At 47.1% G+C, this 121,896-nt stretch overlaps 3 protein-coding genes across 5 annotated transcripts in view; 2 read left to right on the top strand and 1 right to left on the bottom strand.

Annotated features, from left to right (window-relative positions):
* Positions 1-3,074: 3,074 nt before the first annotated feature.
* On the bottom strand, positions 3,075-79,118 carry PACS2 (phosphofurin acidic cluster sorting protein 2; the record flags this gene model as incomplete). 3 transcript variants are annotated; one of them, XM_082002688.1, is made up of 25 exons in its annotated part: positions 78,928-79,118; positions 50,368-50,455; positions 47,005-47,094; positions 42,300-42,425; positions 40,045-40,207; positions 38,912-38,985; positions 38,021-38,101; positions 35,618-35,677; positions 34,165-34,322; positions 32,004-32,094; positions 31,230-31,304; positions 30,327-30,448; positions 29,423-29,555; positions 28,604-28,708; positions 27,008-27,114; positions 26,163-26,317; positions 22,652-22,762; positions 20,428-20,536; positions 18,476-18,508; positions 13,734-13,776; positions 10,016-10,058; positions 8,662-8,797; positions 5,850-6,076; positions 4,158-4,271; positions 3,075-3,193 (listed from the first exon to the last, which is right to left on the bottom strand). In XM_082002688.1, exons 1-25 carry the CDS (start codon positions 79,053-79,055, stop codon positions 3,075-3,077), a joined length of 2,691 nt encoding a protein of 896 aa, XP_081858814.1. In that variant the 5' UTR covers positions 79,056-79,118. The 3 variants fall into 3 exon arrangements, with proteins under 3 accessions (XP_081858814.1, XP_081858813.1, XP_081858815.1); XM_082002687.1 differs by lacking the exon at positions 18,476-18,508 and having other exon boundaries at positions 31,230-31,307; XM_082002689.1 differs by lacking the exons at positions 18,476-18,508; positions 31,230-31,304.
* Positions 79,119-79,492: 374 nt separating this feature from the next.
* On the top strand, positions 79,493-85,411 carry SEC22B (SEC22 homolog B, vesicle trafficking protein; the record flags this gene model as incomplete). The annotated part of the gene is made up of 5 exons (XM_082002871.1): positions 79,493-79,567; positions 79,856-79,965; positions 84,224-84,384; positions 84,719-84,865; positions 85,257-85,411. The coding sequence occupies 5 exons, from the start codon at positions 79,493-79,495 to the stop codon at positions 85,409-85,411; spliced, it is 648 nt and encodes a 215-aa protein (XP_081858997.1).
* Positions 85,412-94,888: 9,477 nt separating this feature from the next.
* The window catches only part of LOC309407502 (neurogenic locus notch homolog protein 2-like), a 44,683-nt gene continuing 17,675 nt past the window's right edge, over positions 94,889-121,896 (top strand). The window contains exons 1-4 of the mRNA XM_082003049.1: positions 94,889-95,107; positions 105,117-105,198; positions 114,961-115,220; positions 115,919-116,254. Coding sequence (XP_081859175.1) covers positions 95,026-95,107; positions 105,117-105,198; positions 114,961-115,220; positions 115,919-116,254 — 760 coding nt within the window. The 5' untranslated portion in view covers positions 94,889-95,025. The remainder of the gene's footprint in view (positions 95,108-105,116; positions 105,199-114,960; positions 115,221-115,918; positions 116,255-121,896) is intronic.

The following is a 121,896-nucleotide window of genomic DNA, read 5'->3' as shown; positions in this document are numbered from 1 at the left end:
GGCATTTTAGAGCAACAGCAGCTTTCCACAGGGGAGAAGAAACCCTGCGGAGACACAAGCCCTCAGGTCTCGGGCATACAGAGTGCTTCCTGGTGAATTTGCTTGTGTAAAGTTAGAACAAAACACAAACCAAGATGAAATGCAACGAGCAGAAGTGTTTCTCTCAGACATACACACATACACACACACAGAGTAGAGCAGGGCAACACACATTTGATAGGCAGGACCCTGGAAATCCTGTCCTAGCTACCATTTGTTTCTTTCTTTATAGGAGGTTGAAATATGAAGAGGAGCGCAGTGATGGTTCCCCCCTGCCCCCCCCAGTAAACAAAGTTATTGCAGTCGGTCAGTCCAGCCCGCCTCTGCAGCGACAACACGCTCCGGCACCGAGAGCTGCCCAGGCTGCGTGTGGCTCCCGACGCTGGAACCCAGCCCAATCACTCTCGTCACACCAGTGTGAGACTTGAGGAAGAAATCACACACTGATTAATTTCCTTTAAAATGCATGTTTTTTTATGCAACAGCCTCAATAAAGAAAAAGAAGTGATGTGCTTATATACCATCTCCTGTGCTACCGCTGCTAGGCAATGCTATACAGTCCAAGAGCATCAGCTCAGGTCAGCTGAAAACACATGAACTGATGAACACAGGGACATTCGAACCAGAGCCGAGCTTCTGCTGCAGCCAAGAGCTAGCGGATGGCAGGCAGACCTGCTCACAGGACTGCGGGAAGAAACAGAGTATTGCAACTAGACAATATGTCCTGCCCAGCAGCGTGCACCGGGCACGGGACCATGTCCGCCTCCCCTGTGTGGTTTGAAGGGAATACCCGGTCCCTGGCCAAGTAGGTTGCACTTGTGCTGGGAAAGGATTTATGAAATCTGAGTTGGTTAAGCAGCCCATGCTGTGAGCTGCGAGAGGCACTAGATCCAGCAGGGACCATGCTCTCACCTAATAACTCCTCGTTCCCTGACAGCAGGAGAAAGCCTAACAGAGCACACCACAACTGCCCTGCCCAAAACAACCCGGGCAGTCCCTGTGCAGAGCAGGACCCACCAAGCAGGGCAACGCAGGTCCCCCAAGTCTTTAAAAACCCAAGGATAAGGGATCAGACAAAAAAGTTTCAAAAGCATCACTGCCCTCATAAAGTGCCTTCTGGAAATGCTCACAGAGCCTGGCCTGCCTGAGGGCAGGACCCAAAAGGACACCATAAACAACTTCAGCCCCTTACCCTGAAATGCTAGCGATGTCTGCTCTTCCACATGGCAAGCACACTCTGCTCCCCAAACACCATCTGCTCCAAGTCCCTCCCAGGTGTGCCTCAGGAAGCCTGGAGAGCAAAAGGCCACATCTGCAGCACCCAGAGCCACCCAGATGCTACCTTCTTGCAAGAGCATCCCTTGCCCTGGCACCTCAAGCAGCAGTAAGGTGTGTACGAGGCAAACACAAGCACAGCCAGAGCCAAGCCAACAGTGTGAAACACCCAAATATCTCACTCCATCTTCCAGGTCTTCTTGCTGCCCGAGGCAGAGAGAGAACCTGGCTGTCTCTGTCCTCTCTCACGTCCCAGCTACAGCTTCCACAGCACCTTGAGAATGAACCCCCAGCAAAGCCTCCACCCACAGGCAACACTGTGCTAGGGCAAAAACATATCCCACTGGGGAAGGGATGCAATCCACAGAGAAATGCCCGTGGGGAGGAATACTCAGAAATCAGAAGGTAAGGACAATGCCCACGTAGAGAGCAGCCCGTGGGAAGCTGCCTACCCCCAGCACCCTTCATTTTTGTTACAGTCTCTCAGTCCCTATGAGGAGAGGGCCTGGGCAGTTCAAGGGCATGGCAAAAACGCACTCCTGCAGCAGCCCTGCAGCCAGGCAGTCTGCACCCAACCTGGGGAGGTGCACAGGGGAGACGGCACCAGGTGCTGGGGAGCGCAGCGCGGCCAGGGCAGGACAAAGGCAGCAGATAAAGCTGCCCACGCTACCTCACGTGTGCGGTTTGACAGATGGACGGGAAGGCAGCTGGACATGCAGAGTGCCTGGCTGGCTCCCAATCCAGCCACTATGGTGATGTATCACTTCAGAGACAACGGCTCATCTTCCTGGGTTTGTTTTTTTGGCAACTTAATTATTCTTTTTCCCCGCTTATTTTTTGTTTTTATTTTAATTTTTTTAGAAAGCATTAAAAAAAATCTGCAGCTGTTAAAAAAAAATCCTTTCCCTTTAGAGGCTGGACGAGGTTTTATTGACAGGTAAATAATCGGTGTGAGTATGTAAATAGCAGCGACCCCACTGACGCGGCATCCCTCAGCAGCGCAGCCAGCTGCAGGGACATTGTGACTGGCTCGGTTTGGTCGTTGTCACAGACCTGGGACACTGGAGTTTCCTTACACCTAGTGTTTCCCCAATTCCTGTTCCTGCCCAACCCTCCTCAGGCATTGCTTCAGCAGAAACACCTGCCCATCCTCATGGCAGACTCCACACTCCAAAGGGGATCTCCTCTCCAGTCCTCCCTAGCTACGTAAACGGTTCGTTTTTCAAATCGGACAGCTAAACTCTCTCCAGACTCACTGATCTCTTGTCCTTCAGCAGCAGGAAAAAAGACTGGCCATCTTTTTTTTTTCCCCCAACTAGAAACACAGAGGGAGGGGGCCAAACAGCACCGTAATGCGCATGATCTTCCACAAAATCTGTTCGAGGTGATCCACGGCTCCCCCAGCCCACTCACACCAATGAGGTCTCAGGTTAATTAGCAGTGCAGTTATTCAGCTATCTGCTCGTATGTGGTAGGTGTTCTTGGGCAGGTTGCCTGCTCCTGCCAACTCCCCCACGACTTCATGTTGTCAGCACATCTATATTTAAGACTGGGTTTTTTTGCCTTTGTTTAAAGGGGTTTCCTTCCCTTGTAGTAAACTTAAGAGTTAATAGAAAAAAGTAATTCAAAAGTAATCCAAGCACATCTGTAATTAATTCTGCAGGAGAGGGCAGAGCGACGCGAGTCAGAGTTGGCACGCAATTCCTGGCTCCTGATGTGCAGTCCCTGGGATGGACAGAAGGTCCCTCCGCTGAGCACGGCTAGAAGTTAGATTTGGAGTGTCCAAATATGCAGATGGGAAAGTGCTTGACATGAGAGGACCACTGTGCTGCCAGCTGAAAGAACTTGACGTCGTTCCACTCCACCCCGTCGATCAGGACTGCAGGGGAGGGTAAAAGGAAAGTTAGAAAACACCGAGTGGAAGTGGCCAGCCTGAAACAGCTTTGCTAGAAACCTCCGTGCAGTTGGCAGAGGGAGGCCTGGCCACGTTCTGCACTCAGGATACGCGCTGCTCTGCCTGGCCACCCCACAGCTGTAAATAGCTGCACACACATGGGGAGGAAGGCTTGAGCGCAAACCAGGTTTAGGGAAAACAGCTCAGATTATTGTTCCAGCACCTCTCACTGACATTGGAGCTCCCCAGACTGCTGATTTCAGTGTCACCTGATCTGATTTCTCAAGTTTCCTAAACACACTTCATTTTCTTTTTTGGGCAAATGCACACAGAGATGGACATCAGTCACTCCTCATTCTTAACCAGGAGATCCACGCCTCCCGAAGAAGTGACACACGTTCTGTGACTACCCCTCACACTCACCAGTCTCACAGGGCCAGGGCCAGGATTAAGGAGGTGACCTAAGCAGATTCCTCTGCTGTTAACATTGGTAGGGATTATCAAGTGAACAGGCTACATCATCCTGGATGCACAGCTCCGCTGACAGCCACTTTAGGTCTGCCTGCAAGATGCATGTACAGCTCTGGCACAAAGGCACGCCACAGCACGAGTCCTGCTTAGAGGAGCAGCCACGCTCTCACCGCTCTCCGCCATCACTTTCCAGACGTGCAAGGGAAACAGAATGACAGGGAGGGGAATGGAGCCCAGCCCAGCCCTTGTCCTCATCTAGGGCACTGCTTCAGGTACAGGAGGATTTCCCTTTACCCCTGGGATTTCCCATCCCAGATCTATTAAAGCCTTCCCCCATGCTGGACACATCCAAGGCCATTCCCCAGGAACATCCTCATTATGCTGGCTCCAGGGCATGGGGCAGGACAGCAGGTCAGCCCTTGGCCTGGAGGACGAGACCTCACCCCAGAGCCTGACAGGATGCACCCACTGCACTTACCGCGCAGCATGTTCTGCTGATGTTTTGCTGTGCAAATCAACCTGCTGATTCCTTCAATACACTGGCTCTTTGACTCAACCTCCTTGTCTTTTGTTTTCTTGGGCAAAAACATCACTGGAAGAAAAATCACACCAACATACAGTGAATGTCTACCACTCACAGAAGCTGCACCAAGACTTGTTTGGGTTTTTGCATTTAAAAATTCATGCTGAAAATTCTGAGTCTATTTTTTAACTACTGAAATCATCCCTGTTTGGCAGGAGCTTCACTGCGTCAGCGCTCAGCACCATCACCTACGCACACGGACATCTTTGCCCTAAGCGTCTCTACGTGAAGCCTTCCCAGCTCATAACCCAGGCCTCAAAGGGCACCTTCAGGGTAACTCCTGCTGCTCTGCTGGGGCACCAGGGAACACAGACACACCTGGAGCCGTCCCCAGCCTGCGCCCTGCGCTGGGCTGACAGATCTGCCAGGCGGCCGCACCACCTAGGGGGAGTCCCACATACTGCACAGGGCTGCAGGGCAGCGCTGCGCTCCTGCCTCCGATCTACCTGCAGGCAGGTTTGCTGCACCAACAGCGGCCCAGCGTGAGCTGGGCTGCACAGGCACCTGGAGAGCAGGAGGGACTACAAAGCGTGGGCGATCGGTGGAGAGGGAAGGCATTAGGAGAGCTGTCCAAATGCGTGAGCAAAGATGTACAAACTGGTTCCACAGATGCTGGTGGTGTTGAACACCACTGATCCAGGCTGGGCCAGCCCCAGTGAAGGGTATTTTGAGCATCTCGGGATTGCTTCTCTGGTAAGCATGACACTTAAAAAGGGTGTGGTCAGGGGTGGGAGCTCTGGTACCAGCAGCACCACAGCCATGCTGGCCCAGTTGTGACATGGCTGTAGGGTTATCCACCGATGTTCTGCAGCCACAGGTCTGCTGGCCTTCTCTCAGAGCCCTCAAAATCCCTGCTTCCATCAGGAACAACTCCCAGGACCATGGGCAGGACAGCTACCAGCAGCTGAATATACTGCCTTGCTTCTTCCTTGAGAACACTTCTCTGCAGAGCTGTTCTCAATTTCTAATGTTTCACATTGCCAACGCCAGGAGCAAACACAGAACTACTGGCAATATTTAAAATGCCTTTTTTGTTTGGAGAAAATAAAAACTCAAAGTCATGACTTTAAGAGCAGCAGGTGAAAACAAGAAAAAAGTTAACATCAGGCTTTGTGATGTTAACCAGAGACCAGAGCACGGAGCTGTACAGGCTGCAGGGTCTGCCCCAATGCTGGTGGTTGGGGCACAAGCTGCCTCTTACCTAATGCAACAACCCAAACCAGCACCAGCAGGCTCACAGGGAAAACAGGGAAGCTGTCCAGAGAAGTGTACCTCCTGGCTTTTTGCATAGCCACCCACAAACGTCCTTGCTCAGTCCCCACCTTTGTTCTTTCGGGCTATACCATCACAGCTGCTCAACTGTAAGGGTGAGAACACATCCCCTTTTTTACAGCACAAAGAGGAACCACCCTTTCAAACTATCACCGTATGCAGTCACTTCTCATCTAGACAGACTAGGATTTTGGGGATAAAAATATAGACTACGGTGCTGTAATGTAGGACTGACAAGTCAGGCAGCCCTGCAGCAGCAGCAAAGGGAGAGCAGCATTGCATTCTTGGCCTTTGGCAACAGACTGTCCACCTTACCTTTTTTGTTCTTCTCTTTTGTCACGACAGTCATGGACATTGTTGGAGTGGTGGCAATCTCGCCGCTGGCAGGTAACCTGCTGACCTGGAGGGACCGGAAAGTGCATTTCAGTGTGTTTTTGGTAGTGGAGGGGTCCTTCTTCTCTGGGTCTCTCTTTCTGTCCATGGGTGGAGCTGCAATCCAGTAATCCACCTGCAAGCCCATCAACTCAGCACCAAGGTTCTGGCTGGTAAAAAAAAAAAAAGAAAAAAGAGACAGTGGTTAATTTCTGCGCAGCACTTGGCAGAGTTCCCCGCATCTGTGTTTTCTCAGAGTGGCTCTCAGTCCTGACCAGATGGTCCACCTGGCTCTTTAGGAAATCAGGCAGCAACATTTTGTAGCAAGACCCAAGAATCACAAAAGTACAAAATGTCATCACTCAGTGATGCAGCCTCAATCACGTTTCATGGTAGCATCTGCTTGGCAGCACAGAACTGCAATGAGCTGAGACAAGCTGACCTGTTGCGCAGCTGGAGGGACAAGCGGTGGGAAAGGGAACAGACAAGCAGTTTCCTAACATGATGACGAGTTCAGTGACCCAGCCAAAGGCAGCCCCCTGAGGTGGCCCGGATCACTTCTGGTCATTGAGTGGGGAAGAGAGGCTGTAAGAACCTTGCTGCTGCCTCCTCAGCACTGATGAGTGAATAGCTCTGGCCAGGTGCACCACTGCTAAAATCATCTCTGAACTGGGGTGAACAACCAGGTTTTAGTCTCTCAGGACAATTTCAGAAGTGAGATTCTTTAAGGATGATGTTTTGGAAATGCAGCTTTGGATTTTAAGGCTCCTTGCATGACACTTCTCATTTCAATTGTAAAGACAAAGCATCTTAACATTTGCTACTGCCAGGCAGGATTTTCTGTCCCATCCTTGGTTAAATATGTAGTTTTCATGTCTGGGTCACCCTCCATCACCTGCCTGTGCTGTCACATACAGATGAGTGGAGATGGAGCAACGTTGAACCTAAACTTCCTCATTTCTTGATGATTCTATCACACAGCATGAAACCAAAAAGTACCAGATCCCTTAAGCCAGGGTGTCAACTTCAGATGTACCACCTCCACGGCTCACAACTTTAATAGCCTATGCTCCTGTGGGTATGGGTTCCCAAACCACTTCCACCTTCAGAAAGCCCATGCAGAGCTCACACATGAGAGGTCAGCTCTGCCCTCCAGAGCCTGCACAGCCCCCAGTTCTCTGCACTGGCAGCCAGCTGCTGTTGAGAAAGGCCTTGGGCAGACAGGACTCTCCTGCCACCAAACCACAGGGGGCCAAGGGGAGGGACTTGGGGAACTGGGCCTCCTGGCACAGGCTAATGGCCACTAACACCTTTCCAGTCACTGGCACCTGCTGAACTGGGACTTCCACATTTCCATTCTCTTGTTAAAAAGGAACTCTCAAGCCAGTTTAAGTCATTGGAGATTAAAGGTGCCCGCAGGGCTCTCTCTGGGGTGGGCAAGAAAGGTCCCCATCCTGTCTCCAATCGGGACAATGGGAGATGCTGTTTAGGGAGAGCATGTGAGCCCAGTTAATTGCAGAGCATCTCCTTGGACTTCCCCCAGCCTGACAATCACAGGATTAGGGATGTTAGAGGGGACATCCCTGACTCGTCCTTTAGTATCCATTAACGGATGTGCTGTCCCTGAATTCACCTAACCTCTCTTTGATCTGCTGACACAGAAGTAGCAGACGCAGACGTGGTCTCAACATACCTTTCCTCTTGTGTGCAGACATCCCTTAGTTTCTCCCTTTTAAACTGACCTCTTGCCAGTGTCACTGTGTACACCCAGGTCTTGTACCACAGGTTTGGTGGACAACAGTTCAATATTCAACAAACCCACCACCACTGCGATTTTGCAAAACTTGAGTGGCTTACCTCTACCCACCCCCTCTCCCAAACTGTGGAGTCCAAGTGCTTCTAGTCTCCCCTCACAAGCTGCTGCAATGTCCCCCTGATCACGTTGCCTGCGCTCCCTAACCCTTTAACTTCACCATGTGCTTCTGGGTACCAAAACTGTACACAAAGTGTTAGACAGCTACACCAATGTTTTGTGCAGCAACGAGTCCTGGCCAGGGCAATTCTCTACTGGCAGTTTTATAGTGGTTTCCTCCCTTCACCACTAAAAATTTCAGCTAAGCCAGAGCTTCACACTGCCTATAGGTGCTATCTCCTTGCTGTTCTTATCAGAACTGTGGTTTTAGGCACATGTGTGAATGGAAACTGCAGTTCCACTATGTCACCTTACGACTGTCAGCTCTTCCCTCACAGAGAAACAGGCTGCTGCTTCTACAGTTGCTCTGACTTTACAGTCACTTGGTCCTTAAAAACACACAAGAACTGTGAGGGATTAGGCTAGCACCCATGTGTATTAGGGTCAGTGGTCTCTTTGGCTACAGATCTCCCCAAAAGAATCCAGTCTCAAAGGGAAAATACCAGCAGATGGAGTACACAAATCTTCCAAACCAGGATGCCACAATGGCTCATCAGAATCAGCATTTCTGACAGACTATCAGAAACAAGGCTGCCCCTTCTAGTGCAAATGTGCCTGCCCTTGAGAACTGCAGCCTCCCCATCGGGTGCAAGTTCCCCTCTGCCCTCCTTGGCTCCTTGTCGGCCAGCAAGGACACGGTCATTCCAGAGGCAAAAGATGTGAAGGGGCAAAGTGATGACTTCAAGTGTTTGCTACGGAGGAAGAAAGCAGAGCTATGGGTTTTCTTCTCTCATGTATATGTCAGATAAGACACAAGGTATAAGGAGATAAAACATGCTTTACCTTGAGGATGAGAAGCTGCCTGTAACAGACGGTGAGGAAGGTGGTGTGGGGGAGGCTTCTTTCACAGCAGGAGACACAGAAGGTGGGGTGGAAGAAAGGACACTGGAGCTTGAGGGAGCTGCGTCATCAGAGTCACCTTGCAGAAAAGAAGTCAAACTGTTTGTCTGGGTTCGTCTCGCAGCCCAGCACATGCACATTGGGATAGCTGAGTCTGCCCACACTCCTGCTGCACAGGTTTTGTTCAGGCTCAATCCAGAGATCAGCTAGCCCATCTGTTCTGGCTGCCTCCACACTTGGGACTTTCTGTGTTTGGGTAAGAGCAGACATTCACACTCCTCTGGGGTCCCCACCCGGCACCAGCTCTCCTAGAGTTTGCTCCCAGCTGATTTAGAGCCTCCTGCTCAGTCAAAATCCAGTCCATTGAACCCAGCTGGGGAATCTCCCCCCACAACCACTGAAGGACAGCACCACTCCTGGAGAATCTCCTATCTCTGGGCTAATCACAGGGATCTCCCCATTCCCCCTGCTTCCACCCTCCACAACCAAGGCATCATTCCCTTAATGTTAGCCCTTCAGGATGGTGGAAGCAGTGTGGCAGCAAGCAGTGACCCACAGAAGGGCTGCCTCCACACACAAACTTATGTGTAACCCAGGCTACAGGAATCTGGGTTTAATAGTGTAGCAATATAGGAAACAATCCCAACACATAAGGAAAAAAAATGTTCCTACCTAGTAGTGCGTATGAAGGAGGTAAAAAAAGGGCACATTGATAAAATGGCACTACCCCGTGTCCATGTGTGTAATCAGGCAGTATTATGTAAACCAGCTTTGCACTCCCCCATTAAAAAAACTGGGCCTAAATTTGTTCTCAGATTGGCAAAGTGGTTGCCTGTCCTGGAGTTCCCAGTGTTAGGCACATGTTTGAGACAGATTGATTTTATTAGGCAATTGAGTCCAGTGCAGGGAGACAGGCATGAACTTCTGATGAACTGCCTCCCCAGTTTGGAACAGGAACCTCAAGTAACCACAGTGGTGAATCCATCCCACTGAGAACACACATAAGAAAAATGGGTGTTTGCACATATGAGTGGAACCTCCCTGGATGAGGATGTGGGAATTTCAGCTGGCCTGAAGATCCTTGTAAAGTCACAAGAAAAAGGGCCTCTTGAAAGAGAGAGGCCTCTCTTTCTGAGGACAGCTGCTGGGAGTTGAGGCAGTGGAACTGGGAGCTAATAAGATCCAATTCCACCTTACAAAATTCCAAGACATCAGCAATGGACAAGTTTGTTCAGCCTTGGAAGTCAGGCTCCCACCACCTGCACGATGCAGAAAGCACACTCAAGATGGTTGTTACCTGACGTTGCAGAAGATTGTTCCACTATTCCAACCTTCACTACCTAGAGGGGGCAAAACAGAAGAGCTCTATGAAACAAGAGTCCCCTGAACATCAGGAATCCCCAATCCACAAACTAAGCTCATCCTTACAGCCCCCTTGGCACTGTCCCAGCAGTCAGAGTAGTGTAAAATATGTTAAAAGGTAGAGTCTGTTAAGAGCTGGGCAGGTCCCAGCAGTGTCCAGACAAGCCATACCAGCTCACAACCCTTCCCTGACGTATACAAAAGACAGCAAAGACCCTATGGACCTGTCCAGGCCCACACAGCTCTGAATAGGCAACTACAGGGCCTGGCTGTGACACCTGTGGGAATAGGGCAGGGAAAGGAACATTCAGCATTGCTTTGATGCACCCGCTAATTACAGACATATTGCTTCTGCCACACAAGTGCAGCCAGTTCTAGCGTGCAGCATAGTTGGGGTTTGCTAGGAAACCACAAAAGCAACAAAGTACAGTTTCTGATCAGCATTTTCCAGTCTCCAAACAACGGATGTGTGTGGCAAACACGATAAAGCTCCTGGCAAAGCCTGTGGGCACAGACATGGATAAACCATCACACGGACGGGTCAGAACAATCCCAATCACACTGTAGTAAGGATACAAATATGTTCTGATATGGCCAACCAGCAGTTAGTACATTTAGGTTAATGTTAAATGCCGGCTGGCAATAATTTGTGGAATAGAGCATGCTACAAACACAAGCTCCCAAGAACAGACTATGCCTAGAAAGATAAAATGACCCTTGGTGACGTAAAAGCAGGGACCTTCTGTAGCGATAATTTCTAGGGTACACAGGCATCATTACTCCTGATGCTGCAGAAGAGAGATCCTTCTTAAGGTCCTTAAGAAACTTGTAACCAAAGTTAACGTTTACATAAATGTTGACAAATGGGAAAGAGCTGCAAAGGAATCTCAAGTCAATAAAACCTGTTTTAGACAAAGAAATGATGTCACGCAACCTATTTAGTCTGAAAACAGAAGATGGTTAAGTTCAGACATGACCATGTCTAGACCACATCTCTAGGGAGCACATTTCTGTGCTAAAGGACCTAATCATTAGAAGCAAAACACTTTTCACAGTTCAGGGTGGGGGGATGTATGCTCAACACTAGATCTTGGAGAGCTGTCAGGCTCTCTGGTGGTTTCTCTGTTAGCTCTAGTCTTAGAAAAGCCATTGTGAACTCAGCAGTGTGTGCAGAGCCTCCCTGAAGGGGCACTGGCTTGGAAGAAGGGGGCTGCAGCTCAGTTTGGTCAGTCTCCATCTAAAGGGCAACAAGTCAGGCTCTGGACTCCAGCAGCCATTTGTGCTATATGTGCCAAATGCCAAGAGGACGTTTCACAGACTGTGACTCGCTGTGAGCAAGAGGTGGCGAGGCAGATGAGTTAGGGGAAGAACAAACAACACAGAAAACTGCCTATGGGCACCTTGATCTGCAATCCAGACAGGAAATCTCTTTTGGCCTTTTCCCCCTTGCTGGCTGACTGAAGGTGCTCAAGTTCAGACACATGGAAGGAAGACAAGATTGAACACTTTACCTTGCCTCTACTCAGGGAGACACTTGAGACTGCTGCAGTCCCAACAATGTCATCCAGGAACGCTGTAGTAGCCAGCCTCCTTTCCCTTCAAGAAGGAGGTGCATCCTGTTAACTCTCCTGGCAACTGGCTGTTGGCACAACACAGGTGTACGACCACGCAGCCTCGCTGCCAACCCCAGCTTTCACGTCCAACTGGCCCCTCGAGAGGCTCCGCTCCCATCACTTCAGAGCTTGGCTGAGCAGCATGGCACTGCCCTGCTTGTTCCTGGGTCAAAGACTGTGCACAGCCCGGCTGCAGCACATCAGTTTTCACACCCTAAAAGCCAGAGTCCAGCCAACGTCATAAGTCACAAACCCAAACGTCGCTGGCTCCCTCTCCTCCTTGGCCAACAGCTCCAAGCAGGCTGCAGCTGAGGCAAAGAGCTTCAGTGTTCATGTTCAGCCCCAGTCTTTGTGAGATGCCTGCCATTGGCCTTTCAGAGTCTCTTCAGATGTGCTTCACAGGGAATTACTGTGGCAGGAACACTTCAGCAGCACTGATTTGACCCTCACCACCAGCTGACATAGGAAGTCAGTCTGTGCTTTCAAGGCAAGTGCTTTTGGGGATTGGCAGTGTTATGCACACACAGCTGCTCACTCTTCCCACTTTCAGACAATCAAATCCAGACTGGAAAAGCATTGCTAACATCATGACAATGATCATTTTAGAGCAACTGGAGAAACATCTGGAGTCCCATTTGCTTGGACATCACATTGAACTAAATCAGCCTCAAAGAAAAGCTTTGCAGAGCCTAGCAGCTACAGTGAGACCAGGTGCTTCCAAGCCCTTCTGGGGTTTTCCTGTTATTGGGAAAGGTGAAACGGCTGTTTCATAACAACAGTTCTTCACCAGCAATCGCAGTTCATGGGAGGGACAATATTACAGCAAAGCTCATCAGCAGGGAACAAATGGGGAAGATGTGTCTCTGCTTTAGCAAGACATCTTTCCTTCAACAAACACAAGTAGATTGTTGTCACAGGAGCACTGCAGAGAGACACTCTCACTCTGAAGAGACACCAGAGTGAAAGCAGGGTCAGCCTGAGGGCAATAGAGACTAAGCTCTTTAAATGCCTTGGGATTTCAGATTAGCTCTGACGCACTGACAGGGATACAAATGGGAACGCACACAAGTCAGCTTAACACAGAGAAGGCAGAACAAGGCAGCCAGCATGCAAGAAAGAGAAGGTACAAGAGAGCAGAAAAAACTGTGAAGACATCCAGTAGCTGAAGAACAGTCAGGGGACACTGGCCTCAGGTCAAAGACTTTATACCTAAAACTTAATGAACTGAAGAGCATGATCAAATAAGGGGAGTGAAGCTAGAAAAGGCAAAGTACACAGTGCACAAAATACACTGACAGAAGCACAAACACAGCCCTGCCTAGATACCTCGCACTCGGTCACCTGAGCTGGGAACACGTAAAGATAAGGACAGGAAGAAAAGCCAGACACTACTACCCCAAGATACATATTCACATAATAAAATGTATTGAATAGCTACTGCCTCAGACTCAAACCTAACAGTGGTATAAATTATCCCCCTGGTGGGATGTACTCTCCACTTCAAGAGTGGATGGGATATTAAGACAACTGGAGGACATTCATGACAAGCACACAGAAGACTGAGACAGGAATAGCAAATTTGGCCAAATCAATCTCCCAGGGCAATGCTGGCCACAGCAACCCTGAGATCAGGTTTCCACGAACGCACCACCCTCCTCTGCACATGGCCCAGCAGCAATTCTCCACCAACTAGGTGCTTTGGTCCGCAGCAAAGACAGGCTGTGGATTCAGTGCCACACCTTCCTTTCGGTACTGAATGAACAAGGCAATAGCAAGGCTACAGCGCCTGCATCAGTGCTGGCAGGCATGCAGCACAGAGCTGCTCAGAGCCAGCTGCTTGGAAGGTAAAATACACCTAGTAGTTTGTTGAGGGATCTTTGAAGTTTGCTTACGTACCAGACAGTTGCATCCAACCATCAGATGCTCATGCCGACACTCTACCTTAGATTACCCAGTGCTCCAGAAACCAGGTAAGTTTGTGTTAACACTTGTGGACACATTCTACCTGGCTTGAGACAGCATAACTATGATAACACTCACCCCAACAAAGGGAATGAACTTCTGCGAAGATTCTTCATCAGGGCTAAAGGCAAAGAGAAGAAGAGTTGTTAATAGCTTGCTTCCACACTGGGCACAATACTCACTTTGTATCTTGCATTCAAACATGCAGCAGGGACGGACAGTATGCAAGCGCCAGTCCAATGTCTCTTCTCAAGGCCCCCTGCCAGCACGCTAAGAATCTGCATGGGTGGGGAAGAGCACGCAGCTTACGGCACATCTCTCGGGGGAAAGGTCTCTTCCTCCCTCCCTCACGCTCAACAGAGAAACATGCTTTAATGGCATGGCAGTCATTACAGACACACGACCTCCTACTGCAAGGAAATGGATCTGTGCCACAACAACACGGAGAACTGTGCATTACTTACTAGTACCTGAAGCGCTCTGCACGCATGGCCTTCACGCGTCCCACCTTTGGAGTCATGTGCCATACCTTGCATATCCCAGCATCGCTAAAGCAGTTAGCCTGCCACGGGGTTACAAGCCGTGACACGTGGTTATTTGTATAGCACTAGCAAGTACGTACACACACACACTCACGCACAGAGAGACATGTTCCCTGCCACTGGGAGCTTGCAGTCCCTCAGACAGTCACACTAGATAGGTCGGGCTCCAGAGCACACCAGGCTGATCAGGACACCAGCTCAAGAACAGAAAACAGCTAAACCAAACAAAACACAGGCCATGTCCCAGAAACAGCTGAAGACAACACTACACATGTTTAAAAGCAGGAAGGCATCAGCCCCTCCTGATCCAGTCCTGCCCAGGATTCAGAAACCAAAGGGTGGAGAAGGGCCAGCAACAAAGGCCAGAGTCAAGCCTAGCAAGAGTTAGGGAGAGACTCAACAAAAACAAGAGAGGGAAGACCTGAGCAAAGAGGAAGGCAGAGCCACTGCTCTCTTCAGGGTCAACAGAAATGAAGACAGACCCACAGGGTGAGCAGAGGACTGCAGGAACATGTCCACTTGTTCAGAGGAATTGAAGTTCAGCAGTGGAAGTGACTACATGGGTAAGACACACAACGTTTCTCAGTGGCCAAGCACAGGAAACAGGTAGGAAGCAGACAAACACCAAGACTTCTCATGTTTCTCTTTTGGTGCATCCCTCAGTGCTCGGAGTGCTGCAAAATTCAGAAAAATAATCCAGCGTCACCTTCATCCAGAATATTGCTGGGTGCAACACAAATACTTCAGGAAGGCAGGTATTTCTGTGCTGTTTCCAGCACAGATTGGAAACGCACCAAATGCCTAAAAGGTTGCCAACCATTGTGTGATTAGCACAGGCTGGACAGTTTCCTCTAAGCCCTATGGAAAGAATGGCATAGAACTGCAGCGAACATGACTCAGAGCTCCCCCTCGGTCTAGTACAGAGTGGGCTTTTGCAAATAGCCTCTTGCCTTGGCTCAGCTCTGTTTACTCAGCTCTAAGGCAAAGCTAAGGGCTTTCCTCCCTTCCTGCCTCACAACCCCAGGCACTGTACCTTCATTCTACCCCCAAAACAAAACGACCGAGTCCCTGTTTCCGTGTTGGATGCCAGAAAGGTCACATCTTTCCAAACACGGCTGCAGGCCCCTCAGCAAATAAATCTCCTACAAACTCGACATTTACAGCTCTAGTTTTGCAAAAGGAAATGAGAAACCTGCAGACCTGTTGGGAGAAGGCTCAGCTTTCTTCTCATTTCTTCAGCTCCATGGGCTGAGAAGCAGGCAGAAGCAAGTCCCACTGATCAAGTGAGGGAAGCACAACAGTCACCTAGTCATCTCTCAGCTACTGGATGGCTTTGCTCCAAGCTCTCAAAAAAAAAAAAAAAACCATGGCCAATTCCAGCAGAAAACTCATTCTTGTTCCCCCTGGGAGCTCAGACTGCCACTGAGGAGAGCTCAGGGACAATTCTGAAATAAATCACTTGCTTCAGTCACCATTTATCAAAGCTCAATGATCCACAGGCTGTTCCTGAAGCAATCCAGCTGGATTTCACCTCAGCCAGTCTAGTCCTGCCACACATTCTCTTGGGAATAGACCTACGCAGAGAGGCGAGAAAGAAAATAGTTATCTGGAATGGGGAGTTGTCTAATTACTGTTTTTGCTTGGGCAAAATCCATCCACCTGTAATCAGTCCTTCAAAGGTAAACTGTCCAGAAACAGACTTGTAGGCTCCCTCCCTACCCCAAGAAATTAATTCAGATTGAACAAAGACATATAGCCAGATTTATATGTTTTAGGACTCTCAGAAATGAGAAGCAGCCACATCACCAGGTGTCACCCACCTGACTAAGGAAAGGAATAATCTCACTTCTGGGGCAACGTACAAACTAGGCTGCAAAGCACTTAGATATTACAGTAAGAGGGACAGAATAACCACTTAGAGCAGTTATGCCAGTTACTGGCCTTCTAGTAAGATTTCATTTAAAATGTAAGCAACACAAAACAGATTCAAATGAAGCCAAACACCTATGCTTTCCTAGCAGGAGGGTCTCAGGTATTACCTTTATTCCAGACAAGTCCTGCAGGAGGGCAAGTGGAAAGAGGAGACTTCCATCACTGAAGGACTAGCAGGCCTCTAAGCTATTTCAGGCCAGGCGATACCAACAACTCTCCAAGGTTCACCTTTGGTATGAAGCATTTGTTCTTCCAACTGGGCAACTGTAGTTGTCTTCTGGCTAACACTGTCCCTGTTCCACCAAGTTTCCAGTGGTCAAACCCAACAAAGGGACAAAGCAACTCCGGGTCCCCAGGACACATCAGATGAGTCACCTCTCTGCTTCCCCATGAAACTCCTGTCCAGCATCCTCCATGTTCCTACGGTGGGCTGGACATACGCAACAGGACATCCAGCATTTCTTGAGCCTTGACTCTCCTCTGCTGTACTGCTCTGCCAGGCAAGGGGCAGTAAGTAAACTCTAGTTACATCTCCACCAGCTGCCCAAGGAGGTTCATGCAGCAACCAGCCAGATGACATGGTCACTCCTGAGCCAGAGGAGGGACCGGGTCCATTTTCAGCTGTGTTCATGTTCAGCAGCTGCTGCAAGGTGTGTTTTAGAAGCAGCACTCAGAGAAATGACCTGGACTCTGCCTAGCCACTGCCCTGCAGAGCCTCAGGGACACACAGCAGGCAGAAAAGAGTGTTACCCCTGCTTCTCATTGCCCAGGAACTCTCCAACCAAAGGCACTTGTGCTCCAGGGAGCAAGAGTTGAAGACAACACACAGTGAAGAGCTTCTGGTAAATGTGTAACTAGGTAGGAAATGACCCAGACATCGCCCCGACAAGCGAGCAATGCCTTTATTTCCAACAGCCAAGCTGCTCCCCAGATTCGTGCAAGGTCTATCCAGAAGCCACATAGCATGAGCTGTGCTGGACACTGAATTACAGTGGGTGACACCAGCCCAGATTCACAGAATTGATCAGCAATCCAGCTACACAGGGAACGAGTGTCTGTCAAGTCTCAGATCTCATACTGCAGAGTTTCATTCAAGAAAGCAATGCAGAGAGATACCAACATTGATACCCCTCCTAGTGAGAGGCCCACCTCTGCCACTGTGGTCTCAGCTCCCCAGATGTTGCCTGGACTGCAGTGTTTCTTCAGTAACCAGTAATTCTCCCAGTGCTCACAGACAAAGTCAGTCACCCAGTGTAACACAGAGGAACTGAAATGGCTATTTATTTCCTTCCTGGACCCCTTCCTCATTGCCAGCCCCCTTGATTTCAGGTAAGGTCAGCAGATGCTCCAAAAGAATGGGACAAAGCTTTCGCACCATTGCAGTCCATCACAGGCAGTACATGCGCCAACCTTTCGCCATGACAAACGAAACAAGGGGACAGGAAGGAGAGCGGAGGTAAGTCAAAATAGGGATAGCTCACAATGAAGTTATAAAGCAGCCCATCACATACAGCTACGTCCTGAAGACTTTCCTTGGACCACTAGGGCTTGTTTAACAGAGCAAATGCTAGGATACTGGGAGATTTGTCTTGTAATGAATTTGGAGGTCGTGCTGCTGGTTACACGGACCACTGCCTTGAAATCTGGCCTTGGAGAAGCCATTCACCTTTGGCCTTGAGGGAGAGAGAGTTGCAGTAGCTTCGTGAACTGAGGACAAAATAAACAACATCCAATAATTGTACGATTCAAAGCAGGGGACCTTGTGGAGCAAGGGGATCTTGGAGGCAGCTCAGAGAGCACAACTCCACTGCTAGCATACACCTGTCTCCTCTTAAGCTCAGAGAAGTCCCGTACATTTGAGATAGCCTGTCAGTAAAAGACTAGTCCTCAGTTTTTTGATTACAGGGAGAAGATTTGCTGGTCTGCACTTGGACACTGTACAGCTGAGTGCCACCTACAGCACTCCTGTTCCAACAGATGGAAACTGAAAAGCCTTCCTGATCCTTTTGGAGATACGCTATATCCTCTGATGGCTAGGAAGAAGGGAAGAAAAAACCCCCTACCTTCTCCGTGTTTCACCTGCTCAAAGCTACTCTCAATAACCCCTTCAATCCCATTCAGTCTACATCCTGGGAACCCGTATGTGTGGTCCAAAGGGAGGGCAGTCATTTTCAACAATGCATTCTGCCAGCAGATGCCATAGCTTCAAAGCAGCGAGCAGAATTTAATCTAAAGCACAAACTGTGCATCCCAGACCTGCAGGAACTGTTAAACAAGGCACAAAAGACTAGTTCATCGGGGAAAAGAGATAGGAGATGGGAGAGGGAACCTAAAAGAAACTGATACCTTATGGTAAAATCAAAATGAAAGCTCTTTTTCCTTTTCAGAAAGCAACCAAAGAAAAAGATAAATATGTTATTATACTTACAACAAAGTGATGCATTCATTTAGATAGTGCTAATGGAAACACAATTTGTGTTGTTTTTCACGATACCCTAAGTTGCTGCATTTCTAAAGAAAACCACACGGGGAGATAACCGCCCATCACTCCACCGGAGAGCTTGTTCCTCTAACTCACTCTCCAGTTTGCTCATGGAGTACTTAGCTGAAAGCAGAAGTTATTTCAAAGGTGACGCAGAGATACTAAGAGACTGCAAGCTATGCCAGGAGTCTGACTAAACATCTCAGCAGTTTCTTCCAAGTAACCTTCTGCAGGTTTAAGCCTGATTTAAAGCTATCAACAGCTTCAGGCATGGCACCACCAAGTCCCAAGGGTCTAAAATACAAATGGATCAGACCAGCTTGGTAAAGCAGTCATGCACACTGCTGAGAGGGCTAAGTGTGTGTGTTGCTCAAGTACATTTCAGATGTTTTTCAACAAAGTACCAAATTGACCTTTCTGGGCACATTGGAAACTCAAAATGATTAAATATGTGTTAATGGCAAAAAATGAACCTGTAGCAGAATGAAGGCGGCAGTGCAGACCAGTGCAGAACCCAGCAACGGAAGGGTGCAGAGAAAGGACAAGGCAGCCATCAGAAGGGGTTCACACTGCACTAGGGGTGTCTGAACTCTGTATTGGTAACTCAGGTAAGTTTTCACACCAGAAACAAAATAAAAGGTTGAAGCTAAGCACTTCAAGCACCCTGTGGCTCTCCAAACTTCACCGTTACCAGGTTAACATTACAGAAGTTCACAACTACATGAAGAGAGTACACTCTCTTTAATGGACTAGTCAGTCTGGAAATACTTTCCCTAGGAGAGCATGAAGAATGGGTTAAATTTTTGCTAGATCACTTCTGAAAAGTAACGTAGAACAGACACAGGAAGGGAAAAGCAATATACAATGAGCGTTTCCAAAAAGAGGGGAAAAAAGTGACTCTACCCACACCTTTAATCGTCCCAGTTCTTCTGCAAAGTTGGCACCAATAAGTGATGTTAATGGACCAAAAATGAAAGATCAGATATAACAAGGGAAGGGCAATAATTAACAGTTAACATCATCCATGCCTTATAGGACATTGCTAGTCCCTAACTGAGAAAACTCAAGAACAGAGTGTTTGTCCTGCTCTCAGAAATTATTGGGATCTGAGTTGGAGTCTATTATTCTCCTCTGTATGTCAGAAACAATGCGTCTCTGCCCTTCAGTGATAGTTACTCTTCTTCCTGGACCACGGCCACAGGAGGCTCTACATACTTCTGAATCTTATTTTCAGACCCCAACCCTCCCTCCATACTGTCTATCCCTTAAGAGAAGTTGACCCTTAAGAGAAGTTGAAATAAAACCTGGTGAATGTCAGCCCTGCCCAGTAGGAGTCCTGGTAGTCTGCAACTGCCAATCAACAAGGATTTTGTCTCTCTTGTGAGAAGCTCTGCTATTTACACTCCAAAAAGAAAGGGTTTCAGTTCCACCAACACTGATGTAAAAAGGCCAGGTCCCACGGAAGATACTTGGGCGGGGAATGCTGTTGTCTAGTCTTACACGTCTCTGTGGTAAGGGAGAGGACTCTGTAGTAAGAGACCTCTGGAACCTAACCTGTCCATCCCCCATCCTGCCTAGTCCCCACTTCCCCAAACCTCTCAGATCTTTGAACACATCGCTGCACTTAAAGTAACTAAACTATTGTAGATTCACTGTTATCTAAGCGTGACACATCACTGGGTGCAGGCTATCGTAAGTCTCCCAAGGTCTTGCAATTTGGAGTGATTTTAAGACTGCTGGCACACAAGACAAGAAAAGCACTTTGCTTTCAAACTGATGCTCACTCTGGAAAGTCAGTATTATGTTAGTGACATACCTTTTCTGCTTGTACGTCAGCATCGCTTCAGCAATGGGCAACTGGTGTGCACAGTTTGCCCCTGCTATATACTGCGTTACCCGGGAGACAACATCAGGCGTTTCTGGAACTGCAACAGAACAAAGAGAGAAAATAATTTAAGTTACTTCTCAGAGCATCACCAATGCTGTCCTCCATTTGCTCAACCAAGCAGCTGATGGTACCCACCCAGCTGCACTTGAACTGCATCTTCCAAAGGAAGCTCTGCAGCCTACCCCAGAGAACTGTGAAGCTGTCTGACCAAAAGCAAACATCCTACAAGAGCACCTAGGTAAAAACATTAGGAAGGCACACAAGATAAACAGACATCTGTACACAGCATTATTGACTGAAGTATTACAGATATTTTATACTCGATAAAATGCTTTTCTTTGAAAATGTGTAGCTGCCCAGAGTCAGCTTTAGATTTTTTCGCACCTTGACTGTAGCTATCTGGCTGAAGAACATGCCTAGCCATCTCTCCCAGGGCCTTGGTGAGCTCCTCTGCTCACACCAGCATTTGAGCTACCTGATTTCCTAATGAACTCATGGCCTTGCTGAGTTAACTGAAAAGACCGGGAGCCATGCAAGGGTAGGAAAAGCACAAAGATCACGTGTGTAGCAGCAAGTATGCTCCAGATATGCGAGACTGCATTTGATTCAAACTGATGGGAAGACATGCCTTCCATATTTCTTTGTTTCTTCCATTGCTAAATGCCTTCCATAGTTCTTTGGTTTCAAGCAAAAGAGCCGCAACTGTGAGATCAAGGGAACACAAGTGACCTTTGCCAGGCACTTCCATACCTTAATGGGCATTTTAACCCAGACTCTTTGTATTTGAACAGTGAACTGTGAAGAGCTATGATTCTTTGCCAGGTCTTATTATGCCATCACGGGGTTTCTGTGCAGTTCTCAATGCACAGATGAAAACAGAGAATCTACAAGGTCTGGACTGCACAAAAACGAGGCTGCATTTTCCTCCTCGCATGCAAGCAAATAAGTAAGGGCTGCAGCATACAACCAGCTAAAGAACAGATATGGCTCTTGAGCTTGATTTCTATAGCTAATGAAGTATTCCTAACGCAGGCACAAAAATCAAGTCTGTATTGACATTTGTCTGCATTTTCAAGCGCAGCAAGGAATTACAACAAACCAATTCCCGACGTCTGTTCTTCCAGGAGCTTAGAATCAAGGAAAAGCGTACATTGGGTGGCATACTAGGAGATCTCTAAGCCCTGTTTTTGGAGTTGGACAATTTCACCTTCAGCACAGGCTGCCCAGGGCCTTGTCCAGCCAAGTTTCCATCTGCTGGAGAAGACTCTGAACAGTCACCTGTGACGAGATCTCTCTCCTCCTCTCACGGCTAGAGGACTTCCAGGAGGATCCTGGGAGCCTCAGGCACTCTGCAATTCCAACAGGAGAACCACACTACAACCTCCCCACCCTCATGGCACTCCAAAAACTCCAAAGCTTTTTCCTTCTAGTGAAATTTCTCTAGGGGATATGCTGCCATGAGAGCATCACTCCTCAGTCGAGTCTCAAGCCTTCATGTGGCCCTAAATGTCAGCTGCGAATACTCCTTTCTCCTGTTTCTTTCTGTTCTTGAAGGAAGTGATAGAAAAAGTGTAAGCATTAATATTTTAAGCAAATTAGTACTTTAACACACAGTAAGGATTTATCCTGGCCTAGAACAGATTCACATCAGAACAGGAACTTGTTGATCTGACCTAGGGCAGCTCTCACATGCTAACACACTGGTGAAGAACAAAATTCTTTTTTAATAAGAAAGATCCTGCCAGCAAACTTCAGAAATATCAAGGTCATTCTCACACACAACTAATAGAAGTTAATCTTCCCAGAGTTTTCAGCTTTCCAAATCTTTTAGACTGGACAGTTTCTGAAGGGCCAAAGAAAGCCCTTGGTAAACTTGGTAGTGAGACCTCCAAACCGAAGAACAAAGCTGAGAGCTAGGTAAAAACAGCATGACTCAGAGGCAGCTAGTGCCTCTGGGAGCCAACAAGTGTTTGTAAACTGCCACGTGCAGGACATACAAAGGTCAGCATCTGAAAAGGGAATGTCACGGAGTGAGGAAAAGAGAGGAACAAAAACATTTTTCTGCTTCCTCTTGTATTTACTTGACCTTTGCTAAAATTACTCATTCAAGCCTTTTATCCCACACAGGCCAGACACAGACACATGGTCTTACCAGTGGTCTGTGCTTCAAGTTTGTTGAACAGATCTCTCCAGGCTAGATCTTGGAAGAAGTTGTTGTATCTATAATCTACAGACCCCAGATACTTGGCCACTGGATGAGAGCCTAAGAAAGAAAGGAAAACATGACAATTGTTCTTCCCAGCACTGAATACAAGTGTGTTTATCTGTAAGGAATTAAATTCCAAAATCAAAACTACACCAGACGCCCCAGAAATAAATTTCTTCAATTATAACCAAGTAAGTTAGTCCAGCTGATCTCTACAAAAGCATGCAAATAGACTTCCCAGCAGAGAGACTGCTTTGCCACCACTGATACCTTTCAGTGACACCCCTCCTTTCCACTCCACCAAATTAAATTTTAAAAGGCCAAAGAAAACAGGACTGGGAAATCGCTGAGGAAATAAATTATTTGGAAGACACAGAGGCCCTACAGCTCTCCATCTCAGTCTCTCAGTTTTGCAAGTGGCTTTTCCAGCAGCCCTTCCTACCCACAGGCTTTACTGCACGCACCACGGCCAGGTCACCTCTGCCAAGGAGTTGGACCCCTTGCTCCAAACACCATTCGCACACCATGGTTGCTTTGCAATACTGATAAGTGGCAATTGTCCCCAAACTAGGAAAAAACAACCCAAGGAGGCTTGTTTAATCAGTTGAGAAGAGCTCTAAGTTCAATAAGCTATAATTAAAGACAGAAGGCAGAGTGCAAGGCTTACAGGCCCCAGTGAATGTTGGCATATGCATCAGGTCGCTGCTTGCTTTAGCTAAGCCTTACGGCTCCTCTATGAGCATGGAAAGACCTCCCTGCAGAAAGTTTGTATGTCCAGCCTGCAGGCCTGGATGGAGACCTGACTTCATACATACTCTGAGCAGGAGAAGGCAGGCATTTAAGTGACAAACTCTGCCCTGGGAGGTGGTAAAAATTTGCCACATTCATTTTACGCCACATGTGTTCCCAAACCAGACAACCCGCTCTTGCAACTACCCCTCCAGCCTTTCAACACAGGAGAAAAGGTGTGCCAGGATGGCACTTTCCAGTCACCACATTTTAGTCACGGTCAGCATGACTCCTCTACATTTACAATCAGCCATGAAGTGGCCTCAGAGTTCCTCCTGATCAGCTTATTTTTATCTTTCGTGCATACCGAATTCTCACATCAAGCCACACTTCCAGAGACTGCAGCAGTTGAGTCATCAGTTGTTAAATGGTAACCTGACAACTCCTTCCAAGAAGACCCCAGTTGCTGAACTACACTCACCATCCTCCAGTAAAGCTCATGGTGGAAAAACACGACTGTCTATTCTCAGTCTTCCAAACCAGTGCTAGTTTCCAGACTTCCAAGAAAGGTTCAAGCAGAAGGTCCCTCTGAGCTCCCCTCGGTGTCATTAGAGACTAGAGCTTTAAGTTCATTCCTGGCCCCTCCTGATCATGGCTACTTTTAGACCCATAATTTCTTTTGCAGTGGAGTTTTAAACAGTGCATGTGGAACAGCTCTGCACCATGCACTAGAGAAGCTTTCCCACATGCTGGGAAAACACATCGCACATGGCAGATGCAGTTAGAAACAAGTACTAAACATGAGGTCTCCCAAGAAGTTCCATTCACGGAAGTTAAATAAAATGCTAAAAAACTCCAAACAGCCAAAATAACCCCCAACCTTTTTTTCTATTTTATTTGCCCGTTTTCAGTTCTTTTTACACTGGTTTGGACATCAAAGGAGTCTTTCAGCCATGGAATCAGAAGCATGAAGCCGTACTGAATCTCCCAGTACAGACGCTTACAGACACTAAGCATTTCTCATTGTTAACAAGCCACTGTAGGTTAACTCTTCTGTCATTGCAGTGTGTAGTTGTGGACTAAGAAGGTAAAACCATCTCAGAAAACACTCCACCATTCCTACTTTGAAGGTGCTGCCTAACAGCAAAAAGTCTTTTCTTTAAGACATTTATGGCATGGTCACCATTCTGTCTTTGGTGCTTTTTCAATTGTCAGAAAAGAGAGGTTGCTCCTCAATCACTTTAATGAACTGCCAGAAAGCTGGCCAGAAATAAGCACTTGATCCGATCAGGAAATACTGCAGACTTCTATAGGAAAGACCCTGTTAGAGAAGGTTCTGTATTTAAAGTACATTTAAAAAGCATTCACAGTTCTGAAGCAGTTCTATTATCAAAGTGCTTTGTGTTTTTTTTTTTTTTAATTATCAAAGAAAGTTTTAAGATGAAAAAAACAACCCCAAAAACACACTGGCTAAATCTTGTGTTCCACTTCCTAAGAGAGAATATTTTCAGATCATTAAAGACTGCAGGACAGAAAACTGTTCTTCTGAGGCTAGGAGACAGTCAGCATGTGAGGACCAAAGTCCTCAGTCACACAGACTCTCATTCAAAGCACATTTAACCCTCCAGAAATTTTTGTTTGTTTTTACCCCCTAAAGGTTGGTCTCTCCTCTTCCTGCCAACCATATTGGAAACTAAATGCCTTCCTTATAGAAGGATCCAGCTTTCTTCCTCTGCCTTTTTCATTTGACTTCTGCAAATCCCACCACTGAATCGACAATCTAACCCCACTGTTCATGGTGCTGGGCAGCACCTTCTGACTCCTATAGCAACTGCCATCAGCTGGTCCCAAACCTCAAAGATCAGAAAATACTGAGAAAGTGCTTTTCAAGTTTTCTGTTGCCTACATCACCCAAGTGCCCTGTTCACACAAGCCAAGCCTCAGACTAGACCAGCTTCTGGCATCACACCCTTACACCACCAACATTGCTCAGATGCCCCTGCCCACAAGCAGCAGTGACTGCTTGGCTTCCCAGGCCTCACCACTACAACATTCCTCACATTTCTGACTACAGCAAGACCTCTAACATTATCATCAGCCCACTCTACTTCCCCCAACACAAGCAATCCCAGCTGGGCAACCTTCCAGCCAGGCAGGCTTGTTGAGCTGCTGGAAGGGCAGAGAGAAGGTGCTGAAAAACTGTGGGGAAAAACCCGAGGAGAACAGCACATAAAGAAAAGGTTGAAAGATACATGTAATTTGAATAATTTAAACTCTCAGTGGTTTCAGAGCCTTTAAAAAAATTTTCAAACCTCCCCCTCCATAAACATTTTCTGTATCAGCCTCAGGGAGGCCAGAACAGTTATCGCTTTGGGAAACACAGTGCTCAATGAATTTAAGATTTCAGTCAGGGAAAGGACTTCTGGAACATTATTCTATGCATTCGTTGTACCATTATAAAAAGATACATGATGGCCTCCCTCTATGGCGAGGAAATAAACCTCTTGCTTCAAACAAAAGGTTTACATTCTTGATGCCAAAGTCTGCTTGTAAAGATGAAATTCACTCACGCAAGAGCAGCAACACAAGCATTACATAATACTAAGACAGCATGATATCATTTAACAGTCATATACCTAGCCAAAGCTTCCAGGAGGGCTTCTCCTGAGGGAACACATCACATTTAACCCATTCATCTTTCTATGAAAAAAATTTGTTTCTTATTTACCTAGAGGGATGATCAAAAATCTCATGTAGCCGAGCCAGTCTGGGGTTTTGTGAGACAGCTGCTCTACAAAGAGCCTCAATACAGCACTGAGGTAATTCTGGGCTCCGGCCACTGCAATTTTAATTGGGTTTGGAGGCTGTGAATTGCAGTTACAGCTAGACAGAAAAAGAGGAAACATATTCATAATTGTGCTTTCAACCAGCTATTTCAGAACAAGTAAAAAAAAATTGGTTAATCACAACCACAGAAGACAGCTTGTTTGATACACAAGGCAGTATCACAACGATTATCAGCATCTTAAAACATTATTAGTAAAATGCAACATTGTACAGTACTTTCATAATTTGTCTCCTTGTATCTAAAGGGTTGGACTCAACTATCCAGGTTAGGATGTACCTATTGCAACTAACTGCTGTGTCAGAGAACACACTCAGGTACCTGCAGCCCTCAGCAGGTATCTAGGGAACGCCTCGAAGAATTAACCTGGGAATTACTTGGCGGGGGGGGGGGGGGGAAAGCAAGAACTATTTAAAAACCCACCTACTAGCTTTGCATGCTTTACTGGTTATTAGATCTGACCTATGAGGCAGCCTCCAAAGCACAATCTTCTAAAATCACTGGCGTCACTGAAAGGAGACTTGCATTCCCACACACATGGCGGAACAGCAACAGGGCTGATGGGTGCTGAAAAGCCACACAACTCAGACTTCAGGAGAGTGGATTGGGCAGAAGTATTGGAAGAGAGGAGTGTTTCTTAGCTATTGGATGGAAAACTCCCTGGGCACTGGGGCTGACAAGGCTTTTAGAGCTGAGGCTCAAACAACACAAGTAAGGTGAGAACTTACTATCTCTGTATCCTGGAGACAATAGTGCTGAAAGCTGCCTGAATATCAGCTGAGGAGCATGTGCAGACCACTGGCAAGGTATGCTTTTGCAAGACATCTGATAGGTACTGAGGAGAGAACAGAATATTTACAGTCCTTTTTTTGGTACAGTTTACCACAAGAAGAAAATCTGCCTCCCCCAGCCTCCTAGGTATTCTCACATCCAAGCGTGGGCACTCTCCCCATGTCCAGTTTGTGATACAACAATTTCCCAAATGTCCTTCCTTGTACATCATCCAAAAGAAAACTCTTCCTCTAGAAAAATGGAAATATTGCACCTTCTTGACAAAGACCGATATATCCAAAACATGGCAACGACAACTCTAGAACAACAGGGTTTTTATGGCTGCAGAGAACAGGGCAGCAGCAGGTCATTCACCTGGCAGACAGCACTGGGTAAAAGCAGATGCTGTCTACTCACCTGCTTCTGGAACTGCAGTTGCATTTCTCTCCAATTTCAAAAGGACTTAAAGAAATGCACTGTTCTGCCCACCCTCAAGTGCTAAGGGAAGGGTGCTATGAACACGGTTCCTCATGAGGGACTGTTTCCCCTCCACGCAGCTAACAGGAAACAAGTTAACATACCTCGGGTATACATGGACATAATATTGATGAGACTCAATGATAATCACACTTTCAAATTCTGCACTACTAATCTATACACCCCAGTCAACACTATCTTCACATGCTCTGATACTGCAGGCACAAGCTGAAAAAACTACTGGAAGATGACCTACAACGTTTTCTGTCCATTTCTAGAAGGCATTTCTTTATCTTCCAAATATAGAGAAACCACAACCAGCAGCTCAGCTGGTATTTTTGTTTTCTCAGACATTGAGACCCTAGTTCTTCCAAAAGCAGAACGCCAAACTAGACAATGTAACTCCATGAGCCTGGCACAAGTTCTACAGGCAACAGTCACCCAGCCCATGTTTATTGATCTTCTTCCATATATATTTTATTGCTTTCTCAGACTAAGGTTCCAAAAGGGGCAAAATTTGTTCCAAACCCGTAACAAATGATCCCACGTTGCCGGCATAAGAAAGCACCACTATGAGTTCTCCTTAACACAACTATGACTTACTCAGAAATGGGGTGACATACCTGCAATCAGGAATCACAAGTGTGAGTGCAAGGCAACAGATCTGACCTGAAATATTTTCTCTTGTGTTCACCACCCGTGCCTAGAAATCTCAGCCTAAACCACAGGTCAGTTGTCCCTGTTTCCTTTGTCCCAGTCTATCACAGCTGAGAAGCCATTCCCAGTGTGCTGCTAACCAGAAGGAATGGCATTTCATAGGAGAGAAAAAAAAAAAACAAAACTGTGGAAAGACTCAGGTGGCAAAGCTTAACAAGATCCACAGCATCTCCTGGTCAAGTGAAATCCAATCTGTAGGCACTGAACACTCAGTATGCTGTCAGCCCCCACGCACCACCACTGCTCTTCCAACCAAGCAGCAGAACCTACTTGGTTAGTGGTAGAACTCAAGGCCTGTCCATTCCTGAGGAGGAACGGTGAAGGAGAACTGTGCTTCAGGTAACGTCTCCTGCCTTTACCTGGCCTTGCCAGTCAGAAGTATTGACAAGAATAATGTTTTCTGGCAGCTGGTCATCGGAAACCAGGATGTGATTTAGTTGGTCATACACTGTTTTCCTGGGGATCTGAAAATAAAGACAGAGAAGAGAACAGTAGATGTCAGCTCTAATCATCAAGCCATCAGCTCCATCTCTTGCAATTCATGAGAGGGGGCTGTGCATGGCTGGACAGTGCTCAGTCACCGCACCAGCAAAGGCAGTCTAGCAGCCATGCTGGCTGCTGGGACTGACACAATAATTATCAGCTTCTTCATTACTGCAGTATTCTGCAGGTTCCTCTATTAACCACCTTGGTTTTGTTTGCCATTACTTCTCCTGCCATACACTTTTACTTATATCACTTTATACCAACTAACAGTAGTCCAAGGAATTTTGGATTCACAGAAGCCAGAAACAATCTCCTTCAAGGAGGGAATTGAGTCCTGCAGCTAACAAAACCATGGCACATATGCTCCGCACAAGTCAGTCCCCTTTTGCAATCCCTAGCAATTTCAAAGGAAGAAATTCCTCAACACATCCTTATTAATTTCTCATCATAACAGTCTGTTCCAGTGTTTTCACTTTATGGCAGGATGACAAAGCAACAAGCTGGCAAAAGCCAGCAGACTGGATGGAAGATAGAGTATCAGCCAAGACATAAATTCCCTCCTTCCTGAAGCCACAGGGCCCAGTTCCTTTCCAGCAGGGACAGCACTTGGACCAGAAGGAAAGAGACCACAGGAGACAATTGGAGAAGACTAAAAACTATGAGTGGCTGGAGAGACAGCAATCTTTTCACACCTGTAAGTGGTGTCGGGTGTCTGGAGAGCGTTCATTGTCCAGACTGTTCGCTCTCTCGTTCTGTGGCCTCACTGGCTGCCTCTCCTTCAGAGATGTGCTCCTTCCCCGACGTCCCGTCTGCTTCCCTTCAGACCTGCTAGAGAGATGTACTTGCATTCCAGAGCTGGCTTGGATCTGAGATACATCCCCCAAGTGTGAAATCACCCAGTCTGGCAGCAATGTGAGTAGAGGCACTGGGGAACTGTGCACATGGGTCTGAGCTAGCTTGAGAGCTGCTAATACTGCTTCTGATAGTGCACAGCACATGGTTCAGCTACAGAGCACGTTCCCAGGAGTCCCAGACAGATGTTCACAGCCCAAGCTAAGACCCACACCACCACCCTGCTATTGCTACGCCAGCATAATAAGATCCAGCCATGCAAACTGCAGTCACACACCCAAAAGCGGCACAGAGATACCTCTTCAAAAGAGCATCTATTTGCTTGCAAATGACCGGAGAAACTATATGGTGGGGTTGCTGAAGCCCACATTCGCTACCCTATTTGAGAAGGTTTAACAGGACATAAGTTAGACTTGACAACCACCTTTAAGGCCAAAATCTGCATCAGACGTTGACTTAGCAACAGAATCTTTGAGCAAGCAGCTCCAGGGTTTTAAAAAAAACTTCCTTGGACAATGGAGCAGGTACAACACAGGAGACAGGAGCAACCTCAGAGCAGTGCTGCCCTTCAGGGTTCTGAGTATTCATTTAAGTGCTCAAGACCCACCACTTAGGTACCTGAACACAAGCAGGTTGTCCTTGCAGTCAATGGCTTAAAGGCCATTGCCTGAACAAACGTTAGAAAGCTGTCCCCGTCTTCCCGAGCAGCTCTGCAACAGGCACAATGCTGTGTCACTACTCTACCTGGTGGACGGGATAATGAGGGACTCTGTCTTAGTGATCTTCCCGCTGGGTGGGAGCTTCTCAACAAACACATCGGGTGTGGGTAGTTCAGCTTCCTGGACCTCGGCTTGCTGGTTAGACTCCTGCAAAAATACAGGGAACAGTTATCAGGAACAAACCCTTCTCTCTGTCTCATCACCGCAAGGGCTGGCAGGAGGCACGCCAGCTTGGCTTTGCCTGGGGCCCATTCAGCCTGCCTCTTCCAGACATGCTACTCACTGCCAAAAGGGAGAAGCCAATACAGGCTATCTTGGGCTGCCTGTTCCCAGCTCTGCCTCACAAGGGAGCTGGGGGTAGGAAAGGTGCTCAGGTACACTAGTTGGAATAGGCACTCTCCCAGCTCAAAGGCAAGGACATGCCTCCTCATGCAATGCAAATTAATTCAGCTTACTCACATGGGCTAGCAGAGAGAGAAAAAGACAGGGTAGAACTGTTACAAACCACATGTCCCCAGTAAAGCAACTTGAGCTTTGGGATTTTTACCCCAGGACTAGCTTGATTTCTGCCAATTCAGCTTGAAGTAATACTTCTGTCTGATAAAATGGAAGAGCCCTGAGAACACTTTTCAGGACAATACACATGTTTGGTAGCATACCTTGGGCCAGCCTTCCTCAAACCAAGAAAAAGGCTGTTTAAACAGCAAGTCACAAAGAATTTCAGTTTCAAAAGGCTGAAAGACAAGAACCTCCAACAACTAAGGTCAGGAGGAGAGCTCACCTTTATCTTCACTGCAGCTAATGTTACCTACATAAGTTGTCTTGCACATGCAACTATATGGAGGGACAGACCCATGCCACTGAATGTAGTTCACAGTTGACACCCAAACTGCCAGGAGGAACGTTACCAAGTGCGTTTTCAACTTACGTAAGAGACAGTGTCAGAAATACTGTCGCCTGCATGTTTGGTTCCAAGACTCTTTGTCTTCTCAGGCACTTCTACCTGCTTGAGAGGAGAACAATCATTAGGAAGTATGACACCAGCACAGTTTTCAGCCACACTCTCTGGATCAGGCTGTTCAAAAGACACATTTCTCCATTTAAACATTGCACAGCTCTGCAGGATGACCAGGAGTGCTTCCTGGTCACATCAGGACCAAACACATTAGCGTGGGATGTGGCAAAGCAGTAGCCAATGCACAATACACAGTAGAGGGAAGTGCCCTTGGAATAGGACTGATGTGCCCGATAGGCCCATCCATGAGGGGATGGAAAAGGCGGTGAGCTGCCCCTCAGCATTCACTCCCAGCCACCACGGAAGTATCCCAACAACAGTAAGCTACTCCTCCAAACAGTGTCAGTGAGTCCCTAAAACTCCCAGGCAACATCTCCCATCCTGGCAGTCATTTCAAGTACACGGGAATCTGGAGATATTCATACCATCAGCAAGTATTCAATACATAACCTGAAGATGTCCCCATACGTTAACACAATATTTGCTTTAAAAAACAAAATACCACCAACAACCCCACCCCCCTCCCTCCGAACCAAACCCCAAAACAACAAACGTGTTTTCTTTGCAGAAAATTCGTATCTCTGCACCCAAGTCTTTGCAGGATGTCAGAGAAGGTGCTTTAATTTACACATGCAAATGAGACAGTGCAGGTCTGCAGATAGACAACCTTCTTGAAACATGACTTACAGGACTTGATGGCTCTCTCTGACTCCTGATGCTGTGGATGCTACCAATTTCTGTCTGAGAGCTGGAGTGTGACAGTCCTTCAAAATAAGGTCTGAGTAAGGAAAGCAAAACCAGTTTCTTATTATCAAAAACACTAACAGAGAAAGGCCACCACATTCACAGCAAAGCAACATGACTGTTCCCAGGGTGTCTTACCACTCCCCAACGGTTCTAGTAAAATTTATAGGCTACTTTTGAATGGAGGGGAAGGTCTCCAGGACAGCAAGAGAAGACAGAAAGTCCAAGGATGCCTGTCTAGCCCTGACACTGACTGACCAACCTCCATCTAATGGAGCCAACATGCCACCTGTCACACAGCATACCATATTTACAAGGCTCTTATCAGGAACGATTGCACGCTCTCACACTACACACCAAACAGCAATTTTTGTTTCCATAAAATCCAGGGTGGGCATGTGGGTCCAGCATTTTCCCCACAGCAGAACAGAATGCACATTCACCCCACACAAGCAGTTATGTCCTCACTACCCCAAGCACCAGGTGCAAAGTTTCACACTGCAATTCTTGTTTCAGCTGTGCAAATGCTGATAAAACTAACATGCCATGCCAGACAGGGTCTAGCTCTTGACTGAAATACAGCAAGTAGAGTTACTGTCCCCCCACAGATACCCTGTTCCTGTGGGTAAGTGACTCCTGGTGCTAATACGCATTTCCAGCTTGCATTTGGATTTGGCTGCCAGCCCTAAGATCCAATTACATATTTGCTCAATAAGATAAGGTAGTGCACACAATCAGATTGTGCTTCCATGTAAAAAAGCATCTCATCACACCAGGCTACAAGACTCAAATTTTAAGGAACTGATTTTTTTTTGTTGTTGCAGGAGAAACCTGCCTACAAGCATCAGCATTTACCACATCCCTTTCAAGATACAAACACAAGAAATGGACACATGAAACCACAAAGTGCCTCCCAAGACAAAACACAGTAAGTTCTTATTCCAGCAATATTCCAGCAATCACATACCCCAGAACAGTTAGCTCCTTGGTTCCAGGGAACAGGACATGAGCTCTCAGTGTGTACAGAAGCACATTTTGGCTTCTTTCAAAGCAGCTGTTTACCACAACACATCTACTTTCAAATCCCTTCAAGGTAGGGTCTACCAATTGGCAATATATGGGTCAAGCTCTAAATGCCTTTATAAGCCACCAGCCCCATCACTTACCACTGCTGCCCAAGTCTATCCTTGACATCTTCTGGCTCACTGATAGAGAACAAGTCACTCCAGACTCAGAATCTATTCTTAGCCCAACTAGGTTATTCTACGTTAATTAGGATATTATGACACCTGGAAATTAGCTGGCATTTAGCAGATACTGTCATGACCAACTGCAGCAGTAGGCTTGTTTCAGAGCCGTCACAACACTGAAGGCCTGAGCACGCAACCACGTGCCAGTCAGAAGCATGAGCGCAGCTCCAACAGCCTCATGTCTCAGTCTTTATTTGGCAGGGACATGACATGGCTGTTAGCTCAGGCTTCTGCAGCTGGTTGAGACCCTGAGCCAGTGATCGCCAGCTCAGCTCCACAGTGCTGTGATTGCCCATACAAGCTGGTCTAGAACAGGCTTGTGTGTATCTACCTGTGCTGCAGTCGGTCCCTTGGGGCCCTGAGCAACACCTTTGTTTCCCATAGTTCTGCTTCTTTAATCCCTGCAAAGACTCTTTCCACACAGGATCTTATCAGCTTTTCCAGAAAAACAGTCTGCCTTGTCCATCCCTGCCTCTACTTCGGCAGCGACCAACCACATCTCCTTCTGCCTTAGCACAGATTTCCTGGCTGTTTCTACCACCTCTTCAAAACACCTGTGCACTGTTTAATTCTACTGCCTGCTGTCAGCAATTCCTACCCCTGTGCTCAGGTGGCAGGGCAGGCAGAACATCTGCAAAGGAAATAAGGAAGAAAGGAGACTGAAGGGAAGTTAGATCCCCACACACTACCCCCAGCTCACAAGCAGTCATTCACATTGTAACAACACACACTAGGGCTCCAGCACCAGGACGGGGGGAAACAGGATGGGGGTGTGGGAACAGAAACAACATATAGTCTGTGCTGACACTGCGCATAGTCTCTCCCTGGCCCAGCATCAACTACCCCACGCTTACTTTAACTTTGGCTTCGGAGTGCTTAAGACACTGTCATCATCCTCCATTTCTGGCCCGCTGTCACTGGGGTTCTCTATATCCAGTGTGTCATACAGAAGGTCCAAGTCCTCCTCCACCTCTGGAACGTGCTCTGCCGGGTCCTGCTCTGAATCCAGAACCTACATGCAGGACAAAAGCAGCCATGGCTCACTCTGCTAGGAGCCAGACCGATCCCACGTCACTTGAGCTCCCCTGAGGACTGCAGCCCACCAGTCTTGGGAGTAAGATTCTGTTCCTAGTGCAAGGATACTATATCCAACAGAAACATTAAGTATACAAGAAGTGCTTGTTTTGGGTCAAGCTTGTCAGTGTCTGCTTAAGCAGGAATTACCTATTGGACTAAGCATCCACAAACAAGCTATTAACCATATATTATGTCCATTATTCAACCCCATTCTATAAACAAGGCTTTAAAAAGGCCCTTAAGGGAATCACAGTTTTCTTCAAACAAGTACAGAAATGCAGTACTCCCAACAGTGTAACCTGTCTTGGGTTTTACTGAAAAAGTTGCCACAACACCTCCCAATTTGATACCCAAGCAGGCAGAAGTTACAAAAATGTCCACAGGAGGCGCCTGAAACCTGGACAAGGATCAACTGCCACCCCCACACAAAGCCGAAGAGAACAGGTATGTCACACAACACTTCCACAGGTTGCTTCCCATATACTCCAGAGTGAGCAGGCACCTGTGTACAGTTCAGAGCTTGCCTTCTGAATGGCAGCTCCAGAAAAGAGCCACTCAGATGTCTCAGACCTCAGCTACGGGTGCTGACTCTGCTGAGCTAACTTGGGAAAAACAGCAAAGCTAACAGGACTGTTTGGAAGCACAAGGAAGCATGAGAAGTTACTCATTCTTTCCCACAAGCCACAAAATCAGCACACAGCCATACAGCCAATTGAGATGTTAACTGTTTTTATATTAGATGCTTAACGTTACAAAGGTTTCTTAGGTTCTGGATCTGTCTCATTTTCAGCCCTGACCAGACAGCTGACTGACTCTCCTGTGGATCTGCGTTCCCTAGCCAAGTTTTTCATGTCTTGCCTGGCTGTTCTAGTCAGATGATCAAACAGGCTGGGGTTTAACTTCACATGCAATATACCCTGTGGACTACTTGCCTTTGAAAGGGTCAAAGATAATTTCAAAGCAGCCTGCAAAACTAATGGGTACACAAGTGATTGCCAAAATCTGCTTTAGATAAAACTCGATCTAGAACATGTTTGATGACATTTTAAAAGTTGACTCTCAAGCTTCCATGCAAGGCCAGGGTGTAAGGAAAGGTTACATCCACTGCAGACTTGAAAACAAAATTAAGGAAACTAGGGGGAAACAGGAGAGTGTTCCTGAAGACTAAAGCAAGGTGCACCAAGCAGAGGGCAACATACAAGACAAAGACTTACAGAATTAATTACTTACCTCATCAGACACTTTAAACCTCTTCAGCAATGCCACAACCTTCTGTTTGAAGTTTTGTTGCTGCAAGTCAAAGACACTCTTACATAAGTAAAGCATTAAGTGAACTGTTTTCTCCCAGTCTGCAAGAAGCCCAGACACATCTGACACTGGTACTCTAGCTGCTGCTTCAAATCAAACAACTCCTGGCACCACAAACCAAGTCTCTGCTGTTCTTGTATTGAAATCAGCTTTTCCACACCTATGATACTTTCTTTCCTGCATTACAACAAACTAGGTCTCACTCCATCAAGCATTATGAATCTTCTGGCCCTGATGGATGGCACACCACTCTTGGTTGGACACACAGTGGGTGACAAATTGTTTTATCTGCCAGACCACCTCCTGTACCCTTCAATATATTTCTGGCAAACATTTAAGTCAACTTTTCTGATTCTTAACAAGAGTAAGCCAACACAGGCATCTATCCACTGACTCAAAGTACAAATGTGTTTTCTACCAACAAAGCAATGTTTTTTCCAGGAACTTGCAGTCCAGCCTGGCAGGCTCATTTATTTGACTAGCAGCACTCCAGAAAAGTTGTGGGGCTTGTCCTTAGCAATTACCTATCAGAAAAATAGGTAACATTAACATGGCCCACATCCTGGCCACAGCAGGCACCAAGTCCAAAACAACACAAGCCAAACTGCTACACTTCCTTTGTGTTTACTTGCCCCCAAGAGCTCTATCTCTCTTGCAGGACCAAACAGTTGAGACTTGCCACAAGTTGCCCAGCCCATCTCTACCTGTCACTGACCAACCTAATGTGCACACGTTGAAGAAAAGGAAGATGAGAACGGCCAAGGCATGAGTGCTGGTACATTTGAGGTGGCATTCCTACATCAGGAGGAAAGGGAGGAGAAAATGGCTGTCACGAGGCCACTTTTGGGCAAAGAAAGTTGCTCATCTGCTGACTCTCCTATATCTCACAATGAGCTCTTCTTGCAAGTCCAGCTGCCTGCTCCCGCTCTGGCTGCAGACACTTTGCACTGCCCCATGCCTCCAAGTCTAGCCCTTTGCCTCTGAACTCAAATCCCGCAAGCTGCAACCACCTTCTAGACAGCTGAAATTTAGGTGAAAGAAATCCATGAGGCCTCAAGCAAGACTCTCCAAAGACTGCCCTATTGCAGTCTTGTCCCCAATGCACTTGTGACGCTGAGATGCTCTCACAATAGTGAGAGTTGTCCACTGGCTCAGGAAGCCATGCAAAACTGTCCATCACACAGACCACCCTGGACCAGCACGAGTCTGTGGAGGGAGGACACGCAGTATGCAGTGGCTAAGGTGAAATGGCAAGAGCTGTTTGCTGGCCTGAATGGTTTAACAGTTGACAGACAGGAGGCCTGGTTTGGAGCTGGGCTGATGTTAACTTAACTGGCAGCACTAAGCCCAGTTTTGCACCAGCCCCACACACTGGAGATTCACTGTCAGTTCAGAGGTCAGGGCTAGAAAGACAGTATTCTTATTACGAGGAGGTTGCTTGCTTAATAACCTAGTCATGTATTTTGTCCTGGCTGGGCACTGACTCTTGAAAACAATACTAAGAACACCAAGGATATGAACTAACATGCTCCTGGTCTCATAGAGAGGATCTTTTTAGTGTCAGATTCAGGTCAAAATAGGGTTTATTTCAGACCTTATCAAAACATGGATTTCAGAAATAGCTTCACAGGATGTACAGTGATCTCCAAACTTACTCCTAAGTCCAAAAAGAAACCTAGCCCATCCTGGTGATTGTGAGTTGTCACCACAGATGTGCACAAACACTTGTGTAAGCAGAAGGCTGCAGTATGGAGCGGTCAAGCACAAGTCACCGCTCCACACAGAAGCGCAGCTTTGCAGGTGTACATGTGCTTGCTGTGAGAGGGTGGATAGCTGCCTGTGACTTGCCAAAGCTTTCAACATCCAGCTACTACTTTTGTCTCACCACCACATGCACCACCTCAGGTTTACCTGTCAAGCTCAAGACCCTGACCGAACTACTTAACTTCATTTTGAAACCTTCCCACTGGCCTCTCCCATACAGAGCACAGAAAGAGCTTCCCTTCACTTAAAGCTACTTTCACAACTTACATGAGCATGGATCCTGCACTGGCTTCTTCATGGGGGTTGAATTTCATAAACTTACATGATTTTTGGAGCTCCTTAACCTTGTAGCCAAAGGACACTCAAGACAGCACACACACACACCTCGGACAACCCCACTCCCTGAACTGGCTGCTTTTGCTAGCTCTTCACATGCTGTGACCATGTCCCCAAGCTCTCTGCTGGGCCAGTATGTCTAGTACTGCTGCTCCCATGAAAGCCACATGCACTGCACATCCTGGCCAAACCCCATCAGTGTTAGTAAAACTAATTTCCACCGACCCTGGTTATGGACGTCGTTCTTACTATCGATCTCCGCTGCTTCTTGGGCTTCCCCAGCTCGTACTCATCATCATCCAAATCCTGAACAGAAAGAGGATTCTTGAGTTACCTTTGTGATTTGGGGACACACGAGCATTTGAGTGTTAAAAATGTTCCCTCTATGAAGATGAACCTCCTGCTTTGTCTTTCAGGTTTTCAGCATTTGCCTTAATTGCAGTCATGATGGTAAAGGGAAAAGGAAGTGAACCAGGTCTGCAGAGAACAAGGAACAACAGCTTGGGAGAAGCAAAACAACCCTAGTTCTACATTCAAAGAACAAGGATAGTCACAGCCCCACATTTTGGTGGGTTCCTCTCTCAGTACCCTCCAAGAGGTGGAAGGCAGGTGATGCCAGAGTCTGAAAGCATATAAGAACCAAACTCGAAAGCACCTCACATCTAGCCAGGGGGGTCTTCGTAAGGACCTATTTTGCAGAAGGTATTAAAACCTTATAAAACATCAGGTCTGTATATAAAACGTCAGGTCTGACTGACTCAAACCCCATTGGCCCTTTAATTACAGCTGGGGATCTAGCTGGGCTCTTTGAATCCAATCAGCATTACAGAAGCAATCAACTGATGCCCTGACCATTAAGCACAGAAACACACAAGGATGCTAATGTTTTAGAGTTTAAAGGGAGCTCAAGTCCAAACACGTGAACAGATAAATCACATCGTGGTGGAAGAAATGGGTTACTGTGCAGGCCTTCTGCCGCTGCAGCTAAATACATGGTGACAGTCTCACACTGTCATAGTTTATCTAAAGAAATAGACTTTCAGTTTCAAGCACAAGCTGAGAGTGTACACGCTCTACTGAAGCTCTCATAGGGAGAGGCCATGCCCTAAGCAGTACCTGGCCCTGTACGGCATCATCACTGGCCTCCTGCTCAGAAGAGAAGCTCTCGTACTCTTCCTCGGAATAATTGTCTGAAAGGGAAGGAAAGAGGGGAGAGATCCTGTGAAATTCCTTTACAGTGAGGACAGTCTTATCTCAGGAGCAGAGAAGGCCAACTAATAGTCACAAATCAAGAAAGGAGGCACACAAGGAGATGCCTGCTAGTTTATCTTCTATCTGTGCTAGAACCAGTGAGATGGGAACCACCTGGAGATATGGAACAGGGAGAAACACATTTAATAGGAAGGAAGGACCAGCACACAGATAAGGCTCCTTGAAACACCACCCCCTTTTACCCTGGGAAGAACCACCCAGTAGATAACAGCAAGTAAAGAGGTTTCTCCACAAGAGAAATTACTTTTCCCCCCAAACATGGGCATAACTGGCTTAAAGGAGCAAGTAAGACATGCCAGGAGAGCCTGAATCCTTTATTGGAATGACACTTCAGGTGAGCTGCCTGGCCTCAGGCAACAACATACGAGCACCTGCGTGCACTACTTTCAACAGGTCACTCTTCTAGCAGTGAGCAGAAGGCTGGTACCACATAAAAAGACTGTCATGAGTAGAAGCCAAATGACTTCCCTATATGGTGCACAACACCATGGATTTACACTCATTAAGCCAGGCCATAGTCCACAGCAAAACATGTTGGAGGTTTGCAGGTCTCATTTAAGTTAGTGAGATTTATTGTAGAATACTCAAAGGGAAAAGAAGTTAGAGGAGTAGCTTAAAGGTGAATCTCCTGAATGCAACACCGTTAGCCAGGTGAGAAGCTACAGGTTCTCAATACACCCACCAGTAATGCTGGAAGAGTGCTGGCAAGAACACAGCTAACCCTTGCTGGATGGCTCAGGCCTGGTGTGATATGCAGGGAAAGCTTTGACAATTCAATAATTGACTCCTGCCACATTCCCTGCTTACACAGCGATAGGTTTGCAAAGTGGGTTTTCTTTGTATTAGTCAGTTATAGACACAGCAACTTGTGCAAACCAGTTCTCATTTGTCCCAGAAAACATCTAAGCCCAGGTGGTGTTTAACTCCAGCTAGTTCAGAAAGACACTGGTCCTCAGAGCATGTGGTTGTACCCTTACCTGTAGACTTGATTTTCTGGCTGGCCTGCATAGTGCTGTCTTCATGGTCAATTGGCTGACTTGACAAGGAGAAGATCCAGATTTCTGCTACCTTCACTGCAGCCTCTTTGATGTTGCTGAAAAGACTCAGAACCTGGCCACCTTCTGTTGGGTGCTGCATGACCTGGGACAGAAATTAAACAGTACAAATCTGCATTTAAATATATTTAAACTTGCATAATTTGCATACAAGAGTTATTTATGTTGATAGACTTACTCCACATTTCCAAGTACAGAAGCAAGCCAACACCCTGCAACTGCAGGAGCCACCTGCAGACGATACACAGTACTAGTTGAGATGTTATTTGACTACTAATGGAAGTGATGGAAGGAAAGAAAAAGCATTCTGAGCTTGACAGTTGATTAGCTCATCCTTGAGGCACAATACTTCACTACCTGATTACTATCTATTTGCTTCCATGGCACAGTACTGATTTGAATTATCAAGTTACCAATCTTCTGAACACCTAATTAAGGAACTTAATTAGGTGTTAAAGCCCAGCAGAAGAGACAGTAAGGGCAAAAATTCTTGGTGAGATACAGATGCGAAGTGCTTCCTAAAGCAAAAATCCCTCTTCCAGAGAGCCAGCACCTGCATCTCAGAGGACCTGGCCACACCAGGATAATAAAGCAGCAGGTCACGAAAAACAAGACAACAGTGGAGGCAGAGGGACATCTCAGTGTGGGTTTTGCCTTCCTTTGCCACTTACAGCTCCCAGGGCTCTCCTCAGAACCCAAGACTTACGTTCTTTTCTTCTGCCCCACCGGAGTCAGAAAGTGCTTCCCCATGCCTGCACCTCAGCTTCCTAACACACACCAGGCTGCTCTGTCAGCTCCTCACGTGGCTTTAAAAAGGCCTGAGCTGATGAGAAACATATGCCCCCTGCTCTTAAACTCTGTTCAGACTCACAACTCCGATTCATTGCTTTGTTTCAACAGTTAAGAAATTTTTTTTTTAATTTTAAGAAACATGTCAGTGCTGTTTAGGGAACATTACACTATAAACTGCAAAGCAGGGGGAGGCCCTTGTAAAATTTATTTTCCTGGATTATTTCTGAAATTGAAGACTTCAGATGAGCTGGAGAACAACTATTTCCTAACACAATGAACCTCTGAAAATTTTTGACCTTCTAACCTCAGTCAGCTGACATTACAGAAAGACCTAAGAAAAACCACACGCAGTAGCAGCAAATGCCCAACACTTAGAAGTTCACTGATGGCTCTAATTGATTAGCCCACATGTTTTCTGCCTTACAGCAGTATTTAATTTCTAGTTCTTAAACAAATGAAACACTGTACAGGAAAAATGTTAGCTACAACACCACAAATCAGAATTTGGCCAATTCAGATGGGGAGTTCACCATTTACTGCAAGTCTAAAGGCAAGCAGAACCCACACACAAGGAGTGGTCTTTATAATTAATTATTTAATATAGTAATCACTCACCACAGCATAACACTAGCTTATTTTGGATGGAAATGATTTGCTGGCAGAATGCAGTCTGATGAAAAACATTGGTGTTAAGCTGAACGTACTACTGCTAAGCCCATCTCTAAATACTCAGAAACAGAAACAGCACAGATTAAACAGGGCATGAAATAACCAAGCACGGAGCTAAGCTATTCAGAAAGCCTTAGTGAATAATTTACCCATACTTGATTCCAGCATTAATTTTCAGGTGTAAATCTGAAAATTTTATCATTTACCTCTCACAAATAGAACTCCACCTAAATTACCAACGGTCACAAAATAAGAATTGCAAAGGGTGTTTCAAGCAAAATGAGAGAAACTACTTGATCCTGAACTCTCATACAGTGGCACAGAGAAGCACAGCAAACCTTGCTTTAACTTTAACATTTCTTAGGGTTGGAAGGCTTACCTGAGTGACCCTATCCCTCTTGTTCTGCACTTATGCTCTGGACCCCCTACTCTAAAAAAGAAAACAAACAAACCACACAACAAAAAACAAACCCTCACATGGTAATAAGCTAGCCTTGTGCAAGTTTTAGCTCTCAAGATACTATCCAGAAAATGTCTGATATTATTACTCAGTAGTAAAATCTGTTTAAAATATTACCCTGTGAATACTGATTACAATTAAGACAGCTTTATGAAATACCACCAGGTACTTCTGAACAAGAAAAGTAAACACTGGGTTTAAAGAGAAGGGAAAATATTCACCTTTGCAAACAGAGATCATGTCAAATGCTGCTCACCTCAGCCATGTTGATAGACCCCACAGCCAGAGTCTTGTAGCCTAAAATGGTTCGGTTCTTATACCGCTTCCGCCGCTGCAGCATGATCTGAAGCTTGTTGCCTTCTCTCTTCAAGAAGTGAGGGTACTGCGGTTGGAAACACAATGAAAAAGTTTATTACGTCTCTTGACATTATCTCCCAAGCTGTCTGCTTCACAAAGTAAACTCCATTCCTAGGGATTAGCCTCAGGGCTTTTAGAAGTGCCTACAGCTAACTCACAGTCAGTGGACAATCCTTCATTATTCCAAGGAAGCCTTGATCTCTGCCCAAACAGCTCAGCTCTGGGCTTTCATTTCCCCAGCCAATCACACTGAAAACACAACCCAGGGACACAGGGAAGCTGTTCAGTTTGGGAAGGGCTGAGCCCAAGCCTGGTTCCAGAGAGATGAGCAGCCTCCAGGAGATGCTTCCCCCAATAGCTAAGCAAAGGCTAGGCTGCCCAGAACTGGAGCGCCAGAGGCGCTGCCCGGGGCACAGGCTGACCCTGCACAAAACAGCAGGCAGCATGCAGTAGCAGGGACAGCCATGGACCCCTGTGTTCTCGGCAGACCGCTGTCTTCCCTCCAGCACAAGGACACTTCAGTGTTTGACCCTCTACCACATGTTTAAGACCCTATTGTGCTCTGAATGGCAAGTGAAGAGACGCACAGCTACGAAGAGGCCAGGGATTTGCTGATGCCCCTTTTGCTAAAGCAGAGGCCTACATGGTCATGCAATGATTCTCTCCAGGACAACGTCTTCAACTACATGGCTCTTGCAACTATCAGTGTTTTCCAGCATTAACACACTCAAACTTCTATTGCTCAAAGTGGTTGTATTTTAAGCAATTAAGTCAAGAAAAACCCTGTCCTACTACCAGGCTATGTTGCAAAGACAAATCCTTCCAAGACACGTTCCGTATAAGAAAATACATTTGTTTATATATCTCCCAAAAAACTCCCCAAGAACAGAGAGGCTGTGAAGTCAAGCAGAGACTATCAGGGAAAGAGTGGGGCTAACCATGCTATCTCAGCTTGCCCTGCTCATCTGCACAGAGTATTAGTGCAGTCAGGTCCTGCCTTCTGCCTGGATACTCGCCAGAGTGCTGACAGTCCCCAGCTCACCGACTGTAGGGGGAAGAAGCTGTGCAATGGAAGAGCAATCTTCAAGGAAAGATACAGCAGCCACCTGGCCAGTCTCATACAGAGAAGAGAGGGGAAATGAGGGACATGCTCCAAATATACAAAATACATAGCACTAAGTAACCTGCAGATGGGAGAACCTAATTGCAGGGATCTCAAACAGGATGTTCCCAAGCAAAGGATGCTTCTCTCACAGGCAAGACCTACTTTTTTTTCTTCCCTTGGAACATTATGAAAATAACTTCCTGCCAATCAAAACACTTGATAAATACCAATGCTGAGCACCACCAGAAACCCTGAGATATTAATATGCAGTCCAGAGCAAGCCTGACTGCCATGTAGAGTGCTGGGAGCAGTGGCCACACAAACAAGCAGAATACTAATTAACTGATTGCTCTGCAAGGGCAAGATCTACTGTGCATTGCACAAGGAAGCAGCCCTGCAGAAGAGAGGAACAGCAGTCCACGTAATTAAAAGACAACCTCAAAACACACCTGCACCCAGACACAAATGGAGCCTGTGCCTTTACAGATGTTCAGTGTCCCTAAACAAGGGTGGAAGAAAGTTATTGGGGGAAGGGGCAAGAGGGGCTCAAAAAGCCAGAGGCACCTTTTGCTTTCAAATCTAGCACCTCCTTGCCTCTGGGGCCCTTCCATGTGTTGGAAGGGCAGCAGGGGAGAGGGACTCCTTGCTCTCAGCTCAAAGCACTTGGGCCACATTGAGGCTGCCGAACTACAAGCCCGCAACTAAAGTCCAAAGTCATGCTTGGTTCCAGGCCAGCTTGATTTCAATGTGTCCAATTTTCAGGGATTAAACTGGATGGCTCAAATCCATAGATGTGCAAGTTTGTTTTTCAAATACGTGTTGCCTGGCCACCTCTGATGAGCGTTCACAGAGATGATACAAGAAAGGTACAGAGAGACTCAGGCCGCACACCTCCTCCATTAAAAGCAAGGGCCTCTAGAATAAAAGCTGAGCCATTGTCATAGCACAGACAAGGTATTTTTAACAGCAGCCATGGCTTATCAACTCCATAGAATAGTTTCGACCAAAACTTTTCAGTACTTGTCAGTCCATGACAGAGATTGGAGAGGAAAACAGTTTGGCTCAAAACATTTGAAAATGAGACTTTTAGAGGAAGCACCAAGCACCCCAAGGCTCCTCCGAGGGGTGAAAAGAGGGGGCCATCACATGCACCAGAACAGCAAGAGCAGAGCAAGATATTTTTTCTGAAGCCTCAGTGATGTAACCTGTTACATCTTGAAAGGTTTATTAGATTAAACACAGGAATTAAGTGCTCTGAAGAGCTGCGATGTTGTGCTTGGGATATCTGGGGAATTTCATTTAATCCAGTGAAACTCATGGAGGTCAGGCATTCCAGCAGTAAGGGTGATGGTAGCTCACCTGCCAGAAAGGCTGCCACTGGTCCAGCCCTAGCTAGCAAGGCAAAACAGCATCAAGCATAGCACTAACTCCAGTCTTACCCTAGCTGCATAACAGAGCAACAGGAAACCTCTCCCTTCTGTTTGAGCGGAGGCCTGCCAGACACAATGGGCTGCTCACCATTATGCCAGCCAGCACTGGCACCTTTCTAGCTTAGCTTGGACAAGGAAACGCTCTGTGCAAAGGACAAGAATTTCACCCAGGAGAAGCATCTGAGAAGGCAGTGACTGTGAAGATATGAGGGACTGCAAATCCAGACAGCTAGCACAAAGCAAGGCATACAGTTTGAAGACCTGACAGATATTGGCTGCTGCAAGATGCTGAGACCTTGTGCTGTGACATACACATGCTTTTACTTTGTGGCCCATCACCACTCTCAAATATATCCCAGGCACTAAATTCAGACTTAATCTGGCTTAAGCTGCAGTTGTTAGCTAGGAGTAGCTTCCAGCCACCATCCAATTAAGAAACAATAAAAACTGTCATAAAAATCCTGCTGTGCCATTTCAGGAAAGCTTCCCAGGCCTTATTGCATCCAAGACCACCAATCCTTCCTGCAGTCAGAGAACAGCAGCACGGTATTAAGCTTGCTCACCTCTCCTGAAGGCTCAGTGTCATGGACATTGCTCTCCCCTATTCTGGCTCAATTCCCAGCCCCTTCAGCAGAAATAGAGTTAAAGGCTGTGTCCTGCTGCAGCATTGGTCTGAGTCCCAGGGGGGAAAAAAAATTAATTAAAAAATTAATTCCAAAAAGATCTGCAGAAATACTTGCTCCTTGCTGACACAGGACTGGCAGAGGGAGACCTGGCTCATCTTACAGCTCTGCTCCCAGCCATGGGAAAGCTGCAGCCCTGGGACCCAAGCATACATATTCCTGGCACGTGGTTTTGTCATTCCTGTTCACCAAGGAGGGGATGCAACGCTGCAGTTAGCCCAGTCTGTGGGCTGCATCAGGACAGAACCAGAAGCATCAGCCATCTGCATACCTGCCTGGGCAGCCATAGCGTTATCATCCGTCTGCAATGAAATCTTACCTGCTTCAAGTCTGCACAGGTCTCAGTAAAAACCAGTCTGTCTCACATCATCTCTTGAACCTTTTTCCTTACCAGACCAAACTCTTGACTTCAAGATCTAACCAATAGTCCCAAAACCACAGATAATCCAGATATGAATACTTCTGAGTGTCTGTCTGGCTCTGCTCTATGCATGCAATATCCTCCCTCTTGCTTGCAGCAAGCCAGCCTCTATTTACCTTATTTCCCTGCTCAGGGGGTAGCATGAGGGCAGTGTGCTTTGAGGAAAAGAGGAACCAATAAAATACACTGTCTCCAATTCCCAGCTATTCCTATGACTCTAGAGCCAGGAATAACCGTCTGCATACTGCTCCTGCTTCCCCAGATAGTGCCTCCCTTGGCAACTCTAAATCAGAGGTTCACCTCTCCCATTCCTACTACTGCCTTCCGTCAGCCTGATACTCCATGCCACCCTCCAGTGCCTGTTCATAAGGAAAGCAACAAAAGGCAAAAAAGAGCCATCCTGCTCTGCTCTAGTTCCTGCCACAGCCATAACATGAAGAGGACAGACTCCAGCAAAGCCCTCATGTTCCTGGGCTCTGAACACAGCATGCACAACAAGGAAGGTCGCCTAACACTGAGAACCAGCACCCTGCTCCGGACCCTCAATGCTGGGAGGCAATCAGACAAATTTGTGTTGTTGCACTGAGGACATGCAAATTGCAGCTAGTGTCTAACTTGCCCGTTCCCCCCCAGACAGTCAGGATTAGAGATCTGCCTTCCATGATGCAGGGCTGTCCCCAAGAACAATTCTAAGGGTTTATACAGCAGCTTTCCTAGTGGGCTTCCCCTTCCCCAGATCCTGGAAGCATCTGGATCATTTTTACTCAGATTGCCCACAGCTGGCTGCCCAGAGACAAGCCAAAAGAGTTCAGATAGCTCTTCAGAAATGGCTGTGACTGCCTTGAGAACAAGCATCTCTGGAAGCATAGAAGGGTTTTCACCTCAGACCCGCCACACACCTCTGCTCATGGCAAAGCAGCAACTCCAGCAAGCACACATTGCCCCAAGGCCACATCCCACCTTACCTGCAGTGAGAAGGTCAGCGCAAGCTCCGTCTCCACATGTCCACTCGGGGGCAACACAATCTCGTGAGACCGCAGGATGCGCTTAGAACCCTGTACAGAGAAACAGTCCACTGGGTGAACTCCCCAGAAGCCAGCCCTGACATCCCACCCCAGCCCTATTTACTGAAAACCAGGAAACATTGTCAGGGACTACCACGGAGAAAGTGAATGGATGGGTCTGACCTTGCACTTCTGTGAAATATTAATGAGATGAAGGGAAATATTTGACTACTAAAGATTTGGGCATATTTACTGTCCCTAACTGCAACAAAGCAGCTTTTGTTCTGCCAAACCCCAGCATTCAAAAGCTATGAGTCAACCCCCACCCCTCAAGTTCAAGTCTCATAGTTTTACTTCAGCCAATAGGTACAAGGCTCATCATCTCCTGGGTTTGGAGGCTGCAGCGTCATGCTTAAATCTCGAGCATTAGCCACGACAGACTGGTCTCTTTTTTGTGCACACACCCCTCCCTGGGGAAAGCAGAGATTTTAACTGCAAGTCGCTTGGGCTATAAAAGAAAAAATCCACTAAGCATCGCAGTGGAGTCCGGAGACCTGATAGGATTACAGGGCAACTCCAAATCAACAGTGTGTTTGGGCTGCTCTACGCTAACCGAGTTACTGGGCTATTTACTGTGTGAGCATTTCATTTCAGGGAATGTTTCAGGAAAAACTAGCAGGAGAGCATGACAGATTGCTGCCTAGCAAATCCTTCTGCACTGTTCAAACACAGCGGCAAGCTTCAGAGGTCCCTGGCTCAATGTTCTGCTGAAGTTGCAGATCTGGCTTTGTCCAGATGGGCTGATCTCCCAGAATCAGAGAACTGTAGCTCTCAAAAAAGCAGCACCTGGGAAATCAGAGACAGACCAGGGGGTAAAACCCTCCCAGCTACATCCAAAAGGAAAATCTGGTCTGCTAGTATCAGTCTCAAATAGCATCCTGAGATGAGAGAGCAGCAGAGACTTGTTTACACCCTTCCTCCCCAAACGCATTGCTCAAGCAGCCAGGGCAAATGCTGTCATTTGCAGCGGTGCCTCAGCTCCTGCCCAACACAGCACCAGCTCCTCTGTGGAAGAGTTGAGGTGCCTAAGCTTCAGCAGATCAGAAGATAGACAGCAGAGCAGGGTGAGAGACCAAAGTGTTCCCCCCAGGAAAAGCAGCACGCCTGCAAATAAAACACAGCTAGCCTCGCTGCTGGCAACAGCAGCATCTGTTCCACTGGTGCAAAGCTCCTAATAGCAGCAGCCTTGCTCTACTTGTTATGCAACTCGAAATCTAATGAAAACCCAAATATAGCTGCTTTTAAAAGACTGCAGCAGATAGAGTGACGGCTTGGGAAATACAGGTGACAACTCTTTGAACATCAATGTTCAAGAGGCTGCAAGGAGACACGGGAAATGCAGGTAAGATGCTCTCATTAGGTCTGAATTCAGTCAGCCCCTCTGGAAGGACTCCAGTGTCTGACACCTCTCTTGCAATTCCCCATACAAAGGCAGTGAGTCATTTCATAGAGATCATATATTTGATGATCCAGTATCACCAGCCTCAAACAATAGCCATGTCAGAAACCTGTATGCTAGCAAATTAAGTGTCCCTGAAAGAGCTTGTCAGCATCATCATCATAACCTGCAAGCTATAAAGGGATTTTTAATAACAGAGCTTCAAATCCGCCTATGTCTGAAACAGCTGCAGTGCTACTGACCCACCGTTAAACAGCACATCACAAAGAAATATGGGTACTGATCCAGCACAAGGGACACCGAAGGTGAGGAACTCTGACAGTGGTCATTCCAGCCACCCTCACCTCTAGGTCAACTGGCCAGACATATCAAGGGCAAAATAAGGATGGCCTGAGGACACGAGCTGCAGCCTGAGATTTGGCAGATGAGCACTCTAAACAGGGCAAGCCCTTCTGCCTTCCAGTTCTTCAGGGATCTGCCCTGCGGTAGAGAGGATGCAGAACTGCACAGGTTCCAGCATCTGAGTTACTGTGGAAAGGTAGATCACAGCAAGTACCCAAAAAAGACAAGTCCCACATGTTAAAAATCCCTTTGGACTTGCACGTCTGGGGCAAGGTTTCACCCATAAAAAGTGTAAGCAGTGAGCAGTAACCTGGACAGGAAAAGAAGATTTTGCTCTAGTAAAAGCTACTAATTTCTCCAACCCAAGTCTGACATGGTCTGGGTATAGATCATTCACTGAAAAGCCCGAGGCCCTTACAGTGATGCATCCACCATCTACGAATACAAACATACGGAAAGCTTTCAGCTCTGATAAGCAATATCTGACAGCCTGCGAACCCACAGCTGTGCTTCTGCAATTCCCACGAATCCAGGTGTGTGAAACAATTCCCTGCCTTTCTGCTGCTGGCTATGGGTGCATGAACCCCCTCCAACACAGAAGGACACATTTTCATCCCAGCTGGACTGCTCATGGACATGAGAGATGCTGGTTAAATCCTCAGCTGCATGTTCTTGGCACCACAGAGCATTCCCGATTTCACCTTCCAAGCCAGATTTTGTGTGCTTTGACACAACCAGCGCTCTTCTGCAGGTGTTTGCCTGGTTCTTTATTTGAAAAGCAGCTACTTTTCAGCACAGTTAATGGTATTTTCTACTTATACGTCTGCCAGGCTTTTACTCACTAAGTACTTCAGCATTTGCAGTGATGAGAGCATGTGAGCCGAACTGATGCTGTGACGCACTGTGGAATTGAGTCCTCTTCCTTCCCAGCCTGCCTCCAGGCAGTGTGACCTACATGTAGGCACCTAATTAAATGGCACAAACATATGCTGTAAAGTGGGTTATTTACCTAGGATGACAGCTGTATTTTATGGAAACAAATTAAAATGTACAGGCCCCCTACAAATCCACTGACAAGCACCTGGCTACTAAATGACTGGGGCTCGATAGCAGAGCAGCCCATCAGCAGAGGACTCCAGACCTCCCAAACCAGGACCAAGTTGCCAAGATGTTCAAACCTAAAGTGAGCTGAAGCATGTTAAATAGAGAACCAGGCTTGGATTTAGTGACAGCTAAGGAGGAAGAGGTGACAGCATATCATCTGTAAAGAGCATTTTTACATAAAGATAAGCTCATGCTGAGCCCTCAGCGAACACTATTCTTTGCTTACAACAATGAATTGCAGTAGGAACATGGGGGAAGGATCAGAAGAGACTCTCCACACATCCAGAATGCCCTCATGTACTTGAGAAGGTGACCGTGGCTGCAATGGACCCTCACAAGGAGGTGAAGCTCAGTTTAGGCATCTGCCAGTATTTTTAGCCAAACAACACATTTAATTCTTAGAACTAAGCAGCAATTACCTGCATTTTGACAGCAATGACCCCAGAAATAAGCTCCTTATCCAATTCCTTTAAGACTACCAGTTTCTTTAATGTCAAGCTGCACAACCTGCAAACAGGAACAGAAGAGAAACAGTTACAATCATGCCTTAAAAAGGAGAAGCTCTGAACAGCTTTTATACACAGCAGTATCCCCGTTTGAGGGTTAACAGGCTCCAGACACAAGCGACACACAGACACAGACATAAAGGCAGTAGAAATATGTGAGGCTTCCCTGGCTTTTCAGACTGAATTCCTCCAACCTTTCACAAATACAAGGAGGTGGACAGGAGGTACATCTCTCTGTCTGATACAGACTCATGGACACATGAGAATGCCTCACAGCACAGACTTCCACCGACCACAGCCTGGGAACTCTTGCTCTGAGCCAGACCAAAAGCTTCAGGGTCAGAGGAATTAAATTCCAGCAATATCAAAGCACTGGGTCAGGCTAATTTTAAACTCATGTACAAAGCTTTCCTAGATTGTTGGCTTTTTCAGTTTCAGACTCCTGGCTCCCAAAGATCTCACTCCCACCTCCTCTTGCCAACCCACGCATTCTCCTCCTCACCCCCAAACAAAAGGGCTAGCAAGTGGTTCAGGCATCTCTAACAGGAAAGGAAAAAAAAAAAAGAAATGAGAGGACTCAAGCAATGCCCTCTGGCCCTGGCGTTCACATGCCACACATATGCAAGTAAATCACATTCTTTACCCAGGCAATGCTACATTGTTCTGGTTAACGCTGTTTGCACTTCTGCCTTCCACCATAGGGAGCTTGGGAGAGGATAGTGCGGACTAGGTGCAGCTGAGTTAAGGCTCTGAGGTAATGGGACCACAGCACTGTCACAATTTCACAGATGTTATTACCAGCTGGTGTAATTAAGAAGGTATGCCCAGAAACAAACTTCAAGCAAAGATTAACCTGAAGCAAAGACAGCTCAGCCTGAGGAAAGCAGAGGCCAGAGAAAGCTGCCAGGTGGGCTGTAGTGACTAGACATCACCAGCACACTGGCCAGGAGCCAGCAGTGCTTTTGTGTCAGGTCCCTACCCCATGGCATGGGCATCTTTGGCCTCTGCCATGCGATGTTAGCAAGCCTCGGCATGGCTCCTCTGAAACCCGCTGCATAGCTCTTTTTCCCAGATAAAGTGTAATATCAGGGCTGTTCATGAAGGGGCCAAGTCCAGCAGTAGATAGAAAGGGAAGAGGAGTTGACACTAGATTTTGGTGCATGCTCAGGCATCAGTAGCACGAGTGCAATTGACTGACGGGTGCACTTGAACGACAGGACTCCATACTGGTACCAGGACACTGCACGGGTGACTTGCACCACCACGATGGGAAGCTGAAATGTTGCTTTGCTGCAATGCCTGAAGACAGACATGATCAGCCTGAGTGCAAAACTGCAGGAGAGACAGAGCTAAAGGCTCTTCCTGATGGGAGCAGTGGCAGATGTTGAAGCAACTGCTGCCTGTGGCTCTGCTTAAACTCTGCCCTCTCACACAGGGCTAGGAACAGGGAAGAATTGGTCTTAGCTCTTACAGTCTTCACTCGAGCACCTCTCCAAACCTGCCCTTGTCAGCCTCTTCTCCACCCCAGCTCCCACTACCTGCTCTCCCTGCTCATTTGCAAAGCACTGGTTCCTGCTATCAGTCTCCCAAAAAACCAAGACAGAACAAAAGCTCTCTCCTTTGCAGAGTTTTGCATCAGAAGACAGCACAGAAATAGAAATTACAAGGAAGGGAGAAAAACTGGGTCTGCTTGGGCCTCCGTTCCCCTCTGTCATACCACCAGCAGCTGTGTGCAGCATCAAGACAAACATGCTAGAGGGAGCGGGCCTGGAGGCCCTGGGTGCCGGAGGAGGGACGGCAGAAGCAGGCAGAACAGCTGGTATTGGGTTGGTGGAGGGGAAACCAAGTGCGCTTTCACCCATGGCCAGAGCCTCCCTGTGAACAGAGCAGGTACCTGCGGAAGCAAGAGAGCACAGGCCAGCGTGTTCAACTGCAAACTAAGTGTCCCCACGCACTGGAAGTCAGGTGAAGCTGCATCTCTCAACTGAGGAAGAGCACAGGAGAAGCTGACTGCTTTCCCGCTGCATCCTGAACAAAACAGCAAGCACAGACAGACGCGGCCACTGCCGTGAAGCAGCTGGGCCAGGATCTGGAGGAAGGAGGCTGTGATGGCATTTGTTTTCTTTGTAACACTGTAGCTGGAGGACAATCACACTCAGCTTGCCAAAACCCACAGAGCTTGGGCCGGTCAGGTGCTAGAAGCAGAGGTAGGACAACACACTGGCATTGTCTTGGCTGACAGGCAAGGAACAAAGGCCTTTTTTCTCCAGACCCAAGCTCGAGGACGAAAAAGGTACGGGAAGAAACAATGGTGTTCTCAGCACGCACAGCAGAGCACAAGGAGGGCGTTCTGTTCTCCACCAGGCATTCCTTCAATTCATCATTTATGAGCTTTGATCAAGCCCTGTGGAACACTTGCTGCTTGGGGGAAAAAAAAAAAAAGTAAAAGCCTCCTTTACAGCAATCAGAAAAACAAAAGCAGTTAAAAAAGGCATGGGACATCTGCTTTCTTTATCCCTCATTGCTGGGCTGCTGGTACTAAAAGGCACTTCACACAAACAACAATGATATGTTTATGTTCTTCATTGGGGGGGTAAAATCAGAGTTTAAATACCACCAAATCACTCCTACCCTCAACATACTTATTGTTCTGGGTCTTCTGTCTAAGTTTGCAGCTTACAAATCAAAGCAACCTTCAGAATTCATGGCAGAAAGGGGTCATAACTTACTCAAATAATCATGAAAAGGCATATTCCAGCATGTCACTGCATCCAGAGCCAGTGTGGTGCCCCCACCACCAACACAGGAATCCTGAACCACTCACACCCAAAGGCAGGGCAAGGATTTGTCTGCCATAATTGCTTCTGATAACGGCAACACACCTCCTTCCATACTCTTATCTTTTGCCTAGATTTTGCTGTACCTCCGTCAAGACTCAGGGCTCAGGATGGGGACCAGTCTCACGAAACATTTCTATCAATGAGCCTGTTAATTTGGAAGGTTCACATACATACATATTTGATCTCCATGAACATATGGAAAATAACCTAGAGCACAGACACACATGAGGAAGTGAGGAAGCTTCAAGCTTGGAGCTCAAAGAGCCTGAAGTGGTCTATAAAAAGCCTGGGACTGCAATACAGGAGGTGCAGGCAAATGCTTTCTTTGCCTGTTTGTTTCAGTATTGACCTATGGTTGCACATGTGGAGTTAAGCTAGCAAAAGCACTAAGTTAGCTGAAGCAGTGTCAAATAAGGGCAACAGAAACCTGAGAGCCAAGATTTCCACCCTTTTTTGAAGGTTCATAGTAGATGTCCTGCTAGGAGCACAGCTGGGTCCCACACAGCAGCAGGCAGTGCCTGCTGAGGAGCTTGCATCCCCTTGAGTCACCACACAACCCCGCCACAGCGAGGAGGCACGAGGTACTTGCCTGACCCCATTCTCAGGTTAACAAATCATGAGCCAGCTTAATGCGTTCCACAACAATAAAACTCTTCATCTTTTTACATCACTGCTGCAAGAATGCAGTTTTAAAGATGAAACCTGGACCTGACCCAATGGTTTTGACTCGCCCTGCTGATGCAAGTTGTGCTGAATAGCTTCATCACGAGCTCTTTGCTCAGGGAGGCAGTTATCTGCAAAGAACATAACATTTTGGTAACCAAGATCCAGCAAACACGTCCTGAACAACCAAATAAAGTGTCGCATTCTTTACTCACTGGATGTTTTGCTTTTGCATCCGAGTAGAAAGATCAGGAAAATAAACCCCCTCCAAGAAAGGGCCTGCCTCACTGAATAAAATGTCTGTGTCTCCACAGGGAGCACAGTAATTGCACTGAGACTTCGCTCATGCAGAGACAGTCAAATCAACAGGAAGGAAAAATTAAAAATTAAAGACCTGTATTTTAATTAAGCCCCACAGAAGTAGAGAACAATAACAGATGCATCCACAGCTGTAGGGGACTCCAAGTGCAAGACAGGAGCTGGGGCAAGAAGAGTCTAGCTCACTACACAGATACCCTTTGTCCAGGTTAAAAGCTGTGAAGATATTGTTGAGAGAGAAAATACTTCATGCCTGGAGCACTCTCCTCCGAGGTCTGTAAGCCTCAATCAGACAATGGCTATAAGAAAGGAATTGGTCTCTGGTCACTGGACAGTTTCACCTTACCCAAGTTATTTCAGCATTTCAGGACAGCAAGCAGCCTCAACTTTTGAGTGTTTTGCTCTGAGCTGACACTTTCCATCCAAGTCAGATGCAAAATAAATCGCGAGCCACTTGAAGGAGAAGTGGAGGGAGGCACCTGCACACAAACATGCTTGCCCAGACACACAGAGCCATTCTGCACATAGCTACAATGGAGAGGCCAGAGTGAGAAGCCCTGCACAGCATTTTTGAGACACAGCTGCTGAAGGTATGAACGCATGCAGCGCACAACCAACTGCGCAAGCGGTTTCTTATGCCTGCTTCGCACATGCCCAGGAGGAAAAGAACAACGCATGGATGTACTCGTTGCTGCACTTGCATGCTAAAGTCAGGGCTCTGTACTGGCCTAAGAGAGAGCTCGGGGAGAAAGCAGGGGAAAAGAGCTGTCTTCTAATGTCACTGAAGCATCAGAATGGGGCCTCTGGGCAAGGGTAGCAATGGTAGAAGCTGCAGGAAGAGTGCTTCCTCACTTCGCAAAGCTTATGAGCTAATTCCCTCAAAACAATCTAATCTCGGTCCCATTTTCACGTAAGTTCCAAGGCAAGAAGAAATTAAGTGAGGAGGCAGAGGTCAAGCACCCCAATTTCTGTCATGACAGAAACATAACCTTGAGTAACTTGCAAAGAAACCTAACAGTCCTGCATTAGTCTCCACTTACTTCTCCTTCATTCACACTCACCACCAAGCTAAACCACAACCTTCAGCCAGCTGTTCTGGCTACAGACCCATTCAAGTAAGCCTTAAGAAGCCAGGAAACAACTGCAGAGCAACTATTTTCATCGTTCTTGTTCTCAAGGATCTTGAAATCCTCTTCCCAGTATTAATACAGAGAATTAATCTCTTAAGACACTAGAGACTAAGATCCATAGAAATGCTGTAGGAAGCAAGTCTTGTTCAGACAGGTAAGAGGATGGCAGCTTACCTTACAAAACAGGCCCTACCCAGGACCTCACAAGGGGACACATGTACTAGCAAGACACTATCCTTTCACAGCTGAAATACTGTCCTGCTCACTTCAAATGTATTACAAATATACCTGCTTCAAACTGAGCACGCAAAAGGGGTGGGGAATGTCAAAATTCTGCAGACCTGCATAATTTTAAAAAGATCCTAGAATACTGCATGGGCACATTTGCTATTTGAGGAGCAGCATGCAGTTAATATGACCAAGGATTAAAGTGCATCCAAGCTTAGATACTCTAACCCAACATATCAATTGGAAAATGCCGAGAGAGATCTTCCTTCAGTGGGACAAGACATTGCTGGCTGGCTCTAGGGGACTCACACAAGGCAGAAAGGGGTCAAGATGCCTGCAAGCCATGTAACTTTGGCTCACAAAACAGAGTTTACATATTGCATTGGCACTTCTCATTTCTTAGTGCTTCATTAGTCCAGAAAGGAACAGGCACTACTGAGACACAGTGATGCTGATGAAACCTGCAGAGGTTAAAGCTAAATCTCCATAGCTCCACATACTCTTCAGGTAGCCAAGCAGTACTTCTTGTGCAACCCAGCAGTTGTGTCATACCACATTCTGACTCCCTAGCCGAGACCTGATGTATTCTAAGTCACACTGGCAGGAAATCAGCCTGTCACCAACCGCTCACCTCCAGGTACGTGGTCTGAACTGTGCTACCCAGAAACAGCAGCATTCCCTTTAAGAAGTCATTTCAGCAAGAGCTGAAGCAGCTCCCTTCAAAAAATCCGTTGAGCTCAGTCAAGATCTCAGTTCCTGCACACACTGCTATACATTTAGTTTCTCACTTTTCATTTTGATGGTTTCAAAGCCCATTACAGGGTGACTTAGAGGGCAGAAAAACCCACAAAAGCAAGGATTAAGTATGTTTCTCAGGCAAGCAATGGAGTGTAAAGGAATTAAGACAAACTCACCTGTGTTCACACCACACTGCCTGCAAAGCCAAGCACAGGCACAAGTCTAGTTAAATACACCTCTCCTGGCTTACCTCTTTCAAACCTTGTATCCAGAACACCAGGAATGCACAGCATCCTGACACCAAAGTGAGTGTCAATGAAAGAGCCAGTGATACTGGTGGATTAGGTTTGATCAATGCTTTTAAAGTTTTGAGGCAATAAGAAGGTGTTTCATTATCTTTAAAGACTGAAGTCAGCAAATAACTAAAACATGGTTAAGGCTCTTTTGACAGATGATCAGGATTACATTTTCTATATTACAGATGACACAAACACATCTGATACCTGTTGTATTAATTTAGTAGTAGCTGCAGTAACCAGAGGCACCACCAAGGAATGAGCAGCAAGATGGAGAGAGACCAGGCTTAGCCACATCCATCTGACCAAAGGCCAGTGGTAGCTGTGGGTCTAACAAGCCTACACAGGATACCCACGTGCCTCTCACCAGGAAAGCCTGGCAGCACTGAAAAGCCAGTCTCCCATTTGAGCACCTAATGAGAGCAAAGTGGCTCACATCAGGGAGAACCTTTAGGATGTGGGCTGGTCAAGCCATTTCTGTAGCTAAGGTTTCATTTCTCAGCTAGCCAGCAACAAAACAAATGCACAGTCCACTAAGCTTATGTGAGCCAGCCTGGGTGGAGGGCAGATCCCCACCTTACGGATGCCTTACAGATTGGCACAAAAGCATGTGCACAAATGAGTGAATGAACCACAGCCCAAATCAAAAGGAGACTCTGGGAGGAAGAATGCAAAAATACATCAGGGGTAGGGGATAAAGAGGAGAGACCTTCACAGCTGGAACAAACCCAGCAGCCTTACCCTCCCTGGCTCATCCTTCCCTTGCATGCCTTCCTTATGCAACCTGCCGTCTCCTCGCTGGCCCCATGCCCCCGACAGCAGCACTTGTCACACAGCGGGCTGATCCCCGGGATCGGCTATTCCAGGCATGCTACAGGAATGGTTTCCCTGCCTGCCAGGAGCTGTTCTCATCTGCCCCTGCAGCCTCTAGAACTAATGGGAGCTGCACAAAGTAGCCAACAGATGCAAAAGACCATCAGAGCTAGAAGGTTTCCCACTCTGTCCACAGCTTGCTGCAAAGCACAGAGCAGCACACCTCAGCCTTCATTTGTACCAGCACCTGCCTTCCAAGGTAACAGCACTGCAGCCAACTGCAAGAACAAATACAGCACCCAGCCTTCCAGCACACACTCCATGAAATCCTCACAGGGGTAGCTAGCTCTGTTACAGGCACCAGTCAGTGAGACGAAATGGTTAAAGAAGATGCCTCAAGGCACATGTTTTCTCCAGCATGTGCCCTCACCCTCTCTCCCACCACATCCATGCCTCAAACCTGAGCACAGCATCCTCAAACACAGCGGCAGCAGCATCAGGTTGGGAACTGTAACACCTCCACAGCAACAAGGGATGTCACAGCCCGCACATGACCAGGTCCTCCGGCAGGATGCTTGCTCCTCCTCACTCCCCTCCGGAGCAGTCTGATGGCGAATCCTCCTTCACCACTGTGTCAAGAACTCTGTTCTCCAAACAGCCACTTTCCCAACAGCTCCCTTGCCCCATCCCAAGCCTGTAACAGGCTTGGCAGCAAGGAGCCAGCATGCATCTGGGTGCTGGCAGATTTAGAGGGAGGTCCTGCACCGGCCAGTCTGGTTTAGTATTTAGCATGTTCTTTTTGATAGTAGGAAGCACAGGTTTCCAAGTACTCTTGCACTACTTTCAAAATGCTAGGTGCTATTCTGCTTTTCATTCCCACTGCTGAACGGCCCACAGCAAGAGCTTGCTGCTGTGCTCTCTGCGCACTCCTGTCAGCCACTTGGTACCCCGGGCAGACACCCCAGTCCCAGCCACAGCACATACCGTCCCTAAGGCCTGCAAATCATTAGAGGCCAGGACACAGCCTGAAATACCCTGATTTTCCCCTTTGTCTGTAAATCAGCCAGCAAAGGCCACCATCAAGAGGAAAAAACTATGCCAACTGAGCCCTGACTTCAGATCCATGTCAGAAGAGGTTGTAATGAAGAGCTCAGTTCTGCTCAGGTTACCCGTCACTGTGATCTCTTCATCATAAGAAATCAGGACTAGGAGGCCGACAGCTAAGAAAGCAGTCAAGGGAAAACACATGGCTCCTTGGTGCACCCAAATCTGAGCTTGCTCTCAGGGCATGAACAATTTGCCATCTCTGTGCCTCATTTCTCTCCACTTCAAATAGCTTCCACAGCACCTTCTGATGCAGAGGCGAGCTGAACAGGCTGTCACTCCCGAGACCAGACAGGCTCACACCATGGGTCACATCAAATTACTTTTCACTCAACCATCTCCAAAGGCTTCCCAGTTCACGAGCAAGTCAAACACGTGGCCCTCCCCGTCAAAGCCAAGATCCTGATGGCATGTAATTCTTAAGACTTGGCGCTTCTCTAAAAGACAACCCCCTTATACCATTGTGAATAAACAGACTTTCTGAAAACTGTTTTTTTATAAGGAATTTTGGGGGTGGATTTTTGTGGTTGTTTTTAGGCTTTCTTTTCCTTTGCTGACCCATCTGGACCCAAGGGAGCAAAGCCAGGGCAGGTGGCCCACTCCTAGCAGACCATCATTCTGTAACCTTGATTTAAACCAGCTATACTGAGTGCCAGACGAACAGGGCTTTGTTTGTGAAGTTTGCAATATGGCCTGAAAAAAACCAAGATGCGAAAACCACACAGGCATAATTTAGAGCCCAAATGGCTGTTTGCTTTTTTACTGAGAACTCAAAATGTCCAGTAAGGGTAAAGCCAGAGCAGCCAGCAACAGCAAAAAACATTTGTGAACTTTGATGGTACGTTTGTATTAGCCAGCGCAGCAATCAAATATGCAAAGCATCTCGCTGGCAGGCTTGCTTGCATACTAGAAGAACACTTCACAGATCCTGATGCTGTTCTCATTGCAGCAAGTCTGACAAAGCCTGCCGTTCTGGCCTTCTTCCAGATTGGCATGTGCAGCCAGCCACCTCAATACCTCGCAGAGCCAATGGTCTATGCTGTGTCTTCAGTTGCCCCCTGTTTAATGCCAGCCCCCTCCCACCCTGACTCCAGAGATGAATGGGACGACAGTCAAAGAAATATCGGAATTCGTTACATAAGTTAGAAATATAATCACAATTCTCATCCTGCCTCAAATACAGGAGAACTATTTAGCACCACAAAGTACAATTTCTTCTCAGTATGCAGAAGTTCCAAAAATACAGCACTAGCAACCTGAACTACAGGGAAGGAGCATCAAAGGGAAAGTTGCAACTCTAAACCCCAATGTATTCAACAGCGGTCGAAAGGAAGGTTAGGAGAACCACCAGCTCCGTGAAGAATAATTTCTGCACCTGTACCGAACACCCTGCATAACCCTTGCAGAACCTCAGCTGTTTGCTCCGACAGCACTGTGGCACACAAGCACCCAGCTCCTCTGAGCCCCACAGCACCAGCTCACTTGTGCACAGGTGCTTCGAACTGCAGGGGACTGCAGCACTGACAACCCATTTGTGCTCTGGCCACAGCTCAAAGGATGTTTCTAAATCAAACACATTAAAATAGTTGTAAAAGGAAGGCTCTTCGTTCCCAGAAGCATTTATTTAGATTTGAATGGTGCCAATTTTTACAAAGCAACAACACATAGCTGACAAAGCAGCCTCCATCAACACTAAATATAATTCATAAAGAACTCTGGATCCTGCCACTAAAGCTGGGGAGCTCTATTCAGCATTAAACACCTTGTGAACACTGGTTAACATCCCTCAAACTGGAACAAAACATTGAGGGTAAAGCAGCTGAAATGTACTATCCCTTGCAGATTTGTCTCCCCAGAAAGGAAGGGGCAAACTGAGAGGAGCTTTGCAATATTAACAGCAGTCAAAAAAGGTGTGAAAATGTAAAAGTGTTCAGCACTCCTTGCAAGGCAAGAAATGCCTCTTGATGCCTTTGGCTGAAACTGCATTGTGCTCTGGCACCCACCCCTCGCGTTTCTTCCATCAAATATTCTGGGCAGCACTTGCTGATTTGTACACTGCCTGCTGGAGTGCTCAGAAGAGCACAGATAAGCTGGGAAGGAAATGACCACAGAACAGGAATAAGGGATCTAGTGAGAGTCTAAAAGCCAAATAGTTAGCCATATTACCCAGGTTAACACAAGAGTGAGATGGCTGAAGTGAAACTACCACGCTACTGCCAGGGACAGAGCTTCAGCAGAACCAGAAGCAATACTTTAACTTGCAAGCTGGACTGAAAAGTCTTACAGAGAGTGCAGTGCCTAGGCTGCTGTCAAGCACAACACAAGTTCTCCACCAAAGGCCTTGAAACCTACAGAACTCACCAAAAGTGCACTAGTGAACAGAAACCAGGATCTCTTCTAGTCTTTAAAGCTGACCCACAGAGGTTACTTTACAGAGCAGCAGTAGCAGATTTTGCATTGACAAAGACTGCGTGAAACATCTTCCCCCTGCTCTCAGGAGGTACCTGAACGGGAAGGAACCCGGACCACCAGGCAGTCCTTACGGCCTAGGGGATGGCCAGGAGACGCATTTCCAGACCTTGCAGTGGGGTTGCAAACAGCTCAGGTTTTCAAAGCACTTCTGACCCCCTCTCAATAAGAGCAGTTTCCTTTAGGGAAACTCCCAGTCTCCAGGTGATCTCAAAATGTCTCTCAACAACACTTCAAAAATGTCTTCCCCCACCCCCCGCAATCTTTCTCTTCACATCTAAATATACTCTGTATGCTCTACTTTAAAGAGCTGCTACTGAAGAAGAAAGCACTTGTTTGGAAATAACTCAGCACAACATTTTCTATTTGTTTTCTTTCCTGTAAAAACCCCTTGTGACTGAGATTTCACTGCATGTCTCATGGAAAAGGGAGAAAACATGGCAACTCAGACTTTGCTTACCCTCTTTTCTGAAAGCTTACATCACCTTCAAGTTTATCAGGGAAAAAAGGAACCACAATTTTTGCTAAAGCAGTTCAGGAGAACCACCAGTGCCAAACACCTGCTGTGGCAGGCAGAATGCAGTGATTTGCTCTGGAGAAACATTTGCAATTCCTTAATATTCCAAACCTCTTCAGCAGCTCTTGGAAGTTGAGCTGGCAAGCAGAGATTCAATATTATTTAGATATTACATTTTTTCCAGCATCATTGCTGATGATACTTCATTCCTGAAAGCAATGAGCAAGCAGCAAAGCAAACCGAATGCCTGAACTTGTTAGTTCAATTTGTTAAGTATATTTATTAAAATATCAGAGTGACAGGTGTAAACCAGCAAACGGTAAGCAAACAGACACAAGGTGCTACGAGGTGCTGGTCTTCACTGCTCAGAACTTGTTCCAGACTCACACAAGATTTTTAACGCTGAATATTAGCAATAAAACAAAAAGTTATTTATAACAATCATAATCCATTCAGTCCCATAACCTTTCATCAGGCTTATGAGTTCCCATTGAATCCATATTTATCAAGATATACTGTAGACACTACAGAATAAGCAGACAGAGGTAAATGAGGCATGAACAAGCAGAGGCTGGATGTACGGCAGCTCTTCCTCAGCAGGGTATTAAGGTTCACTGGTGGGAGAGATTATCGAGGAGCCTAGCCAGCATTAAGATAGAGTTACTCCATTTGTGAACAGGACCACACCATTAGATCACTCATGGAGACCAAACTCAACAGCCAGATCAGCCTCAGCTCCCTGAAAAGATTCTCTTCTAATACCTTTGACTGATGCACTCAGCTAACACTAACATGACAGTGATGCGAAGAGCAATGAATAGGTATCAGCATCATTTTGTGGTCAGTGCTCCTGTTTATGGATGAGGCAAGGAGCAGCCTGAAAGCAGGTGCACGTATTCAAGCTGTCAAAGAGCATTTCTGTCACAGAAGCAGTTGAAGATCATCAGTGGGGATAAGACAGACAAATACCACAATATTTTTTCAACTGTCAGGATGGGATTTATCCTGAATTTTATGCCCTCCTCACTCAGAGGACCACACTCAACCTCTGATTTTCATCACATGACTACAGCTAATACCAAGCACATCAAACTTTGCATCAGGGCCTATGGCTAGTCATACATGAAATGTATTTATGTACATTTTATGTTTCTGACTGATGAGATTTTCCCCCAATAGCTTCAAATACACTAACAGGCAAATGATCTACTAAACACCACATTTTCTAAAGCTGTTAAATGTTCCACATCTGGCAGATTAAGCTGAGATTTAAAAGGGTCATGCAAGAAATTCTCTGTTGGGGTACCTGTAAAACATTAAACCTCCTTCTCTGTGCCTACCTGTTATAGGACAATACCAATCCACCATCCCTCATGCTCTTTTCCTTTGGAGCCTAGGTACTTACACTGAGGCCATGAGGAGAGGGGCCATCCCTACCTTTTCACATCTTAAAAGGAGTAGAATAATGCCTCCCATGTTAAGAGTTTGCATGCAATTTGCAAGAAGTCTCCCAGGCCATGGTTTGGCATGACAGTCAGGACCAAGGCAGTCAAATCCACATCTCTGAAGAAATCATATTTCCCTATAGAGAGAGAACAAGAAAAGTGTTTTTGGGGCTCCCAGAACCCTGGTGAGCCAAAGATCTCCAGAGAGCCAGCACAGATTTGCTACGACTCCCCAGGTGTTTATTTTGAGCCTTCCTTTCTACCACTGTGAAGCAAAGGTCCGCTCATCAGCTCACAGCAAGCACCTCAAAACTAGCTGAAGGGAAACACTGGAGCCAAGGTGAGTACACACTACAACTCTTTCACTAATATTTTCATGTTACATGTATGACTATTCTGACCACACATAAATGTTCATATAACTACAGATTACTAAATCATTTCTCTCTTTTCACACCTGAATTAGCAAGAATACTGCAGAGACAGATGACCCCCATGACTGATAGGGACCTCTGTTTGCAGATGTACCATCTCAAACAGAGTAACTTCTACTCAGAGCAGGTCCTCTTGGGGGGCTGGTGGAGAGGGTGAATTCATCCACAGGAGAAAAGCCCAAAATTACTCATGCAATACCTTGGAAAAATCTGGTGATAATTTTGGACCCAAGATAGCCCAGAAGACTGTCAGCAGGAGCAGCAGCAGTCTGCTAGCAGAGGACAGAAAACAGAGAAACAAAAGCTAGAGAACGAGCCTGAATTCACTGTTCAAGAGACAGGAACTGTGCGAGACAAGATGAACTGTTGAATTTCCAGAGATTAGAAAATTATTCACACTAAGCTACACCAGATTCTGCCTTTAAACTGGTACAAGCCTTCTGTGATGGCCTGGATGTCAATGAATCTATTTCAATTTACCTATAAACAGACATTGGGTCTTGGTATGGCTGTGATTCAGTCAGCCCCATACCAAATCCTGGCAGCCCTGGGCCATCGTGACTGCAACAGAATACTCTGTATGCCTGCAGCTTCCTTTTGCTGGGCTGTGTTATGCACCATAAAAAAGCAAGAAATCACACAAGCATCAAGTCTGATTGATCCAGAGAGGAAACAGAGTTGCAAAATTTCTCCATTCAGTGGGAAGGTAGAGTAGAGCTGCACCATGCAAGACTGGATATTCCTGATGCTTCAAACATCAATAAAACTTTTGTCTAATGTGTCCTTCATTGTACCCCAGCTGTCATATGATTTCCACAATGCAATGCAGGGAGAACAAAGGAAAACTCAACTACGTACCCTTTTCTCAGGGACACATCTAACATATTTCCCCACCATGGATCCACTCTGCTCCACATACTTCCTGTCTGCTCTCAAATGTAGAGAGTGGTCAAAACATCCTCAGAGCTCGATAAAAATCAAAGTCAAGTGTTTTCAACAAAATCCTGTTTGTTACCACATTCTGATCACTTGGCTACTGGAACTGCAAACCTGTTCAGAAAGATGCCTTCATTGTTACTGAAGTATCATTTAAAAGTGCATTTGCAGCTGTGCATATTTCACTTCAGTCACATGATTATGAATTGCACCTCAGCATGTCCTTGTAGAAAAGAGGTGGGCTGTCAGGGGGAAGGGAAGGGGGAGACAAAAAGAAAGGAATTTCTGCTGAACAAAAGAGCTCCAAGAAACTGATACAAGTTTGCTGGAAGCTATTCCCAGCCCACTCAACATTTTTGATTGTATACTGACATACCAGAATCCCGACGAGGGACTTATTTCCCAGCTAAAATATGAACCATCAGTAAATCTGACTGCCACCAGAGAGAAATATGACAACCTAACAGAAGCAAAGAAAAGCAGACTGAAATCATCTTACAGTTGTCCTAAGATAAGGGCTACCTCTGAGAGCTCACCATGGAGGCAACCTCACACAAACACGTGCCCGGTATCCAGGACACTGTTAGTCAAAGCTAAGCAAAGCAGGATTCCTGTGCAGTTGCTTGCTTTACTGCTGGAGTCATTTACACGGCACTTAAAAGTACACAAGATACAAAGCACCTTTTCCTCGCCTCCCTAGGAGCCCTGCTAAGAACCGTATGACTTTACCAATATTCACCAGTTAGTTTTACAGCGACCCATTCTGCAGGAAAGTGTGCACTGACTCCAAGTGTGCTGAGAAACCAAGCATCACGCATTGCTTTCACAGCTCAAAACCACAGCAGTGGCCTGTGGCAATGCTGAGAGAAGCCAGGGGAGAAGTAAATACCACAAGAATGCAGGAGGCAGCATGCAGCTGGGACATTGGTGAGGTCAGGCTAAACCTACTCACAGCCCTGCTCTGGAGCAAAGTCTGTACTCAAGCACCTGGGTACAACAGGTTTTTTCATTCAGAGATCCTCTTGAATGCTAGCACTGTTCAAAGGTGTAAATACCAGGGACCAGGCTACTCAGACCTGCAGGAGAGCAATGCTGCAAAGCAAACCTAAGCATCTGAACACAGACAAGGCAGATGCATCTTCAAAACACAGTACCATCAGCATCTGTGCAGGGCATCAAGAAGGGCTGAGCACTTTGCACTCAACATGTGCATGGCAAGGGACCAGCACTAGAAAACGGGCCTTGAACACAGGTGCAGCAGGAACATAAACACAGCCACTCAGCACAGCCAGGCTGCATGTATGTTTAGGTTTATGATCCTGGAACAAGGAAACAATTGAATGAACAGCAAAAGCTTATTATAAACATTTTTTTAAGGACACCCAGCAGGACCTGCCATTTACAGATCAGAAAAACAGGAGCATGCTGACTGAAGGATGAACTGAGAAAATCCACCTCTGAAATCCCTTCTCCTTGGGAAAAGCTCTACCCACTTGCTAGCCAGGCTTCTGATCCTCAAGCACATCCCCATGGGCCAAGCAAAAAGAACCACCAGAGTTGTGTCTCAGCGAGCAGCTTTACTCGAGCTGCTGAATGCTACACATTGGGAGGAAAACATCTTCTGATCTGCTTTGGTATCTGCAAGAAGCTGTCTCAGACCCTCTCTGGGACTGAACATGAGCAGGCAAAGCTTACCCAAGCACCTGGAGACACTCAAAGTTTGTTTGTGAAACAAAGACAAAGTCTACCTTGATGGTCTTCAACTCTATTAAGCAAAATAAAGCAGAACCCTGGCAGAAAGAAGATACAGATCCCACCAGCGTGAAAGAGAAATTGGAGCACCTTAAATTCTGGCATGCTCTCAGGCACAGCATAGGGAAGAGGTAGAAGAGCAAATAAAAGGGAGTTCAGCCCCTAGGAAGCCACTAGCAACATGAAATATATATGACCCAGTTCTTGCAGTTCTCAACTTCCCTCGTAAATCCTTCATTTTAAGGCAGTGGGTGCAACTTGATCAGGAAAGCAGCATATCATTTTTCTACCAGATAGAAAGCATGCAGGTATATTTTCACGAAAGGGGACGTTTTGGAATCATCCTTTTGACACTGAAAACTGCCTATCTGAGAGGAAGAGACCATAGAGGAAGGCTGCAGGACAGCCCCAAGAAACTCAGAGCAGACCCTGCAAACTGTAAATCATCAGACAGATGGAAGGGTAGAAAAGGCCATGGGAGGCGAGCAGGATTAGAAGTACTAGAGATTTATGATAAGTGATGTTCTAACAATAGATTTCTTTTAAGAAGGAAGCTCTTCCTGCTGTAGTTAATCTATTTAGTCTGAATATAAATTTATACACTGGGCAAGGACTGCATACAGGACAGGCAACTCCTCAGTCAGCTCAAACCAAACAGTTTAAAACTCCTACAATACCTACCCAATAACATGGGCCACGGCAGAGGAGGAATAGTTGCTCCCCCAGGCAGCTGTTGGGTTGTTCAACAGAGCTGCTCCAGCCTTCACATGGGCTAGAAGATGACCTAGGAAGGGCTTTATTAGCCACATTTTCATTTTCATCATTTCTCCCAACCCTGAGAGGTCATGCCGACGAGAACACTAATTTAACTAATGCCAGATGGGAGAGAAGTTAAGCCATATGAATCTTTGCTTATTATATAATTACCTTCATTTCTTGTAGAAACATGGAAATGCTTACAGTCACTGGCTGGATATTTTGTACATAAACAAACATTTCTAGGCTGTTTATATTTTAAAGAAATTAAGCCCACATGGTTTTGACCAACTACTCTATTACCACATGGTACATTTATGAAAAAAAGCAAGCCTAATTTTGAAGCTATGCCAGGAGGCTGCAGACACCAATCTCCCCCAGAAGCCCAAAATAATACATATCAAATGTGCTCATCAGCTCATGGTTGGAGATTTACTGGGTAGAAACTTAAGATTATTTGCACTCAGTGTTAAATACACCAAATTATTTTCTGCTGAATGCCTAATTTACCTTCAATGAGCCCAAACACAAAGAAAACAGCACTGAAATGTTCAAGCTCATTTTGCCACTGAACCAGAGCAGTATGGCAATGGACAGTTTCAGCACCAAATACACCAAGCTATGTGCCAGAATCTCCACGGGTCACTTATGTAAAATTCACGGGGAAATTTCATGTTTACAGGTAAGAGCAGCACTGAGAAACTGTTTCAGATGCAGCTCTGCAAGTCACACTCTTACTATAAAGTCATTAGCAATTAAAGATCCAGTGCATGGATGCTGAGTTCTGAATGGAGCTAGTTGTATTTGTAGGTGTCCCATTAGAAACCAGGAGCACATATTTGAATTTGCATAAGAATCATTGTGAAAGATTCAGTTACATCCCCAACAATCTCCAGTATCTTTGGTTACATTGTCAATTATTCAAGTTAGAAAGTGCCAGTCTGACAATCTCCTTGGGAGCCTAGCTCCCAAAACCTTCTTCCCATCAGAGACCTCACCTTAGAACCCAAAAGAAGGAAAGACCACCTCTACCATCTCTTCCCCTTGACACACTCTGCAGCTCTGAAAACAGCAATCCCAAGCTGGAGAACACACACAAGACTTTGGACCACCCAGGGTTTCTAGCAGGCAGCTAAAACACATGCCTCTAAACAAGGGGCTGGATTTCTCTTCACAGAGTCATTAAAAGTAATTTCCCCAACCTAAAGAGAAGCTCTGCCAAATTAGAAATGTGGTTGTATACATTGGGAGCATGCAGAACCACTTATTGCTTCCACTTGATGACTTTCCAGCAGCAGTGCTAGATTAAATTGGTCACCTGCTCCATCCTCATCCCCGCACTCTGCCTGCATAACCATTTGGACCATCATGCAGCAAAGGACAGCAGAGAACTGATCCAACTGAAACACAACCCACTTCCCCACCTCTAACCCCCCAAATCCTGCCCTGCTCCACTTTACCACGTGAACTCTCAAATGCTTGCACTGGCACAAGGTGCTAGCAAGCAGCAGCCAACATGGGTAGGTTACAAAGCGCCACAAGACGCATCAGCCTCAGAGGAACCGGTAAAAGCTAGCTAACCTTACCAGGACACACAGCTCTATGCACATCTGAGAAAGAGCTCTTCAGTAAGCAAGCTATTGGAGCTTTGCTGTAACAAGGAGAGGACTGGTAAATGCTTGTGTCTTAACACCCACAACTACATGCTGCACAGATGGAATGGTAAAAAGGTAGAGAGCCCTGATGCTGGCTCCCCACGGCCGGGAAATGGATACTACAGTTGCTCTGCTGAGAATGGTAATGTCCCCATTACAAACCACTGAGTTCACATGGTTGAGACAGCAGTGAAATCAGGACACACGTGGCAAGGTGAAAAAAAGACTGCACGCATGTCTGACGAGCTGGAAAGTTTGCAGGATTGTATTGAGATTAGACCCCATGTTATAGGCACCCATTTTCAAACAGCCCCTCCAGAGGCAGTCAAATCTAGCTCTGGCACAGCCTCCAGCTGAAGTGTGCTCTCCCTGAAGAAACTCAAGACTGAGTGACCTCAACTGATCCTGCTATATTTGTAAAAATGTGTGTGAGGAGATGTCCTCCAACAGCCCTACAACCTTCATGGGCTTAGGAAAGGCAGAGCACATCTTGTTAAGGTTCCAGCTGAACAGGGTTACGAGTTACACTGTCAGATCAGCTCCCTAAAAGACAGGAGAAAGGAATCAGCCTCTCCAGTGTAGAAAATGGGGCTGCTCTTTTAAAAAGAAAGACCAAAAGAAAAGAAAGCCCAATGCATCCAAAGAGAAGCCATGCCTCCAGCAGGTCCAACAGAACCTCATGCACTATTCACAGACTGGCATTTCCAGCTGGTACAAAGCTCCCCAGACTCTCACTTCTTCGGTTTCAGGATGCACTGCAAAAATACCAGGTGGGCAGCAAACTCTTCCTCAGTAGGAAGAAGGCTGTGCTCCTCTGTGGCTGGCCTGCAGCAGCTGCGAGGACAGCTACAAAACCCAGTGGTGCACAAGCTGGAAATACCTGTATACTATACAAAAAGGAAAGCTGACTGGGAATGGCTTCAGACATCCTAACTGTGAAACTGCACCCATACATAAATTAATAGGAGACCACACTGCTGTATGAAAGGGCAGCCTTGTCCACCTCACTCTGTGTTCCCACTTCTGATCTAAGCCACCTGTTAGTCTTTTATTTTGCTGCATTAGGATGAAGCAGGTGGGCTAAGCACTGCAAATTGTTTCTCATTCCAGAAGCAGCACTATGCCTGTGCAGGTTCCTCTCATAGTACACCCTGGTAAGCAGCTGCATGAAAGGGAATTGCACTGGCATAAAAATCCTACAAGAGCTGTTCCGTGACAACTCATTGCCAAGCTACGATCTCATCGCTTTAATGAGAGCATCCAACAGACCAACGTGCTCTGAAGGCACAGGCACCATCAGCTCCGCACGAACGATGTGCCCCAGCCTTCGCAGCTGTTCCCTCTGGCCAACGGCTGCTGCATGCTCCCACAGAGGATAAGCCTAGCTGGCCGCAGGAGCGTGTCATCAGCTTGCCACAACAGCACGGTCACAGCACAAGGTAGTGCAGCTGGGGCCCTTGGCAGAGAATTCCCCACTACAACCCACCACTGCAGAAGCCAGGACACGTTAGGGGTCACTCACACAGGACACAGAAGATGTGATACTTGTGGACCTTTGCCTGGTTCTCAAAAGCTGGGGTATATCTGCATTAACCACGCTCCTCAGGCAGAGATTGTCCTCTCAGCAGAAAGACGATACAGACTTATATAGACTATATATAGATAAGGCTTCCTAAGAATCTCTCGATGAGGGTTATTCTCTGTTCTATATCTAGATCTGGCCTACTGCCTGCTGGGAAACATATCGGACAAGTGCTTGTGCAAACTGCAGCTCATTTTGGCCATTAATGAAAGCCCTGCACTAGAAACCCTTGAAACACACACCAGAACCACATTATGAGCTCTGTGGCTTTCCCATGTCTCCATGTGCAGCCCTCCAGGTGTTTCCTTGAAGAGGCAAAGATCCCTTTAGAAATCTCTCTCCTGCATGTGACATTTACTTACCAGCACCAAGGAGCACCTCCAAGCCCTCACACTACTGTAACTTTGTAGAAAAATTAAAAGCAGGGAAGAATTTTTTGAACAGTCAAGCTTAACAGAGCAAAGGGATCTGATGGAAGGAGACAGTGTCTGTCTTCAGAAAATTTTTAAAATACTTTGCTGAGCAGCGAAAACATGTTTTTCTCCACCCTGCACACAGGCATACACTTGATTCCTCCTCCTTTACAGCCTCACACCTTCAAACCTCCAGCTCTCCCCAGCCCCAGTAACACACCCCAAAAAAAAAAACCAATCCTGGATCACCAGGTTTGTTCCCCTCCCTTTTTTAGAACAAAAGAAACAAAGGCCCAGGAGGACCTGGAAGCTGTGCAGGTTTTAGTTAAACACCAGTGTTCCCTACTCCCACTTACCTCCTACAAGCTCCAGAGCACCTGACTGCCAAAAAGGTGAATGAGCAGGAAAGGGTAGTTGGTTTATCTTTAGACCAAACTAGAGTTTGTGGAGGAAAGTCTCACACATCTTAGAGCACTGGGGAAAAGGCGGCTAAACTACCATTTCCCAACAACAGCACTCACATTTACTCTACCTCACTTTAATACAGTCTGGATGAGCTGCTGCAGGAAACAGGGCAAGTTGATCAAAGCCTTCCAGTGTCTGTGTGCTGTTCCCTGCCCAAATGGCACACACCATCCTTGGGGGCATTTCCCAGCAGGTTCAAACATCTGAGACAAACAGTTAACTCTCCAAACCAGCACAGAGGCTACGGATGAGGAGCACACCGCACACAACAAAGTTGATATTTTATGCTAATCTTCCGGCTTACAGAACAAATGCTATTTTCCTTGAAAACTCTTCTGAAATAAGATCTGAGCAACCATGCAGATTTCAAACTCTTTTGAAGTATCACTAAAACCAACACTCTTACTTTCAGTGCAAAAACTCCCAAGAACAGCCACTCAGCAGCTCAGGCAGACAGTGACCTCCACAAAGCACACAGCCTCCAGAAGCTGCACCCAAAACACAGGTGCTACAAAGGTGCAAGCAGCCACCATGCACCACCCCCAGCCAGGCAAGCAAGAGCACACTTTCTGGCTTGCCACTCTGTTTTATATGCACGAGAGCCTCCATCAAGCAAACTTCACAGCATGCATGCTGCTCTGATTTTATTTTTGCTGCACACTTAAAATTAGATTGCTTTCCCACTGGAGCAGAGTCTGACACTGGCATTTGAGCTCCTGATCAAAAATAGTTACTGCCCTGCAAGAAACTGCACTTGAAGCCAGACTGGCCCACAGACTCGCAGCTGCTAGATGAGAAGGAACAAGCAAGCCACCTCAGAAGTAAGGCACAGCTCGTGACAAGTGACACAGCCACACAAAGCACTGAGGGAAAGGCTGAAATGGTTCGAGAGGATGAAGCGGGTTCCAGACTCCAGCATGCAACAAGAGAGCCCACAGGTCTACTTTTTGAAACACAAGGAGCTCATATCTTCCTCCTTCCCCCAGACTCGGGCTCACCAGGCAGATCTGCAGACCTCTACTACAGTTGCACTGACCCAAGGACAGGATCTGCATGTGCAGTATTCATCAACGACCCGCATTTTTGAGGAATCCTTCCTCCAGGGCTACTGGCTGCATGCCCATCAGAGCTCTCTAGGCAATTAATTGTTTTAAACAAACGAGTGATTAGCAAGGATCCACTCTCTCCTTGTGAAGCTGGCTGCATGCCCTGCAAGCCTCCACATCACTGTACAGTACTATAATCCAATTAAACCTCACCATGAGAGGAGCTTCACACTATCACATTCAATTAGGCAGTTAAGCCTCTTATCTGCATGTTAGGATCCATTTGGACTAGAACTCCCCCAGCACTGTTTGGGAGGTGGCATTCTTTGACCAGGCAAGGACACATAGATGTCACGTCTGGAGCCATAGGAGGACCATACAGCTTAGGAAATTCATATTGCTGGCTTATAGGGAGATAGAAACACAGGAAAAAATAAAATACAGTGACCAGTTCCTGCCCACTCAGAGTTACATGCTAAGGCTCCCCCTCCTGCTGCCCAACTTCCTGGGGAAATGGGGCAGTTCCGAAGGAGCACGAGAGGCCCAGAGGAATTTCACTCTTTAAGTCAATGGAAAGGCAAAGGCTAACCAGAGGACCTGGCAACAAGAGAGTTGTTTGGCAGCCAGCCACCAATTCCATAGGAAATACCCTCCCTAGAAGGTCACCATAATGGTGGCAAAATTTGGCCCAAAAGAATTAGAAAAAGCTGCCAAGATGTGACGCAAATAAAGCCAGCGAGCAGGCCAGCTTCCTGTGTGAGGCCAAAACATGAAGTGCTCTTGGAAAAAGGAAGATTAAGGGTTGCAAGGAACATAATGGCCTCTTGTAACAGCTGAGTTGTTGCTTGGCTATTCTTGGCAGAAAAGAGGGATGTTTTGTTGCTGGTTGATTAATCTATTATGCAAATCATTTCATAGCTAATTTGATACAGCCACAAGCTTGCCACAGAAATCAACCGCATGCTCAGAGCTGATGAAAGGTGGACTATCAACGGCTCCATTTGACAGGGCTTTTATTTCCTGGACAAGCAGCTGCAGGGTCACCTCCTGCCACGCAGGGCTGCAGAAGCATGGGCCAGACCTGCCAGGGAACATGAGGGGAAGTCCTTTGGGCACCTTCACTTGGTGGAAGGCAAGGAAAGAGGCCCTTCAAAAGAGCAGCTCTTTCCTTCCACTCCCAACGCCCTTCTGCACTGAGCATGTGCAAAACATCCAGATGAAACTCCACATCCACCACACAATCCCATGCAGAGACCTTTCAGGAGCAGCTTTGAGATTGTAAGTCTTTTTCAGAAAAGTTCTTGACATGCACAAACTTCACCTTACATCAGCTAAAAGACAACTCAAAATAGGTCTAACTGGAAGTTAAGATTCCAACAAACCACTCAGCCTCTGGACAGAAATTTTTTTCCACTGAACACAATTACATTCAGTAGTGTACAAAGTGACAAATTTAGTAACTGCTGTGATAGGATTTACAGGGGGAGCAGTAAGGGATCACTTGATCTTGCCCGAAGTAATGTTATTTTGGTCTTGATCTCTTCCATGAAGATTAAGGAGGAGAAATAGGATCTCCCGGCTCTAAGAATAAAGGGGTTGGTTTTGGCCCCAAGCATTTAAGCTCCACTGCTCAGTTATCGATGCTTTTCCTCATGCATCTCAAATATTCAGCATCGCCTCAGCGATTTTTTTTTAAAGCCTATCCTGTGCGCTCATTTGCATTCAATTTCCTTCAGTGGTAAAATGTTAGGCATTCCCTGCTATTCAAACAAAGTCAAAACAAAGTCTCCAAATAAGCACTTCTGAAACGTACCTAGTCATCTGAGTAATTAGACATTTGCCTAGTTCCAAATGTACCAAAATCTCCAATGAGCTCCCAATGAGCATGCAAGCAGTTATCCTAACAAACAAGAATTCTCTCCTAAATGTTAGCATACCAATAGATCAGGAGGTTAAGATACATTTACATTAACATCTCTCTCTACCTGAATTAATCAGCATTTTTAATTATGTGGCATCACCTGATCATAATTATTACTCTATCAAGTTGTCCACCTTTCTCTGCTAATACAGCACACAGTTGCTATTGCTCAAGCCAGGCCAGAACACGCTCTCACTGGCCAAGAGAAGTTCCCATTCCCAGCATAGGCATGCACCCTCCGTACCAAGAGGCAAAACTTCTCCCTGCCTAGCACACTTGTGGCATACCCTCACAGAAAACAGCCAGATGAGGACTTCATGCAGGTCAGAACCTCCTCAGCACTCAGCTGGGAGAGGGAATTAACACCATGTAGGGGTGCAAACATGCAGATTGCTGGAGTGGTTCCATGCCCCAGCAGTCCTCACTGCGTCCCTCTTGGTCACGCATCCATGCCATTACCTTTACATGCTCCCAGACCCCTCTGCAAACCACTGCAACTCATTAACCTATAGGAAACCAACAGCGAGGCAGATCAGTGGAAGAAGATGGGAGCTAGCACAGGGAGAGGAGCACATAGCCCAATGCTTGAGCAAACTGTCAGGATCCACTCAGCTGCTGTGAATCTGCAGCCCCACCCCAGTTTCCATCACTCCAGGGATGTCCGCACCAGGGCTGGTGTGAAAGTCGGCGAGCTGCGAGGCCATCCCACAGCATGCTGAGCAGTAATATCCCTGCACCAGCAACCTCCTGTTTGACTCCAGGGGATGTGCCTGGATTCCCTTCACATTTCCTTACCCAGCAGGCAAGCTACAGAGGCGAGCCAACATGTGAAATGCTCAGGCAGTGCCCAGTAAACAACCTCAAATCTCCAGCACCATCTCTTCCCAGATCTGTTCCACAGGCTTCCTTGGTATCTCCAAGGGCACCAGGTCATGCCTGCTCCATGGTGCAGTTGGGTCTCAACACACTCCGCTTTACAGTTCAAAACTTAGCAGAAACTTTTTCAAGTATGTGACAATGAAGGCAGTAGCCTAAAACAAAATCTATTATGAATAGGAGCACCGACCCTCACCACCTGCTCCAGCAGACCTCCAACAGAACCTTCCCCCCCAAGACCATTCTTCCTCTAGACAGCCTCCCCATCGTGACATCTCCTCATGAGGCTTCTTCAAGATGGGACAGTACTGCATCCTGCCATTCACACCCACAGCTTCATCAAGAGGTTGTAAAGAAAAAGAAAAAAACCCCACCAAAACAAAATCCACAGAACAGTTCTTACTTTCCAGTGTGAGGAAATTGAGGGGAAAAAGTGTTGATGCTCTTGCAGCCATGCAGTGAGAAGATCACTCTTGGTTTTTGCAGGTGGTAGGGAGAAGTTTATGTAATGTACCCCTTCTCAGAGGAAAATATTTCAATGCACAGAAGGAAAACAGCAGAAAAAGGTAGGCATCTCTCTCTTCTGGTATGTAGCAGTTATGCCCAGATAGTGAGACAGTTTGAGTCACATTTCTGGGATGACTAAAAGAAAGTACTTGCATTTCAGAAGCACTATGGTCAAAACCTCCAGGAGCTACATGTGCTGAAGAAAGAAATCAGAAAATCATTTCTATAAATGGCAGAACAGAAAAGCAGATCAGCACAAGCGCAAAACACCACCTAACCTTGTGTTTCATTCAAAACACACAGTTGCAGAATAACACTATGACTCTTCACTATTATTCTTCCTTAAGTTTAGACTCAGCCTTTTCACACAAGGAGACTCCACCAAGGCAGCCTTCCAGACGTTACTGACACCCCCTCAAGCTGAAGGGGCTTTCAGTAAATCACCCACCAAAGAAGAGTGTGTTGAAGAGCAGTGCTTTAGAGATCTCCCTCCCACAGTCCAGTTCTCAGCCATCATCTGGGAACCATACACCACATCCGCGCGAGGCCCTCCACCTCAACACCCACCCACGCAATTTAGGGCACAGCCTGTTCCAGGCACTGCTTCCACCCAGCCCCCTCTGCTCCAGCTTACTGTAGGAGAAACAGTCTAGAAATGAGATAGAATTTACTGTAAAAAAAAAAAAGGGGGGGGGGGGAGGAAGCAACACTCCCTCTCCAAACATATGCCCCTCTTCCATGAATCCTCTGACTTTCTGCCAAGTTCAAGCCTCTCCTCAACTAGGAAGGCCTGTCCTGTCAACAGAAACCCAGAGGGGAACTTGTAACTGGTAGAAATCTTAGAAGAGACCAAGGCAGTTCCACAGTACTTGACCACACACCAGGGCCCACTCTCCTCCACATCCTCCCTTCGTGTTCCAACAGATGTCTGCTTGAACAAGCAGCTCATTTTGAATATTGTTCCCCCAGCGGAACAGTTTTCATTCCAGTCTCTTTAGCTTTAACACAAAGAATCTTAAATGCTGTTGTGCCACAGGAAAAATCATCACAATACGAACTTAAAATACAGAGGCAGTAGTGTAACTTAAAGGTTTTCAAACTCCTGCCTTCTCTGACAGAGAGGTTTGTTGCAAAGCCTGGAATAAAATGCAAAGCATCGACCCAATGTAGTGTCACAAGACACGATGTTAAATCATTAGAAACAGCAGAATTGAGCGTCCAGGCTCTGCACCCCTGCTGCTGCTACAGAATTCAGCATTTGCCCAGCACATGCAGCATAGCACACACCTCAGCGTGCCATCAGACTAATATCGCTGCAGAAGCTGCGACCTCGGCTGCTCCTGACTTCAGATTAACAAAAAACACTTGGCACCCACAGCTACAACTGCAGACGTGCCATACGTTGCACCCCATACGCAGCCCTTGCACACTTGACCAGCCCATGTGGGGCAGTCCACATCCAGTGGGGCTGTGGAAAGACCTGCTCATTTGGTCAGCAGTGGCAGATGCAGCAGCTGGATGTCTGCTTATCCTCCTGGGCATTTCTTTCCTAGGAGAAAAGGGCAGCCAGGAACAGCAAACAAAGGTGGTGGCAACAAGAAGGCTGAAACCAGAGAGACCCAGTGCTACACACAAACCCCCTCATAGAAAAGCAATGTTCTTAGAGGGTCCCAATTGCCCCGGTTCTCCCATCGATGCCTCAGGCCCCAGGGCATTCAATCTGAGCACTTTCACCAGCCCCTGCTTCACAACTTGCTTCAGTGACTCAAAAATTTCCCCCTCAAGCCCCAGTTCTGCCCCACTTGCCCAGATACCCACATGTCCTTTGCATCACCCAGATTCCTCCAGGCATCTTGACCAGCTGCCTGCAATCTGCTGCCCACCTGCCCAACGCAATTCAAGCACCCAGGACCCACCCTAAATGCCAAGTCCTGTGCAGATGCACCCCCATCCCCTACTACATCAAGGCAGGGCCAGTGTCCTTACACTGCATTTTCTGGTCATCTGCAGATTTGCAAACAAGCAAGCTATGTTGTGAGCTCGTTTTCAGATCTGCAAGTATCAGCATAAATGATAATGCAGAACTAAAAGTCCTTGACAGCGACGGACATTTGAGTTTTTATTTCAGTTTAACAGGCATTGTTATGAGGTCGGATGAGATGGAAACCCAACCACCTTCCTGTAGTTGAGGGTGCAATGGAGAGAATAGGTTTCAAAATGGCATTACAAGAGGGCCTCCATGTCCTCTGTACACCACCAGGGTCGATGCAAACTGCACTGGAATCCAGTGTAAGAATCAAAAGTGCACCAACTGTTCCTCCAGCTCCTCCCATACAGGCAACTCCTTCTGCAGCAGAGGGACTCCTTGAAGAGGGGCACATTCCCCTTGGTACTATTCCCCTTCCAAGACCTCCCGCTGCAGAGAAGAAAGGCTAAAGAAGACACAAGCAGAGAAAGTTGCTGTGCCCCACAGATACTCCAGGGTGCTATCAGCACAGATAAGATCATCTGCAATTGCAGGAATGGGGTTTTCTTCTGCCCCATGCTATCTTTCTGTCCACGATGTCAAAGCACTATGACTGTGGGTAATGTTTAAGCTAAGATAGTTACAAGTCTCATGAGCAAGCTGCTAGCCCTGCAAGACAGGGGCATGGCCATGAAGCCCAGCCTGCTATGTGGATGGTGCTGAAGGCAGAGGGATTTGGGGGGTTTGCAAAGCTTGCAAAGCTTTACATTCCTGCGAGGTCAGCTCGATGACTCTGTCCCCTTTTCGCTCATTTGCTGCGTCCCTATTAAAAAAAAAAAAAAAAGAAGAAGAAAGAAAAAAAGAGAAAGGAGCGCCTCTAAGATTCATCTTCGGCACGTTTATATCCTCAAAGGTGTGCTGTTAAAGCCAGTCTTGAAAAGTGTAAATTTTATAAAATCTAAAAGGGATCCCTCCCATGCAGGCTAAAAAAAGTACAGGTTGGGGGATGCATCCGCGTGTTTATACACACACACCAGAGGCGGGGAAAGATTCGAGACTGGGAGCAGGTGAAAAACCAACAGAAGAGAAACCGATGCCCAACCCGAGACGACTGACGCGGGGCATTTACCAGGGACAGGCCCCGTTAACAGAACACCCCCGACGGGACGCAGGGGCTGGGGAGCACAACCCGGTGTGAGAAGGAGCCAGGCATCACAAACTCTGCCACTAACACACGCCCCACGCCAGGTTTTTTGCGGAGGCACTCAAACGCATGGGAGGGGACGACAGGATACTCCCCTCACAGACCTGGTGCAAAGGGCAGCAGCCGCCCCCCTCGTTTTTAGGGTCAGGGTGTCCTTGTACTTCACATGCCCACCCCCAAAACCCACTGAAGAAGTAAGGGAACCCTGCCCATCGCTGTGGTAACGGTGAGGGGTGCGACACGCCAAAACGGAGGGAGGAAACCCTAAAATTGAGGGAAGGACTGCAAAGCTGAGGGGAAAGGGGGGTCGAGGGAGCAGCCGCCGGGGCCTCGCGGCTGGGCGCCGGCCTCCGACGTGTGGGGGCTGCCCACTTGAGGGAAGGGGCCGCCCGCCGTTACCTGGGGACGCAGCTAGGGCTGGAACCATCGATCTCCCAGGTAGCGAAGAGGTTCATAGGCACGGGCCGCCCCAGGGCCCCGGCACCGCCCGGGAAGCTGAGACGGCTTCGTTCCGCCGCCGCCGCCATGGCTGCTGGCCTGGCGCGCGCCCACCGGGCCGCCGCCGCCGCCTGCGCCGCCGCCCCGCCCCGGCGGGGGGGTGTCACGTGTGAGGGGCGGGGCTCCGTGGGACGGAGCTAAATCTCGGCGTGCGCTCGATGGGGCGGAGTCATTCGATGGGGCGCGGCTTGGGCGGGACTAAGTATGGATGGGCGGGCGTGGATTGAATGTGGGCGGAGCTCTATCTGCCCACGGGGCCGTGGCTAGGAAGGGGTGTAGCTGCGCTCGCCCCTTCCCCATTACGGTCCCTTAGAGGTGGGCTCGTGTTGCCGCCCGGGTAGTTTCGTGGTGTGCGGCCGGAAGCGCCCGTGCTGCTGGCGGCTGTGGACCGGATGTTGCAGCGGCAGTTTCCGGCCAGCTCCGTGGCAGGGGCAGGCGGCGGGGCGGCCTGCAGCGGGGAGCGGAGATGGTGCTGCTCACGATGATCGCCCGCGTGGCGGACGGGCTCCCGCTAGCCGCTTCCATGCAGGAGGACGAGCAGGTGTGGGCCGCGCGTGGGCGGGGGGCGCGGGCGGGGGGTCCGCCCCGGCGTGTCGGTGAGGAGTGGGTGAGGGGCTGGATCCCCGGATCCCTTTCTCACAAGCCAGGCGGCTCCCGCACAAGCATTTCTCGCCCGGAGGTCCCGGGTTGGAGATGGAGAGCCACGTCTGTGCTGTTGGGCTGATCCTCCTCGGGCTGAGCCCGGGGCCCCCCCGGAGCCCCTCCACCTGCAGGCGGGGGGTGTTTCTCCGGTAGCAGCCCCCCCTAACAGCCTGTCCTCCCTTCTCAGTCAGGCCGCGATCTGCAGCAGTACCAGAGTCAAGCGAAGCAGCTCTTCCGCAAGCTGAACGAGCAGTCCCCTACCAGATGTACTCTTGAAGCAGGAGCCATGGCTTTCCAGTAAGTGTCTGTAGGGTGCAATGGGGGCACGGGCTTCTGCCACCGAAGAAATAAGGCGCTTCAGGGTCAGGGTGAGGATTTGTTAGAAATGGGGCTGCCTGAGAGAGGGTGAGTTATTTAACTGTCTACCCTCTTAGCTGAAGTGTAATAGCTGCTTGAAGGGCAGAGTGTGTGAGTTGTTACTTCTTGGCGCTGCTGTCTGGTACTTGTTTTTCAGCCAGGTTCATAGTTCTGCTTTTGCTGAAGACAGTGTTCCCTTTAAGACTTTTCTGTTTGTTTGAATGCTCTAAGATACCTTCAGTGCATCTTCTGTACCTTCTATGCCTTGCCCTTTATAAAAGAGATGTCCTTGGTAAAAATAGTCTGTCAGTACCACTCTCGGCTCCTCTTACACAGTATTTTCCTCTCTGTGTATCCCATCAGAGTGTGCCTTTTCACGCATTAGCTTTGTGTGTTAGAAGCACATCGAGCATCTCTGGCAGAGTTGTGCTGTTTTGCCAGTGATGCGCCAAGATTTCCCGCACTTGGCACCACTTCTGCTGCACTGCCAGCAGCGGGATCCCTCTCGATTCCCCAGCCCAGGTGACTGGGTGCGTGTTTACAGCTAGCTGAGTGGGAGGATGGCCTCTGAATGCAGGGCAAGGCTGGCTTTAGGTCTCTGCTTCTATAACAAGGGCCCTTTAGCAAATCTGCCCTGTCCCTTTCTTCAGAGATTCAGCGACATGAAACGACAGGAACAGGAGTTTTTTGGAAGGGCAGTCTTTGGCAAAAGCCATGAGGTTTTGAGGGCAACTTTTCTTGCGGTTGGTTTGTGTGTGATAACTGCGACAAGAATTTTTTAATCTTTCTTTCACTTGGCATCTGGTTGTCTTTGATAGGGAGGTACAGTGGTCAGAGGATGACCCTGGTTAAAATAGTCTGGCCATCCCTATCTCCTGTTGGATTTGGGTGTTGTTGCCAGAGTTAACTGCAAAGTGCTGCTCTGCTTCGTCTTCTTTCTAGACGTTAAAACTTTCTAGAATTTAAAAACTCTGGTTTTAAATGTTTGCATGGCACTACAGGGGTGTAGCACTAGTGGCAGTGAAGCCTTGGGAAAGAGTCTGTAGATCCTAGTAAATCCTTTCTTATGTTGCTTCCATGATGCAAGTAGAGCGATGTCTGGGAAGGCTGTGTGACTTGCAGTGCCCAGGAAATTAAAACCTCTTAACAGTGGCTGTCATGTCACATGTCACCTTCTGACAAGGCAGGAGGACTTGGGCAAGCTCATGTTTTGACAGCTGTCTTCAAGAAACATCCAGGTTACTGGCTGGCAGATAGGTGGGGAAAGGAGCATTTCGCCTGTATTGAGTTAGTCCCTAGACAGGTTCCACAGGCAACTGACAGCTGCTGCTGCAGAGCACTCAGCTGCTCCCTCCTTTAAGGTGGGACATTAAGGCAGGACCTGTAGGAAAAGAATAGTTTCAGATCGGAAAAACCTCCGGTGATAACAGTACAGGAAGGGGAAGAAACAGGGGAGTTTGAGATTTAGTCTGAAATGGTGCTGACTGATGACCATGCTGTTCATTAATGTAGGAAACCATTTTTTCTGCCAAATCAGAGCTCTGAGTGCTGAGGGCAGCACAAACCAGGGTAGAGCATTTTGTGGTGTGAGGGTTACAAGTGTGGCTAAGGATATTGCTGAACTTGCTGAGATGATGTTGGACGCTTTTAGCTTGATCAGTTCAGAGAAGAGCTTAGTCTTGCTGAAATGTGAAGCTTAAACTATGACAATTTGAAGTGATTTCTGTCAAATATTATGTTTATACTTCAGTTTCAAAAGCTGTGTCACCCTTTCAGCTACAGCACTCAGTACACATGGCTGTGCAGGTACAGAAACGCAGATGGAGTCTGCTGTGTTGTCAGTCACTAGTTGACCTTTGGCTGATGAATGGCTGAAGTGGCTCTTACCTGTCATGTTGAAAACAACCCTTGCCCTTTGCCACTGTTGCCAGGATAAAGCTTTTCTCTCCCAAAGTGTCCAAGATAGAATTCTAAGAAACCTACTGGCTATACTCAGTGTGCAGAAGTCCGGAGTACAGAAGTTAGCAGTGGCAGACACCAGTGTCTGCCCCTTGTGTGTGCACACTGCCAAGCAGTCAGCGTGATCGGGTGCTGTGCTGAAGCTCGGAGACATGCACAAAGTGTAAAACTGAGAAGCCCAGCTGTGCAGGAACTCTGCTCTGATGTTGAACTGAGGTTGACAAAATTGTCTGTCTGGGACAGAATGAGGTGTACTTGCTCTCTGTGGTGCTGAGAGATCAAGTTTAAATCCAACACGTCTAGTATCATATCAGCGGGAAAGCAAATGGGAGATACATCTGAAGAGCTCCAGGCAGGACCAGCTGGCTCAAGCGAGAGAACAGAACTGTACCAACGGGGCATGTTCCTCAGACTGCTCTCATCTTGAGACTGTTGCTTTGGGCTCTCAGGCAATACTGTCAGAATTCCTCTCTGACATGAGTTTTCCTTATTTCAAGGGATCTTTTCAAGTCTTGCTGTTCATGACAGTGGCTAAATCAAGCTCCAGGTGATGATTTGTAGCAACTCCAAGCTGTCAAGCAGGTCTCCAAGGGTAAGGGAAGGACAGAGGCATGTTGTACTGTGAGATTAGTCTTAGACACTGATGCAGTCCAACCTGAGGGACATAAAAAGGAATAAAAGTCTAGGCTCATGGGGACATGCTTGTGATATGGATTATAGTAACTGGAGTTTCTTGCTTCTGGTTAGGGTGGATCAGTTGTTAGCTGAAGGCTGGAAGGATTTGCACACAGGCCATATAGAGGCAGGAGAAACAGATACTCCTGAGCCCAGAAACAAGTTGAGGATGGGTAATGCAAAGGACTTGGACCTGTTGCGGTATCTGGAAAAACGAAGGGGGGGGAAGTTGTTCTGTATGCCTGATGCAGCTATTAACAAAATTTTAAGCTACTTATTTAACTATGGTGCCCTCAGGGCTGGGTCAATTCTTTAATACACTGTTAATCTTTATGCTAACTAGACTGCTGCATGATGGCATTATGCAGAAAGTCAAAGGAAGGTAACATAAAAGTAGCATTTAAATTCCACCCTGAATAATATAGATAAACATTCAAAAGTGAATGCAGGGCTATCTACCACCTGCACTCCCTTGGTTTTGGTGGAAATATCATTGCTTTTACTTTTCTATTGGCTAAGTGAGGAAGAAAATGTAGTTGGGAATGCACAGCAACAGGTAGTTGTGGCGAAGCCTAAATAATCTCAAGATTGGTTCTACCTTATTCTATATTTCAGTAGGCTTTTTAGCTGAATTGTAATGAAAAGCCCCTATTCTCAGTGCTGACGAGGACACTGGAGCTCACACTGAAACAAGGCCAGCACTAAGCCTCTGGGAACAAATAAGAATCAGATGGGGATGGGGCTGGTGGGAGGAGGAGAAGAGGACCCCTGCGAATTCAGCTGCAGGACAAACCAAACAGCATTACACAGCAACATGCTTCAATGTACGTTTTGGAGCTCCTAACACTGCAGCCAAAGAACTGGTTGCACAGTCATCCTTACCCATGGCAAACCTGTAGGGAAGGTCACCAGAACCTCTCTAGCACCAATATTTTCCCCCAGCTGCCTTTGAGGTCATGTGTGTGGGTAGTGACACCCCACCAACAGGCTGGTGTTGGGGGGCAAGGCGATACCCAGCCCTCCAAAATGGAAAGCGGGAGCTGGCAGTCACTGGGTGGCTTTTTAGAGACCAAATTCTTGTATGTGTCCTAATCTCAGGGCAGAGCTTCCCGTCTGTAGGCCTCAGGTACTTGGCTGTGCTTAGAGCTGTGTTGGCCACCTTCCCCTCTATCCTGCTGGCAAACTTTCTTGTGCTCCCCTCCTTCTGACTGCAGGAGGGAGGAAGGGGGTGTCCTTCCATTTTTCATTCCAAAATTATAACTCTTTTGTTGCTAGCATTTTGTTAAGCTAATGATATTCACAGGCCAATTCTTGTTCCAGTGAAGTCAAAGTTCATGGCTGTTGGCACGGGTATTAGGGTCTGAGGGTACAAGAAGATTTATTTTAGATAAAGAAAAAAAACCCCATTACTTTGTGGAACGATTTACACCTGATCCAGACATGGCAAACTGGAATTCCCTGTACCCAGTTCTCATTGCCTCACAGGAATAAAGGTACACAGTGTGGTGTTTGATAGGATAGGTTCAAAATTGATTGATTAATGCTCTGTCTGCTCTTCTTTTAGCTACATCATTGAGAAAGGAGTGTGTTACCTGGTCCTGTGTGAAGCTGCATTCCCCAAGAAACTGGCCTTTGCATATCTGGAAGACTTGCATTCAGAGTTTGATGAACAGCATGGCAAGAAGGTGCCAACAGTCTCCAGGCCTTATTCATTCATTGAATTTGGTGAGGTCCCTCTCCTTGTGGCTAGTTAGGAAACTTCATGCGGGGCCGGGGGGAGCAGCAGCCACATGATCCTCTCCAGCTTGGCCTATGGAATTGACAGTTAAGCTTCTTCTGGGCACTAGAGAAATGGGTGTTTTGAGCAAGAGAATAGAGAAGTGGTAGGGAAATGGTAAATGTCTTTCGATTCAGTTTTCCTGCTTTAAATCTCTTGTCCTTGCGCCAGTGAGTATTTGCATGCAGTCTACTGGCTGTCTCAGCAATGCTCCCACTCCTTCGGCAGCCAGGCTGCTCTGTGTTAGGTGAGATTCCCTCTGATAGCTCCCTTTTGTTCCAGACACCTACATTCAGAAAACCAAGAAGCTCTACATCGATAGCCGGGCGAGGAGGAACCTGGGCTCCATCAACACAGAGCTGCAAGATGTGCAGAGGATTATGGTGGCCAACATTGAGGAAGTCTTACAGCGAGGAGAGGCGCTTTCAGGTACAGGGAATGGCAGATATTTGGCATATGGTTCCTTGTCCATAGGTCAGCTGGGTGGGTAGAGCATACTGGAGGGAAAAGCTTGCTAATCCCTGAGCCTCCTGAGAAAAGCAGTGAACTTACTGGGTGTTTCAGTTGGATCGGTTGTGCCCTTAAGCACCTGGCAGGTACTGGTGCTTCTTTTGGGAGAGACCAGCATCTCGACAGCTTAGGTGGTTCTCATCCGAGCAGGACAAGCACTAGAGCACTGCCGATAGGCACAGGATGTGCTGCCATGTGAAACCGCTGTGCTTGCAGCTGCTCCGGAGAAACTTGTATAGTTAATGTAACATTTGGGCAACATCTGGTTGGGTTAATCTTGATTAACTTCTCTCCCCTTTCCCTTTAACAGCTCTTGATTCCAAGGCCAACAACTTGTCCAGTTTGTCCAAGAAGTACCGCCAGGATGCGAAATATCTGAACATGCGTTCCACTTACGCCAAACTTGCGGCTGTAGCTGTGTTTTTTATCATGTTGATCGTCTATGTGAGATTCTGGTGGCTGTGAGCCGGTTGCAGTCACAGAAGAGGGAAAGCCGGTAACCTGGCAGGTGTATGTGTGCAGGACACTGTTCACGGGGGATGTGCATTAGAATCCACACAGGACCATCACCTTTATGGGAGTGTCCTGAAATTGTTAGGTGACACCTGACTACTACACCTCTTAGTGAAGCCTAACAATAGGTGTAAAGGCTTGTTGACTACAGGCTTTTCCTCTGAGGCAGTTTGCACTAGGGTACTGCAGAGTTTGGCCTCCCACGGTTCTGCCCCCCTCCCAGGGGCACACTCTGGGAACAGTCAATCAGCGCGGTTTAGCATAATCACTTTGTACGTCCTCCTGTTGAGTAGCTCTAGTGGGAACTGGACTCTAATGAACATTCCTTGTGTTGGCAATGTTTGCTTTTTTAGAATCTGGGTCTGCAGTTATTTTTCTTTTTTTTTTTTTTTAAAGACAAAACTCCCCTGTTCGAAGGCAAATACTGCACTGTACATAGAATAGCTTTCACCTCTGTCAGAATAACTATTGTTGAGTTTTCTGTGTCTGATTTCTTGGCTTGTTACACTTTAAATTGCTAGGAAGAAATGGATGTTAAATAATGCCTTAAAATACATTCTGTCTCGTACTAGGAGGGGCAACGAAAGACTTCTATATTACTGATTCCTACAAAATTAAACTACAGGTTTGTAAGTGTCCACTTTCCCTCTCCTGATGGCTATGTATGACAGCATGTTTCCATGTGAACAGGGTGTGTAATTCAAGTGCTGTTGGAGCAGGCACAGTGCAAACTTATGTCAGCACTCTGTATTTTTTCCCTTCTATCTGCAGATTCACCACATTATTTCCTTCCTTTTTGTAACTGTTCTTTCCTTCCAAAATGTGTCAAAACTGCCAGCATTTCATCTCTGGGATGCTCGTTTTCTTTCTCCTTCTTTCCCTCACCCAAAACAACCAAAAAAACAAAACTATGAATGTTGTTGTGAAGAAAAGGCAGTGTTTCCTTAAAAAACACTTTTAACTTTACATGAAGGATTCAAAAGGATAACTTTAAAACAGTGGAATCCTTTGGAAACACCATCTTTTTTTCCTGTGGTCACCCTCTTCCTACCTCACTTGGGAAGTTGAAACTGTAGGTGGAGAAAAACTCATTATGGGGCAATAATATATAGCTTCTTTCTCATGGGCCAATCTATGTATTTCCAGTGTAATGTGATTTTTTTTTTTTGTCCACCTGTGCTAAGAATAACATTTTACCAGTCAGCTTTTGTTTTTATTAAAAAAAAGGAAAAAAAAGAAAAGAAACCCCCACAGCTCAGGCACTCTTCTGCACTCAAGTCTCTGCCACTTGGTTAAGAAGCAGGCAGTGTCACAGAAGGAAGTTTCAGGACTCCCCAGCACCTTTTACAAGCACATAATCTTGTGTAGCTCTGGAAGTATAAACTGTGACCTGGAAATGTTTCCTGCCTCTAGGTAGGAAATGGAGAGCTCTTGTCCTGTCTGGGAACACTCTCCAGCTTGGCACCGTGTTGGACTGGCAGGGAAGCAGTTAGCGCTTGTCCACCAATAAACCTAGCAAATCTGATCTGCCATGTAGTCTGAAATCATCTGGTTTCTGCATGATGCCTTCAAGTGTTACTTTGTAGATTGCTTTATTATTATTATCATTATTTTTACCCTTTTAAGTGGTTTCCCTAACAGCTGAATGTCCCAGTGATGTACATCTGTGTAATGTAGGTGCTGAAAGGTGAGCAGACACCGACCATACATGGATTGTCATGGTTGAGGGGAGTGATGCTTTTGCAGCGAAGGGCAGCTTGGTCAGCAGCTGCCTCCTGCAGCCCCAGTGTCAGCAGTGAAATAAACGCTTCTGAAAAATCCCCTCTGCAGCGTGGAGTTTCCTGTGTCTCATTTCTGTGGTCCCTGAGAATGCTTGCTTTCCTTCCAGGGACACAAGAGGGTAAAGGCCCCATAACCGAAGCCACCTGGGATGAGGGCTCCTTTCTGGAGGCAGAACTTAGTTGAAAAACATGATCTTGGCCATTTTCTGATAGACTATACTTTGGTTATAGCGGGCTTCTCTTTCCCTTGCTGGCATGCGTCTCTGCCTGTTGCGTGTGGGCAGGGAGCCACCTCAGAGCCTCATACATACATGGGCAGATTTTTATGGGGACAGTTTTGTGGTGATGCTGTTCATGTGGGGCACACGGTGAAGCAGAACAAGCCAGGAGCAGGGCGGGTCTATATTAACAGGGCATGAAGGACAAGGAAGGCTTCTCTCTCCCAGCCCAGCAACGGGCTCCAGGGAGCGCTTATGAGCAACTCCCTCGCTGCGTTCAAAATAACACAGCCCCTTTTCCTCCCTCGCACGGGGCAGAGGCCCCACTGATGCTCTGTGCGAGGGAGATGTAGGCTGGGGACCGTCTGCACCTCCTGAGCAGCCTGGCCTGAGGTTTGTTGTTCCCGTCCTGCTGCTTGGGGCCTAGGGGAGGAGAAGCCGTTGCTGGTTTCTCCGCATGTTAACCGACGGCAGCTTGCTTGAGGCTGGGCTGGGCGAGCGTCCATGGGCTCGGGGTCGTGGCTGCCTGCCGCGGTGGGTGCAGCCCTGCCGCGTGTGGGTGGCCATAGCAGTTGGTTGCTGCCGGCTCTGGGTCACGGTGCTGCGCCCCGGGTGCTGGCCCCGGAGCCGCTGCCTGCAGATGGCAGTGCCTGCATGGAGCTGGTGGCAGGGCACAGAGCTGTGCCGGGTGCTGGGGAGGCGAAGGGGGCTCCTCCTGAGAGCACCCCCACCTCCTTGCAAGGAGCCTTTGGGCCTTCCCAAAGACCCACGGCCTTGCTGGGCCAGGGCTGCCTCCGGGGATCTGCCTGTAAGGGCTCTCAGACCACGCCGCACGAGGCCATGCCGCCCGGCCTCATGCCGTTGCGCGACTGAGCTGGATGGTGACTCTTCCCAGCAGGGCGTTTGCACCGACCCAACGCCCACCTCATTTCTGTTTCTGAGCCGCCCCTCTGCCTCCAGAGGCTCTGGAGTCGCCTTTGCCTGCTGGGCTCCCCCACCCAGGTATCCCTCCGGTTCCCGTGCCCGGTCCCCTCAACCTGGCAGAGGCCGAGGGGTTTTGTCCCACGCCAGGCGCGTGCGGAGCAGAGGGGATGGTGAGACCTGGGAGCAGCGCAAAGGCCTGGGCACCTCCACAGCACCTGAGCCCCCTGCGCTGGGGGGTCTGAGGGGCAGAGCCGGGCTCTCCCTTGGCCCCACGGCGTGCCCGTTGCCCCTGGGAAGACTTTGGCACGGGGTATGGGCAGAGAGCAGCAGGGTGCAAAGGAAAAGGGAACGGTGTGAGGTGCCCTGGGAGCTGCTCTGCTCATCGTGCGAGCACAGAGGTGACAAGCCTCGACATGGAGTGATGGCTCAGAAAAGCTGTTGGTTTTGGCTGTGCTTGCTGCTGCCGCTGCTCAGCTCAGGCCTGGGCACCCCTGGGTGTCCTTGTGTCCATGGGGCCGGGGGTGCTGTTGGGATTGATGCCTGTGGGAGGGACAATGTGTGGCCGTGCCCACCCTGGCCCACCACAGGGCTGCGCTGGGTGGCTTACGCTGCGGGGCCTGCCGGTGCTGGATGGTGGGTTTTTTTGTCCCTGAGCATCTGAAAAGCGAAGCAGCAAGAGCAGACAAGCAGAGCTGGTTCCCAGACGCTGCCAAACCTGCCATGGGTGGGGCACGGCACTGTGGAGAGGAAGAGCGTGGCGGGATGGCGAAGGCTGGCAGGGTGCTCTGGTCACTATGTCAGATATGAACCAGGTCTCACCTGGCACAGGCTGCGGCCGTGCTCTGCAGTGTTACCGCTCCCGGGAGCAGCCGTTTGGGCGCTGCAGGGTTTTGGTTTCTGTGTTTACTTGGGCACCAGCTGCTTCCCCCGGTTTGAACCAGCTCCTTGCACTCATAAACCTCTCTTTCGGGCAAGTTTTCAGAAAAACTCACTTTCAACATCTTTCCCTCTGGGGCTGTGGGGGAGTTTGACCCTGGGCGGTTTCTGGCAGCTGCCCTGCCATGGGTGAACGTCCCAGCAGCGTGGAGGGCTCACAGCCTCCAGCATCCCTGCAGCAGGGCCAGGTGCCTGCCCAGGGCACCCGAAGCCACGTAACTGCCTGGGCAGCAACGGCCAGGGCAGCAGGGCTTGGAGTTCAGCCTTCGAGCACCCTAGTCTTTGTCCTCCCTCCCTCGGGGCCCGCCGTGGGCCCATGGCAGCTCTGTCTCTCTGGGGCCTCTCGATCCCACCAGAGCCAGGGAGGGATGCCCTGCAGAGCCCAGCTGGGGGGCTCGGGAGGTCACCTTCTCCTCACGCTTTTCTCTGCTGCGTTGCTGCCGAGGTGACCTTTCCAATAGGACGATGTCAATCTGCTGCTGCCTGAAAATGAAGGCTTTTCAGATGGCGAGGTGCTGGGCTTGGCGGCTGGCCACGGGCAGCTGGCTGCCGGGACCAGCCGTCTGGCACGGGCCTGAGTCAGTGCCATGTCCTGTCCCAGCACACCCACAAACCCTCCCGTCGCCCCTGTCCCAGGTGACACAGCTGGGCTTGTCCCCATCCCCAAGCATTTGGCAAGCCCCAGGGCAGGACATGGGGCACCCACCTGGCCCCTGGCAGCCTCCTTGCTCCAACCCTGTTGGCCCCCCAGACCTGAGCCCTTTGGGGGTCCCTGGTCCAGCTGCTCCTGAGACCCCGCAGCCAGCACCGGGGAGAGGTGGGGTACGACCTCTGCACCACGGATGCTCTGCCTTCCTGGCTGTCTTCCTAGACAGCCTCTGATCCAGTTGCCCACACATGTCCCCGGCTCTTCTTCCCCTGGGGCAGCCATGCCTCCTCCCCTCCCCAGCCCGTCCCCCTTCTCCCCCGGCTCGGGCTCTGTTTGGGTCCCCTGCGGGCACGGGGGTGCCCCGGGGTTTGCCTGGGGCCGTGCCGCAAGCACTGAGCCTCGCAGCGTCTCGCACGGCTGCTCACGGCTGGCTGTGTCATGCCTGAGCTCGCAAACGCGCCAGAGGGGATGAAAGAGTTGGGGAGCCCCCACTCCCTGTGCCTACCCTGCAAGAGCTGCCAGACCCCCGCCATGGGGCTTCCTCTGGGTTGACGGCTGCACGGAGGAGCCCAGCACGATTTTGAATCACGACTCAGAAAACCCCCTGCAGCTGAGCCCTGGTGCTCTGCAGAGCGACGATAGACCTGTTTCCTCTGTCATTTCTTTTTTTTTGCTTTTCCTTCCCCAGCATCCCACCAGCAGCACCCCAATCCTGCAGCTGCTCCCCGGCCACCCTGGCACGCTGCCAGCGCTCGCTGGAAACAGGACTCCCCGGCCCCGTCGCGGCACAGCACCCGGAGCAAAAAGTGCACCCTCCCCATCAGCTGCCACTGGGGCCCCCGAAAACGGCAGCAGACACAGGATTTGCATAGAGGAGCAGAACTAAATGCGCTTGCTGGAGTCACAGTGACCCCGAGTCCTCCGCACCGGGACTGTCCAGGACCATGTGGGTGCCAGAGCCTGCAGAGCCTGGGGTGTACGTGGCTCCCTGGGAGCTTTCCCAGAGCTGCATGTCCTCCATGCACAGCCATGAGCCCCATGCAGCTGCGATGACATCATGCCCCCAGCATCTGCCTCCGGAGAGGAGACCATTGAGGCAAGAAGGGACCCGGGTGGCCTCCGGCTCAGCACGGGCTCGGAGCAGGCTGCACAGAGCAGCACGAGGCTCCCGCCCGGTGCCAGGAGGGATGTAACAGCATGGCCGGGGACTAAGGCTGGGCTCTGCATCCCACAGGAGTAGGGAGAAGCCTCTGTTCCGCTTTCCCATGCCCCTACCTGCGTGAGGACCACAGGTGATGGGGGCTGTGCCCAGGTGGCCACCCCACAGCGAGAGGTGCCCAGCGGGGTGGGTCGCATGGGCCATGCGGGCACTGGGAGAGGGGCAGGGCGCTTGCTGCAAATCACCGCTGTAGCTCCCCAGCAGCTGCCGATCAAGAGGGAGAGCAGCCAGTCCTGGGTACAGACCCGAAAAAGGGAACTGAAGGACGGATCTGAGCAGTGCTGAGCAGTGGCCCCTTCCTTGAGTCGTGGCCGTACCACCATGCCAGCCGTCATTACAGCACCAGCTGCTACCTGGAGGGTGACCACAAATCATGAATTCTTGCTCCATTGCATGCCTGGAGCCAGGAGCATTTTGGGAGCTTCACAGCCACCCGTACCAAAGAACACCTTCGGTAGAAGCCGTGCGGCTCCATCTGCAGTATAAATACTCCAGGGGCTGCTGAGAGCGAGGGAAGCGGCGGGGAAGGCAGAGGGTACGAATTCCCCGGGTGATTAAGCGGGGCGGGCGGCAGAGGCGCATTCCTGCAGGGCTTGATGCAGGAATGCCTTTGCACTTCTCTGTTTCTTTTTAAGACAAGACCGGCTGGCAGGTAAGGTAATCACGGCGAAAGCCGAGTCATGTGAATGTTAAGAGTTAGCAGATGAGCCACAGGACAAGCTATTTGCGGTACAAGCACAAGGCACAAGCCCTAAGGATTTTGTTGGAAACCTCTCTCCCTCCTGTTTTTCTTAAATCTCTTGGCTGCTGACGTCTTGTAACTAGAAATACCCTCAGCTTCCATTTTAACGGGGTTCCAGCTCTCCTGTTCTCAAAAGAGAAGGCTGAGATATATGACTGAAGCACATCCTAAGGACCCCCAGACCAGGAGCAGATAAAAATGAGGCAACATTTATCTGGGTGTGTAAAATGCTGGGATGTGAGGCAGGCATTTGGGTGTGAGCTGAGCTGAGGTCTGAATGCCTGCACTGCCAGCAATGTCACTGAAAGGTTATTGCAAGAAAATACAATTTATTCTGAGCACCAACACAAAGCTGGTGAAACCCGCGGTTCCTCCAAGGTGAGGGACAGAGCACAAGCGATGCGACACTTGCTGAGCATGTACAGATATCCAAAAAGCACCTCAGGGTGTTTAAATACATTTTGCCTTCTGCGAGGAGTGCTGGGGAGAGCACGGCAGAGCCTCCGGGCACGTCTCTGCCCAGCAGCGTCCCCCGTGTGCAGCATGATGAGCCACACGGGATGTGGGAAGGTGCTTCCCCGTGGGCTTCCTCCCCGAGCCGAGCGAGCACAGGTGGGGGGCAAGATGCCTTCACCCCCTTCCACAGCCGGCCATGCCATCTGCAGAGACTGCTGAATGGGGGGACCCGGACCCCGACACTGCCAGTGACCGCCCAGTGCCTCCCCCGCCGGTGCCGGCTCGAGGGCCAGCGCACAGGGCTGCCTTTGCAGCAGCAGGGCAGGAAGCCGGGAGAGCGCTGGGGCTGGAGAGTGGTCTGCAGACGCCGAGAACAACACGAGTGTGCTGCTGCTCTGCGGAGCAGGCAACCGAAATCATTGCGGAGTGACTCCTAACATGCAGCCACAGAGAGGGCTTGATCCCCCTGCGTTTGTCAGCCGAAGTGTCAGGATTTCCCTAACTGCCAGGGCCGTTTAACTAGCGATGCTGTGGATATGGAGTCTGTTCAGCTCTCCTAATCCCTCAGCTGGCATCGTTTCCAGGGCCAGAGCGTGCCCAGCCCTCCACCAGGCACCTGCGCCCTGCCCGCCTCCCCTCGCCACCCCCAGTGGCCAGGGCTCGGCTCCCGCACCCGGGTGAGACGCTCCGTGGGCAAAGCGGGGCAAGGCATGGGGGAAAACGGGTGGAAACTATGGAAAACCTTGCCAGAGCCCCCCTGTTCCAGTGATGGCTGCTGCTCATCTCCATGTGGGAAACTGAGTGGGAAATGGCACGTGGTAGGGCTGGAGGGTCAGGTCACTGCTGCTGGCAGGTGCCCTGCGTGACGAACCTTTGCTTGCTGCATGTGGTGGTGTTAATGGGACTGTAACGGGGTGTGTAAGACGAAGCAATGTTGAAATATATTTTTAACTCCTCAGCAAACCGCTTATTGCTTAATGACAGACCCACAGGGGTGATGGAGATCGAATTGAGGAGCTTTGGCGTGGGGACATAGTGGAGCACGTGCCCCTGTCCCCTTCCCACTCTGCCCTGTGTATTCCCTCCCAGCACGGGCAACCCACTCGGCCAGGGCAGCCACAGGCAGCTCGGCCCTCACCTCCCCAGCTGCAAAACCTGTGCTGCCCATCCAGGTCTGTCTCCCTCAAACCTTTACCGTGCCCAGTGGCTGCTCTCCTCCCAGCTGCTTCAAGGTCAGGAGTAATAAGTAATGCTCAGCCCTTGGGGGAGGTGGAAATGGCAGCTTTTGGTGAAATACCAGAATTCCTCCTGAATTAGCTGCATTCGGAGAGCATCCCCAAGCCCTCCTTGTTCTGGCAACATTCCTGCCTGTCCCTCCTCAACTCCCAGCTTGGCTTCGTGCTCGTTTTAACTTAAGTGTTGGTTACTGCCACCCATAATTTTATACATGGAAAGTTTTGGCATGCTTTGGGCCTGGCCTCCACCCTGTCAGGCGAGGAGCCGCAGGGAGGGAGGCTTGCCAGGAGCCGTGCCACGGGACGGCCGTCACAGCTGGAAGGCACCATCATCTGCCCACGAGCGGCTGTCGGAGCAGCGATGGGAAGCTCTAGCAGCTGCGTGGGACAGTGGGGGATTTGCCATCCAGGTTGCAGCGCCTGCACCGGAATACCTGAAACAAATCCTCGTGGTGGTGGGGCACTGACCACCCAGCTCCACGCCTGGGAGCAGCTCCGGGATCTGGTGAATTACAGGGGGAAAACAGTGAGGTTTATTCATTGCCCCCTCTCTCTCTCTCCCCCGAACCCAGCACAATCCTGCCTTCGCGGGCCAGGCTGCCGTGTCAGCACCGCGCACAAAGGGCCCTCAGTCTGCAGGGAGCTGGAGCCGGGGCAGAGGGATTGTTAATGCTTTAAATGATGGCTGAGGACTGGGAGGGATCTTGGGGTTGAACTCAGCTGCTGCCCTCCCAAGACCTCTTCCATGGGAACCCAGGTGTCCTCTGGGGCTTTTGCAGCACGAGTAGCCGTGGGCCGAGCCGTGGGCCGAGCCGTGGGGCGGTGAGCTCGCACGTGCGCTCCGGATGCTCCCCGTGGGGTGATCGGGCGGCCGATGGCGTTTCCAGGTTTCCCTTCCCGTTGGTGCCTGCCGTTGGGCAACGCTCCCTCACCCTGCCCAGCAGCCGCCTGCACCCCGCGCCGGGGCAGAGGGAAGGGCAGCGCCTCGGCCAGCACGGTGCTCCCCGCCACCGCTGCCACCGCCCCACAGGGGCACGACAACCGCGTCCTGCCGCCCTTGCCCTCCATCCCCAGAGCCGTCCGCCCCCCCTCCCCGCCGCCCTGCTCCGGGCCCCGCAGCCCCCTGCCCGCCGGCCGCGCCCCACGGCCCAGCCCCACACAGCCGCGGCCCCACCGCCCGGCCCCACAGCGCCGCGGCCCCGCCGCGGTCCCGGCCCGGCCCCGCCCCGCGGTCCCCAGGCGGGCGCCCCCTGGCGGCGGGCGGGCGTGGCGGGCGGAGGAAGCGGGGGCGGTGCGTCTCGACCGTATCCTTCCGCGCGGGGGCGGCCGCCGGCGCTATCGGCGGTGGGATAGATCCCTCCGCGCCGCGTCGCGCCGTGCCAGTGGCGGCGGGAGCGGCCGTGGCCATGGCACGCGGAGCGGGGCCAGCGCTCGCCGCCCTCCTCGGCCTGGTGCTGGCCGTGCTCAGCCGCGCCGAGCCCGCGGCCGGTGAGTGACGGGGCGGTGGCGAGGGGCTGTGGGAGGCCCGGGGCGGTGCGCGGGCGGCTCCCCGCCGCGAGGCTGAGGGGCTGCCCGGAGCCGCCCGTCGCCCGGCCCGGCGCCGCGGGGGAGGACCGGCCCCTCTCCCGGCGCCGCTTCAGGCGCGGCTGGGCCGGCGTCGGTGTCACTTTCCTCCCTCGGGCCGGCCGGGGAAGGGGACCCGGGTGGGTGGTGGCGGCGGAGGGGGGGGGTGATGGTGGGCGCGGCCGAAACGGCCGCGCGTGGGGTGTCATCGCGTGGGGGGTGGCCCCGCGAGGACCGCCGCCTCCTTGTGTGGCGAGCCGAGCCTGCGAGCGAGCCGAGCCCGCGGCGACCCCCACGCCCGTGGGGCTGCTCTCCCGTGGGGGGGGCTTACGCGTAACGGTAAACTGGCCTGGAAGTCGTCCTTTGCTGGCAGCGCGGTGGCAGCGGTATCTGTGCTATTGCACAAAAAATGGTTTGAGATCGTTTGAGGGTTGAGGGTTTTTTGTTTGGTTTGGTGTTTTTTTTTTTTTCCCCCCAAAACGCGGGAGAAAATGGGTTTACGGCTTTCCCTCGCCTGAAATACCTCCCCATCGCGTGCGTTCTGGCCTGGCTGTTGAGGAAATATCTACACATCCAGAAAGAATTCCTGTGTATCCCCCTCCTTTAATTGTTAATCGGTTCGGGCGTGATGAAGCCATGTGTGCGCATCTGAAGAAACTGCTGCTTTTTGTCAGCGTTCCCTGCTAACCGTTGGCATTCGCAGTGCGTTTTCCAGCCGGGCTGGACGAGGCGGTTCACAGCCTCCAGCTGTTGGGTTCTGATGGATTTCATGCCTCTCCCCGCAGCAGTCCTGCTCCTCCAGCAAAGCATGTGCAGCCTTGCAGCACGCCAAAGCTCGCAAGGACCAGCAGTCATTGATGACTTCTGTGACTTCTTATTCTTTCTTCCTTTTTGCTCCTAAGAGGCCGGATGGCTTTTCAGGTGACTTGTGAAGAGTGTAGCGATGGGAGAAAGTGGCGGTGGAAGTTGTTCAGTGCGTGACCAAGCAAGACACTGATAATTTCAGTAGTTTTATTTCTTTGGTATGATTAGCTGGTGTCTGCAGAGTTTTGCCCACTACTGCTGTCTTGGATACAGAGTAGTCAGGTTAATCAATCTGTTTTGATTTGGAAATGGTCATTATTTGCCTTCTGGCAGAAATATGTGGTTTTTTTTTTTCCCAGTAACCCCCTCTGAAATCTGACTTGCTTAGTTTTACTAATATGTTGCAAGAAGATGGTTGGAGCAAAAAAAAAAACCAAACACCTATTTCCTGAATGTGTTTTGGCCAGCTTTGCCCAAAAGGGGCTGGAAAAATGAAGGGTCTTTCAAGGGTAGGTGGAAATTCAGAAATATGTTTTCTTGGTAGGGTTAGAGGTGTGATGCGTAGTAGGGCTGTTGTTTCTGTAGGTGGCTTACACAGTCCAGTAAGACAGCAAGATGCTATTTTTGCAAAGACTAAATGTTCTGCCCACTTAGTTCAACTGTACCTTCATACCGGCAACTTACCAGCTTATTGCTAGCCCTACAAGTTTCTTCTCTGTCAGGGGCTGAGAAGAGAAGTAGCTGTGGTATCACTTGTCACTTGACTGGGTATGGATGCCTACCAGGCTGGTTGAGGTCGGCAGCAGTTTTTGGCACTGTGGGTGAAATCTCTCCCCAGTGCTAAACAAAGGCTGGTTGTCAGAGGTGACAAATCTAGACTGAAAAATGACTCCTATTGTTCATGAGACACTGACCTGCATCTGGTTCTTGGGAGTGGGAGCTGTGGCTTGACTTAATGGGAAAGGGAAAGATGAAGTCACCGAAAGAGTATTTTCAGGTGTATGTTCAACTGTCTTGATGCTCTTGTGCAAGAGAGGGCAGGTACCTGATGTCAGCCCTCTTGGTCAATAAATAGGAGGCTCCTGGATGCACTAAGCGCTATGGGTTTGGACTACTCAACTCTGCCTCATCATGCAAGCCCAATGATGTAGCAACTCGCTTTTCCAGTTGGGCCGTTGTTTAGTTTTGCAAAAGGCTGCAGTTGAAGTTGCAGTAAGCTGGGGTGGGGCAGCAGCACCTGTGCCGTTGGTGAGGATACTCTCCGGATAATTACTGTGAACGATTTGCTCCTGATCAGGCAGCAATGGGTGAAATGGGAATCCTCACTAGAAGAGCCCACCCTAATTACCTGCTGTTGTTATTTACACTTGGGTTTTGCTAAGCCCAGTTTCACCAAGTTGCTGTTGACTATCAGCCCGTATTTCTGACAGGTTGCAATACACCTTAATCTAGAGCAGCCCAAAGGTAGTGCATTGATGGGGACTGCAGTTTCAGGTCTTTAGTATTGAAACGGTGAAACTTTCGAGGACTTGAGATAAGGGCTGACAATGCCGGTCTGCTTGATACGGGTTTGCTTACGGAAGAGCAAGTTTTACTTGATCTTTTGAAGGTGTTACTGTCTATCAAATTTGTTCTTATCAAAGAGGCTGATTTAGACTTTCAAAAGGGAGTGTGATGAGAATCTGGCTAACTCGCATCACTTTCTTCAGGGCATCGCTTAGTCAGATTACAAATACGTGAAGATCCTCTTGCTGATGTTCTCAGGACTTGAATCCTTGGGAAAAGAGGACTCACGCCTCTGGTTGCATTTGGCATTCGAATCTCTTACAATGGGCGGGTTGTGTGGGGTTTTTTTTTTTTTTGGGTCAGCTTCCACAACTATTTCCCTCCCTCCCTTATTCTCAGTGTCTTGCTGCTGTTGCAAAAAGTGGGTATTTCTCTTCAATATGCTCTGGTGCTGTTCAGCTTCTCCCGTTTTCAAAATCTGTATCAGTGCTGTGAGAGGGGATGGGTGGCTGGGGTTTGAGCCTGGGACAAGGAGTGGGTGAAAGCAGCAGCAGGATGCTGGCAGCCTGTTTCTTCTGGAGCTGGGAATCCTACTTAACTGTAAAACACAACAGACACAATTTATAACTTCAGATGTAATGTAGTTTCCTTTAAGTTTGTACTCTTGGCTAATGAGTGCAAAGCCGAGGAATGATACAGTGGTTGTTAATCCTCACCCCTCCTTTGGGACACATTAAGGAAATGCCATCCATGCTGAGGAGAAAAGAGCGTCCCTAAGCATCTGTGTTAAAAAGTCCTTTTGTAGTTATATTCTTAGTTTCTATGAATTCACTCTGAAATCATCTCGCCAACAGAAGTCAAGGGCTGTCAGTGCCCATCTAGAAGAAACAGTGCTTATAGCGTTCTAAACGCGGTCATCTGAGCGCTGCAGAAATAATCATTTGTTCTGTTTAGAAAATAGTCTGTTCCTAGGGCACATGTCCTTTTTTTAGACTGCTATGAGGATGAAAAAAGAGCTTTGTATCTCAAAATGGCACGGGCATCTGCTGTTTGTCCCATGCAGCAAGTCTTCATCTCATTTCTCTGACATCACCCTGGACGGCTGCGGAAGCGCTGCTCCGCACAAGTAGCGGGCTAGCATTTCTGCACAGGCAAACATGCTGAACGTTCAGATTAATAAAGATTTAGTGCTGGAGAATGACAGAAGACTTTGGAGAAGACGCAAGCATGGCTCCCGTCTGCCAGATTGCCATGGAAACACCAGTACCTCTTCAGCTCTTTAATTGCCTTCCCTACACTTTTTTGTTGAAAACTTTTTTTTAACAATGCTTTATGTTGCTGTTCTGGGTCTTAGGCATTTTGGCTTTGTTTGGAAAAACTGAAAATAGGGTAAGGCAGGGAACAGTAGCTGTGCAAGGAAATGGAGAATATGGTGACTGACAGACTTTCAAGCTGTATTAGTTCATCCTGAATTCAATATGTATTACAACTTGTAGTTCTTCACCAGGAACAGTGGCGCATGAACTGTAGCTGCGTCTGATAGAAATAACAGTCCTCCTGCAGGTTCCTAGGCCTGAGACCCTGGGGACAGAAAAACTTCAACTCTATCTGTGAATTTGCGCAGCAGTTCCCAGCTCTGTTCCTAGGAGGGCCAGTTAGTAGTTTTTCCCAGTTTCTAGACATTTGGAGGAGAGATTTGAAATGGATGATTGCGGGGCATGCAGTTTTTTTGTGTCCGAGAGCTTAATGTAGTCAGATTTGCTGTTTGCACTCTTGAGTTAAAAAAAACCCTGGTGAACTTCTAAAGCAAAATTTCTTCTTACTGGCTTGCTCTTGTAACATTCACTTAACTTTTTTTTTTCCCCACTTGTTTTACAAAGCCTAAAGAAGCTGCTGAAGAGAACTTGTTTAGATATTGGGGTTTTCTCTCCCAAAAAGTGCAGGATGTTGGCCGAGTGCCTTCACACTTATCTGAGCTCTGCTCAGTTCTCAGTTGAGTCCTGCATTATCCAATTGATTTCAGGCTTTTGTGTGTAAAAACAGCGGAGATCTCTTAATAATCAGATTAAAGCATTTTTCCTTTATAGACAATTTCTACGCCTTATAGACAAGCTTTATCCTTAACTACTACCTTCTGTCTGTGATGTGCAAACTGCTCAGCTTAAGTCCCCCAAATGTTAACGTTTTCTGAACCTGAGCTGAGTATAAGGCTTTATCACTTTTTCACAGTAAGGATTTTCCCTAGTTCATTGTCCCCCGTCCCCCCTCAGTGTGGCTGCCATGGGGTGATCTGTTTTTAAGAAAAAAGAAAAAGCTGTATTCATATTTTCAGCTAGCACTTACTTGTTGATTTTTCCTTGGTACGTAATCTCACTGGAACTGCAACCTGTTGAGATTAGTGAAGAGCATAATTAGTTATCACTCTTTTGTGGTTTTCCTCCAAAATTTGGTTTTCTTTGGGTATTCTCTCCACTTATGCAGTGCTGCTTATTCCTTACTAGGTTTTTCAGCAGCTGTTTGTGCGGTACGAGGTGCTGCCGTAAGAGTATTTTGTCCCTTTGCGCACAGCGAGGACCTACTGCTCTTCCTCCAGAATTGCACCTCATGTTTCAGCATTTTCTCTTAGCTGCTTTTTTCACACTCTGTTTTTCCTGAAGGGAGTCAGAAACTAGTTTTTGCTCCTTGGAATTTGAGACCTCTAGATATGTAGTGTAGCTGGTGTTTCTGACCATGCTGGTGGCTGGACTCTTCAGAGCTGATCCACCTGGGGCAAGCAGGCTGAGCCTGCGTAAGGCTTCCCCATGCATCCTGTGTTGCTGCTGCTTGAGGGCTTTGAATCCTTTGCCTTTCTCTTTATATGTAATGGGTAACATAGTTGAAATGACAGGCTATTTCTCCTGAATGTCAATCGAGACAGAAAATCCACTATGTAAAGGTTATTGAAGCCTATTTTGTCCTTCAGTTTTCTTTCTAGTCTTTAACGTATTTTTAGCCTGACTTTTTTCTTCTATGCTCAGGTAGGTTGTTTTCTACTCTCTCTCACAAGGAAGCTTTTGAACCTGTGGAAAAGTTTCAACCAAATAGGACAGAGGTCTAGATTCTTAAAAGATACTGAGTTTTATGAACTTAATGGACAACTTATGGACAGAAAGAGGAGAGAAACCCATACTGTGTCCTCCCAAGCAGAAAGCTGTACCACCAGCTCAGCTGTGTTCTCTGCCAGAATAATGCTCTCCCCCTTATTTAAAGTAAAACCTTTGGTCAGAGCCTGCACTTTCATCGATGCAGGATAATTGACCACAAAGCTACAGGAAACCAGCCTTATAATGTCTCTTCCTCACAGCATTAATTGTTTTGGTGTTTTGCATTTTTATTTCTGCTTGACTTTTTCTGAACTTACGAGTGAGGTGTTTATTTGCATTGCCTTCCTTTCAGTATTTGCAACAAAGTCCTTTCAGATTTTCCCTGGCTATGGCTCCATGTTCCTATAGCAGCCTTCTCTCTTAAAAGCTGAACTCTGATGCTTACGGCTTCTGATCCCAGTCCTTCACTCTTTCTTTTAATTTTCTAGCCTACAAAGTATCTGAATTTATAGCGGGCAAGTGAAACCAAATCACACACTCCTGATCTTGGCAAGCTATAGAACAATGAGGCAGGAACACAACTTTTCTTTTCCTCCTAGATTTGCTTTAACTGTCTCATTTTAGCCAAGAAGATTAAACCTGGGTGAAATTGTACTCCAGTTAAGTGTGAGCTTTGGTGGATCCGGGTGTTGACAATCACAGCACTTCCTATAGTGTTTTTGTGAGTAACGCGTTCTGCTTGTGCTCATTTCACAGCATTGGCTACCTGGTTTTTCCCTCTGGCTGTGGAAAATAGTCCTAGTAGGCTAGTTCAAATGTCAGGTTAGAATTTGTGTCTAAATGCAGGCATGTCCAAGGGTTTGTATGGACTCTAGGCTGGGTAGTATAGCAAAAAATGTTCATCTTGCATGCACCTGGAGCCCTTGCCCGAAAAGTCTTTCAAACTTGGCTACAACATGTGCTAGAAATTGGGTACTTCTTTCACAAAGTGGTGGCCTGCTCACTAAGAAGCCAGTCTTTCAATCATTGTGGGGTGTCTTCCCAATATTCTCGTGATAGGCCCAAAAGGACTGATAAAAATTATGAGGTCGTTCAATACATTAAAAAGCCATGGGATTTCCCCGTAAAGACCTGCTGGCGTGCTGGAACGAGCCCTCCACCGCACAAGACTGTGAGGACTTGACACATCGCTGCTCACACTTGGTCTGGGCTAACCCAGCTTCTGATAGTCTTGGTGGTTTTGGCAAGCTCGAGCAAGTCCAGAAAACCGACAAATAATTCACTCTGGCGGGGGGGAGGGGGGTTGTGTTGTGGCTTTTTTTTTTTTGACAGCTTTCCTCTGTGTTTAAATGCAGCCTGTTAGTCTCAAAGCCTTGACAGCATGCTGATGCTATCTGTAGTCGGCTTCTAAAAAAGTAGCTTTAGCTTTTCAAGACAAGGCTGTGCTCTCATGCTGTACGCAACAAAGTATTTCCAGTTAACCTAATGGCTGTAGCAAAACACACTTTATGCCGGCTCAGGTAGAAGGTAAAGTTTCTGATACTGTTAACTCTTGAGCACAACATGGTAGAGTAGCAGAAAAGTAGCTTTTGAAGTAAGTGGTGTTGAAATGCTTTGGTTTTGCATGCATTGTGAAATTGTTAAAGATATCGTGAAATACAGGAAGACAGCGCTTTGTGCACAGAAATGCTAATTTTACTGTGAGAACTGTAGTCTTTGTTTTCCCTTGTGATTTCTTTTTTTAAAGAGAAGTGGCTATGTTACTTTTTAATACTTATTTTAGTATAGAATATGGTTACATTTACGTTCACTTCAGCTTTAGTTGCATGTCGATGAAATAGGCTGAATAGAAATACAGTCTTAAGCTGAAACAATACAAAAGAGTCTTTTTGGTTTTATTTTCTTAGCTTCTTCCACTTCTAACTTACTGTATACAAAATATATATTTAGCTGCCTGCATTGCCCCATTCGCTATGTGTCTCTGTTAAAGAAATCTAAGGACTAGTAGTAGTTTAATGACCTGCTAAACAGCAGTTCAAGGCAGGAATAATTTGTCAAAAAAACAGGAGAAAATTAATCATTACTTTGCTGGAGCCTCGCTGCTGTGTCTGTATTTGGCCTAGCAAGCTAAACGGGAATCACTGATTCGGATCCTTACTGCGACCCCGAAAGCCGTCACCCTCTTGTTCCCCTCCGTGCAGTTGTGCCGGGAGGTGTTTTTGGCCAAGTGCTAGTTAAGCTTTTACTATGTGGGTTACAAAATCAACTGGCTGCTCAGTTCTCACTAGGGACGTGGGTACTCAAAGAGATTACAAAATTGTATTTGAAAGCATGGGCACAAAAGAAATAATCCTCTGAGTATTTGCTTCACTGGCTTGATTGGTGTGAAAAGAATGAAAATTCAAGGTAGTCAGATGAGAATACCAAGTCTGCTTCTCCTCCTGGTTCTCTGGTATGTGGTAAGGCTCATTTTAACCTTCTTCCTTTTCCCTGGAGTAGCATAGGTGGTAAGAGAAGTCAGAATCATCACAGGTCGTTTTGCAGATTCTCTTAAACACAGTCTAACTGGACTGTGCTAAGTGGAGGAGCTGATCTTTGCTGTGAAAACAAGCTGCTAGTGTTAGAAGCAGATGAAGTTTGGAGTCGAAGCCTTGTGGATGTTGCCGTTAAATGGGATAAAACTTGTCAGACAGGTGCAAATCAGTGTAAGCGTTTTTGACCGCTGTGGGGGGGAATGCCATGCAAAATCCGTGTTAATATTTCTGTCGCTTAGTAACCCTGACCTCAGGGGTTATCTGAAAGGGGCTCAGAGTGGAATTTTGTTCATTTCCTGGATGGTGCTGCTTCTGCAGAGCTCTCAAGTGCCCCTTTTTTGGAAATCAAGTTAACAGAAACAGGCATACTCGTATTGTGGGAAATATTGATAATTTTCCTGGGCAACTGGGTTTAGTTTAACTGTATTCTCTATAGGGAGAGTGAGTGTAAAATACTCACTATAGTACCTTGTAGTGCATGTGACCTGTTTACGTGCTCCAGGGTTATTGAGAAATAACACTTCAAGCCCTGGATAGCAGTAACTGGAGTCTGTTCCAAGTGGTCTAATTGCAGGACTGAATTTGGGCTGGTTGTAGGGAGAGCTTAGTGGGACTGATGCATTAACTCTTCTGCTCCGGAGCTCCATTCCTTAGTCACCAGCTTATAAAATTTGATGGTGATTTGGACCAGTTTTCCCTGATGCCCCTTGCTGAATTTGTATTGAAAATGTAATACCTCCTGAGGAAAGGAAAACTGTCCTTAAAAAAAAAAAAAAAGGCAATCTGCCCTACAGCAGCTGGTACACAAGCAGGCAGTTTGGGTGGTTGGATGTTACTGATGCCTCTAGGTGCCTTTAACTGAGATGGGTTAAAGGCTTTCCTAAATGCAGTAAGGTTGTTGAAATAGGGTGCGTAAAGGCATGGAAGCGTGTGTGTTTGGGAGCCAGGAGACAGAACTGGAGGCTGGGAAGAACTTGTGGCTTCTTATTATGGGGGTAACTTGAGGATAGGACCCAGATCTTCTGGTTCCAAGAGCTAGTTTGGTGCTATTCAAATGGCAGGCTGTGGTCTAGGTGGGCCTGCTAAATTTTTGTGGTTCTAGAGTGCCCTTCACTTTTTCAGGGTTTCCATAGTTCTCGCCTTTCTGATCACTTTAGAAATAGCCCTGGTGTGCTGCTTCAGGTCCCCGTGAAGAGATGAGCACTTGACAGAGCTGGAGCTGATGTGTTGATTCTATCAGAACAGGTTTCACTAGAGCTTTCAGTAGACTTGGATAAAATTGACCAGCCCTGAACTGTATCATATCCAATGCCTTTTTTTAAAACATTATACTGAAAATATAAAATTTGAGCTACAGAGTATCTTCTCCTTAGAAATACCAAATTCTTTGCTGAAAGTCTTTAACATCTCTGATGTTTTCACTCACTTCCAAACACAATCCTGACTGAAATCAGAGTGCCACAACAGTAATGATGTTGCAGAAAATTCTGGATTGCTAGAAATGTGCAGCAAGTGAGCTTCTGAGGGACAGATGCCCCTATTTCAGTGCCAAGTGTCCCTTCAGATAGTAGAAAAGGAGGAAAGAATTTGAGACAAAATACTGTGAAAGAAGGCTTAGGAGTAGTTGCTTCTTACTTCAGAGAATTTCAGTCCAGAATTTTGATCAGAAAGTAGTAATTGGTGACACTTAACCCAAAATATACAGGTGTTGACATGAATGTCTTTGTAGCTTGCTGAAACTACTGCATGCTTTGCTTTGAAAATCTACCTAAAAGAAATTCTGGAAACATTTAGTTGCCTGATGAACAAATCTATATTTGATTCTTCTTTTAGTCTGGCTCTTTTGATGCTGCCAGAGATTAAATTAAACTATGTGATAGTGTCTTTGTTTTTGTTCCAGTCTTATAAAGCTTTCTACTCTAGGATTTTCACTCCCAAAATATGCTAATGAAGCTTTGACTTGACATGCATAACTACTGGTTTGACTGTTGTTTTTTTTTCTTTCAGCTTTGCAGTGTATGGATGATTCCAAGCCATGCGTTAACGAGGGAAAGTGTATTCCGTATCAAAATGGTACAGGCTATTGCAAGTAAGTTGGTTTCATTTCTAATCAATTTAATTACCAGTCTCCTTTCAGAGTCCTAGCCAGAAAGGAGATGCGAATTGTTAAGATTTTCTTATCAGGTGCATTCAGTGTAATGGTTTTAGCACAGCTGGTGTTTCTTGGTAATGCATTAGTTCTTATGTGCTAGTTTTTTGTAACATCAGAAATCTGGACTTCTTGTTCACATTTTTGGGTTTGGATCTTGTTGGTTTGATTAGTTTAGGAAGCAAGGCCAAAGTGATCATAGAGGTAAACTCTGTACCTTGCTTCCAGACCCACAAGTTAAGTTGGAACTTGCTCTCCATCTTATAGCTAGCCTTACTTTATAGAGCTTCAGCCCCAATTTGACTATTTTTATGGGTTTTTTTCAGAACTACTCTGCACTCTGAAGTGTGTCAGTTCCCTTCTACATGCTGGAGAGCAAGTAGTATATGGGAGTTGCAAAAACAACTAACAAAAAAACCCCAAACACCCACCCACATTTGTCTTTATCACATAATTGATTTTGGTAAATGTTAACGCCCATCTTCAGTGGTGCCTTTGCTTTGCTGCGGCATTGAAAGCTGATCAGCAGGAGCTTTGGTGGAGTGTGATGTCTGGAGAATGATACCACATCTATTTAAATGCAGTTCACCTTTCAAACTTCAGTATTTAGATTTTTCTAAAATGAAGTGATGTTTTGCAGAAAGATAAATTGTCCTTGTTTGGCAGGGTTAATTTACTATGTCTGCTGTAAATGGATGATTTTCTAAACCTCGTTTACTTCATCAGTGCAAGTTGTGCCATTTTCTAGCATACTAAATGCCTCTTAATGCCAACATTCTTTAAATATTGGTGAATTTTGTCTTGTTGATTTAGCTTGGCTACCACACAGCTCTGCTCTTCACCCTTTTCTACACATCCATCTTCCCTAGCCACAACCTTTAGTTCTTTCTATTAATGTAGTACATAAAACATGATATACTTAAATTGCACCTGTGGCACACAAAGGGGAAATAATAATCTAATCTGAGGTTCTTCTCAGTTTCAAATCAATACCTGATGTGCAGAAAGGCCATAGAAAGGCAAATATGTAACTTGTTACTCCCTGTTGTTTTCACCTGTATTTTAAGACTGAAAGAAGAAATTGTGTGATGTTAGTAGGTCTTTCTGATGCGTACTTAAGCATGTTAGTCCGGAGCCAAAGTATGTAGGTCATGATGAAAGTAATAAACAAGACTGGTATTGACGTTTGTGCTGCTTGTACCTTCGTAAGGATGTTTTCTCCAACCAACATGGTTCCTCTTAACCATGTCTTAGACTGTAAAAAAAAAAAAAAAAAAAAAAAAAAATTGTTTAGTTGCTTCATCTGATTAACATCCGTTCAGTATTTGCAGGGCAGTTCAGGTCTTGACCCATTTGCCTTCTCACAGTGGCAGCTTTGACCACTCATACTTTTTTTTTTTAGCGCACAGAGTTATTTATAATTCTAGTGTTGCCTTCTTCCTTCGTGTGCAAAGTCTTCTTGCAGGTCTTAATGCCAAACTCTCCTTCAAGTAGCAGCTCAGTCCCTTTGCAGGTGCCAGAGTAATTGGAAAGGCTGATAGAGGCCTGTATACAGAGATTAATATGTGTCTGTTTTCTAGTTCTGGCTCAAGAACCCTTTTTTTGCAGAAAGGAAGGAAAAAATAGCAAAAAACCCTCAACTGTGGAGGCTTTACCTTTAGCAGGCTGATTCTTAGCATCCTGTTTTTGTTTTAACTTTTTTTCTTTCCTGCACTATGAGGAACTCTGAATAGGGGAACTTTCTATCTGGTGTAGTAACCTAAAGGACTTTCTGAATTTTTGATGGCTGTAAGAGTAGAAATGTTTTGTTTGGGAAACTGAACTTACTATTAAAGCAAGTGGCTTGGCCTCTATCTCTGCAGGATCACTCACTGATTAGCTAAATCTCCACCCCTTTTTTTCAAGTTTTCTGCAGTACTTCCTCTGCTGGGCAGTAAATTATTATAATAGGCTCTCTTCCTCTTTTTGTACCTCCTCTCAGCCAAGTTGGTTGTTCTAGTGTGTGGTCAGTCCATCTAGTTAATCTTGCTGTCTGTAAGAAACAAGTGAACAGCTGAGGGAGGACCTGCATCAGAGATAATCATAGGTGATGAATAAGACATGAGTAATGTAATGTAAGCGCTGATAAGCAAAACTTCTAGTCTAGATATTTGGCAAAGCAGCAAGTGACAGCTTAACGCTGAAACAGCTTGCTTTGTCAGAAAATCCTGTAGCGCCTACTCCATTAAAAGAGAAAGCTAGTTTTCTGCAAAGAAACCTTTATTCTGGTGCATCTGGCTTCTGTTATGGGAACAGCGATTGTGACCCTTGTAAGGAAATCGGAGTTGGATCTTTATCAGATTGCTCTTGCGAGTGCCCTTTAAGTAGCTCCGTTCCCCTGGTGACGCTGCTGGCCCATGGCTGTCATTTTGTGGCACTGTTTGATAGAATTACTGACCTTCTTTGACCTTGATTTTATATTTAGAAAATTACACATTCCTGGGTTTGCGTCTTCCAAGGTCAGAATTTTTGTCTGAGAGATCTTTCTACACCCGTTCAGTGACTAGCATGGTGAGGACGCAGATCTTATTCCAAGGAATATGGCCATGTCTGTGGCAGCAGCGTCAAGGGGAGCTGTCGTTCCAAACTTTTTGGGTCCTGCTTTGACAAAAGGTGGTTTCAGTTTGGGCTTGGGCTTTGCATTGCACTGTGGTGGGGTTTGTTGTTGTGGTGGTGTTCCCCCCCTGCGAAGCATCTCCAGACAGCCTTTTGCACATTGAGGTGCTAAGTGTGAAGGAGCCTTCTTGCATACTGTCATATCCAGTAGAGAAGCAGGTAACAGTTGCTTGTTGTGAACATCACAAGACGACTGCTTTCTCACCTCCCTGCTGCTAGATGGCTGGGAAAGTAGTAGTAGGAAGAGTCTGGGGGATAGTACTGCTAACTTGCATTTTTTCTGCACTTGCAGGCAGGCTGAGAAGGTGTGGGTGCAGGGAGCTGTTTCAAGGACAAGCAGAGCAGAGATTTTGGCAGCTCTGCCCACTTTCTGAGTGTGAGAGTCTGCTGCGGGTGCATGCAGGATTGGGCAGTCCCTCTGTGCTTGGAGTGGGGCAGGGCCCTGAAGTGCAGAGCATCTTAACTGGTTTCCCCATGTTTGGCAGCTGTGGCCTCTTCCAACTTCCCTCCCCTGTTCCCCAGTGACAGGGAGCAGAAGCAAGCCTGTGCCAGGGAGAGAAGCAGAAGTGAGAAGGGAGGGAGTTGGGGTAGGGGTGCTCCAAGGTTTAGGGAGGAAACTGGGCCCTGCTACTTCTCGTACTTGTAGGTTTTTAAGATTGAATTTTTTGACCTTAGGACTGTTGCACATAGTGTGCCCAGATGGGATAGCTGTACCCCTGTATGAACCAAAGTACTACTTTAACTCTAGTGTCTTTTGTAGGGTCCTGATGGTTAAAAAAAAAAAAGGAAAAAAAGTACAGTGGCAACCGTGGCTTGTTTGCTGTGCTTAGTCAAAAGTGGAGACTGCTGAAGTTGGCTGATTCTAAAAGGACAGTCTCCTTTAGCACATCCTTTCATGCCTGAAGCTGTTAGGATCCGTGCAGCTTTGTGTGCTTCTGTGCCTCTTCAGTGAGCAGTGTTTTTCTCACTGTGTGCAGAAGTTTGTGCATTGGATGATACATTTTTTACCTCTTACCTGCAGGGTGGCAACAGAAGGACCTCAAAGCATGCTAAACTCAAATCAACAACAGCATGGCAGTAAGGGGCTTCTACCCCAATTCTAAACCCCTTGCCAGGTTTTTGACCTATCTTTCTTTCCAGCCGGATCTTCATAAATGGATTTTAACTCTGATTTAAGAGGGCTTCTGGGGCTGGGGGCAAGATCCTAGACTGCAGAACTGCTTCCGAGACTGCAGCAGATATCTTCTCAGGATCTATCTCGAGAGACTAATCATTCCTAGACCAGTGAATGGGGAATACCCATAGGAGACCTTGTAGCAGGATGAGGTCTGAGAGTTTTCCAGAAGAGGCTAAATGTAAAAGTTGAAAAGTTGTCCCTTTCTGAGAATGGGCTGCCCTTTCCTGTTTCCTTCTGTCTCCTTTCAGAAATCAGAGGAGACCCTGGAGACCAGGGCAGAGGAAAAAGGGGAGAGTACGCACGCTTTTAGCTTGAAATCTGGGAACAGAGTGGTGATTTGAGTCACTCAATCAAAATTTTCTATTATAATTTACCTCTGCAGACCAAAAGCTGTTCAGAGCTCCGATGCTCAGAAAATGCTGAACTAAACCTTGTCCGCTCAGACTTCGGTTGCTGTTACTCCTTGGTGTACTGCGGAGCAGTACACTCTGGAAGCGCTTTCTGTGGACTAGAAACAATAGCTGTGTACTGCTTTAAACGCACAACAGAGAGGCCGTCCCATCCCATCGTTTGCATTCAAAGTATGACGCATAAATGGGAGCCTTGAGACATGGGAAGGAGCATTTGTAAAGCTAACCAGAGAATCCTGTTCTCCCTCCTGAGAGGAGGTGTAGGTGTGGGAGTCAGAACGCGGGAGCCAGAGGGAAGTCTGGTTAAAATCTGTAGCAAAATAGCTGAGACCCTTCTCATGTTAGTCATCAAACTGCATTTTTTTTTTTTTGTCCCCCCCTCTGTTGAAGCATCTCCCAATCAAAGTGAAGGGAGTGTTGGGTTGGGGGGGAAGCAAGACTACTAGGAAATTCTTCCCTTCGTGTTTTAAATTAAAACCATCTGCTTCCTTCTGTGCATCTCCAGATGATATCACTGGGCCTGAATAGGAAACTCCCATGAAAATCAAACATCTGGAAGACTGGTTAAAAAAGTCTATAAGGTGCATTTGAAGAGCCTGTCCTATGAATGTGCTGAAGCAAATATACTATGGCAGATGAGCTTTTTCCAACAGGCCAGACATATTTTCCAGAAGTATTTTGAAAGCAAGAGAGCACCAAGTATTGGGGGGTAACTTCAATATAGTTTTGTGGCAGAAGAGTCAAAAATGCACCTTTTTTCAGTCTTCTACTTTCACTTTGTCGTGTTAGGTTGTTGGAGTGAATGTGGCTCTGGATTTGTAGATAGTTCAAATTTGGATAAATACCTTCATTTTGTTTTTACGTCTCTTGTTTAGCTCCATGAGAGCCTGAGCTAAAGCAAATGCAGGCTGGAGCTGAAAAGGAGGAGAGAAAAAAAAAAATGGGCTGAGCTCTGACTAAAGTATTTGTGCTGGAAAGTAGCCCAGAGAGAGTAAAGGAGAAGCTTTAATTAGAAGCAGCTGCATAGCTGATGCAGCCCACAGGACATTTTCCCATTTCAAACTCTCTAGCTTTCAGAAATCATGATTTGAATTAAGTTGTATGTGAAATTTGTTCTTAAAAGATTAAATTCCTGTTGAAGTAGGTTAAGAGACCTCATGTGCTTCCAGAAAGTGCCAGAACAAACTTCATCTTCCTGTTTCTGTTTCTGAATGTTAGATGGAAAACTGAGGAGAAACAGTGGCTTTTATTTGGAAAAGATTCGGTTTCCTGTTCTGAGCATGTCATTTGGAGCTGACACAAGCTGCTACAATTTTAAGCTACTCTGTAGACAAGTGGCGACTTTTTTTTTTTCCTTTACTCCCCTAAAAGAGAACTTGAAAGAGTAGATTGGTATGAGAGCAGAGCAGGGGTGGTGGGAAGCTGGCATGGCTGTTGAGGATAATCATACCCTTTAAAGAAGTCTGGACTTAGACCCTGCTTTTTCAGTGTTTACCTCTATTTTTAGAGAAGTAACGCGGTTCCCAACATGAATTGGGAGCAAATATTTGCAGTTTTGTCTACACCAACATTTAGAAGTAAATTACTAGTATTTGTGCCTAGAAATGTTGATGACAGGAGACATGGTTGAAAATCTGGACTGTAGGTTTTTTGTTCTTTAACGTTCAAAAAGGATTGCACTGTGTTGCCGGAGGGTAGAATTGCATAACTGTGTGACCAAGCACTTCTCCAGGAGGAGAACAAAATGGTGGGTACAAGGGCTGTGTATACCTTCCACAGGCAGGCACATTCCCTCTGGCGTATTCTGTTGAGGCTTTGTCCTTCCGAATATAAAGAGCTAAAGTTAAAACAGCTTTTGGTGTTCCCTGCTGGAGTGCTCAGTCATGTTTTTCTGATTAGCCTCAGAAGATACTGGAATGAGCCTGGTCTCGGAGCGCTCTTCAACTTTGTACCAGAACATTTGTGTACAAAATGCTGGGCCATTTGTGGTGATGCTTGTGAGTGTTGTCTTAGAGTGCAGGTCTCTGCTTTCCTTTTAAATCATACCAGTAATACTCTTCATCAGTGTTTAGGCTCCCTCCTACCTGTTACCTAGGGGCAACAGTTAAATGCACCTTCCAGTGTCCCCGAGTGTTGGGGTGGCTGGGAGAGAAGGCGTATTTCGGTGGTTTACTTGCTTGTGGACAAAACATGAGATGTTCCTCTAGACTTTCTAGTTTGTTTTACAGCCTTTCAATGAAAAAACACTTTAGGACTTATCTTCTAGGTTGTTTGCCTGATGAGATGCCCTAGGTGAGGTTCTGTGAAGTTCTGGGTTGTTGCTCTTTCTTTCATGATAAAGAGAACTACAAGTGTGCAACCTGTGCCTGCTGCTATTACTCTGAGGAGCTGCTGACACTGAAGATGGCTGAACTGCCCAAATGCCCCCATCACTGGCAATGGTGAAACCAGAAGAAATCCCTATAATGAAATCGTGTAAGCCTTCTGGGACTGAAGCTCAGTTTGACTTCACGCATTCATCAGCTGCATATAGATGTCCAGAAACATGATTTAATTGCAGTTACCCAGACAGTCTCTGAGCAGAGCTAGCCAGTGCACCATGTGCAGGCTTGAATGCCGTGGGAGTCGAGCAGTCCTCCAGCTTCTGGCACAGCCATCTTTGCTGGGTGCCAGATTTCTATGTGATTGAGCTCCTACAAAGCTGTGCTGTAGCCCGCTGGCGTTTGGACTGATGTCTAACCTGTGTCGAGGAGGGATTTGGGCTGTTAAAGGAAGCATATAGAATGGCTGTGGTTTAGGCCCAGAATACCTGAAGATTGCCTCTCCTGTGATGTGGCAGCAGCTCACACTGACAGCCTTCAGCTGTTATACTCAGGATGGCACAAGAGGCAGAGGATATTCTGCAAATGGTATTGTCTCAGGATTTGCTTTCTGTAACTTTATTAATCCTGCCTTGCCCTGCAAAAAACTCTTCTTTCATGTCTGTTCTGGGGTATGAAGTTGAAAGTACTAAGGTATGGTGAAAGGAGCCTAATATGGGTGTGGAGAATGGTAAATTATGATTATGCACATCTATTATATGACTTTCCTGCTTTAGACATACAGCTAAAGCTAGTTAATAAATTTTTAACATGAGAAAAAACAGTTGTGGTCATCTAGTAATGACCCCTTGCGTAACTCGGATAATAACCTCTCTGAATAGCTGTGTTTGAACTAGCGTGCATACTCTTTCTGAAACGGCCAATCCTGGTGTTCTTTTAAACAAGCATGAGTGATGGAGAAATTCCACTGCAACCTTAAATGCATTGTTCCAGTTGTTTCTCTCCACTGCTGAGAGACTGTGTATAAGTCTATGTCTGAATATAAAAATAGAACCCTATTTCTAATTTGAATTTATCTAGCTTGAACTTTTAACTGCTCAGTTCTGGTACCCCTGTACCTTCTAGATTGGGAATTACTGTTAAATCTGAGTTTCTTTGTAGGTACTTGGAGGTTTTGTTCAATTGTCGTCTCCTCCTTTCCCTTTGATAAATAGACTGAGCCACCTGAGCTTTTCATTGTATCAAGAGTTTTCTATTAATCATTACTGTTGCATTGTTTGAATTCATTTTGGCTCTTCCTTCTTAAAGAGCGGACACCAGAATGGATGTAATGGTCTGGTAATTGTTGTGCCATGCAAGTATCAGGTGTAGCATAATCTCATTTACTCCTACTTGATATTTGCTGGTTTTACAACTAAAGTATTCCTAGCCAAACTCTCACACTAGGAATTCACGTTCAGCTGACTGTTAGGAACCCCCAGAGCAAGTCTATCTTTCCCGGATCAGCCTCCTGTTTTGTGGAGGATGCTGTATATCTTTTGTTTCTAGTTGTATGACTTTGCAGTGTTAAAGTGCATTTTACATGCTGACTGCCTTGTTAAGCAGTTTGTATTACTACTCCCTATCAAGAACTTGTCTTCTCTCTTACCTACATGTTTGACCAGCATTGATGTTTTCTATTGTTATTTATTGATAGAAGTGTTGGATAGCATAGGAACAAAGGCAGATCCCTGTAGCATTCTGTTTAAAACACACCTTCATGACTGTTCCTTGATTTTTAAACTGAATTTTAAGGCCTATTCAGTTAGGTGTGGTGTTTAGGTTTAGTGTTTTTTGGGGTTTTTTTTTAATCTACCATACACTTACAAGTGCATAAGGAAAAGGTCTCTTTACGTTCTTGTCTGGGGGCAAACAAGAGACTTTGTGGTTTTTTTTGCAGTTGGAATCTCCTCTCTTTGGATTTGAGCACCTCATTGATTCAAAAATTGCACCTATCCTGTTCTGGAACAAAGCTTATCTAATGATCACTTCTGAAATTTTATGCAGTGAAATGTTCTCTCAGGCTGTGTGTAATTTGGGTTACTTAACTGGATAAAGCATGCAGCTGTGCGCTTATAGAAAAAACTGCGAGTGGACAGTCCTGTTATAGGTGTTAGCTGTTATTTTTATCCAGCATATACTCTTGCAGCTTTCTGCTACCTGAAAGCAGCGAGTGGAACTGCGGGTGACACAAAGGCTTGCTTGCCTGGGTCCTGTATCGCTGGAAGTTAAATGGAAAATTCATAGTACAAAGGCCAGTTAAAAGATGGATTGCAGCTGACAAGTGTAGTCAGACTGTATTGACATAAGTTTAGGTTAGAGAGAAATAACTGCCATTATTCTGCAATCGCAGATCTTTGTATAAAATATTACCCTAGTTGTAGATAGTGTATGTGTACTCGTTTTTCTGTGGGAGACAGAGGAACAATGACCTTGTCGTTAGGGTGCTAGCCAGGGGCGTGGGAGACCTGACTTCAGTGCTTGCGTTGCTAGTTGAGTGCAGACTTCAGCATGTCATGGTCCCAGATGCACTTATCAACATGAGGATAACAGTATATTCCTGTCTCATGGGAGTGTTGTGGAGAAAAATCTGCTACAGATCTTCAGGCCCTTAGACACTGCATTTGTACAAGGTTTATAAATATTTTGGAAGACGGATAATGCCTGATGTTAATACCCATTACTGAAACTGCTTGATTTTTCTCCTAAAAAAGGGTGCTTATTAGAATGGCAGTAGGTGCAAGGAATTAATTGTTCCTCAGCAGTGCTTTAACAGTTAGGCTTTTACTGATGTTTTGAAGGGAAGTGCAAGAATAAGTTCCTGCATTTGATATAACTCCGATTGTATGCAGTATTTATTTTTTTTATTTTGTAATGAGCGATTTCACAATTTGAACTTAAGTTTTCAGTGGTCTCATTTGGGACAATCCCACAGGAAGGCCCCGTTACATCTATGACGTTAGCATTTAGCTCGTAGTGTTACCCGTAATTATGGCAAATCCCAAGACTTTCGGTGGTCATGGGACTTCATTCCTGGTATCTTTCCAGGCCAGCAAGGCTTCAGATAAATGTGCCACAACTAATTTCTTCTCTGTTGCAGGTGTCGAGAAGGCTTTCTTGGAGACTACTGTCAGTACAGAAACCCCTGCGAAAGCAATACCTGTAAGAACGGGGGAACTTGTGAAACTACATCTCTGATAGGAAAGGCTACCTGCAGATGTGCTCCAGGGTTCACGGGAGAGGCTTGTCAATACTCTGAATCGCACCTCTGCTACGTGTCCCAGCCCTGCCTGAACGGAGGAACTTGTCATCCCCACAGCCAAGAGACGTACGAGTGTGTCTGTCCTCCAGGTTACACAGGTGGGGTTCTGTGTTTGTACCTCTAGACTCCCTCCTTTGTGAATTACTTCATCCTGGAATGTTCTGGGGCAGTCGTAATATGCTGTCAAATTTACTAGCTCTAGCACAGGAAATGAGAAGAAGTCTAAATGACTTCATGACCAAAAAAAAAAACCAAACCTGAAGGGGGGCGAGAATCAAACTCCCTACCCTTCCCTCATAAGCAGGAAGACATTTAGGTCTTGTGGTGTTGTCCATGTGGGAAAACTAACTGCAGAAGCTACTCTGGAGTAGCTGTTACACTTCAAATTCAGAGTCTACCTTCTAGAAAAAAATGAAGGAAATTTGGACAACAGAATTTTTCAATGGGAAAACTATAATTGGGGGCCTGAGGGGGAAGCATGGAAACTCAACCCTTTCATTCTTGAAGGGGGTATAGAAGAAGAGTGACTGCTGGTGCGTAGTATGATTTTGGGCCATGGGTTATTTTTATAAATCACAACATTCTCTATCTTGTTGCTACCCTGTAAATAAAACTACTTTGTACTGTAGCCAGCAAGTTGATTTTCATTTCAAATATAATACTGTAAAATGCAGACATAAATTTTCCTGTAATTTTGAGATTTAGTACACCAATCATTTTGAGGTGGCATGAAGGAAGTACTATTTTCCATAGCAATAACTTCTTATTAATGGAGTGCTCTGTCTTGATCCTACAGGAAAGGATTGTCAGTGGATTGATGCCTGTACGTCTCAGCCTTGTGCCAATGGAAGTACATGTACTGTATCTGGAAATAAGTTCTCCTGCATCTGTCTGTCTGGCTACACTGGCCAGAAGTGTGAGATAGATGTGAATGAATGTGCCACACCAGGCCTTTGTCAACATGGTGGGACCTGCGTCAATTTGCCTGGTTCATACCGATGCCAGTGCAAGCCAGGCTATACAGGGCATCGCTGTGAGAGCGTATATGTGCCATGTTCCCCATCACCCTGTATGAATGGAGGAACTTGTCATCAAACAAGTGACTTCACCTTTGAGTGCAACTGTCTGCCAGGTAAATGCTGCTTCTTCAAAGCACTTGGTTTGGTAGTCTTGTTGCTACATTCCTGTCTGTGTTCTGAAAACTCTCGTGGAGTTTGTGTGATACTTGCGTAATGTAAGGTTGAAGGGAGAAATCTTAGCAAGGCGGGAAGCTCTGCTAGGATGTCAGTATCCGAGTGTCAGGATTTCATAATATGGAAGGGAAGAAAAGGGAAGAAGGCTAGAAATTACGGATTTCTGTGGAACCCAGTTAGAGGAAGAGAATCACACAGGTGAGAACGATGAGGTAGATTCAAGGAGATTAGGGTGATATCTCCTGATGCCCATTTGGAATGTGAGTTTCCATTAACATAAACCCCTACAAATACATGGTTTTGTGTCAGTAAAGGCCACAGTTAACTTTAGCACTTGAATGAAGATGAACATTTGTTTTTCTCTTCAGTCTTTACTCTTGAAACTTATTAGTTTCTATTCCTTTTCTTTTTCTCCTCCTGTTCTTCCAAATCTTACAAGATATCATTTCTAACTCACCACCTCCTTTTTGTCCTGTAATACCTCCGGATAAATTTTGCTTGCTTGTTTTCTGACGCTGTTAGATGCCCTGAGTTCATCCATAGCAGGGTCGTGGGCTGTATTGGTTTTGTGTGTCAAGTTGGACTCCAATCACCAAGGCATTTATCTCTACAAATGACCAGATATCACCTGGTCCTGGTTGGGACCCTGGTAGCCTCATCCTGTCCTGCTTGTCCCCATCCACTTGTCATACTGACCACAGGGCAGTACTCATTGTCTTTGTGTATTAGGGTTTTTTTAGGCTGATTTTTTTTTTTTTTTTTTTACTGAATAATTCAGTCCATGGGAAACTGACTGTTTGGAAATGCTTTTGACTAGACTTCCTACTTAAGTGTATTGCAGTTTGGCATATGAACACTCGGTGTGTGGTAATCTAGAAAAGTAAACTCTCTTCCCTTAAGCATTTCTCTGTTATTTATGTGATGTAGCTGCCATATACTGTTTAGGATGAATGTTGAGTGTGTTCTCATGAGGATCATCTGGAGTCACAGGTATGTGTGGAAAGAGCATTTAGAACTTAACTTGTGAAAAATACTCTCTTTTTGGAGACCTTTTGTCTTGAAGTGTTGGCTCAAATGACCTTAAATGTACATCGCCAACCTTAGCTAGTGCCTGCACAACAAATTTCTGGGTTGTCTGAGCAAGCATGTGACTTTGAAGAATTTAGGAAAGTCCATCTTAAAATAGAAGGCTGTATTGTCTTTATTTTGTGTGAAAGCAACCATTTCTAACTATGCTTGAAGAAACAGTGCTTGAACATACAGGATCTAGAAAATGCTATATCTTAACTAACAGTTGCTCTCAGGGAATTTATTGCTTTTCTGCTTTGCATCTTTTTTTTACGATGAAACTGTAAAATATCTCTGGATTAACAGGCTTGATCAGAAATTCAGAATTTTCTTAGTCAGATCTGTTTAGCCAGTTTGAGGAGTTTAAGATCCCTTGCAGAAGCAGTGTGGTGGGGGGGAAGAGGAGAGGAAGATGAAGTTTGAAGGACTTGATCCTGTAAAGCTGATGAGACAGTTTGCTTTCGTGACTCTTACTCTGGGTAGGAGCACATTTTCCCTTAGACAAGTGTGTGGGCTGGCTAAACTCTGGTCAGGAAATGAAAATGAGATTACTATAGTAACAGTTACACACCCACACGGCTCACACACGTTTTGGATTATTAGCTGCTTTTTTGGACTTGTTACACAATGTGTATAGTGGGGGTGAGTTAATGCGGCTTTGAGAGCCTTCACTTCTGTATTTCCTGTATTTAAGCTGGCCATGTTGTTTTGCTAGCTTGATTTTCTTTTTTTTAACTAGGAATTTGAAAAACAGCAAAAAAAAAAAGAGGTTGGAAAAGCCAAAATACTTACATTAAACTTTTTGATAAAGGCAAGGCACCCAGCCATTTCTTCTCCCTTAATTAAGCATGCAGCATGAAATTTCTGAAGTGTTGGAAAAGGTTCTGTCTGGGAAGGAAAGGTCAATAAAGAGAGGAGACAAATGGTGGTGTGTCACGCCCAGGGAAGATGTGAACAAGGCTTGCTCCTCTGGAAGAGTGTGCCAAGAGCATGGACTAGAAATTCCTCTTTAGAGTCCCTCTCAGAATTGGAGCAATGCCGATGATACTGTGACTATAAATGGAATTGCTCTAGCCCTTCCTTGTGGACTGCCTTAAGATGTTACCATTGCTCAGCGTTACGGCTGTAGAGGCAAGAGGCAGTTATGTCGTGAACCGCTGGGATGGTTTTTGGTGTGATTTTGCATCTTGGGACCTGTGAAACTGCTTTGAAGAAACTGGTTATGCCCAAGCAGCAATTTAAGCATAATTAGGTTACTCCTGGACTGGTCCTGAAATGGGTTCTTGTTTCCTGCAGATGTTTTCTTTGCTTTTGAGTGAATTTCATTTTTTGTAAATATAGATACATGAGAACGAGAGCTTGAAATATGGAAAAAGCCTACAACCTAGAGTTACATGTCATGGCGCCTTTTTCTACAGTAGTGCAAGTACTGTTTATGTACAGTGTAGTCAAGCTGCTATTTTAAATTCTCAGGCTTCCATTTCACTTGTGGATTTACATAAACCTTGCATTAGGTAATTCATGCAGTCTTGTGTTAGAAGAGGTCAGCATTTGGTGGCAAGTGTAAGTGGAGAGTTATATATACTGTCAGTATTACATCCATATGAAAGGTAACTTTCTGTCCACCTAGCGTAATAATTTTTCCTCTGGTATTTGATTTAGATAAAAAGATTGTAGACAAGTAGACATGTTTGGTCAATCATAACAGATAGTTGTAGTAAAATAAATACTTCTGTGAAAGAGACTTAACCTGAAGCATTGGCAACTCCTTTAAATATAAGAATGAGCTCGTAGTTACAAATATTTGACAAAAAAGGAGTTCATTTGGCAACTAACCTTTAATGGAATGTTAAACAAGTCAATAGAGGAAGTTCTTAGCTGGGAAAGTGATTATTCATTGTTATCCATCAAAATAATTACCCATTAACTAAGATAAGGACCCTAGGGATTTCTAAGGGCTTGTTCAGGAAACGATCTGTCAGGCTGGAGCAGGCTGTTTATGAGAGCTGGAACACTTCCTGGGAAGAGGAAGTAACCTCATGCTGGCGTGGAGCGTCGCGCTGCCCCGCGCACTGAGCGTCCTGAATGGGGTCTAACAGGCGTACTGAACTTCCCGTGATGGGGGAGACTCTGCTTGCTGGGATTTGGAGATGAGCTGCGTCCTTTGGGGTGGGAGGTTCTGCATGGCAGCAGTCTTGGGGTGCCAGATGGTGCACATGCTCTCTCTGTTCCGGGTGAGCCGGCTGTCTTCGTGGAGTAGCCTGTCAAGAAGCTGAACTGTTGGAGTTGCGTGCAGGCAACTGCTGTTGGGCACTGGGTATGCAGGAACTTAGTTCTGTGTTAAAATGATGCAGGTCAGTTTTAGCGCTCTGTGTCGAGATCCCAAATTTCTTGTCAGCAGGCCCTAAATCTGGCAATAACCTGACATTTTTGTTCGGGTATAATTTCCTGCCTCCATACAAAATTGGTCCTGCAGAAAGTCTGAGGTGTCATTTATTGGTTGAAATAGCGATAAGGATTAAGATTTGGAGGGAATTGGCTATAGTGCTCTGGAATGGGCTGGAGATTTCAGATGACATAGGACTAAATTTATCTACTTGCATCCCTCAGTGTACTAGAGGAGGAACAACATGCTGCTAGCAGTGGGAACACTTTTCCCCTTGAGGTTCTCATTCCTTAATTTGCTGTGCTTGGAGATACAGAGCAAAAGTCAGGACATGTACTGCAAACTGTTCTCTTGAAGGGAGAAAGCAAAGTACAACATGTGAGTCCCAGCACAGAGGGGAACAGGAAACAGTGTCAGGTGTCCAAATACATCGGAACAGTGAACTCTCTGGCTTTCTGGAAAAGAATCAGCTTATGTAACTGCAAAATCGGATCCTGGGACCCAGTTTAAGAAAAGCTCACGTGTCTCAGAGCAACTTCATGCTTGTCGTGCTCAAATGTAGGTGCGTTGGCCCAAACGATGATGACTCTAAAGGACTGGTCTTACGAATGAAAGCTAAACTTTGCTAGGACAGTTTTATTTACAAATTGAGCAGATCCCACTATTGTAGTGTAAGTTTTACTTCAAGAGGATGCACAAATCATACCTTTAGAGGTTTTAGATGTTCTGCAACTAAGCCAAAGTTTTTCTTCCAAGTAAGACAAATTTAAAGGGTATTTGGGAGTTGGGAAGTTACCAAAATACTGTCATCTTCACAATTTCAACCCTTCCTGATTCCCTTTCACTTGGAGATGTCTTTTGACTGAGCACACTTGGCTGTGTGTCATTTCTCTTGAACCTTTTACTACATCACTTTCTTTTTTTGTAAGCTCCTTTTTGTTTCTGTTCTGCTGTCACTAGTGGTATCCTTCAGCTTTTAGTGTGGGATTAATGGTTTTTTACATTTGCATGAGATGCTTGAGGACCAGCTTTTAGATGGTAATATAGCTGATTAAAATGTGAAAATGTGCAATGGCTTGGTGATGTTTTAGTATTGGGATGACTTTCATGCTTTATTACCCAAAATCATTGGACCGCTTTAAATTTATATGCAGTACGGTAAGATAGTTTTAAATAAATGCCTGCTGTTAGGAATTTGTTTAGTAGAAGGTAGGGTAGGTCTTCATATTGTCTGGGCTGTAAGGATAGAAATGTAAACCTTTGGAGTTTGTGGTTCTGGGTGCATTTCCATGCTGATCGCATTGCTGGCATGAGTGCAATCTGTGGTCAGTGGGATGATTCTCCTCAAGCTGAAAAGCAAGCTGATAGGACACTCCTGTGTTTTACAGCTGAGCCTTTGGTCATGGATGGTGGCTTTATATAGTTTTAAATATAGTGATCTGATACTAATTGTATTCCTTAGTAGTTGTTCCTCAGTGCCTTTTGCCAGGAAGGTGCTGCTGTGGTGATTAGGATTCAAGACTAACGATGGTATATTTCCTCTTCATTTTAACCTTCCCTACTGCCATGAAACTTGCAGGACCTTGGGTGAAGGTGGGAAAGGCTTTGAAGGGAGAGGGTAATATGCAGGTCCCTTTTTTTTTTTTTTGCCTGAGTTGAATCTGTTCTTTGATGGATGCTACTGTACTTGGTACAGCTTAGCAACAGCACTCCACTTCTGACTCTTACCTGTAGCATTGGAGAAGTTTAAGAGGCAGGAATGCATATGCATCATCTCAAGTCTCTTGAGAGTAGTGGTGGTCTGCAGAAGCTTCAGAGCTTTCAGTCTGTCTCATCTGCCACATAGCACGATCTGTCTTGGAGCAGATGTTGCTGACAGGGTCTATGTGACTTGACACAGATGTTAGGGAAGCGTCTGGAACAGGGCATCAAAAGTAGATGGGTTAAAGCATAATTTTGGATGAGAGGACTGTGTCATGTTAGTATTACATTCCAAAGCAGTGAAGGGGGAGAGCTGATGTTTTAAATTAACGCATGTGTTCTGGAATTATTTACTTCATTCGCATTATCATGCGTCCACTTGTCCTTTGATAAGTAGTGCTCTCATCCAGCAGAAATGGCAGGTTT

The sequence above is a fragment of the Phaethon aethereus genome (genome assembly GCF_964289735.1).
Source record: "Phaethon aethereus genome assembly, chromosome: 8".
Classification (NCBI taxonomy): Eukaryota; Metazoa; Chordata; class Aves; order Phaethontiformes; family Phaethontidae; genus Phaethon; species Phaethon aethereus.
This window is presented reverse-complemented; position numbering and strand designations above follow the sequence as displayed.